Source organism: Anomaloglossus baeobatrachus, chromosome 8 (genome assembly GCF_048569485.1).
Source record: "Anomaloglossus baeobatrachus isolate aAnoBae1 chromosome 8, aAnoBae1.hap1, whole genome shotgun sequence".
Classification (NCBI taxonomy): domain Eukaryota; kingdom Metazoa; phylum Chordata; class Amphibia; order Anura; family Aromobatidae; genus Anomaloglossus; species Anomaloglossus baeobatrachus.
Window position 1 is genome coordinate 154,876,453 of NC_134360.1, and position 144,179 is coordinate 155,020,631.

The 144,179-nt window shown below is 46.6% G+C and overlaps 1 protein-coding gene across 1 annotated transcript; it reads right to left on the reverse strand.

Annotated features, from left to right (window-relative positions):
* Positions 1 to 55,341: 55,341 nt before the first annotated feature.
* Positions 55,342 to 121,183, reverse strand: LOC142249313 (fibronectin type III domain-containing protein 7-like). The gene is made up of 13 exons (XM_075320946.1): positions 120,935 to 121,183; positions 120,593 to 120,847; positions 113,048 to 113,308; positions 108,648 to 108,908; positions 99,259 to 99,522; positions 97,235 to 97,498; positions 95,688 to 95,945; positions 91,325 to 91,585; positions 90,906 to 91,166; positions 87,090 to 87,350; positions 68,749 to 69,036; positions 59,510 to 59,734; positions 55,342 to 55,636 (listed from the first exon to the last, which is right to left on the reverse strand). The coding sequence occupies exons 1-13, from the start codon at positions 121,011 to 121,013 to the stop codon at positions 55,611 to 55,613; spliced, it is 2,964 nt and encodes a 987-aa protein (XP_075177061.1). The 5' UTR covers positions 121,014 to 121,183; the 3' UTR covers positions 55,342 to 55,610.
* Between the last annotated feature and the right edge of the window lie 22,996 nt (positions 121,184 to 144,179).

A 144,179-nucleotide genomic window follows, 5' to 3' on the forward strand; every position in this document is an offset into this window, starting at 1 on the left:
CATTCCCGTGCTGGGTGTTCAAGGAGGGCAGAGACTGTGGTATACGTGAACCTCCTACTGTGTCTCCCGACCGAGCGGATCCCCTGGTGGAAATTCCCTCGCTGCGGGACCGCAGGTGGCAATCAGTGGACCTGCTGCGGGTCTGTGGAGCCTCAACCAGGCTGTATGCTGTCTCATGGCTGTGAAGGCTGGCAGCCATATTTGGTGGAGCTTGTCTGGAGGAAGCTTCTGAGGCCCTGGGGAAAAAACGTTGTATGCCACTGCTAGCTGTCTGAGCCTCAGAGGACCGATGCCTGACCAATCTCCCTCTCTTTCTGTGGCTCATATTCCAGGGCCAGGGACCTGGGGTGCTGTATAATCGGCTGTTATCCAGGGCAGGTTAGGGAGCCGAGATGAAGTGTGTCCTCACTCCTCCATAGCCAGGCCACGCCCCGTCAGCGAACATGCAATGATTTTTAATGCTCCCCATCTTTTCCTTAATGATGGAGGGGTCCAAGAACTAACATAATACTACATCAATGATTGGTTCTTATGTCTCTATTTTTTTAGTCTCCCTTAATATCCAATATTGGATCAGTAATTCTAATACGCGTCCAAATTATTTTCTATCCATACATATGACAACATGTAACTTGTGGGGTTTGTTGGTTTCTTCCTTTTTTTTTCTGAAATGTGTATAGTGAATGTATTACACACTTTCTGATAAATTTACTTAAAAAACCCTTCTATTTCCTTTAGTTATTTTTTTTTACCTGGTGATAAGACATACAATACCTACGAGTGTGTAATATTCCTGTATTGAGTCTATGGTGCTCCAGCTCTTATTGATTTCTATGCGTTTGGTCCTTCTCTAGAATCTCAGGACGAACCGACTTAGAGACGACAGTGACGCCGCGACCTTTAAGCAGACTCTCCCCAACCTGACTCCGGACGACCCATCTGAATCCCTCTACTTCCCACCATCTACAAAACCAAATGAAGTAGCAAAGGCCTCTGTGGAAGACCTCCCACAGGTCCACACAGAGACCACTACGTCTCCTGCCAAAGGAGCTAAAGATCTCGAACCTCAGAACATGAGGCCTCCTCCTGTGACGCCGGCGGCAGACGACACTGTACAGGCGGAGGCTGGCAAATCCGCAGATAACACACAGGCAGCAACGAGTCTCCAGAAAAGTCCCCCTCCAAAAAGAACAATTTTAGCACACCTATTTACCTGAAGAACAAAGAGTGTGTGTTTAAAACGCTGCAGGAGCACTGTCAAGCTTCTAAGAGTCACTTCTATTAACCACTAGAATGTACCCGATTTGTATTGTTGTTTGTTTTTTCATTATATAAAGAAATGCAAGAAACCACGATAACTGAACCTGCTAGTTGTAGCTTGACTGAAGAGGTTACTCTCGAAACGTCTTCTTCCATGTAAGGTGCTAACCTGTGTGTTCAGCAGCTCCTCACTCCAAACCGTTATCATGTAGATGTTCCTGTTCCTCATCGGTATGTTAGATTTGTCGCTTTTCCTTTTTTTATTTAGCTTGTATATTGCTTATTGCGCTCCCTCTCCTGAAGACTGCTTTCCTCGGCATGTCTGTTGTAAATAACCGACTTCTGCTGTCACTGCGCAGAGGAATGCCTCAACCACATCAGCGCTTTCACTCCTTTTTATCCTTCAGCCCCTTGCCATTCCTATGCACTGAGCTGCTTCCGATTGCAAGTGTTACTAGTAACCCTTTCCTAGCCAGCCCACTAAGTGCTTTCCCACAGTACACTTGCTCACAGATTATACAGGTGCATCTCAATAAATTAGAATATCATCAAAGAGTTAATTTATTTCAGTAATTAAATACAAAAAGGGAAACGCGTATATTATATAGTCATTACACACAGTGGGATCTTTTTCAAGTGTTTATTTTTGTTAATGTTGATGATTATGGCTTACAGCCAATGAAAACCCAAAAGTCATTATCTCAGAAAATTAGAATATTACAGTCATATGAAAAAGTTTGAGCACCCCTATTAATGATAACCTTTTTTCTTTATAACAATTTGGGTTTTTGCAACAGCTATTTCCGTTTCATAGATCTAATAACTGATGGACTCCGTAATATTTCTGGATTGAAATGAGGTTTCTTGTACTAACAGAAAATGTGCAATCCGCATTTAAACAAAATTTGACCGGTGCAAAAGTATGGGCACCTCAACATAAAAGTGACATAAATATTTTGTAGATCCTCCTTTTGCAAAAATAACAGCCTCTAGTCGCTTCCTGTAGCTTTTAATGAGTTCCTGGATCCTGGATGAAGGTATTTTTGACCATTCCTGTTTACAAAACAATTCCAGTTCAGTTAGGTTTTATGGTTGCCGAGCATGGACAGCCGCTTCAAATCATCCCACAGATGTTCAATGATATTCAGGTCTGGGGACTGGGATGGCCATTCCAGAACATTGTAATTGTTCCTCTGCATGAATGCCTGAGTAGATTTGGAGCGGTGTTTTGGATCATTGTCTTGCTGAAATATCCATCCCCTGCGTAACTTCAACTTCGTCACTGATTCTTGCACATTATTGTCAAGAATCTGCTGATACTGACTTGAATCCATGCGACCCTCAACTTTAACAAGATTCCCGGTGCGACCCTCAACTTTAACAAGATTCCCGGTGCCGGCATTGGCCACACAGCCCCAAAGCATGATTGAACCTCCACCAAATTTTACTGTGGGTAGCAAGTGCTTTTCTTGGAATGCCGTGTTTTTTTGCCTCCATGCAGAACGCCTTTTTGTATGACCAAACAACTCAATCTTTGTTTCATCAGTCCAGAGGACCTTCTTCCAAAATGTAACTGGCTTGTCCAAATGTGCTTTTGCATACCTCAGGCGGCTCTGTTTGTGGCGTGCCTGCAGAAACTGCTTCTTTTGCATCACTCTCCCATACAGCTTCTCCTTGTGCAACGTGCGCTGTATTGTTGACCGATGCACATTAACACCATCTGCAGCAAGATGATGCTGCAGGTCTTTGGAGGTGGTCTGTGGATTGTCCTTGACTGTTCTCACTATTCTTCTTCTCTGACTTTGTGATATTTTTCTTGGCCTGCCACTTCTGGGCTTAACAAGAACTGTACCTGTGTTCTTCCATTTCCTTACTATGTTCCTCACAGTGGAAACTGACAGTTTAAATCTCTGAGACAATTTTTTTGTATCCTTCCCCTGAACAACTATGTTGAATAATCTTTGTTTTCAGATCATTTGAGAGTTGTTTTGAGGAGCCCATGATGCCACTCTTCATAGGAGATTCAAATAGGAGAACAACTTGCAAGTGGCCACCTTAACCCCTTCAGCCCCCGGGCACTTTCCGTTTTTGCGGTTTTGTTTTTTGCTCCTTTTCTTCCGAGAGCCGTAACTTTTTTATTTTCTTTGTCGCTCCTAATTGGGAGACCCAGACAATTGGGTGTATAGCTACTGCCTCCGGAGGCCACACAAAGTATTACACTTAAAAGTGTAAGGCCCCTCCCCTTCTGGCTATACACCCTCCCGTGGGATCACGGGCTCCTCAGTTTTCATGCTTTGTGCGAAGGAGGCACACATACATACATAGCTCCACTGTTTAGTCAGCAGCAGCTGCTGACTATGTCGGATGGAAGAAAAGAGGGCCCATACTAGGGCCCCCAGCATGCTCCCTTCTCGCCCCACTCTTTGTCGGCGGTGTTTGTTAAGGTTGAGGTACCCATTGCGGGTACGGAGGCTGGAGCCCACATGCTGCATCCTTCCCCATCCCCCTTCGGGCTCTGGGTGAAGTGGGATTGTACCGGTCTCCAGGCACTGAGACCGAGCTCCATCCACAGCCCCTGGAGTCTCTGCTGGATATGGAGCTGAGTATCGTCAGGGACATGGCCCTGCTACATCAAGGTACTCTGTGTCCCCGTTTATATCGTGCCCACACCGCAGCATTGCTGGGTGTGTTAGTGCGCCGGGGACAACAGCGCTGCGCGCTGGTGCCATTCCTATCTACAGCTCTGCTGAGAGGGGACATGTCTTTGAAACTGCCGCGCTGGCCGCTGTTCTCAGTGTTTTCGCTGCGGCGCGACTGGGACTTGTGGTGCGCCGGGGACTTCCGCGCTGGCCGTGCATATATGACGGCCGCGCTTATTACTCGAGTCCCCGGCTTTTGCGGCCTAGTTTCGGTTCGTTCCCGCCCCCAGGCCTGCCAGTCAGGGGAAGGGCGGGACGCTGTACAGATCGTCAGCGCAGAGGGCTGGAGTCTGCTTTGCATACTCCAGCCCTCACACTGGGCACAGTGGGACGCCAGTTTCCCGCACTTTGTTTGAGGCACGCCCACGGTCCGCCCCTCTTCACAGGACGCCGGCAGCCATTCCTGGTGCAGTCTGAGCTGGAGAGAGGAGACTGGGAGACCCAGACACGGGATTCTGGTGCCCACACACCCGCTTTTTAGCGGGCGGTAAGCTGCCCTCAAGGGCTGACCCCCACTGGTGCCGAAGTGTATATTTGTATTTTATGCTTGCAGCTATACATTGCACTGTACGGTCGCGGTGATTCTCTCCTATATACCCTCCTAGATTACTCAGAGGATACAACAGCATGTCGACCGCAAAAAGCAAAGGTGCCAAGGCACAGGCTTTCTATGCTGCTTGTACCGCATGTGGGGCTGTTCTACCGGCTGGTTCCACTGATCCCCACTGTGTGCAGTGCTCGGCCCCTGTGGCACTTGCTCGGCCGGGGCCTCTGCTGGAGGTGACCCAGGCAGAACCTCCTGTGAATACTGTCCAGGTGACAGGGACGGAGTTTGCAGTTTTTGCTGACAGGTTGTCTGTGACTATGACTAAAATTCTTGAAACATTGCAGTCTAGACCAGTACCTCAGGCCATGGGCACTGTTAACTCATTGCTCCCTGGTCCCCCTCAGTTGGAACAGCTCCGGGATCCGGGGGTGTCACTTACATCCCAGGGTGATGGCTCTGACACGGACGACAGTCCCAGACAACCTAAACGAGCTCGCTATGAGCGGCCCTCGACTTCATCTCACTGGTCAGGGTCCCAGCAGGGCTCTCTGTATGATGAGGCGGAGGTAGCTGATCAGGATTCTGATCCTGAGACCGCTCTCAATTTGGATACACCTGACGGTGACGCCATAGTGAATGATCTTATAGCGTCCATCAATAAAATGTTAGACATTTCTCCGCCTGCTCCTCTTGTGGAGGAGACAGCTTCACAGCAGGAGAAATTCCATTTCAGGTATCCCAAGCGTAAATTAAGTGTATTTCTGGACCACTCTGACTTTAGAGAAGCAATCCAGAAGCACCACGCTTATCCGGATAAGCGTTTTTCCAAAAGGCTTAAGGATACACGTTATCCTTTTCCCCCTGACGTGGTCAAGGGCTGGACCCAGTGTCCCAAAGTGGATCCTCCAATCTCCAGGCTTGCAGCTAGATCCTTAGTTGCAGTGGAAGATGGGGCGGCACTTAAGGATGCCACTGACAGACAGATGGAGCTCTGGTTGAAGTCCATCTATGAGGCTATCGGCGCGTCGTTTGCTCCAGCATTCGCAGCCGTATGGGCACTCCAAGCTATTTCAGCTGGTCTTACACAGATTGACACGGTCACGCGTACATCTGCTCCGCAGGTGGCACCCTTAACCTCTCAAATGTCTGCATTTGCGTCTTACGCAATTAATGCTGTCCTAGACTCTACGAGCCGTACGGCAGTGGCGTCCGCCAACTCCGTGGTTTTACGCAGAGCCTTGTGGTTAAGAGAATGGAAGGCAGATTCTGCTTCCAAAAAGTGTTTAACCAGTCTGCCTTTTTCTCGTGACCGACTGTTTGGTGAGCGCTTGGATGAAATCATTAAACACTCCAAGGGTAAAGATTCATCCTTACCTCAGCCCAGACAAAACAAACCCCAACAGAGGAGAGGACAGTCGGGGTTTCGGTCCTTTCGAGGCTCAGGCAGGTCCCAATTCTCCTCGTCCAAAAGGACTCAAAAGGATCAGAGGAGCTCAGATTCTTGGCGGACTCAGTCACGCCCAAAAAAGACAGCCGGAAGACCCGCTACCAAGGCGGCTTCCTCATGACTTTCGGCCTCCTCTCTCCGCATCCTCGGTCGGTGGCAGGCTCTCCCGCTTTGGCGACATTTGACTGCCACAGGTCACAGACCGTTGGGTGAGAGACATTCTGTCTCACGGGTACAGGATAGAGTTCAGCTCTCGTCCTCCAACTCGATTCTTCAGAACGTCTCCGCCTCCCGACCGAGTCGATGCTCTGCTGCTAGCGGTGTCCACTCTAAAAGCGGAAGGAGTGGTGACCCCCGTCCCTCTGCAGGAACAGGGTCACGGTTTTTACTCCAACTTGTTTGTGGTGCCAAAAAAGGACGGGTCATTCCGTCCCGTTCTGGATCTAAAACTGCTCAACAAGCACGTAAAAACCAGGAAGTTCCGAATGGAATCCCTTCGCTCCGTCATCGCCTCAATGTCTCAAGGAGATTTCCTAGCGTCTATAGACATCAAGGATGCTTATCTCCACGTGCCGATTGCTCCAGAGCACCAGCGTTTTCTACGCTTCGTTATAGGAGACGAACACCTTCAGTTCGTAGCTCTGCCTTTCGGGCTGGCGACAGCCCCACGTGTCTTCACCAAGGTCATGGCAGCAGTAGTAGCAGTCCTGCACTCGCAAGGTCACTCTGTGATCCCGTATTTGGACGACCTACTTGTCAAGGCACCCTCTCAAGAGGCATGCCAACACATCCTGAACGTTGCGTTGGAGACTCTCCAGAGTTTCGGGTGGATCATCAACTTTTCAAAGTCAAATCTAACCCCGACCCAATCGCTAACATATCTTGGCATGGAGTTTCATACTCTCTCAGCGATAGTGAAGCTTCCGCTGGACAAACAGCGTTCACTACAGACGGGGGTGCAATCTCTCCTTCAAGGCCAGTCACACCCCTTGAGACGCCTCATGCACTTCCTAGGGAAGATGGTAGCAGCAATGGAAGCAGTCCCTTTCGCGCAGTTTCATCTCCGTCCACTACAATGGGACATTCTCCGCCAATGGGACGGGAAGTCGACGTCCCTAGACAGACACGTCTCCCTTTCTCAGGCGGCCAAGGAATCTCTTCGGTGGTGGCTTCTTCCCACCGCTTTGTCGAAAGGAAAGTCATTTCTACCACCATCCTGGGAGGTAGTCACGACAGACGCGAGTCTATCGGGGTGGGGAGCAGTGTTTCTCCACCACAGGGCTCAAGGGACGTGGACTCAGGAAGAGTCCACCCTTCAGATCAATGTTCTGGAAATCAGAGCAGTGTATCTTGCCCTACAAGCCTTCCAGCAGTGGCTGGAAGGCAAGCAGATCCGAATTCAGTCGGACAACTCCACAGCGGTAGCATACATCAACCACCAAGGTGGAACACGCAGTCGGCAAGCCTTCCAGGAAGTCCGGCGGATTCTGACGTGGGTGGAAGACACAGCATCCACCATATCCGCAGTTCACATCCCAGGCGTGGAAAACTGGGAAGCAGACTTCCTCAGTCGCCAGGGTATGGACCCAGGGGAATGGTCCCTTCACCCGGACGTGTTTCAGGAGATCTGTTGCCGCTGGGGGATGCCGGACGTCGACCTGATGGCGTCACGGCACAACAACAAGGTCCCGGCTTTCATGGCACGGTCTCACGATCACCGAGCTCTGGCGGCAGACGCCTTAGTTCAAGATTGGTCGCAGTTCCGGCTACCTTATGTGTTCCCACCTCTGGCATTGTTACCCAGAGTGCTGCGCAAGATCAGGGCCGACTGCCGCCGCGCCATCCTCGTCGCTCCAGACTGGCTGAGGAGATCGTGGTACCCAGATCTGTGGCACCTCACGGTGGGCCAACCATGGGCACTACCAGAACGACCAGACTTGCTGTCTCAAGGGCCGTTTTTCCATCTGAATTCTGCGGCCCTGAACCTGACTGTGTGGCCATTGAGTCCTGGATCCTAGCGTCTTCAGGATTATCTCGAAAGGTTATTGCCACCATGAGACAGGCTAGAAAACCTTCCTCCGCCAAGATCTACCACAGGACGTGGAAGATATTCTTATCTTGGTGCGCTGCTCAGGGAGTTTCTCCCTGGCCTTTTGCATTGCCTACTTTTCTATCCTTCCTGCAATCCGGGTTGGAAAAAGGTTTGTCGCTCAGCTCCCTTAAAGGACAAGTCTCAGCGCTATCTGTATTTTTTCAAAAACGCCTAGCACGACTTACTCAGGTACGAACGTTCCTGCAAGGAGTTTGTCATATCGTCCCTCCTTACAAGCGGCCGTTAGAGCCCTGGGATCTGAACAAGGTTCTAATTGCTCTCCAGAAGCCGCCTTTCGAGCCTATGAAGGATGTTTCCCTTTCTCGTCTTTCACAGAAAGTGGCCTTTCTAGTAGCGGTCATGTCTCTTCGGAGAGTGTCCGAGCTAGCGGCGCTGTCATGCAAATCTCCCTTCCTGGTGTTTCACCAGGACAAGGTGGTTCTTCGTCCGATTCCTGAGTTTCTCCCTAAGGTGGTATCCCCCTTTCATCTCAATCAGGATGTCACATTACCTTCCTTGTGTCCTCATCCAGTCCATCAATTTGAGAAAAGTTTGCATTTGTTGGATCTGGTCAGAGCACTCAGGATCTACATTTCCCGCACGGCGCCCCTTCGCCGCTCGGATGCACTCTTTGTCCTTGTCGCTGGTCAGCGTAAAGGGTCGCAAGCTTCCAAATCCACCCTGGCTCGGTGGATCAAGGAACCAATTCTTGAAACCTACCGTTCTGCGGGGCTTCCGGTTCCTTCAGGGCTGAAGGCCCATTCTACCAGAGCCGTGGGTGCGTCTTGGGCATTACGACACCAGGCTACGGCTCAGCAGGTGTGCCAGGCGGCTACCTGGTCGAGTCTGCACACCTTTACCAAGCATTATCAGGTGCATACCTACGCTTCGGCGGACGCCAGCCTAGGTAGACAAGTCCTTCAGGCGGCGGTTGCCCACCTGTAGGACAGGGCCGTTTGACGGCCCTATCACGAGGTATTCTTTTACCCACCCAGGGACTGCTTTTGGACGTCCCAATTGTCTGGGTCTCCCAATTAGGAGCGACAAAGAAGAAGGGAATTTTGTTTACTTACCGTAAATTCCTTTTCTTCTAGCTCCAATTGGGAGACCCAGCACCCGCCCTGTTTTCTTAGGGATTTTTGTTTTTTTCGGGTACACATGTTGTTCATGTTGAATGGTTTCAGTTCTCCGAGGTTTCTTCGGATTGAATTTGTCTTTAAACCTGTTATTGGCTTTCCTCCTTCTTGCTTTTGCACTAAAACTGAGGAGCCCGTGATCCCACGGGAGGGTGTATAGCCAGAAGGGGAGGGGCCTTACACTTTTAAGTGTAATACTTTGTGTGGCCTCCGGAGGCAGTAGCTATACACCCAATTGTCTGGGTCTCCCAATTGGAGCTAGAAGAAAAGGAATTTACGGTAAGTAAACAAAATTCCCTTCATTCCATCAATCTTGCCATATGAGGGCTTGTTTTTTGCGGGACGAGTTGTACTTTTAAATTAAAGCATAGGTTTTACCATATATTGTACTGGAAAACAGCAAAAAAATTCCAAGTGTGGAAAAACTGCAAAAAAAAGTGTGATCGCACAATAGTTTTTGGGATGTTTTATTCAGTGTTCACTATATGGTAAAACTGATGTATCTATGTGATGCCTCAGGTCGGTACGAGTTTGTAGGCACCAAACGTGTAGGTTTACTTGTATCTAAGGGGTTAAAAAAAAATTCACAAGTTTGTCCAATAAAAGTGGCGTACGTTTTGCGCCATTTTCCGAAACACGTAGCGTTCTCATTTTTCGGGATCTATGGCTCAATGACGGCTTATTTTTTGCATCTCGAGCTAACATTTTTAATGGTACCATCTTTGCGCAGATGCTACGTTTTGATCGCCTGTTATTGCATTTTGCGTAAAATATGCGGCGACCAAAAAACGTAATTATGGCGTTTGGAATTTTTTTGCCACTACGCCGTTTACCAATCAGATTAAACAACTGGGGAGACGTATATAAGGGACGCGCAATCCAAAGGATAAAACCATATCACAGTGATCCTCAATATAATTAATAGTCCATTTTATTAAACAATCAAGATTACACTCAAAACATGATTAAAATCATTTAAAATACATATCAAATGTACAAAAGACCCCCACATCTATCATGGTGGGAATGAGGGGTGCCACCCTGTGCAAGGAACGCAATAATGTATAAATAAGTCCAATCACTGAGGGACAGATAACCTGCTGCCGTATTTCCTGAATTGCATATGTTAGAGCAAATAAACAATCTATCAGGATAAATCCTGTGTCAGGAACAACACCTATAAGCTGTACTGGTAACTGAAAATTACAGCTGAGAATGGCCCTGAATGGAGCCAACCAAACCTGCTGGGATAGCAGATGACAAAACAATGGCATGCAGAATCACACAGTGCACATAATACATTAGGCATAAGGGTTAACCAGAACCTGTGCCAAACAAACCCACAGATGGCTATCAATCAGGTGCCTGAGTAAAGACATATATCGTATATCATGCTCCCAACCTGTGAAGGGAGCTGAAAGCACGAGGCAGTACCCACAAAAGGGAGAGACGTGGGGGGACCCCACGCGTATCGCTGCGGACAGCTTCGTCAGGGGAGGGGTGTGTCATTGATATGTATTTTAAATGATTTTAATCATGTTTTGTGTGTAATCTTGATTGTTTAATAAAATGGACTATTAATTATATTGAGGATCACTGTGATATGGTTTTATCCTTTGGATTGCGCGTCCCTTATGCATGAGCTTTCCTCTCCCCAGTTGTCTCTTCTATTTTTCATGCAGGACGCAGCATCCCATTGTCCAAATATTCACACACTTGGCTGTGCACCCAGAGCTTTTTTTGGTTCAGTATTACCAATCAGATTAATTGATTTTATATTTTGATAGATCGGGTATTTCTGAACGCGGCGATACCAAATGTGTATATTTATTTATTTTTTAACCCTTTAATTTTCAATAGGGTGAAAGGGGGATGATTTGAACTTTTAGTTTTTTTTTAAAAAACTTTTTTTTTTTTTTTTTACTAGTCCACCTAGGGGGCTATAGCGATCAGCAATCCGATCGCTGTTATCTATCTGCTGATCACAGCTATACAGCTGTAAACAGCAGATTCAGTCACTTCCGGTTTCCCTCTGCTCCGTGCCGAGGAAAAACGAAAGTGAAACTTCGTAGCTGCAGGCGTCATCACATGACCCTGTGCTACGATGGCAACCACCGAACGTCACGTGATCACTCACGTGACTTCCGGTGGGGGCGGCGGTAAGTAAAAAACATGGCCGCGCGCATATAGATCTCGCTGCCAGACTTTGGCAGCGAGATTTAAGGGGTTAAATGTTGCGAGTGGAAGCGATTCCACTCGCAACATGCAGGCACACATGTCAGCTGTTGAAAACAGCTGATATGTGTGCCGACCGCCGCCTCCTGCCCGTGGCAGGGGGCGGGGCTTAACGGGACACGATCCTTGACGGATAGATCCGTCCAAGGTCGTGAAGGGGTTAAATACCTTTTCTCATGATTGGATACACCTGCCTATGAAGTTCAAAGCTCAATGAGGTTACAAAACCAATTTAGTGCTTTAGTAAGTCAGTAAAAAGTAGTTAGGAGTGTTCAAATCAAGAAATTGATAAGGGTGCCCATACTTTTGCACCGGTCAAATTTAGTTTAAATGCGGATTGCACATTTTCTGTTAGTACAATAAACCTCATTTCAATTCAGAAATATTACTCAGTCCATCAGTTATTAGATATGTTAAACTGAAATAGCTGTTGCAAAAACCCAAATTGTTATAAAGAAAAAAGGTTAACATTAATAGGGGTGCCCAAACTTTTTCATATGACTGTATATAAGACCAACTGAAAGAATGATTTTAATCTCAGAAATGTCGGCGCCTACTGAAAAGTCTACAGTAAATTCCTCTACTTGGTCGGGGATCCTTTTGCATGAATTACTGCATCAATGCGGCGTGGCATGGCGGCGATCAGCCTGTGGCGCTGCTGAGCCCAGGTTGCTTTGATATCAACCTTCATCTCATCTGCATTGTTGGGTCTGGTGTCTCTCATCTTCCTCTTGACAATACCCCATAGATTATCTATGGTGTTTAGATTAGGCGAGTTTGCTGGCCAATCAAGCACAGTGATACTGTGGTTATTAAACCAGGTATTGGTACTTTTGGCAGTGAGGACAGGTGCCAAGTCCTGCTAGAAAATGAAATTTCCATCTCCACAAAGCTTGTCGGCAGAGGGAAGCATGAAGTGCTATAAAAGTTTCTGGTAGATGGCTGTATTGACTTTGGTCTTGATAAATCACAGTGGACCTGCACCAGCAGATGTCATGGCTCCCTAAGCCATCACTGATTGTGGAAACTTCACACTAGACCTCAAGTAGCTTGGATTGTTGCCTCTCTACTCATATTCAAGACTCCGGGACCTTGATTTCCAAATGAAAAGCAAAATTTACTTTAATCTGAAAACCCTACCTTGGACCACTGAGTAACAGTCCAGTTCTTTTTCTCCTTGGCCCAGGTAAGACGCTTCTGGCCTTGTCTATTGGTCATGAGTGGCTTGACACAAGGAATGTGACAGTTGTAGCCCATGCTCTGCATATGACTCTGTGTGGTGGTTCTTGAAGCACTGACTCCTGCAGTAGTCCACTCCTTGTTAGTCTCGCCCAATTTTTTGAATGGCCTTTTCTTAACAATTCTATTATGGCTGCGGTTATCCCAGTTGCTTGTGCGTTTTTTTTCTACCACAGTTTTTCTTTACACTCAACCTTTCATTAATATACATGGATATAGCACTCTGTTAACAGCCAGCTTCTTTAGCAATGACCTTTGTGACTTGCCCTTCTTGTGGAGTGTGTCAATGACTGCCTTCTGGACATCTGTCATGTTGGCAGTCTTCTCCATGATTGTGTAGCCTACTGAACCAGACTAAGGGACCATTTTAAACGCTTAGGAGCATTTGCTGGTATTTTTTGGTAATTATTCTAATTTTCCGAGATAATGACATTTGGGTTTTCATTGGCTGTAAGCCATAATCATCAACATTAACAGAAATAAACACTTGAAAAAGATCTGTCTGTTTGAAATGACTCTATATAATATGTGATTCCCTTTTTGTATTAAAGGGGTGGTTCACCCATTTTTTTTTTTTTCCCCAATGATTGTCACTTACCATTGTATGCATCTTCTCCATTGGCTTCTGTTTCCAGTTCTGGCACTGAGCGGCGCTATCCTGCACGCTCAGTGCCTGTCACATGACCCCCTGGAGCTGTGGCCGCCAGCATCCTCTGACGTCCCGGCATTTCCGGGCTCTCAAACTAGACGGGTACGTCAGAGGATGCCGGCGCCACTCACACTGATTGACTGGGCTGTGGGCGGTGACTACCGCACGTCACAGCCCAGCATCGAGGGGAGGAGCCAGAGGACGCCAGTGTGGAGCGGTGAAGGCAGAGCGCGCTCTTACCCTCCGTCAGCTGTGGGAGGTACGGGCTCCAGTGTGGAGTACAGGGGGGGGGTTTCCTCCACTGAAATCCCCCCTGTCACGCAAGTATGTGATCACACTGTCCACCCGCCCGCTGTGCTCAGCTGTCAGGAGAGCGGGCGCTGTCGGCAGTGTGATCATATACTCCCCCCAGCAGCACAGGTGACCGGACGCTGCATGGGACCAACCTGCTCCACTCTGTCACCTGCACAACAAGTCCCAGAGTGGAGACAGTTACATGTAGCATCCGGTCACCTGCACAACAAGTCCCAGAGTGGAGACAGTTAGTGACATGTAGCATCCGGTCACCTGCACAACAAGTCCCAGAGTGGAGACAGTGACATGCTCTGCTCTGACACATAGTGTGCTGCATGTCACTATCTGTCTCCACTATGGGACTTGTTGTGCAGGTGAGAGTGTATACAGTTGGTACTATGCAGCAGAAATCACAGAGTGGGGCAGTTAGTGACGTATCATCCGGTCACCTGCACAACAAGTCCCACAGTGGAGACAGTTAGTGACATGTAGCATCCGGTCACCTGCACAACAAGTCCCAGAGTGGAGACGGTGACATGATCTGCTCTGACACATAGTGTGCTGCATGTCACTATCTTTCTCCACTCTGGGACTTGTTGTGCAGGTGACCGGATGCTGCATGTCACTATCTGTCTCCACTGTGGGACTTGTTGTGCAGGTGACCGGATGATACATGTCAATAACTGCCCCACTCTGAGACTTGTTCAGGTGAGAGTGTATACAGTTGGAACAATGCAGCAGAAGTCACAGAGTGGAGCAAGTTAGTGACATGTATCATCCGGTCACCTGCACAAGAAGTCCCAGAGTGGATACAGTGACATGCAGCACACTATGTGTCAGAGCAGAGCATGTCACCAACTTGCTCTGCTCTGTCATCTGCGGTGCTGCATGTCACGTTTTTGCCGCGATTTGGTGCGTTTTTTGGTGCGTTTTTGCTCACTGCGTTTTTAATCAGTGCACAATGCCATTAAAGATTGTTGATGGAAAAAAAAAAAAGGTCTGATGTCATTTCCTTATTCAAAATGTTCATTGTATGCAGGAGAGCAGACAGCAGCTGCAGAACTACAAGGCTCAGCATCCTCCATTCACTAGTGTATGCAGGAGAGCAGACAGCAGCTGCAGAACTACAAGGCTCAGCATCCTCCATTCACTAGTGTATGCAGGAGAGCAGACAGCAGCTGCAGGACTACAAGGCTCAGCATCCTCCATTCACTAGTGTATGCAGGAGAGCAGACAGAAGCTGCAGAACTACAAGGCTCAGCATCCTCCATCCAGGACTGTATGCAGTTTTTTACCCAAAAAGAAAAAAAAAATGACATGGGCTTCGCCATATTTTTGTATGCTAGCCGGGTACAGCAGGCAGGTACGGGCTGCCCCCAACCCCCAGCTGCCTATTTGTACCCGGCTGGGAACCAAAAATATAGAGAAGCCCTTTTTTTTTTTTTTTTAATTATTTCATGAATTTCATGAAATAATTAAAAAAAAAAAATGACGTGAGCTTCGCCTAATTTTGGTGTCCAGCCGGGTACAACTAGGCAGCTGGGGATTGGAATCCACAGTGAAGGGTGCCCAAGCTTTCTGGGCACCCCCACTGCGAATTGCAGTCCGCAGCCACCCCAGAAAATGGCGCTTTCATAGAAGCGCCATCTTCTGGCGCTGTATCCAACTCTTCCAGCTGCCCTGATGCCGGGTGGCTCGCTGGGTAATAATGGAGTTAGGGCTAGCTGTATATTATCAGCTAGCCCTAAGCCCGAAATTCTTGGTGTCACGCCAATATTAGACATGGCCACCATGAATTTCTAGTAATGATAAAAAAAAAAAAAAACACAACACACAGAAAAATATTTTTATTAGAAATAAAACACAACACAATTAGTGACTCCATCTTTATTGAAATAAACCCCCCTCCGCAGTAATCCTGGGTTAGGGTCCCGCGCCATCCAATCAGGATCCAATATCATCTGATCGGTTTGCTGGAAGGCAAAGCGATCAGATGATGTGTCAGGTTAAAGGATGTGAATCACATGACACAGCAGCTGATTGTATAAAAGCCGATTATACAATCAGCTGATGCATCAGTAGGAAAAAAAATAAAAAAAATAAATACATACTCACTTATGTGCTGATAACCGACAGCTCCTGCAGCGGAGTCTGATCCTGGCCCATCACTGCAGGAGCTGCCGGTAATCAGCTGATGAAGTCCCCTGACGGCAGGATCAGCTGATAGCCGGCCGGGCGCGAAAAAGCCGGCGACACCGCGAGAATCGATCCGCTGATGCGTCAGGTGACTGCATCAGGTGATCCACCGCCAGGTCCTGCAAGATTCGTACGTGCCCCGGGGAGACTGCACACAGCCGAAGCGGCGGTACCGAGACGGGCTGGAAGCAGGCATGGCACCGGGACCCTGCAGACAGGTGAGTATGACATACACACTCACACACATACACACACACATACACACACACACACACACACACACACACTGTATATACACACACACTGTATATACACACACACACACACTGTATATACGCGCACACATACACATACACTGTATATACGCGCACACACACTTTCTTCCCCTGACTGTGTAGAGCTGCTGCTGTCTCTGTGTGATTTCTCTCAGTGCACATCCACTGGGAAGAGGCAGGGAGGAGGGTTTGGGTGGGAGCAGAGTTACACACAGTGGGTGTGTTAGATAAGCTAGACACCGCCCTAGAGCCACAAAGAATTCTGGGACTTGTAGGAACTGAACACAGGAAGTCAGAGGAGAGATTAACCCCATCAGAGCTGGAGCCAGCAATGAGCATGTGCTGCTGGTGCACAATAATTAATAATTTTGCTGAAAAAACATAATAGATGTGTTGAGGGGCACATATTAGCAAGATTTATCAGAAAAAAAAAATCAGTTTTGGTAACTGGACAACTTCTGTAAAATACTGAAATTAACTTGTTGATGATATTCTAATTTATTGAGATGCACCTATAGTTATATACGTCCATTGCTGGCATCTTTTTTTTTTTTTTATTTTTTTTTATACCACTGTGAACTGCTGAGTCCTTAAATAATGGAATGATTACCCAGACCACTCTTTTTTCCTTTGTCCATCTTTCTGCACAGCTTTTCCCATTTACCTTTACTGTTCTGAAAGACGAATATGAACTTTTAATGGAAGGTGCATTCACTTCATACACAACAGTACTCACGTTATTATCACTGCTTCCTGGCATATTCTACCATATAATCTGTTACCAACTATGGTGGGGGTTATCCTAAATTCTGCCATGAAATAGGAATACCTATGTGTATGGGTGGAATAGATGATTCCCAACACTAGTTGCAGCCCTTTCCTGGTTGGGGGCTGTCACTCCCTTCTCTCTGCTCCACATAGCAAGCTATATACATTTAGATGGATGTATTCCTTTGGCCCCCTTCACACTACCGTGAAACACGTGCGTGTTTGGTCCGTTTCCGTATATACCGGAGACACAGCCAAACATGCACTAATGTAATCTATGTTTGAGGTCACACGTGCGTTATTTCATAATGTCCGTGTCCGTGATCCGTATGTGTTTCCGTTTTGCACGGAAGCATGTCCGTTTTCTGCACGGAACACGCACACGCGGACACCATGAAAGTCAATGGCTATGTGCGCACAATACGTGACAAGGATGCATCTCTGTATGCTCCGTGTACGTTTTGTGCTTTTTTCTAGCGCTGTCAGTCATTCTTTCTTTTCCTGTCTATATCGGTCAAGCTCCCTCAGTCCGTCGGTCGGTCTCTCTCTGTCTGTCTGTCCCTCTCTCGCTGTCTGTCGGTCATTCTCCCCCCTCTCTCATACTTACCAATCCCCGATCACCGGCGCGGCGCTGCACGGCTGTTCACTAAACTCCGGCAGCTTTTCCTCTTTTGAAAAAGCCGGCCGCTCATTAAACAATCTCGTATTCCATGCTTTACCCGCCCACCAGCGCCTCTGATTGGTTGCAGTTAGACACGCCCCCACGCTGATTGACAGCTGTCTCACTGCAACCAATCACAGCCGCCGGGGGCGGGACTATACTGTGCAGTTAAAAAAATAAATAAATAAAAAAAAAAAACGACGTGCGGTGCCACCCCATTTTTAATACCAGCCAGGGTAAAGTCACATGGCTGAAGGCTGGTATTCTCGGGATCGGGAGCTCCACGTTATGGCGAGCTCCCCAGCCTAACAATATCAGCCAGCAACCGCCCAGAATGGCTGCATCCATTAGATGCGACTGTTCTGGGACTCTACCCGGCTCTTCCCGATTGGACCTATGCAGTAATTGTTTGCCTCTTCTGCTGCTATTTGCTGCTGTTTGGTACTCTGGGTCAGTGCAATAATCATTGGTTTTCTGCTGCTATTTAGGTATTTCTTCAGCGCTCTATTGGGAGACCCAGACGATTGGGGTATAGCTACTGCCCTCTGGAGGCCACACAAAGCACTACATCAAAAGTGCAAGGCCCCTCCCCCTCTGGCTATACCCCCCCGTGGTATCACGGGTTCTCCAGTTTTAGCTTTGTGTGCGAAGGAGGTCAGACATTCCATGCATAGCTCCACAGATTTTAGTCAGCAGTAGCTGCTGACTATTTCGGATGGAAGAAAAGAGGACACATATAGTGTCCCCAGCATGCTCCCTTCTCACCCCTGGATGGTGTTGTAAGGTTGAGGTACCTATTGCTGGTACAGGGCTGGAGCCTGACATGCTGTTTTCCTTCCACATCCCCTGGTAGGGCTCTGTGGAAGTGGGATCCTGCCGGCCTCTCAGCTCTGACGCCGGGCTCCATCCACAGACCCATTAGAACCTGATGGAGACGGAGCAGGAGTACGATCAGGGACAGGCCCTGCATCATACAGGTACTCTGTGTCCCCGGCAGGCACAGACACACTCCGGGCTGGCTGGGTGTTGTAGTGCGCCGGGGACCGCAACGTTGGAGTTAGTGTCCCTACAGATTACTGGGGGATTTTCTGTGTATGGGAACGCAGCGCCGACCCCCTCTGGACCGGGCGGCGCTGCTGTGACTTGTGGTGCGCCGGGGATCCGCCGTCCGCGCTTTTACGGCGGCGGCGGTTATAAATTGAGTCCCCGGCTTTTTGGGCCTAGGACGCCGGCAGCTCCGATTCGTTCCCGCCCCCACCCTGTCATTCAGGGTAGGGGAGAGACGCTGTTCGCTAGCAGCGACGAGGGCTGGAGCCTGATTTACATGCTCCAGCCCTCTCACTTGGCACAGAGGGAAGCAGGCTTCCCGCTCTTAGACAGGAACGCCCAGGGCCCGCCCCCCTTCTCTCTCAGGACGCCGGCAGCCATTACATGCAGTCTGGCTGGAGGAAGGACGCAAGGCTCTGGGAGACCTGGACTAGGGGCTATCTGGCGACCACACACCCGCTTTTTAAGCGGGCGGTAAGCGATTTTTCTGTGCTGGTCCCTCTAGTGCCTCACGGTGTATCGGTGTACTGTGTACAGATATATAGTTATTGTATTTCTTGCACTGTGAGGTCGCTTCTGGCTGCATCTCCCAGATCCCTCTGTGGAAGCAGCAACATGCTATCCTCAAAACGCAAGGCTGCCAAGGCTAGGGCTGTGTATACTGCGTGTGCTGCATGTGGGGCTAATCTACCAGCAGGCTCCCATTGTGTGCAATGCTCCGACCCGGTGCTGCTTCGCCAGCCGGAGTCAGGAGAGGTAGTGACCCAGGCTGAGACGCTTGTAAGTTCTGCCCCGGTGACAGGGACAGACTTTGCAGTTTTTGCAGATAATATGTCTGTGTCTATGGCAAAAATCCTTGAAACCTTGCAATCTATGCATGGGACTCAGTCTTTGGGCACGGCGAGGCCTCTGTCCTCAGGTCCCCCTCACTTGGAATTAATCCAGCCCACAGGGGGGTCCCCGGCTTCACAGGCCGAGGATTATGACTCAGATGATAGCCCCAGCCACCCTAAGCGAGCTCGCTGGGAAAGACCCTCGACGTCATCACACTGCTCAGGGTCTCAGCGCAATCAGTCTCCCTGTGATGTGTCTGATGAGAGTGATCAGGATTCCATTCCTGGAACCCCTCTCAACCTGGATACCCCTGATGGGGATGCCATGGTAAACGACCTTATCTCAGCCATCAATAGGCTGTTGGATATTTCTCCCCCAGCCCCTTCAGCAGAAGAGGCGGCCGCGGAGCAGGAGAAGTTTCGTTTCCTTTATCCCAAGCGTAAATTGAGTGCTTTGTTGGATCACGCTGACTTCAGAGAATCAATCCAGAAGCACGACGCTCACCCAGAAAGGCGTTTCTCTAAACGATCTAAAGATACGCGTTTCCCTTTCCCCCCTGAGGTGGTCAAGCGCTGGACACAGTGTCCAAAGGTAGACCCCCCGATTTCCAAACTCGCAGCTAGGTCCATAGTTGCAGTGGAGGATGGCGCTTCACTTAAAGATGCCAATGACAGACAGATGGACCTTTGGTTAAAATCTGTCTATGAAGCTATCGGCGCGTCGTTTGCTCCGGCATTCGCAGCCGTATGGGCACTCCAGGCTATTTCAGCTGGCTTAGCAAAAGTGGATGCTATCATACATCCAGCAGTGCCGCAAGTGGCGCACCTTACCACGCAGATGTCGGCGTTTGCGTCTTACGCTATCAATGCGGTCCTAGAATCTACCAGTCGCACCTCAATGGCGTCTGCCAATTCGGTAGTTTTGCGCAGAGCCTTGTGGTTAAAGGACTGGAAAGCAGATGCTGGTTCCAAAAAATGTTTAACCAGTTTGCCTTTATCTAGAGATAGACTGTTTGGCGAGCCATTGGCTGATATCATTAAGCAGTCCAAGGGTAAAGACTCCTCTTTACCACAACCCAGAACAACCAAACCTCAGCAGAAAAAGTGGCAGCAGAGGTTTCAGTCCTTTCGAGGTTCGGGCAAGACACCATTTACCTCGTCCAAAGGGACTCAGAGGACGCAAAGAAACTCAGATTCGTGGCGGGCTCACACGCGCCCCAAGAAAGCAAATGGAGGTACCGCTTCCAAAGCGGCTACCTCATGACTTCCAGCCCCCTCCCTCCGCATCGCCGGTCGGGGGCAGGCTCTCCCGATTTTCCGGCATTTGGATGTCACAGGTCAAAGACCGGTGGGTGACGGACATTTTGTCTCGCGGGTACAGAATCGAGTTCAATTCTCGTCCTCCAGCTCGGTTCTTCAGAACCTCACCACATCCAGACCGAGCAGATGCTCTGCTGCAGGCGGTGGACTCCCTAAGAGCGGAAGGAGTGGTGATCCCTGTCCCTCCTCAGGAACAAGGGCAAGGGTTTTACTCCAATCTCTTTGTGGTTCCAAAAAAGGACGGCTCGTTCCGTCCTGTTCTGGACCTAAAACGGCTCAACAAACATGTGCACGCCAGGAAGTTCCGGATGGAAACCCTGCGTTCTGTCATTGCCTCAATGTCCAGAGGAGACTTCCTTGCCTCAATAGACATCAAAGATGCTTATCTCCACGTGCCAATTGCTACAGAACATCAACGTTTTCTACGTTTTGTGATAGGAGACGACCATTTTCAGTTCGTAGCTCTGCCATTTGGTCTGGCGACAGCCCCACGGGTCTTCACCAAGGTCATGGCGGCGGTGGTAGCAGTCTTGCACTCTCAGGGACACTCGGTGATCCCTTACCTAGACGATTTATTGGTCAAAGCTCCCTCTCAAGAGGCATGTCAGCACAGCCTGAATGCTACGCTGGAGACTCTACAGTCTTTCGGATGGATCATCAACTTTCCAAAGTCGATCCTATCACCGACTCAATCACTAACGTATCTTGGCATGGAGTTTCATACTCTAGCAGCGATAGTGAAGCTTCCGCTGAACAAGCAGCGGTCACTACAGACAGGGGTGCAATCTCTCCTGCAGGGCCAGTTGCATCCCTTGCGGCGCCTCATGCATTTCCTAGGGAAGATGGTGGCAGCCATGGAAGCAGTTCCCTTTGCGCAGTTTCATCTGCGCCCACTTCAATGGGACATTCTCCGCCAATGGGACGGGAAGTCAACGTCCCTGGACAGGAAAGTCTCGCTTTCCCAGACGGCCAAGGACTCCCTACAATGGTGGCTCCTTCCCACCTCATTGTCTCAGGGAAGATCCTTCCTGCCCCCATCCTGGGCAGTAGTCACGACAGATGCGAGTCTGTCAGGGTGGGGAGCTGTATTTCTCCACCACAGGGCTCAGGGGACGTGGACTCCGCAGGAGTCCACCCTTCAGATCAATGTTCTGGAGATCAGGGCAGTGTATCTTGCTCTACTGGCCTTCCAACAGTGGCTGGAAGGAAAGCAGATCCGAATCCAATCGGACAACTCCACAGCGGTGGCATACATCAACCACCAAGGAGGGACGCGCAGTCGGCAAGCCTTCCAAGAAGTCCGGCGCATTCTAATGTGGGTGGAGGACAGAGCATCCACCATATCCGCGGTTCACATCCCAGGCGTAGAAAACTGGGAAGCAGACTTCCTCAGTCGCCAGGGCATGGACGCAGGGGAATGGTCCCTTCACCCGGACGTGTTTCAGGAAATCTGTCGCCGCTGGGGAGTGCCGGACGTCGACCTAATGGCATCCCGGCACAACAACAAGGTCCCGGCATTCATGGCGAGGTCGCGCGATCAAAGAGCTCTGGCGGCAGACGCCTTGGTTCAAGATTGGTCGCAGTTTCAGCTCCCATACGTGTTTCCGCCTCTGGCGCTCTTGCCCAGAGTGCTACGCAAGATCAGATCCGAGTGCAGCCGCATCATACTCGTCGCTCCAGACTGGCCGAGGAGGTCGTGGTATCCGGATCTGTGGCATCTCACGATCGGTCGACCGTGGTCACTGCCAGACCGACCAGACTTACTGTCCCAAGGGCCGTTTTTCCATCAGAATTCTGCGGCCCTGAACCTGACTGTGTGGCCATTGAGTCCTGGATCCTAGCTTCTGCAGGATTATCTCAAGGAGTCGTTGCCACAATGAGACAGGCTAGAAAGTCGAATTCGGCTAAAATCTACCACAGAACGTGGAAGATTTTCTTATCCTGGTGCTCTGCTCAGGGAGTGTCTCCCTGGCCATTTGCATTGCCCAAGTTTCTTTCCTTCCTGCAATCGGGGTTAGAAAAGGGCTTGTCGCTCAGCTCCCTTAAAGGGCAAGTTTCGGCACTATCCGTGTTTTTTCAGAAGCGTCTAGCACGTCTTTCTAAGGTGCGCACGTTCCTGCAGGGGGTCTGTCATATTGTGCCCCCGTACAAGCGGCCGTTAGATCCATGGGATCTGAACAGGGTACTAGTTGCTCTCCAGAAGCCGCCCTTCGAGCCTCTGAAGGAAGTTTCCTTTTCTCGGCTGTCACAGAAAGTGGCGTTTCTTGTTGCGATCACATCGCTTCGGCGAGTGTCTGAGCTGGCAGCTCTGTCATCCAAGGCTCCCTTCCTGGTGTTCCACCAGGACAAGGTAGTGCTGCGCCCTATTCCGGAGTTTCTCCCTAAGGTCGTATCCTCTTTTCATCTTAATCAGGATATATCCTTGCCTTCTTTTTGTCCTCATCCGGTTCACCGGTATGAAAAGGACTTACGTTTGCTAGATCTGGTGAGAGCACTCAGAATCTACATTTCCCGCACGGCGCCCATGCGCCGTGCCGATGCACTTTTTGTCCTTGTCGCTGGTCCGCGCAAGGGGTTGCAGGCTTCTAAAGCCACCCTGGCTCGATGGATCAAAGAACCAATTCTAGAGGCCTACCGTTCTGCGGGGCTTCCGGTTCCTTCAGGGCTAAAAGCCCACTCAACCAGAGCCGTGGGTGCGTCCTGGGCATTTCGTCACCAGGCTTCGGCTCAACAGGTGTGCCAGGCAGCTACCTGGTCCAGTCTGCACACTTTCACCAAGCATTATCAGGTGCATACCTATGCTTCGGCGGATGCCAGCTTGGGTAGAAGAGTCCTGCAGGCGGCAGTGACACCCCCGTAGGGGAGGGCTGTTTTGCAGCTCTAACATGAGGTATTTCTTTACCCACCCAGGGACAGCTTTTGGACGTCCCAATCGTCTGGGTCTCCCAATAGAGCGCTGAAGAAGAAGGGAATTTTGTTACTTACCGTAAATTCCTTTTCTTCTAGCTCTTATTGGGAGACCCAGCACCCGCCCTGTTGTCCTTCGGGATGTTTTTTTGTTGTTTGCGGGTACACATGTTGTTCATGTTGAACGGTTTTTCAGTTCTCCGATGTTATTCGGAGTTAATTTGTTTAAACCAGTTATTGGCTTCCTCCTTCTTGCTTTGGCACTAAAACTGGAGAACCCGTGATACCACGGGGGGGGTATAGCCAGAGGGGGAGGGGCCTTGCACTTTTGATGTAGTGCTTTGTGTGGCCTCCAGAGGGCAGTAGCTATACCCCAATCGTCTGGGTCTCCCAATAAGAGCTAGAAGAAAAGGAATTTACGGTAAGTAACAAAATTCCCTTCTTCGGGTCAGTGCAATAAGTATTGGGCTATACTACATATTCCAATTATAAAATCTCTTAGCAATTTTTTGCCCATTCTGCTGCTATTTATTTATTATATCTGGGTCTGTGCAATAAATGTTGGGCAACGTTATTTATACCAACTTTTGGTTCTTTATTTAGTGATATAACTATAGCTCATATATTGCCTTTCCCTTCTATTTTTGTATATATTGCACAGGTGGGCTTGTTTTATATGCTTGATCCATTTATTATATGCACTGTTTGAGGCGATGTATATATTTTTTTCAGGTCCTTTTTTAGCTATCACATTTTGAGAGTGCCAAAAAGATTTTTTTTTGTGTGTGATTGTGAAATTTTTTTAATTGGAGAGTGCAATATTTCATAACAAAAATATTTTTTTCTAGAGGATGTTCAATATTTACATCAAATTTAAATTATTTCTTTGCACTGAGAACCCCTAGGGATCAATTTATATATTCAATACTCATTGGTGATCCACATGTGGGTTTTTTTTAGGATTCTTATGGATGAAAATATTTTTCATGGATTATCCACTTTTGTATGTTTTTTGTTTCTTTTGATTTCTGTTTCAATAAAGATATAATTTGATTCTATTTTTGGCTCTTTACTCTGTTCTTTTGTAGGATTTTGTTCTTATTTTATAGTCGGCCTCTATATGATTTTGGCCATTCATTGGTTGTTTCATTCTCTATAAAAGGCCAGGGCCACACAGGGCACTACTGCGATGCTTGCATGACACTCGGCTCACGCTGGCAGTACAGCAGAGCCGAGTGTCATGCTAGTATCCCTGCGACTGAGGTCCGACTGGGCGAGCGGACCTCAGCTGCGGGGGCCGGGCCGGCACTGAGGAGGGATGGGCCGGTGCTGCGGAGGGGCGGGGCGGTGCTGCGGAGGGGAGGGAGGGATTTCTCTCCCTCTCTCCTCTGTAGCCAACTATTGTGATTCTTGCTCTGCATGTGCAGTACACCGGAGTACCGCAAGTGCAGTGCGATTTTTCTCTCTCTCCATACACTTGAATGGGTGCGAGAGAGAGTCTCGCATTACAGTCGCATCATGCTGCGATTGTTTTCTCGATCCGATTAGGGCTGAGAAAATAATTGCTCATGTGCGCTGACACACAGGATAACATTGGTCAGAGTGGAATGCGATGATTTATCGCACTCCACTCGCACTGATTTTCTCGCCGTGTGGCTTAGGCCTAACTGACAACCTGTACTTCTATCAGCATTCAAGAAAATGAATGGGATTGGCAGTTATCAGTTACCAGAGGTCTCAAACACGCAGCCCGCTGGCCGCATGCGACACCTGAGGCGGCTTGTTGTGGCCCGCAGGCCCCGTGACAATCGCAGCTCTATGCTGAGGGTCGGTGCCAGCAGGACTTTACTGCATTTGAATCTATTTGCGGTGCCGTACAGAGGAGCTGTCAGCTCTATTCCAGTTGCTGCTGCTGTCTGCCAATGAGATGCAAAGAGGTGACGTCATACAGCAACGTCACTTCCTTGCATCTGATTGGCAGGCAGCAGCCTTTGGTCCAGACACAGCTTCTCTGCGCGGCACCGCAAATGGATTCAAGTGCAGTAAAGTTCCTGCCGGCGCCGACCCTCAGCATAGAGCTATGATCGTCACGGGCCGCAACAAGCAGGTAAGGTACGTGCTCAAGATCAGGACCGGGGCCGCAAGTCTCTTCCTTAGCTGCCCGTGCCGGCGATCAGGGTTTGGAGCGCTGTGGTCTCCTCGCTGTGTTCTGCCTAGGGAGGACGCTTCTGACTCCGCAACATAAATTCACATGCTGCAGCCTCTGCAAGCCGCACAGTAAGGTCCGTTTTCACTGCGGGCCGTACACACACAGTGGATGGAGTTTTTTAGAAACCCCATCCACTCTGCTTGTACTGTACATAGCAGGGTTTTGGTTGCATCTGAAGCATGCTGCATCCAAAACTCTGCAAATACTGATCTTGGGCACACAGGGAACGGAGGAAAGATGAGATTTTTTTTTTTTTTTTGCGTATTAATAAAGGATGGGCTGCATACTACAGGGATAGCCACAATACTACAAGGATGGGCTGAATATTACAGGGCACAATACTACAGGGATGGCCACAATACTACAAGGACGGGCTGAATATTACAGGGCACAATACTACAGGGATGGCCACAATACTACAGGGATGGCCACAAGACTACAGGGCACAATACTACTGGTCTGATGAGTCCAAATTTGGGATCTTTGGATCCAACCACTGTGTCTTTGTAGAAAAGGTGAACGGATGGACTCTACATGGCTTGTTCCCACCGTGAAGCATGGAGGAGGAGGTGTGATGGTGTGGGGGTGCTTTGCTGGTGACACTGTTGGGGATTTATTCAAAATTGAAGGCATACAGAACCAGCATGGCTACCACAGCATCTTGCAGCGGCATGCAATTCCATCCGGTTTGAGTTTAGTTGGACCATCATTTATTTTTCAACAGGACAATGACCCCAAACATACCTCCAGGCTGTGTAAGGGCTATTTGACTAAGAAGGAGAGTGATGGGGTTCTACACCAGATGACCTGGTCTCCACAGTCACCAGACCTGAACCCAATCGAGATTGTTTGGGGTGAGCTGGACCGCAGAGTGAAGGCAAAAGGGCCAACAAGTGCTAAGCATCTCTGGGAACTCCTTCAAGACTGTTGGAAAACCATTTCCGGTGCCTACCCCTTGAAGCTCATCAAGAGAATGCCAAGAGTGTGCAAAGTAGTAATGAAAGCAAAAGGTGGCTACTTTGAAGAACCTAGAATATAAGACATATTTTCAGTTGTTTCACAGTTTTTTAAGTATTTAATTCCACATGTTTTTAATTCATAGTTTTGATGCCTTCAATGTGAATCTACAATTTTCAGAGTCATGAAAATAAAGAAAACCCTTTGAATGAGAAGGTGTGTCCAAACTTTTGGTCTGTACTGTACAAGCAAAAAATGTTTAAAAAAAGTGATCCAAAGGTGTATAGAAAAAAAACACATCGATTCATTAAAAATGTTCACTTTGTCCCGCAAATAACGCGGCCCCTCTCAATTTTTTTTTCTATATGCGGCCCATGCACCAAGCTGAGTTTGAGACCCCTGGTCCATACTGTGGATTGGGACTACTTGTTTTCATTGGACTAGAACTTTAACCTAATACCTCAAGTGTTTTTAGACTTTTGCCCCTGTGAGACTGTGACCGGGGTTATCTATGACGGCCGGTATGTCTCGCCCCGGTTGTGCTCACTCCATGATAGAAAGTAAATCCACTCTAGGGTTAATGCTGTTTCCCTACAGGCTGAAAGAAGGGTTAAATGGAAACAGGAACAAGGGCAGGTGTGAGGGAGTGATCAGAACTCCCTGAGCTCTCTGCTGGAGAGGCACATGTATATTGGTGTGGATTTTTGTTTGGACATTAAACCGTGTGCTGTGAACCTTAATGCCTGGATCCCGTGTCTTCTGCTGCGCAGCCGACCGTGCTACCTCACATATGGTGGAGAATCGGCGGGCATCCCGGCCGGTGAGGTGTAGCTTCCTTTTCTGGTGACCCGGTAGCACATGTCCTGGATTCAAGCGGCTATACTACGGCCCAAACCCAGCGACGCCATGGAGGACATACTAAAGCATTTGGCTCAGGCTAATGCACAGCAGCAACAGACCAATGCACACCTGCTCCAATCCTTGAAATCGCAGGACCAAAGACACCAAGAACAGCTGGTTCAGGCCAATGCACGTCAGCAGCAAGCCTTACAATTGCAGGAACAAAGACATCAAGAACAGATGGTTCTCCTGGCCAAGTCGATCCGTGCTGGACCGGCAGCAACAACCCCGGGACCGGGTGATGACGGCAGCGTCTGGAAAGCGGTGAGACAAGCGTTGCAAAAGATGACCCCGGGGGGATGATGTGGAAGCGTTCCTGGCGGTGTTTGAGCGGGTGGCCGAGCGGGAAAAGCTGCCGACCCCCCAGTGGGCTGAGGTATTGTCGCCCTATCTGACGGGGGAACCCCAAAAAGCGTACCTGGACCTCTGTACCGAGGACGCCATTGACTATGTGACCCTAAAAGCCGAAATACTGGCACGGTTGGGGGTGAATACCTATGTACGGGCTCAGCGGGTAAATCAGTGGTTCTATGAGGAAGCCAAACCCGTACGCTCCCAGGCCTATGACTTGTTGCATCTTGTAAAAAAATGGTTGCAGCCTGACACTCTGAGCCCGGCGAAGATTGTGGAAAGGGTAGTAGTGGATCGTTTTGTGCGCACTTTACCCGTCACCATTCAACGGTGGGTAGGACAGGGTGACCCGAGTACCCTGGACCAATTAGTGTCCCTGGTAGAGCGGCATGTGGCTACACAGGACTTGATACGGGACACTGAGACTTTGCGTACCGCCCGTCGGTCCGGCCCCTCCAAGCCTAGGGCCAAGGACCCACCGCCGACAACGGTGCAGGAGTCCCCTACCGTCCCGCCTGAGGCCGCGGCCGCCAATCCTGAGGTCCGGAAGGTTCTGTACCCTAAACGACAACCCGTCAAGGGGGTTTCCGTCCCCATTAGATGTTGGCGGTGCCAGCGGGTGGGACATATGGAAGCCCAGTGTCCACTCACCACGGAGCCCATGGATTGTGGGGTTACCCGGCGGGGTTCAATGTATGCTCAGGTGGTGTGTACCGCTGACCTGGTCTCCCCAGAGACGGAGCCCCACTTGTGCCAAATACAGGTGAATGGATGTCCGGTTACAGGATTGTTGGATTCCGGAAGCTTAGTGACCCTTGTGCGATCCACCTTGAGGGCTAAAGTAAAGGCCACAGGACGTACCGTGGGGGTGGTTTGCATACATGGGGACCGCCGAGACTATCCCACGGGGATTGTCACCATCACAGCACCTTGCGGTCAGGTGCAACATGAGGTGGGACTTCTTAACACTCTTCCTTATGACGTGATCCTAGGAAGGGATATGCCCTATTTTTGGACTTTATGGAAGGGACCCCCTAAGTCTCCTCAGATATTGGTCAGTCCGGGACCTGAGCCCTACAATCCTGAATCCGGGACACCTGCCGTAGGGGTCCCCATGATAGGGACAGAATGTGAACCCGATAGGTCGCCCCTAGAGGTATTGGCAGGAGAGGCTGAGACGGTCGAACCCATCCCGGAGTTGGAGACGTCCCCGGATACGTTTGGGACTGCCCAACTCCAGGACCCTACATTAATACATGCCCGGAGTCGGGTGACAGTAATTGACGGGGTGGCACAGCTGCCCGGTGCCCAGGTAAGGTACCCCCATTTCGCTCTTAAGCAGGATTTACTCTACCGGGTAGATGAAATACGGGGCGTGAGGGTAGAGCAGTTGGTGGTGCCCCAGCCGCATCGTCGGCGGGTCCTCGACTTGGCTCATAAACACCTGATGAGTGGCCACCTAGGGGTCAAGAAAACGCAGGAGCGAATATTGCAAAGGTTCTATTGGCCCGGAGTCTTTGGGGAGGTAAAACGGTTCTGCGAAACCTGCCCGGAGTGTCAGCTTACCGCACCCCTGACCCATTTTCGCAGTCCGTTGGTACCGTTACCCATTATAGAAGTCCCTTTTGAACGGATAGGGATGGATCTGGTGGGGCCCCTCGTAAAGTCCGCTCGAGGGCACCAACACATCCTAGTGATTGTTGACTATGCCACCCGGTATCCCGAGGCGATACCTCTCAGACATACTGCAGCAAAGCTTATAGCTCGGGAGTTGTTTGCTGTGTTCTGCCGGGTGGGGTTGCCCAAGGAGATCCTTACGGATCAGGGGACCCCATTCATGTCTAAAGTGACCAAAGAGCTATGCCGGCTACTCCAGATCAAGCAGTTGCGTACGTCTGTGTATCATCCTCAAACGGACGGTTTAGTCGAGCGTTTCAATAAAACCCTGAAAACCATGCTAAAAAGGGTAATTTCAAAAAGACGGGAAAGACTGGGATATGATGCTTCCCTATTTGATGTTTGCCATCCGTGAGGTTTTCGCCTTTTGAATTGTTATACGGGCGACATCCCCGGGGATTATTGGACCTGGCAAAGGAAACATGGGAGCAAGAGCCCACCCCCCATAAAAGTGTGATTGAACACATTTTGGGTATGCAGAACCGCATAAGCGCGGTCATGCCAATTGTGAAGGAGCATTTACAGGAGGCTCAGGCCGCGCAAAGCGGCCGCTACAATAGACAAGCCACCGTGCGGACCTTTAAACCCGGGGATCGGGTGTTGGTATTAATCCCCACGGCGGAGAGTAAATTCCTGGCTCAGTGGCAAGGCCCCTACGAGATAAAGGAAAGAGTCGGGGTGGTTAACTATAAAGTATTGCAGCCCGGTAGGCGGAAACCTGAACAAATATACCATGTCAACCTATTAAAACCTTGGCAGGAACGGGAAAACCTGATGGCTGTTTTTTCCCCATCTCCCTCCTCTTCGAGTCGTTCACCTCCGGCTCCAGCGACCTCCGGAGAGGACGAACCGGAAGTAAGGATTGGAGAAGCCCTCACCAAGACTCAGAGGCGAGAGGCCAGATGGTTGGTTCAGCAGAACCCCGATGTCTTCTCCGAGCTGCCCGGTAGGACCAGTCTGATACGACATGATATTGTCACCGAGACCCACCTGAAGGTACGCCTGAAGTCATACCGGGTACCGGAGGCTCGACGACAAGCCATATCGGAGGAAGTAAAGACAATGTTACGCCTGGGGGTCATCGAAAAATCCCGGAGTGAATGGGCTAGTCCGATTGTCCTAATACCAAAACCCGATGGCTCCTTAAGGTTCTGCAATGACTTTACGAGATTGAACGAAATATCCAAGTTCGATCTCTACCCCATGCCCAGGGTGGATGAGCTGATTGATAGGCTGGGACAGGCGCGGTATTTTACCACGCTCGACCTGACCAAGGGGTACTGGCAGGTGCCACTGACGGAGTCCGCCAAGGAGAAAACCGCTTTTGTTACGCCGGAGGGTCTCTTCCACTATGTTGTCTTGCCTTTTGGGTTACATGGCGCTCCGGCCACGTTCCAGAGGTTGATGGACTTAGTGCTGGAACCCCACCAGGCGTATGCATCAGCGTACCTTGATGACATCATTATTTACAGCTCCGATTGGCAGACCCACTTGGAACAGGTACAAGCGGTGGTGGACGCGCTTCGAACAGCCGGATTGACAGCCAATCCCAAGAAATGTGCGTTGGGACTCACGGAAGCCCGCTACTTGGGCTACGTGATAGGCCAAGGAGTGATTAAGCCCCAAATTAACAAGGTTGAGGCGATCCAGAAGTGGCCTAGACCCCTGACCACGAAGCAGGTTAGGGCCTTCTTGGGTATCGTGGGATACTACAGGAGGTTTGTAAAGGATTTTGCGGGACTATCAGCCCCCTTGACGGAACTTCTCAAAGGCAAGAAGTCCGTCATGGTGCGCTGGACTCCGCAGGCCGAGGACTCCTTCCGGGCCCTGAAGGGGGTCCTGTGCGGACAGCCCGTTCTTGTACACCTTGATTTCCGGAAGGAGTTCATAGTACAGACTGACGCCTCAGAGGTCGGCCTGGGGGCAGTGCTGTCTCAGGTGGTTCAGGGGGAGGAACACCCCGTCATCTTCTTAAGTAGGAAGCTCACCCCTCCCGAGCGGAATTATAGCGTAGTGGAGAAGGAGTGCCTGGCGATCAAGTGGGCCTTGGAGTCCCTACGCTATTACCTGCTGGGACGGCAGTTTCGCTTGGTGACGGATCACTCTCCACTGGTCTGGATGAGGTCCGCCAAGGAACGGAATGCCCGGGTTACCCGGTGGTTCCTTTCTCTGCAGAACTTCCGGTTTACGGTTGAACACCGGGCCGGTAGGTTGCAGGGCAACGCCGATGCCTTGTCCCGCGGCCCGTGTTTGATGGCGGGAGTTCAACCCCGCACGCTTGAACTGAGGGGGGGGGTATGTGAGACTGTGACCGGGGTTATCTATGACGGCCGGTATGTCTCGCCCCGGTTGTGCTCACTCCATGATAGAAAGTAAATCCACTCTAGGGTTAATGCTGTTTCCCTACAGGCTGAAAGAAGGGTTAAATGGAAACAGGAACAAGGGCAGGTGTGCCGGGTGTGAGGGAGTGAACAGAACTCCCTGAGCTCTCTGCTGGAGAGGCACATGTATATTGGTGTGGATTTTTGTTTGGACATTAAACCGTGTGCTGTGAACCTTAATGCCTGGATCCCGTGTCTTCTGCTGCGCAGCCGACCGTGCTACCTCACACCCCTTAAAGACACAGCTATATTGGGCCTTAAGCACATAGTAATTGTTTTCATGTTTTTATTAGGCGCATTAGAAAAAGGATTTTTCTCAAGAAATTTCTTAAGAAATTTCATGACTCTGAAAATTGTAGATTCACATTGAAGGCATCAAAACTATGAATTAAAAACATGTGGAATTAAATACTTAAAAAACTGTGAAAGATTAGCGCACCTGTGTTAAAAAATGCACCGAAAAACGCATGCGTTTTTACCGCGTTTTGGTGCGTTGATTTTTGCAGGTTGGTGCCTGCGTTTTTTAATGCTTTAACAGCAATAAATAATATAGATAATGGATAGATAGATGGATAGACAGATAAATAGATAATGGATAGACAGAAAGATGGTTAGATGAACAGATTGAGAGATAATTGATAGATGGATAGACATATCTAAATAGATAGATAATGGATAGATAGAGGGATGGACAGAGATAGATAAATATATAATGGATAGATAAATAGATAATGGTAATGGAAGAATTGTAATTTAAAGGTAACATTTTGGCTTTATATAACTTTTTCAACCCACACACAATAATATATATATTATTGTGTGTGTTGAAAATTTTTTAGTATTTTATTTTCAAAAGAGGAATGGAAAAAAGCAGCAATAATGTCAGGGCCCCCCATAGCTACATAGCTTGGGGGGTCACATGGTTGCACAGACCCTCTTATTTAGTTTGGTTATGTTATTTTAATATGTAATTTTTATTTAATGGCCTGGTTTGGTTATGTAAGGGTTAATGAATCTAAGTTAGCTGTTGTATTTCTGCCACGAGCTGTTTTTTTCCGGTTTTGGCCAGTTTGTATCTGAGCGGGCTTTTCTGGGATTTTCATTGGCTGTCAGTAAAAAGTGCGAGAAAGAAGACACTCTTTAAATACCTGGCTTTGCGGTGTCAGCTGTTATTGGCTGCAAGAGTAAGAAGAAAGAAGCAGATGGAGAATCTCCTCGATCAGCTGTTGAAGAGGGCGGCGGAGGCGGGAGGAGAGGAGTGGCTGCGGAGATGCCTGCAGACGCCGGGTCAAGAGGCTGTCCGGTCGGAGGATGCGGGATCGGTTCCAGGGATGTCTGATGCTGCGGATCCTGTGGTGAAGATTCCGGATCCACCTGGTGTCGGGAGCAACGTTTCGGAGAAGAGGAAGAGGAGAGGTCGCGAGGTTTACTCACCGCCATCTTCAGCCGGACGGAAGCGGCCGTCGCTGAAAAGGAAGTCGCCGTCACCGGTGAGAGGCGTGCAGAGATATCGCAAGAGGGTGAGTCATCAACAGGAGACACATGCCGAGGCAAGATGGCAGCGACCAGCAGATGCATCTAGCCGATGCTGCCGTAAAAGCGCAGCGGCGGCCCAGGGAGCAGCTGCATCCAGCAAAAGAGCTTCGGACTATCCGCAGCAGTGGAGTGCATGTCCAGAAGAGGCCGCAGCGACAGCTTTGAGCTCGAGGCCGGGATCATCTGATGAAGAAGGAGATCGAAGCGGGTTCCCTGAGGCCTGGCAGTCCCTGGGCTCGCCTCGGACGGAGGCTGGGAGCATTGAAGATCCCTGCACCGCTGCCAATCCTGATTTGCACGCAAGGAATGGTGAGATATCTAATTCTTCTATTTGTATTTGTAAGGGCCCAGATGTTCCCTGCTATCCACCCCCACACAGTATCCACAGCTAATGGACAGTCCACAGACACGGTCTTGGGGATAACAGTTGCTTTAATATAGCAGGAACAAAGCAAATCAATATGGAATATATGTTTCACAGTCTCTCGTGGGTAGGCCACGGCAAATACAGCTTGGAGTTGAATGCAATTAGGGTACTGGAGCTTTAAGAGCACGATTTGTTTCAGAATTAATACTGGTATGCTTTAGGTTCAGAGTCTCTTGAGTTTAGAGGGTAGATATGATAAGATTGTACAGACCTGGAGTCCTGGGGTTAATTTCACTGCTAGTTCAGACACGTGCAGTACTTGTAAGCAAATGAAGACAGTTGCCCAGCGTGCTACGGGGAGCGGACGGCTGGTGCGTGGACAATGGCATGAAAGCCACTAATAATGCAGTGGGGCGGGAGACCCTCAAACTTCCCCAATCTGCGTGCAGTAGGGTCTGGTATATAGTCAGTATGCCCTACTGTCTGCACAGATGCACAATGTCAGGATAGGAAGCCTTCAGCATATTGGCTGTAAAAATCAGGAAATGATGAAATTCTAGGCCTCGGGCCTAGGAGGAGTCTTGTGGTGAAGAGATTCTCCACATAATGTCTTCCCTCAGAGGAGTCTCAGCCAGAACCAGCTCATTCCAGTTGTTTCTAGACAGAGACTGGAGAATAGCTCCACCTATTGAGCCATGTGACCAAGAACTAGCCAATAGGATAACACCCAATGAACACTTCAGATTCTTACAGTTTTCACCAGTAGATGGTGCTAGAACACAACAAATGAAAAATGCTTTACTTATAACATATAGCATAATATTACATATAAGTAAATGTACTTAAAGAAACAGACACAATCTGGACCGGGCCACTACATACTCCCCCTCTGAAGGTGAGCCGTCCTCGGCGATTGTGCGAGTGGAGGACTGCTAAGAAAGGAAGGAAATATATATTTAAGGCACAGTAACAATAAGGCAATGAACAAATGCAAAACATGAATGTGGTAGTGCCAATATGAGATAGTCTCTTTCCGCAATATACTATCGTCCATATGAAAGGCTCTGGAAAGGCACTTTAGTGGTCCAGTCTATAAGTCCATGGCTGTATACAGAAAATTGTGCAAATAATAAACAAGGTGCTTGGTATTACTCAGGTGCAGAGGCTTAAACATTACTAAACTGACCATCCAGCTAAATAAATAAACACAAGATTATATACTCATGAAAAAGGATATGACCTTTTAGTCTCTGTAGCGGGCTGGATGTGTTCCTTTTGTGCTTCGCTCTGAACGCCTCAACACTTGATCTTCCTCTTGAGCAGGAAAGATATTGTTTGCTGGCTCAGGTGAAGTTGGCAGAGGAGCAGCAACTGGAGCAGGAACCGAGACGGGGACATATTGATAGCATGGAAGGATAAATTGAGTGTTGTAGAGGGACTCTTCCACAGTAGGTTGTCTGGCTGGTGTTTCCATTGCAGGAATTGGTGTGTAGACCGGCAAGACTTGTGGAGGAGGTGATGATATCACCAGTAGATCCTCTGTGGTGCATAGCTTCATGCGGTTCCTGTGCACTGTCTGTGGGGCCATTCCGGGCTTATTCACTTCATAGACATCTGACTCAGGATATGGGATAACTGTAACTGTGTATGGCTCGGTTTCCTAGAGTGAGTCGAGTTTTCCTGTACGGTGGTACTTCTTTAGCCATACCTTGTCTCCAACTTGAAGTGGGGAAGCATTAGCTCTTTGATTGTAGCTCTCTTCTTGCTGACGGTGAGCTTCACCCATCTGTTGGGCTTCGTGTATTCTTCGCTGATGCTCTGAGACCCAATCAGTTTTTGGCAGGGGATTAATCACGTCAGGGACTTGGATTCCAAGAGAACGATCTTTTGGGAGCTGACCATGTCTTCCAAACATCAGATAATATGGCGAGTAGCCTGTAGAACAGTGGACAGTACTGTTGTAGATTTCCACTAACTCGTCAAGCAATTGAGGCCATTCAGCTTGTTTGGTAACAGATGCTGTTCGCAGCATATTGATGAAGGTCTGGTTGACTTTCTCACAGAGGCCATTCCCTTGGGGATGATAGGCGGTTGTTCTCAGCTTTTTGCACTCATGGAATTGGCAGAGTTCTTGAAATAATTGTGACTCAAAGGCAGATCCACGATCTGTGAGGACTGCTTCAGGGCAACCGTAATGTCTCACATATTCACGGTAGAAGGTGATAGCTGTAGTCCGAGCTGTAAGGTCTTTTACTGGCACAACAGCAACCCACTTAGTATAGTGATCCACCATGGTTAAGGCATACGTGTAGCCTGAACGAGTTTGTGCTAGCTTCACATGATCAAGAGCGACTAGCTTGTTTGGTTTCTGAGAATGGATTGGATGAAGAGGAGCTCTGGCATCTTTCTTACCGACTTTGGTGAGGTTGCAAGCTGGACATTCACTACACCAATTTTCTATGTCTGACCGCATCCCAATCCAATAGAAGCGTTGGCGTATGGTGGCTTCAGTTTTGTGCACGCCAAAGTGCCCAGACTGGTCGTGGTAGGCATCAAGAACAATTCTGGCATCTCGCCGTGGGATTAGAATCTGATGTAGCCTTTCACCTGAAACCGTGTTTAAGGTATTGCGCAGGATCAAGCCCTTTTGAATGAAGAGTCTTTTGCGCTGTCTCCAGAGACGATTAAGCTCAACATCAGGACATCTTCTGCGTCGTCTGAAAGGTATTCTCCCAGTAGTCATAGTTTTTTAGTTTCATAGTTTTTAAGGTTGAAGGGAGACTCTAAGTCTATCTAGTTCAACCTGTAGCCTAACATGTTGATCCAGAGGAAGGAAAAAAAACCCCAATGTGTCAAATAAGCTCCAATGGGGAAAAAATTCCTTCCTGACTCCACATACGGCAATCAGACTAGTTCCCTGGATCAACACCCTGTCATAAAATCTAATATACATAACTGGTAATATTATATTTTTCAAGAAATGCGTTCAGGCTCTGCTTAAATTTTACTAGTGAATCCCTCATTACAACATCATACGGCAGAGAGCTCCATAGTCTCACTGCTCGTACAGTAAAGAATCCTCATCTGTGATTATGATTAAACATTCTTTCCTCAAGACTTAGCGGATGCCCCCTGTTCCAGTCGCAGGCCTAGGTGTAAAGAGATCTTTGGAAAAGTCTCTGTACTGTCCCCTCATATATTTATACATTGTGATTAGATCCCCCTAAGCCTTTGTTTTTCCTAACTAACTAACCCCAAGTTTAATAACCTGTCTTGGTATTGCAGCCCCCCCCATTCCTCTAATAATCTAGGTCGCTCTTCTATCTACCTGTAAGATTATGCTATTTATAACCTTCTATACTTTTGCTAACAAGAAATGCATCCATTCCTCTCTTAAATTCATTCAGTGAGTTGGCCATCACCACTTCCTCAGGAAGAGAGTTCCAGAGCCTCACTGCTCTTACCGTGAAGAACCCTCTTCTATGCTGATGTAGGAATTTTCTTTCCTCCAATTGAAAAGAATGCCCCCTTGTTCTTGTCATAGTCCTTGGTACAAACAGATCATGGGAGAGATCTCTATATGGCCCTCTGATATATTTGTACATATTTATTAGGTCTCCCCTAAGTCTTCTCTTTTCTAGAGTAAATAGACCTAATTTTGATAACCTTTCCGTGTATTGTAATGCACCCATTCCATTTATTATTTTAGTAGCCCGCCTCTGAACCCTTTCAAGTTCAGTAATGTCTTTCTTCAGCACCGGCGCCCAAAATTGCACACAATACTCCAAGTGTGGTCTGACTAGTGATTTGTACAGAGGGAGAATGATGTTTTCATCTCGTGCCCCCAGACCTCTTCTAATGCATCCCATCACCCTATTTGCTTTGGTGGCTGCTGCCTGACACTGGGCACTCCAATTTAGATTCTTATTCACTAAGATGCCTAAGTCTTTTTCCATGTCTGATTTCCCCAGCAGTTTCCCATTTAGTAAGTAATCGTAGCATCTGTTTCTCCTTCCCATGTGCATAACCTTACACTTATCTGTGTTAAACCTCATTTGCCATTTTTCAGCCCAATTCTCCAATTTACTCAAATCCATCTGTAGTTGCAAACTGTCCTCCTTTGTGTTAACTACCTTACATAGTTTTGTATCATCTGCAAATACTGATATTTTACTCTGTAAACCATCCACCAGATCATTAATAAATATATTAAATAGTAGGGGGCCCAATACAGACCCCTGTGGCACCCCACTAGTAACCCTGGCCCAATCTGAGTATGCACCATTAATAACCACTCTTTGTTTTCTACCACTAAGCCAGCTACCTACCCATCTACACACATTTTCCCCGAGCCCAAGCTTTCTCATTTTACGTAGCAGTCTTTTATGTGGGACAGTGTCAAATGCTTTACCGAAGTCGAGATAAATGACATCCAATGATTCTCCTCGGTCCATGTGAGAGCTTACATCCTCATAGAAGCTGATCAGGTTAGTTTGACAGGAGCGATCCTTCATAAATCCATGTTGATATGGAGTTAAACAGTTATTAACATTGAGACATTCCATAATAGTATCCCTTAAAAACCCTTCAAACATTTTACCCACAACAGATGTTAAGCTTACCGGCCTATAGTTTCCAGGTTCCCTTTTGCACCCTTTTTTGAATATTGGTACCACATTTGCTAGCCGCCAATCCAGTGGAACAGACCCAGTTTCTATAGAGTCTTTAAATAAAAGGAATAGAGGCCTGTCTATCACATTACTTAACTCCCTTAATACCCGAGGGTGAATGCCATCAGGGCCTGGTGATTTGTCAATTTTAATGTTACTAAGTCGGTTCTGCACTTCTTCCTGGGTTAGGCAGGTCATACTTAATGGGGCATTTACATGATCACTCTGCATTTCCCCTGGCATATGCTTTTCCTGTGTGAACACAGTTGAGAAAAAAGTATTTAAAACATTTGCTTTTCCCACATCGCTTTCTATGATTTTACCCTCATTATTCTTTAAAGGGCCAACACCTTCAATTTTAATCTTTTTTCTGTTTATATAATTAAAGAATAGTTTGGGATTTGCTTTGCTTTCCTTAGCAATGAGTCTCTCAGTTTCTACTTTTGCTAAATATATTTGTTTTTTACACATTTTATTTTTTTCTCTATATATTTTTAATGCTTCCTCGCTGCCTTCTTGTTTTAGCTTTTTAAATGCCTTTTTCTTATTATTCATTGCCCCTTTTACATCCTTATTTAGCCACATTGGTTTTCTCCTGTTCCTAGCCCTTTTATTTCTGTATGGTATGGCTAGCCCGCAGTGGGTGTTTAATACCGATTTAAAAATGTCCCACTTATTTTCTGTGCTCCCATTTTTGAGGACATTGTCCCAATCAATTTGGCGAAGGTCTTCTCTAAGCTGATCAAACTTTGCTTTGCTGAAATTCAGCGTTTTTGTAACCCCCCTCCAAGGCACCTTACTAAAGGACAAGTGGAATTGTATTATATTGTGGTCACTATTCCCTAGGTGCCCATCCACTCATACGTCTGTTATTCTATCTGGCCTGTTGCTTAAAATTAAGTCGAGAAGGGCTGCCCCTCTAGTTGGGCCCGGCACAAGTTGGGACAGATAATTATCCTTAGTTACTGACAGAAACCGGTTTCCTTTCTGAGATACGCAGGTTTCAGTTTCCCAGTCTATATCGGGGTAATTGAAGTCCCCCATAATAATCACCTCATTGTGATTTGCTGCTTTGTCTATTTGTTTCAATAATATATTTTCAGTAGTTTCTGTTATATTTGGTGGCTTATAACAAACCCCTATGAGGATTTTATTAGTTTTCCCTCCTTGTATCTCCACCCATAGAGACTCCACCTCTTCATTTCCCTCTTGAATATCTTCTCTTAGTCTCTTAAACTGGACTTTATATATAGACAGACTCCACCCCCTTTCCTTTTTTTACGATCCCTCCTAAACAATTCATATCCTTGCAGGTTAGCCGCCCAGTCATAACTATCATCTAACCATGTCTCAGTTATTCCTACTATGTCGTATTTCTCCTCATACATTACCAGCTCCAGTTCCTCCATCTTATTGGTCAGGCTTCTTGCATTGGTCAGCATGCAGGAAAGAAGTTTTGCTCCCCTTTTCTTAGCTTCCTTCTGATTACCCTGTCTTGGGTCCTCTTTACGGCATCTAGTATCCTTGATTAGTTTGTCCTTCTGTTGCATGTTCTTGTCTGCTGTTTTTTCTCCCATCCCCTCTTCTTCTAGTTTAAAGCCCTCCTGATGAGTGTGGCAAGCCTTCTGGCGAACGTGTGTTTCCCAGGTTTTGTGAGGTGTATCCCGTCTCTTGCGAGAAGTCCATCGTAGAGGTAATTCACTCCATGGTCCAAGAATCCAAATCCTTGCTGCCTGCACCACCGTCGTAGCCAGTTGTTCAAATCTAGTATCCTATTCCATCTTCTGACACCATGGCCATCGACTGGGAGGATTGATGAGAAAACAACCTGTACGTTCCGTTCCTTAATTTTCTTCCCCAGAATTTCAAAGTCTTCACAAATAGTTGGTAGATCATTTCTTGCCGTGTCGTTTGTTCCTACATGTATCAATAGGAACGGGTATTCGTCCTTGGATCCGAGGATAGTTGGTATCCTGTTGGCCACATCCTTGATTTTTGCTCCCGGTAGGCAGCATACTTCTCGTGCGGTTATGTCCGGCCTGCAGATAGTTGCCTCCGTGCCTCTTAGTAGTGAGTCGCCCATAACTACCACTCTTCTTTTCTTTCTGGATGCACTGCATTTTGCTCCTGAGTGTTTTTGAGTGTCTTTTGTTTCTGCTTTTGTTGACAAAGTAACTTCTTTTGCTGATACTGTGTCTTCTCCTGTAGAGACGGTATCATCCTGAGCTGTGCCATTTTCGTTCTCCAGCATGAGGGCTTCATATTGGTTGCTAAGCTGTGTGGGTGGTGCCGACCACTTGATCCGCTGGCTTCTTTTGGTCACATGTGTCCACTTTTCAGCCTCTGTATGTGTTCTGAAGCTTTTCTCACTTTCCATATCCTGAATTGTTGCTTCTGCCTCGTCCAAGAAGTCCTCATGTTCTTTAATTAGCTTCAAAGTTGCTATTCTTTCTTCCAGTCCCTGCACCTTTTCCTCTAAGAGGGCAACAAGTTTGCACTTTTGACAGGTGAAGTTGGATTTTTTGTGCGGCAGATCCGTAAACATGTAGCATGTGTTGCAGGTGACCATGTGGATTTTCTTCTCTTCCATAATGCTGATGTAGCGTATGACAGGCGAAAGTGACGGCGCGCGGTTTTGCGATGTCCTCAAACAGCGAGACCCAGCAAGTCCCAGCAATCGATCAGCTTACGGCGACTCTTCTCTTCTTAAACAGCTACAGTTATCACCACTATGAGATTGTGTTAAAACTATGCCACACTTATCTTCAGTCGCCTCCCTTTACTTCAGTACCTCGCACTCTCAGCACCTCGCTTGCTCTGGCTGGTTTATATAGTTCTACAAGGACTACTAGAAGCTGCTAGAAGCTTCTAGAAACAGGTGTGGCTAATACTACTGACTAAATCACTAGACACACTTTTTTTTTTTTTTTTTTTTTTTTTTTTGCTTTTTCACAGTACCCCAGACAAACACAGACAACAAATCCCTAATGAAATTAAACAGTTACAGTTATCACCACTATGAGATTGTGTTAAAACTATGCCACACTTATCTTCAGTCGCCTCCCTTTACTTCAGTACCTCGCACTCTCAGCACCTTGCTTGCTCTGGCTGGTTTATATAGTTCTACAAGGACTACTAGAAGCTGCTAGAAGCTTCTAGAAACAGGTGTGGCTAATACTACTGACTAAATCACTAGACACACTTTTTTTTTTTTTTTTTTTTGCTTTTTCACAGTACCCCAGACAAACACAGACAACAAATCCCTAATGAAATTAAACAGTTACAGTTATCACCACTATGAGATTGTGTTAAAACTATGCCACACTTATCTTCAGTCGCCTCCCTTTACTTCAGTACCTCGCACTCAGGTAATCATAGATCTCACCTAGGACACGAGACTCATTTTGAAGAGTTTTCCCATCACGATGGATCTTGGAATAGGTCAGGTTTCTGTGGAGAAACATCATCAGTTTGTGTAGCAGCAACAGCATTTTGTGTAGCAAACCTTTGATAGAAGGGAGGCATCTCAACATCTTCCCACAGATCTTCCTCAGGAGGCTCTTCTCCTTCGGGCAAACGGGATAACATATCAGCATTGATGTTGATCTTGCCACTGCGATACTTAATATCAAAGCAGAACTTCGCTAATCTTGAAGCCCATCTCTGTTCAAGAGCACCTAGCCGTGCAGTATTGAGATGAGCGAGAAGATTATTGTCCGTGTAAACGGTGAAGGGTGTAGCAGCGAGGTAATCTTTGAACTTCTCTGTGACTGCCCACACAAGAGCTAGCAGCTCTAACTTGAACGAACTGTAATTGCTATCGTTTTTCTCTGCACCTCAAGCTTCGGCTGGCATATGCAATGACTCTCTCTTTGTCACCCTGGACTTGTGATAGTACCACTCCGAGGCGTTGGTGGCTGGCATCCGTGTAGACACGGAAAGGATGATGGTAGTCAGGGTACGCCAGAATTGGAGGTGAAGTCAATAGACTTTTCAACATCTGAAAGGCAGTTTCTTGTCGCTCAGACCAATTAATTGGAAGTCTTCTGTCGTAGTTTTCTCTAGGGCAACCTCGTAGGAGCTCTGTAAGGGGTTCTGCTATTTGCGCAAAATTAGGTATGAAGCGGCGGTAGTAGCCCGCAAAACCTAGAAAACTTCTGATTTCTTTGACGGTTCTTGGGGTGTTCCAGTTGTTCACAGCTGAGATCTTTTCAGGGACAGGCTGGATACCTTCGGCACTTACAACATGACCCAGGTAGTTGACTTTCGGCTTGAGCAGATGACACTTTTAGTTTCAGGCCATGTTCAATAAGTACCTGGAATACTTCTGCAAGGTGGCATAGGTGGTCTTCATAAGTGCGAGAGTATACGACAACATCATCAAGATATAACAGAACTCTCTGGAAGTTGAGGTGACCAAGAAATCTTTACATGAGTCGCTGAAATGTAGCAGGGGCGTTGCATAACCCAAACGGCATACCGTTAAACTCAAAGAGTCCCATTGGCGTGGTGAAAGCTGTCTTCTCTCTATCCTCAGGAGCCATGGGTACTTGCCAGTAAACGCTGGTTAAATCAAGAGTGGAGAAGTATGCAGCTGAGCCAAGAGCGGTGATGGATTCTTCAATCCGTGGAAGAGGATAGGCATCTTTGTGTGTAACATTATTCAACTTTCGGTAGTCGACACAAAATCTGATGTTACCATCCTTTTTCTTCACCAGGACGATGGGTGCAGCCCATGGGCTTTGACTTTCACGGATGACTTCAGAATCTTTCATCTCTTTTAACAGCTTCTTTACTTGTTGATAGTTAGCAGGAGGTACTGGACGATGTCTTTCTTTGATAGGAGGATGATCACCTGTGTTGATCTTGTGCTGGATCAGAGTAGTCTTGCCGAAGTCAAGGGGGTGTTTGCTGAAAGCTTGGCTGTGTCGCTTAGCAAGTTTAGTTACACCATTGATGTATTCGATAGGAGTGTTAGCATCTCCAACATTAAGTTCATTCCACCAGAAGGTAGTGGGTGTATTAGAGCCTTTGGGAGTGGCTTTTAATGACTTTTGATGAGCAAGTGTCTCTTCATCTATGATGTCTTCTGGATCAAGACTATACAGTTGAGCAACTGAAGTAAACTTGTATAGCTCGATAGGAATATCACTTAGGTTAACTAGCCGTACTGGTACTCTACCGTTTGAGACGGTGACAATACTTCTGGCAGCTTTTACCAGGGGCTGTCCTTCAATCTGGATGGAGTCAAGAAGAGCTACATAGTCCTCATTGTCAATTCCTGGTCGAGCTCGACACCAGACTAGAGTCTCGCTGTTGGCTGAGAGGGTAACTGGTCGTGCGTCGGTGATTCGAACACGGCAGATCTCACCTTTACTGTTGGCAAACTTCTGTTGTGCGCAGAGCACTTTGATAGTCCGCTGAACAGCTTGCCTGTAAGGGGAAGAAGCAGAAGGGAGAGAATCATGCAAGGCAGCGAGCAATTCAGTAAACACATGGCGAATGACATTCATGCCTAACACTACTGCTGTTGTATCTCCCTCAGCCTCAGTAACAATTACACCTTGACCTGGTAACTTGCGATCACCAATTTGGATTGTGGGTTCCCAGTAGCCTAGCTGGGAAATAGGTTGACCATTACTTGCAATTAAGTCTAACTTTGCTTTACCCACTGGATTCAAGAGATCAAAGTCCTAATTCTTTTCAAAGCCTCGTCGCTCAATTGTGGTGACTTGTGAACCAGTGTCCACTAAAGCTTCTAGAGGTACACCATCGATCCATATGGTTATATACGGGCATTTGGAGATGAACCGGGAAATCCATTGTGATTGTCCCTTTGGGCCCTTGTATTCACTTCCCGAGGGATGGCCCTTGGCCTCGGGGGTGTCCCGTTTAACTTATAACATTGATACTTGTAGTGTCCAAGACGCTCACAATAAGTACAGTACACACAATCACCAGATGGAGGCCTTCCAGGAGGGGGCCTATCAGGACTTGACCTACTAGAATGTGGCTCTTGGGACAATGTCCGATTTACAGATGATTCACATGATGCAGGCGGTTGGCCTTTTAGCTCCTTTAAGGCTTGGCATACGGATTCAAGGACTTGGACAAGTGCATCCGTAGTAGGAGGTGCATGAATGAGAGTAGGGGCTTGCACAGACTGTGTGGCCTGCATAGGGGAAACAGGTGAAAGAGGAGATACAGTAGAAGTTCCAGCAGCAAGGTCTGAGGAACGAGGCGCAAGAGCATAGCTGGTACAAGGTGAGTCAATACCCACTACTCGCAGGGCTAGAGCTTTAAAGTCTAAGAAAGTCATGTTTGGATTTTGTGCTGCTAGCATGTGGAGTTGACTTTGTACTAGCCTGGAGTCTACACCTTCTATGAATCTGTCGGTGATTATGTTTTCTGCAGCAGCAGGATCTATAGTGTCTATTTGCTGTAAGGCCCTGTATGCAGACTGAAGGGCTAGTGCGTAGTCCCTAAGAGTCTCACCTGGTCCCTGACGTCTTGTAAAATTTGAGACGAACCTCGGTGGGTGATTGGCGTTTAAATTCTTTTCTCAGGCGGGTAAGGATCTGTTCTACATTGGTTTTCTCAGTAGATGGCCAGGAACGGACTTCCTCAGCAGCTGGTCCATCAAGCTGTCCCAGGAGAAGTTGTACCTGCTGATGGGGAGAAAGTGAGAAAAGCTCAAGAGTATGCATCATCTTTTCTTTGAACCCAGCAAGTGTATGAGGATCTCCTCTGTAGCTTGGGAGACTAGAGGTTCCAATGAAGAATGGCATGCCGGTAGCCATGACAGGGGCTGTAACTGGGTTGGCGGCATTTGCCCGTTCCACTGGAGCACTAGCTGATGAGGATGATGATACAGAGTTAACAGACTCGGCCTGGCCATTATGAATAGGTTCAGACATTTTGGTGATGATGAAGTACTGTCTCTTTAAGAATAATGATGACACTGTAGCTTTAAGGGATGCACTGTTATGCACCAACACAGTTTCTGAGATGGAAGGCTCCCCCTCTTGAAAATAGCACTGCAATGAATGAGGATTTGCACTTATTTGAGTAACTTGAAAGGCAGCAGAGTAGAAGAGCTGGTGCAGGTGCTGTTATCCCCAGCATGAAACAGGAAACAGTCTTTGGCAGTATTCACTGGCAAGATAGAGGTTAATGAGCAATGCTGAGACTTGTAGTGCAGTAAGAGAAGATAGGCACAGAGGAATGATCCTGTTCGTGATGCCAAATTCGACCTTTGTAAGGGCCCAGATGTTCCCTGTTATTCACCCCATTATTCATCACATTACTGTTTCCTATATCAAACTGTGCCACAATGATGTCTATTGCATTCTTTTCCTTCTTTTTTTTTTTTTTTCTTCATAGTAAATGGCTTCTGCCTGTTTTCTACCGCTTATACGGCACAATTGTTGACTTATCTGTGCGCATGTGCGCTGACTTTTCCCTTGCTTATGTAGCCGGGGGTGCCTATACTAGATGGTGGCGTTTCATTGGTTCAATGTGCGTCACATTACACCTGTCTTAAAATAAGTAGTTGTACCTCTTATTACTATATTTCAGTTGGCCAGTAATCATGTCTATCATATTGTGCCATAATGATGTCAATTACATCCTTCTCTTCTCTATGGCAAATGGCTCTTGCCTGTTTTTTACTGTCTATACGGCACAATTGTGGACTCACTTGTGCGCATGCGCGCTGACTTCTCGCTCGTCTATGCAGCCGGGGGCGTCTACTCTAGGTGGTAGCGTTGCATTGGCCCAATGCGCGTCGCGTCACACCTGGAGACGCCCCTAGCTGCGGTGACGACTGCGGCGTCAGTGTTGCCATGCGCCACACAGGAAGTGATGTCCTTAGTTGCGGTCACGTGTTCGCAGGCCCTGTCAGCTGATTCCCCATGCTATTTAAGAGCGGTACATTCAAACACTCATTACACTCTCTCCCTGGAAAAAGACTGCTCGTCGAAACGCGCGTAGGAGTTTCCAGACAAGACCTTTGTTTCCCTAGGTAATTATGCACTTACTCTGATGGCTTTAACATATCCGTGATTATTTACATTGTTCACTATGGTGATCCCCTGATTAGATAAGCGTGGTTCTTTGGCTACCTGTGTGTGCAGGGCTATTTGTAGTGGTTATTTACCAAGCTTGACTATATACTTTCTCTTGATAATGGTTATTTCTACCTTGAGTCAGCATGCTTACTGAATAATGTGCAATATTTATAATTTTATCAACATCACTAGGTATTTTATTTACGTATACTGCCTGCCTACTAACATCTATATATAATCCCTTTCTGGAATCACTGTAGTATATATATTGGGGATATTACATCAAAAATTAATTCATCACGGATATATGTGTGTATTCTTTGGCTAGCAAATTTTTGCTATGTACTACTATTTGTGACCTTGTTGTGAAACAATCGTCTTTTGTCTTTAATTCTCTGCTGACGCCATGTCCACTTATTGATACTATTTGTTAGTAAATTATGAAATAATAAAATTTAATTCTTTATATGTCGTGTAGCGCAATTTTTTGTATGATATACAGGTAAATGTATGGTATCAATACACACACACCACACTAGTCAGTACTCAACCCAGACAGAGTTTAATATCCTATTTACGGACCAACAACTTACTAATAAGGTAGATAATATAGTGTTAATAAAGTTCCATTAACCCATGGGAACCACCCATAATGATAAACGTATACTAAATTTAGGGACAGTACATCATATATATACAATGAGGAGAGCAACCTTTTTCCTCATAATGCTTATTACAGCAAACAAACCATCTTAATAAAGGAACGCTCTCACCCAAGTAAGCAGCAATGATCCAGTACTCCTTTAAATCATGGAGTCTCGGTCAAGGCATTGTATTAAAGATGACTAGGACGCGCCCGACCCATTTCTTCTGGGTAGATTCATCAGGGGAGCAAGAATCCTTGCGCATGAAAATAGCGCCACTCTCCACCAATCCACATAGTCACCATTTACTTTGCAATTCCAAACTTCCTCCGTTCATCCAAAGTGTGCCATCATAATGTAACTTTTGCTGTAGGAGGTGGGTTTAGGGGGCCTATTGCTCTAGGAGGGGGTTTAGGGGGCCTATTGCTGTAGGAGGGGGGTTTAGGGGGCCTATTGCTGTAGAGGGGGGTTTAGGGAGCCTATTGCTGTAGATTGTGGGGTTTAGGGGGCCTATTGTTGTAAAGGGGGGTTTAGGGAACCAATTGCTGTAGTGTGTGTGGGGGGGTTTAGGGAGCCTATTGCTGTAGAGGGGGGTTTAGGGTGGCTATTGCTGTAGATGGAGGTTTAGGGGGGCTTATAGAATGAGGGATAGTGCAAGGGACAAAATTGATTGGGAAAAGTGTAAGAACTCAGTATGTTTGTGGTCTCATTATGGAGAGGGATATATGTAGACATTTGGCACTCAAGATCAATGTGAACAGTGGTTTTTATTGTGAAGAACTTGTAGGACCAGCACAAGCACAGATGTTTCAGTCAAAAGACCTTCATCAGTGTGCGTGCAGAGGGTCCTCAGAAACTATAGTAGCGTGGCGAGCTGCGTAGCTGAGTATGACGTGGTGTCCACCGCTGTCTGTGGCAATGATGTGCTTGTGGTGGTCCTACAAGTTCTTCACAATAAAAAACACTATTTACATTGATCTTGAGTGCCAGGTTTCTACATCTACTTGAGACGGTTTTGGACCCTACTTGTGCACCACCCCAGAAGTGCCATGTATATCAACTCCCTAAGTATGGCGAGGGGGAAGCATTGGGAGTTCATTATGAAAAAGGGGTAGCATGGGGATTCAGTATGAACATGGGCAGTGTGAGGGCTCAGTAAGGAATGGGGGCAGCATGAGCGGGCTCACTATGGAGTGGAGCAATGTAGGGGACCCAGCATTAGGCATGAAGTAGCATGGTGGTCACTGTATGATGAGTGGGGCAGCATGGAGGTGTCATTATGGAAAAGGGGCAGGCAGCATTTGGAGCGCATTAAAAAGGAGCAGCATGGGAGGCTCAGTATGGAGAAGGGCAGTGTGAGAGCCCCATATGGAGGAGGGCAGCATACATGTGACATTGTGAACAGGGGGCAGCATGATGTGAGGACAGACTGCCAGGACCCAAACACCACCTTTTACCCCCAGAAAGACACCACACAGTTCTTTATAAGTTAAAATGCTTTTATTTTCACTTATTCAATTTTGGAGAGGCATAGGGAAAAACACTCTCATCTTTTACTTTGGCATAAATTTTGGTCGCAGCTTTTAAATCAGGCATTACCAGCCAACACCACGGGGTTTTGGTAAATTTTCCGCCAGTGGCCGTCCGGTGCGGTATTTCACCACCACTTTTCCTACCCCTTCCGCCAAGGAGCAGTACAGCGCTAGCAAGCTGCGACCCCCCCAAAAAACCACAGTACCTGAGCCATCTCCTCGCACATTCCCACTACCAACGCATCCGAAACAGCATCATTTAAGATGCACCCGCTCCCTCATAAGGAAAGCCAAGTTAATACCTTCCAGCTGGCGGTACCACACCAACAACTTTTTTTTTTTTTTTTTTAATATTTTACAGAATCAACTTAGGTAGGCACTGGTTGCCCGTGCGCCAAGGAAAGCTCCGTAACACATCATTCCTTAGATACGTTCCCATATGAGCTGAAAATCGCCTCTGGCTGGTCCATCTTAAATTCGGAAAATAACAGGGAAAGTTGTACATCTCTGACCGGATGAGGGTACGGGGCGGAGCGCAGCTAGATGGCAGGAGACCAGATCTGTGACGTCTACTTGGGTCGCCAAGTCAACTGTGGAAGGCGCCTCACCAATCCTGAACACCTCAGGTAGCGCACTCAGCTAAACCAGCCCCCGGCAACTTCTCCAATTACCATCCAGGTCAATGGAAACAAAGGACCGACCGCCAGGGCGAGGATCAGCTTTTCACGCTGCCCGAAAAGTATGGGCATGACCTAAGCTCGGACACTAGGTCGACTTACATCTGAAAAGAAAAACATTGTCAGAAAGGAAAACTCTCGAAACCAGCAAAATTCTCATAACCAGCAGACACCTCTTCTCCCTGGGGTGGATTTGGCAAAACCCCACGTACGTTTTTTTTTTTTTAATAAAATACACAAATCTGGAACATATGTAATGTTACGCCAGCCTATATGACAGTCAGTAGCCTCTTGCGCGTCTACTAGTGGACTGTTTTAAAACGAACTCGGTATGAACGTCCCTCAAAAATGCATTTGCATTGCCAAATCCCATCCCGTTGAAACCACGCTCATACACACTTGCCCCAAAGCCTCAGGAGCGCCCCGGACAACCCAGATCCTGCAGCTGGCGATCCCAAAATAAACAGCCACCACCGAATTACCGCCAAAAACTGTCCGCTAAATATGGAAAAACGTTTTCGTGGTTAAAAAATGCTCCTCGTCGCCCCTGTTCATCTTAGGGCCATCACTGACACCCTCGGGCATACCGACCAGGGGTGGGGAAAAAAGATCACAAAACTGCGAGGGAAGAAAAGGCTTAACTAGATAGACCTAGGTTTTTCTTCAACCTATGTGACTATGCTTTTAGACTAAGTCCGCAATGGGCATAACCACCCAGCCCAGTACCTTTTATTAGGCCGACAAACAGCTAGGAAGTATTAGGCCTCCTAACATCCACCCACTTGCTGCTAATCCTCTAACCCTTCCATACCGTGGCTCCCACTAGGCCTTGGTCACGCAAGTCCAGTTCCGCAATTGAAAAAATGGCAAGGCAAAACCCCGTACCAGTTTGCTCGCAACAGGAAAAAACGGTGCCTGTTGGTGCTGTAGAATCACTAAATACTGCCGGTTATATATTAACAAGGGATCGCTTGAAAATCATCATGCTCTTCACCCACCTGGAAAACCCCTCTCGCTGCATACCTTACCATTGACCAGTCATGTCTGTATTGTAACGGGAGGCCGGGTCATCGGCCTCCTTTCACTGGGAATCCCACTACGAATTTAAGAAATCAAACCCTTGATCCTGCCAGCGGATGGAGTTAACGGGAATACCTGGGATTGGAAATGCAATCGGGTGTAAAACAATGCTATCACGACAACCGGGTACCTGTTATGACTTTAACCTTTCGTTGACTGATGTGCATTCTAAAAACCGAAAAGCCTAATCAGCCCGCTTACTGATGAGGGAAGTTGTAGACAGGTGGTTAGACGTTTTTTTTCCCCCCGGGCTTGGTAAATCAACTAGTCATACCACTTTTGGAGTCTTCACTCACCCCCTTTTCCAACTGCAACCTTAATTGGGGGAAAGTCATGGCCAGGGGGTAGGTTTCTCGAAACATGGCCCCTAGGCCAAGCATACTGACTTTTTTTTTTTTGTGAAAACTTTGTTGTATTGAAAACCATCCCGAAAACAGCTGGACCTGCTGCTGTTAAATACTCCACACACCAATTTGTCCGTTCCTGCTCTTGAAGCGAATTTAGCCGTTGAAACTTAAAGAAAAATTCAGCTACACCATCAGGTCCTCCTTTTCAGGTGCCTAAATCCATGTAGCGGAAAAATAAAGTTTAATCTTTCCGCACCTAGGGTTGGACCAGTGTACCAATACCGGGTAACGTGACACTGCCGCTTAGTCATGCTCTGGGCAGCCTAGGAAAGGCGCCTTGGAAATAAAAATGAACACAATGGAAATGACCGTACACACAAAGTTGAGGTTCATACCTGTGGATCCGCAGGGCCGAAAGATAACAAAACTCCATACAATGAGTAATAGCCGATAAAACCTATTTCCATGTTGCAAAACCTTCCAAAACGAAAGGCAAACCCAAAGGGAGGAGTTTTTTTTTTTTTTAATATTCATAATAGGTGCTTCAAATAATGAAGCTACTTGGCACCCTCTATGGTATAGTATTAGAATGATTGCTGTCTGATAAAATATTGGAAAGCACTTGTCAGTTATACACACCTGAGACCAAAAACTAAAATTGTGTATTTTTTTTTTTTTTAATATTTATGTGGACATAATTGCTCAGGAAATATTAGTGGGCATAATTATGCAATTAAATAAAGATGCCAATTTTCGCATCTCACTTGTTCATTTTCGTCTGTTAAAATGAAACTCAAGCAAGCACGAAAATGCACAGAAATACACTTCGCTATTTCCATAAAATTATCAGTGACCAACATAGCTACCATCTTTTCAACTACAGCACCAAGTTAGGGTGTCTAAAAAGGGGGGTGAGATCCTGTGAGCCCAACATATTGTAACCCTTCTATAAATCACTTGACAGGCCACATCTAAAATATCTGGGCCAGTTTGGGCTCGACTTTTTTTTTTTTTTTATAAAAAATGCGGTGGGTGGGCATCCTGAAATTAGTCGGTTCAAGGTGACAACTAGATTATTGCAAGGAATGGAGGAGAAGATCTCATTTATATGCATAAATACATGTGTGGTCAATATAAAGGACTAGAACATTACTTCCTCCTCCGCAGCTAAATGGGAAGGGTTCTTTACAGTTAGAGCAGTCAGACTGTGGAATGGCCTACCACAAGAGGTAGTAATGGCAGATACTATAACGCCTTTTACAACGGGTGTATGATTTCCTCAGTACACCCACGGTGTTGGTCATACATAACTTAGTTACAGAATTTTGAATTGGGAGTAAAACCTGTTGCCTGGTGACATCACGTGACCCCTCCCCTGGGGCACTTATTCCACCACGCACTCCCACATAATGGTACTTGCCAGATTATGCAGGAAAAAAGGGCGGCCGGACTCTGGATGTTCCTCGCCCAATTCCAACAGCAACTCCGCTGTCCAGGCCAATGTATACTCAGATGCTCTTCATCCCACCGCGGGACCGCACCGGGGCTTAGTCTGAAGAAAAAGGGGATCTAAATCTACACATGTGACCCTGCTACTATGACACTCACGACGCCCGGAGCCCCAGCGCCCGTGCAGATCCCCAGGTGAAGAGGACAGAGTCCGGTCAAAGCCGCTACCCACGGAAGGGGGGGGAAGAGGTGGGGGGTTTGTTCAAATGAGTGGGGTCAAATGAGTAGGGGTTGTTCATCCTAAGGTATTATGCCGACCCCTAAAGGGGGGTGAAAATCACTGGCACTAGTGAAGGAGGTGGGGTATCAGCAGGTGGAGGCTATGCCACCTGCTGGCAACTTCTTGCAATACTGCCAATGCACATGTCTCAGCTTACCTTCCCCCCCCCCTCCCAACCTGCACAGTTGAAGTGAGGCCTGACCATACCCTTAATTCACCCCATTTGCCGGGATATCCAGGTGACCCCTAGCTCCTCCATGACTAGCAGCTTTTTTTTTTTTTAATTATTTTATTTATAAGTTGTTTTTTTTTTTTTTATTAAGTTTTCTGGGGGATACCAATAGGGGATGGGGGGATTCTGCTGACTTCTGCAGTCAGCGCATACACCACTGCCGCGCCTCCAATATGCACTGCATCAGAGGCTGCGCCCATCCGCAGCCTGCCCCCGCAATCTCCCCGCCCTCCTGTACCGGCGGTGACAGAGCGGCGGTGACAGGGCGGTGGAGGGGGCAGGGGCACAGGGTCTGTTAGGCCATGTGCCCACGTTGCGTGTTTTCATGCAGCTACGCTGCGATCTGCACCGCAGCGCAACTGCATGCGTCCTGTGTCCCCTGCACAGTCTATGGAGACTGTGCAGGAGCCGTGCGCACGTGGCATATTAGAACGCAGCGATTTGGCTGCTGCCCGAATCGCTGCGTTCTAAGAAGTGACATGTCACTTCTTCCGTGCGGTTTGCATGCTGTCTATAGGGAGAGACAGCATGCAGAGCGCACGTTCTCTGCAGGCACCATGCGACCCAGAACGCAGCTTTTCAGCTGCGCTCTGAAGCGCACCTTTTAGCTGCGATGCAGAGCGCACACATGGGCACATAGCCCAAAACTCCCACAAAGCCGGCGGCTCCACCGCTGCAGCGCTTCCACCTGTGCTGTGTCAGGGACCGCGCCGGCTCACAGCCTGCACCCGTACCCCCCGCTGGCGGTGGCAGGGCGGCGGGGTGGGCGGCGCCATAAGCAAAGAGCGCTTTTGCGCTCTTTTTCAAACTTAGCGGCGGGCTCAAGCGGACTGGCGGGCGGGTAGTTCCCTCAGAACGCCGCCCGCCGGCACATGTCGCTTGTGCCTCAGCAGGGAGGAAGCCGCTCACAACCGCATCGTGAGCAGGACGCTTCCCTCCCTGCTGATGGGGTTTTGTGACGGACGGCGAGCACAAGCGGACCGGCGGGCGGGTAGTTCCCTGAGAACACCACTCACCGGCACATGTCGCTTGTGCCTCAGCAGGGAGGGAGGGAGCTGCTCACAGCTAAAGCACCGTGGGCAAAACGCTTCCCTCCCTGCTGATAGCTCTCTTACCGCCTCCCGGAGCGGGTACACGCCACCGGCCGCCCAAACAAGTCCGGGTCCTGGAGCAGAAAGACCAAAAGCTGGGCAGCGCGGTGACATATATCCGGGAGGCGGGGCAAGAGCCGGTCATACCACAGGAGCGGGGTCAGTGTCTTTCCAGGGGAGGAAAACCTCCTAAAAATTAGCATAGGGGGCCTGCAGTCAGGGGGCAGCATCTCAAATTTGGCTGCGGTGCCCCTCAGTGTTCAGATCATATTTCATAATTGAGGAAGGTGTGGTGCGTATAGTTTATAAGGGAGGACAATGTGGCGTTTTAGTTTATTAGGGGGCAGTGTGGCGGTCATAGTATATAAGTGGGGATCAGAGTGAATCAGAGTGATTCCTCTCGTGAAGAATGAGGCTCAGACTCCTGAAACGCGTATAAATAAAATCAGTGCTTTATTATACAAAAATGGTTTTTTTTGTATTTTTCCTGTCACGGGCAACGCAGTAATACCTCCTTCTGCTCCTCCAGTCTATATTTGATATCTCCGGGTTCAGCCAACTGTAGTCTGTGTACGTGCACCTTAACTACTATCTGAAGGGAATGTGAATGGTTAGGGTATGTGGACACCATGGCCTTTACACAACTGTGAATCTATTGAATTTTTCAGGCGGAGGACAGGTTAAGAAACACTGGCATCTTTTTTAAATTGAAATTGTATTAGGCGCTAGTCAGCAACTTCTTGTTGGCATCAGCATGAAAAAATGGTTTAGTTACTTGTTTTAACCACTTAGTGTCTTTGAAAACCTTAAGCTGTTAAAAGAAGCTAAATAAAACTGAACGTATGTGCAGCAAGTGCTGATCTTCATTCTCATAGCGATTAGCACTTTTTCAAGTGTGTTACAGAGTAGATCCGTCTTAAATAGATGTTGCGTTCACAAAATCATAGTTTTACGGTGTCAGTAAGGGATGCAACCACTTAAAGTGCCTAGGTCAGCACGAACGCCAAATACAGCCCTGCCTACAAGGTTTTGGTTGAGGGTGGTAGGATTACTGGCAGGATAAAGTTGGCGCCTACATGTCTAGTGGAAAAGATGATTGACCTGCCAGGAGATACAGAGCTGGCCATGATACTAGCACAACGCATTTGAAGTGTAGTTTCTGCTTTTCTGACACATCTAAAAAGTGAGAGTGCCACATGTAATAAACTGTGTACGTGCCACATTGGGTCAACAATAAAGAACCAATAGAATACAACAAAAACAGAACTTATTTGGTTTATTTGAATATATAACAGATTTTGAGCAATCTGAAGATTTTGGCAATGATGGACAACCCACTTAATGTAATAGTCTTGTTTTAATGTTACATAAAATCTACCATTTGCCTTGAATTAAAGATTTATTGAGTTTTCTATACATTATAAGATTGAAACAATTAAAACTTATAATCCAAAAGTATTGATCACAAGTATATGATTCCACAATAGTTTAATCATCTCCTTCATAGCAACAGTAAAGCAAAGATTCAATGGAGGGCAATGTTCTTGGCTTCTAAATTATGACTGGATCACTTGATTATAAGCTGAAACAAAAAAAAACAAACAAAACACTTGTTAGTATTGTATTGGCGAGTGTACTAATAATTTTACAGTTAGGAATAATGTAAACAATTTCTTTGTCATACATGGATATTTTTACAATTTTTACAGCTCTTTTTTCAGGCTTGAAAAAACATGCCCATGATTGAATGTTGTTTTTTTTACAAGAGGTTTTTTTTCTTTGGGTGGTGGAGTTTAACACACTAACTTTAAATGGTGCATTTTTATCCTATGAGAAGCCTAAGTGAAAGCATCTAAAAACATTACACCTACGAGATGCTGCATTTGGAGAAAACAAGAAGAATGGCACCAAAAGCATGAAAAATTTCCTTGAGTATCTTCAAAGGGGGAAAAGCAAAGAGAAGCTGTCAGACTGCGGTGGCAGGGGTTTATCTCCCTGAAGAATACAAGGATCAAATGTTTGAATTGAAACTGTCCAATACATCTCTCCGCCAATTTCAACAGTCAGGGGAAAGTAAAGAGCTCCCATACATATTAGATGGTCAGCCAGTCCTGCCAACTTTGGTTTAAAGCACCAATCCAGCAAGGTGGGAGGGTGGGTTACAGCGCTGATGTCTAAGTCCTCTGCCCGCGGTCATATAGTCACCATCTGGCGTCTTCACCTTTTTTCAGTATCTCTCCAGTCCCATGGCACTGTCTTGTGACCGTAACTTCTGACTGTCTGGAAGTCAGGAACTACATAACAAGATCTCAATACAAGTTTTTTGAAGGCCATAACGAGGTCAGGACAAGGCTCTCTTTGACTTGTATTGACATGTGACCTTGGGTGTGCTTCATGAAACACTGGAGCTGCTGCAGCTAATAAACTGGAGAAGACTAACCAAACCAGATTAAGGGGTACTTTGCACACTACGACATCGCAGGTGCTGTCATGTTGAAAGTGACGCACTTCCTGCGTCGCTTTCACCATCGTAGTGTGTAAATCCTAGATGATACAATTAACGAGCGCAAAAGCGTCATAATTGTATCATCGGTGCAGCGTCGGCGAATTCCATAATTACGCCGACACAACGGTCCGATGTTGTTCCTCGCTCCTACGGCAGCACACATCACTGTGTGTGAAGTTGCAGGAGCAAGGAACATCTCCTACCGGCGTCACCGTGGCTCCCGTTGGATATGCGGAAGGAAGGAGGTGGGCGGGATGTTTACATCCCGCTCATCTCCGCCCCTCCGCTCCTATTGGCCGCCTGCCGTGTGACGTCGCTATGATGCCGCACGGCCCGCCCCCTTAATAAGGAGGCAGGTCGCCGGCCAGAGCAACGTCGCAGGGCAAGGTGAGTGCATGTGAAGCTGGCGTAGCGATACTTTTCGCTACGCCAGCTATCACCACATATCGCTTCTGCGACAGGGGCGGGGACTATCGCACTCGGCATCGCAGCATCGGCTTGGGATGTCGCAACGTGCAAAGCCCGCCTAAGACACCAGAAGGTGAGTATAAGACTATGGGCAGGGGACCTAGATTTACAGCATCACTCCAGGGGTTAAATAAGAAAAAAGGTTATCACAGTGCATGTGGAAAGGTACTTCTTGTCTCCCAGTTAAACAAAAATGATTAAATGCAGCATGCACCTTATAGTTTCCTCTGGAGGCCTATACATACTGGGAGATTATCAAATCCAAACAATACCTATAACCTTCCAGATGAAGGCACTAACATCGGTAATCACCATAGCACTGCCTAAGGCCTCATTCACACGTCCATGTGCAACCATGTGAAAAAATGGTATCAGTGTTTTGGATCAGTGTGTCTTCAGGGTGACCAGCTGAAGCACTTTGTAAGTGCGAAACGGCCGTCGTCGGACGTGTTTAGCTCTCCCTCCCCACCTACCCGCCCTGCACATGTAACCTCCAAGCTCGAATAAATACATTTTCACACAGCATATATCTGGTGAGTGACATTCTCTTTTACAAACAGACATATCTCCGTGAGTTTTGCAGGGACTTGCGGTCTGTGAAAACACACAGACATTTGAATAGTATCATAGATTATAATGGGTACGTGTCAGGTCCATGAAATAAACAAATATAACACATGTGTGTCACACAGACGTCTGCATGAGGCCTAAGATATGAAGCTTGATTCTAAGAGAAAGCGTGTCTGGAGATTGAATATGCAGGTGTTTGAGGACATTTCAGATTTTCAGCAGTGTAGATATACAGTGCCTTGTGAAGGTATTTGGCCCCCTTGAATTTTTCAACCTTTTCCCACATTTCAGGCTTCCAACGTAAAGATAAAAATTTGAATGTTATGGTGAAGAATCAAGAAGTGGGACACAATTGTGAAATTAAACGAAATGTATTGCTTATTGTAAACTTTAGAAAAAAAAAAAATAACAGAAAAGTGGGGCGCGCAATATTATCAGTCCCCTTTAAGTTAATACTTTCTAGCGCCATCTTTTGCTGCAATTACTGCTATAAGTCGCTTGGGGTTTGTGTCTATAAGTTTTGCACATCGAGACACTGAAATTCTTGCCCATTCTTCCTTTGCAAATAGCTGGAGCTGAGTGAGGTTGGATGGAGAGCGTTTGTGAACAGCAGTTTTCAGCTCTTTCCACAGATTCTCGATTGGATTCAGGTCTGGACTTTGACTTGGCCATTCTAACACCTGGATACATTTATGTGTGAACCATTCCATTGTAGATTTGCTTTATGTTTCGGATCATTGTCTTGTTGGAAGACAAATCTTCATCCCAGTCTCAGATCTTTTGCAGACTCCCAACAGGTTTTCTTCAAGAACGGTCCTGTATTTGGCTCCATCCATCTTCCCATCAATTTTAACCATCTTCCCTGTCCCTGCTGAAGAAAAGCAGGCCCAAACCATGATGCTGCCATCACGATGTTTGACAGTGGGGATGGTGTGTTCAGGGTGATGAGCTGTGTTGCTTTTACGCCAAACATATCGTTTGGCATTGTGCCCAAATAGTTTGATTTTGGTTTCATCTGACCAGAGCACCTTCTTCCACATGTTTGGTGTCTCCCAGGTGGCTTGTGGCAAAGTTTAAACAACACTTTTTATGGATATCTTTGAGAAATGGCTTTCTCCTTGCCACTCTTCCATAAAGGCCAGATTTGTGTAGTGTACGACTGATTGTTGTCCTATGGACAGACTCTACCACTTCAGCTGTAGATCTCTGTAGTTCATCCAGAGTGATCATGGGCCTCTTGGCTGCATCTCTGATCAGTCTTCTCCTTGTTTGAGATGAAAGTTTGGATGGACGGTCGGGTCTTGGTAGATTTGCAGTGGTATGATACTTCTTCCATTTCAATATGATCGCTTGCACAGTGCTCCTTGGGATGTTTAAAGTTTTGAAAATCTTTTTCTAACCAAATCCGGCTTTAAACTTCTCCACAACAGTTCATGGACCTGCCTGATGTGTTCCTTGGTTTATCTGTGCTTTAAAACAGAACACTGAGACTATCACAGAGCAGGTGCATTTATACGGAGGCTTGATTACACACAGGTGGCTTATATTTATCATCATCAGTCATTTAGGACAACATTGGATCATTCAGAGATCCTCAATGAACTTCTGGGGTGAGTTTGCTGCACTGAAAGTAAAGGGGACGAATAATATAGAAAGCCCCACTTTTCAGTTATTTATATTTTAAAAAAGTTTAAAATAAGCAATAAATTTCGTTCCACTTCACAATTGTGTCCCACTTGTTGATTCTTCACCATAACATTAAAATTTTTATCTTTATATTTGAAGCCTGAAATGTGGGAAAAGGTTGAAAAATTCAAGGGAGCTGAATACTTTCGCAAGGCACTGTACCTGCACTTCCAAGGAGTAAACAATATATGACTAATAAGAGTAATAACGTTTTGGAGATGTTACCTGAAAGGTCCGCCGGAGGGCTTTCTCCTGATGGATTAACAGCAATAACTTGAAATGCGCTAGAAGACAATGGGACCTGACAGGAAAGTCCTGGTGTTGTGCAAATGATATTGCTGTTTTCCATCATTACCACTCTGTACTCATCGGCATATGGAGTTTCGTACCATGAAATCAATAGTTTTCCATCCTTTAGTTCAATTGGTTTCACTTGGGGACTGCAAGGAGCTGTGGAATAACACAACACAAGCGCATTACAAGTCATGGATCATTCCATCACCGGGGCCAGAAATTCCATTTACAATGTAGGATACTTAGGCCATGTTCCCACAGTGAGTTTTTGATGCTGCATATTTATGAGTCAGCGTCTTACAGTTCCAGCAAAGTGGATGTGATTAATGGAAATCTCCTGCCCACGCTGCTTATTTCTTTCCTCAGTGTAAACTGACCCGTGGTGCGTATTTCAAATCCACATCATGTTATTCTCTCTTGTGAGTACGCCAAGTTTTCTGTGCAGATTTTCCCCATAGACTTGTATTAAATGCAGAAAATCCACAGGTAAAAAAATGTATGTTTTTAGTGTGTTTCCGCTGCAGAAACACATCAAAAACGCATGTAATCTGCACCTAACTATATCAATAAAGTTTTGTTAAAGCCAAATACCAGGAAGTCTAAAAAACAAAGCAGCTTTATTTAAAATATGACACACCCAAAAGAGACAAAAGACAGCATCAAAATTGTGATAGAAACACGTTAAAAATGCAAAAAAACCAATGAAAAAAAGCAAGTAACCTAATTTACATAATAGGTGAAGAAATTTCGCAACATCAAAAGCTCATGAAAAGCTCATTGTGGGAACGAACAGTGAAAGAAATAATTATTTGATCCCTTGCTGATTTTGTGAGTTTGCCCACTGACAAAGACATGAACAGTATATAATATTAAGGGTAGGTTAATTTTAACCCCTTCAAAACCATGGACGGATCTATCCGTCATGGAGCGGGTCACGTTAAGCCCCGCCCCCTGCCGCAGGCAGGATGCGGCGATCCGCGCACATATCAGCTGTTTTCAACAGCTGACGTGTGCCTGCATGTTACGAGTGGAATCGCATTCCTCCCGTAACATTAACCCCTTACATCTCGCTGCTAAAGTCTGGCAGCGAGATGTACATACGCGCGGACATGATTTTCACTTACCGCCGCCCCCACCGGAAGTCACGTGAGTGATCACATGACTTTCGGTGGTTGCCATGGTAGCACAGGGTCATGTGATGATGCCTGCAGCTATAACGAGTCACTTTCGTTTTCTCTCGGTCCGGAGGCCAGTGAAGCAGGAAGTGACCGTATCTGCTGTTTACAGATGTATAGCTGTGATCAGCAGATAGTGCAGAGCGATCGGATTGCTGATCGCTATAGCCCCCTAGGGGGACTAGTAAAATAAAAAAAAGTAAAAAAAAGTTTTAAAAAATAAAAAAAACCCTAAAAGTTCAAATCACCCCCCTTTCACCCCATTGAAAATTAAAGGGTTAAAAAAAATAAATTATACACATATTTGGTATCGCCATGTTCAGAAATGCCCGATCTATCAAAATATCAAATCAATTAACTACGACGTAGTGGAAAAAAAATTCCAAACGCCAAAATTACGTTTTTTGGTCGCCGCAAGATTTACGCAAAATGCAATAACAGGCGATCAAAACGTAGCATCTGCGTAAAAATGGTACCATTAGAAACATCAGCTCGAGACACAAAAATAAGCCGTCACTGAGCCATAGATCCCAAAAAATGAGAACGCTACGGGTTTCGGAAAATGGCGCAAAACGTACGCCACTTTTATTGGACAAGCTTGTGATTTTTTTTTAACCCCTTAGATACAAGTAAACCTATACATATTTGGTGTCTACAAACTCGAAACGACCTCAGGCATCATTCCCACACATTAGTTTTACCATATAGTGAACACTGTGAATAAAACATCCCAAAAACTATTGTGCCATCACACTTTTTTTGCAGTTTTTCCACACTTGGAATTTTTTTGCTGTTTTCCAGTACACCATATGGTAGAACTTATGGTTTCATTTAAAAGTACAACTTGTCCCACAAAAAACAAGCCCTCATATGGCAAGATTGATGGAAAAATAAAAACGTTACAGCTCTCGGAAGAAGGGGAGCAAAAAACAAAAACGCAAAAATGGAAAAAGCTCTGGGGCTGAAGGGGTTAATATTAAGAGATAGAATATCAAAAATAAAATCCAGAAAATCACATTGTATAAATTATATAAATTTATTTGCATTTTGTAGAGAGAAATAAGTATTTGATCCCTGTGGCAAAGAAGACAATACTTGGTGGCAAAACCCTTGTTAGCAAGCAGAGCAGTCATACGTCTTTTGCAGTTGATGATGAAGTTGCACACGTCAGGAGAAATTTTGCTCCACTCTGCTTAGCAGATCATTTCTAAATCATTAAGATTTTGAGGCTGTCACTTGGCAACTCGAAGCAACATATGTTTTCATATGAGTTCCCTCCATATGTTTTCTAAGGGATTAAGGTCTGGAGACTGGCTAGGTCACTCCATGACCTTCATATGCTTCTTTTGAGCCACTCCTTTGTTGCATTGGCTGTATGTTTTGGGTCTTTGTCATGCTGGAAGACCCAGACACAACCCATTTTTAATGTCCTGGTGGAGGTAAGGAAGATGTCACTCAGGATTTTATGGTGCACAAGGGGAGAAAAAGGCACACATAACTCGGGTGCACATCAAGAGTAACAGTAAGAATTAATGTAATATATAATAATTTTATTGGGTCAATAGAAAAACAAACAATTTTAAAATCACTTAAAATGGACAGACAATCACAAAAAGACCTCAATTTGTAATACAATAGCTCCAGGATAATAATCCAATTGATACAGATCAGTAAGAGTACTAATAAATAGATTCAAAATATCCAAAATATGTATCAATAAATTCTACAATTATAATTATAATGATAAGTGGCCTGCAAAGATGGATTCAGACAATAATATGTAGTCAGCACCTAAAGAGTTAATTCCCAGCAGAACAGGGAAGAAGGGGAACACTTAACCAAGGTTAATACATGGACACATGAAATCATAACCATAGTCATTGAGAGTAAACAAAATAATAATGTGTCCCAGCACCGTTGTGCGTATGACCTAGGTCAGACAGACAGCAGATGGAAATATATAGTCATCACAATATTAGAGATCATGTAGTAAGAGGAGCCCCTTATACACAATTAAAAGGCTAACAAAAGCTATGTCAGTGTAGTACTGGAGAGAAAAAAAAAAAAAGGGGGTTGCAAAAACAGTGATTGCGTATATGGATAGGTGCAGACAAAAGCAGATTAAATTACAAAAGAGGCCAAACTCAGGGGAATCATACAGATGGCCATGATCTCACAGATGTAGAGATGTGAGCAAGGATAGCTGCATCAAAAGGCGCATAAGCGCTAGATGTCAGAGCAAAAAATGATCAAAAGGAGCATAGTTACCCACCGGGCCCGGTGTGGCCAAAGGATATGCATGCAACATAAAGGGAGAATAGAGGAGGAGCTGAGAAGCAAATATGCTGTAGAGGAGGCCGTGGAGAGAGCCCCACGCGTTACGCTGACAGGCAGCTTCGTCAGGGGATTTTATGGTACATGGCTCCATCCATTGTCTCATTGATACGATGAAGTAGTCCTAGGCCCTTATCAGAGAAACACCCCCAAAACATAATGTTTTCACCTCCATGCTTGACAGTGGGGATGGTGTTCTTTGGGTCATAGGCAGCATTTCTCTTCCTCCAAACACGGCAAGTTGAGCTAATGCCAACTAGCTCAAATTTTGTTTTATCTAACCACAGTACCTTCTCCCAATCATTCTCAGAATCATCCAGGTGTTCACTGGCAAATTTCAGATGGGCTGGCTGCACATGTGCCTTCTTTAGCAGTAGGACTTTCCGGGCACAGCAGTATTTTAAGCCATTACGGGTAATGTGGTTTTCTTGGAGACAGTGGTCCCAGCTGCCTTGAGATCATTAACAAGTTCCCTCATGTAGTTTTAGGCTGATCTCTCATCTTCCTTATGATCCTGGATACTCCCTGAGGTGAGATTTTGCATGGTGCCCCAGATCGATATCGATTGACTTTCATTTTATATTTTTTCCATTTTCTTATTATTGCACCATTAGTTGTCTCCTTCTCACCCAGCGTCTTACTTATGGTTTTGTAGCCTATTCCAGCCTTGTGCAGGTCTATGATCTTGTCCTTGACATCCTTAGAAGCTCTTTGGTCTTGTCCATGTTGTAGAGGTAAGGCTATGTGCCCACGCTGCGGAAAATGCGCGGATTTTGCCGCGAATTTCTCGCGGAAATGCCGCAGATTTTTCAGAAATCTGCAGCACAGCTATTCCCCAGCCATTTCTATGGCATTTGGGAAATGCTGTGCCCACGCTGCAGATTTTTCCGCAGCGGAAATCATGCGGATTTCCGTGCGGAAAAATCTGCAGCATGTCAACTATTGTTGCGGATTTACCTGCGGATTTTGCCTACTCAATTAAATGTAAAAAAAAATCGCAAAATCCGCAACGAAATTCGCGTCAAATCCGCGACAAATCCGCACAAAATCAGCACCTATGAAAAGGTGCGGATTCCGGGGGAATGTTGCGGATTTAGCTGCAGAAAAATCCGCAGATACAGAGTCCCGTGGGCACATAGCCTTAGAGTCTGACTAATTAATTCTGTGGACAGGAATCTTTTAGGGGTGCTTCACACATAGCGAGATCGCTACCGAAATCGCTGCTACGGCACGGTTTTGGTGACGCAACAGTGACCTCATTAGCGATCTCGCTGTGTGTGACACTGAGCAGCGATCTGGCCCCTGCTGCGAGATCGCTGCTCGTTACACACAGCCCTGGTTCGTTTTCTTCAAAGGCGCTCTCCCGCTGTGACACACAGATCGCTGTGTGTGACAGCGAGACAGCGACGAAATGAAGCGAGCAGGGAGCAGGAGCCGGCATCTGACAGCCTGTGGTAAGCTGTAACCAGGGTAAACATCGGGTAACCAAGGTGGTTACCCGATATTTACCTTAGTTACCAGCCTCCGCAGCTCTCACGCTGCCTGTGCTGCCGGCTCCGGCTCTCTGCACATGTAGCTGCAGTACACATCGGGTTAATTAACCCGATGTGTACTGTAGCTAGGAGAGCAAGGAGCCAGCGCTAAGCAGCGTGCGCGGCTCCCTGCTCTCTGCACATGTAGCTGCAGTACACATCGGGTTAATTAACCCGATGTGTACTGTAGCTAGGAGAGCAAGGAGCCAGCGCTAAGCAGTGTGCGCGGCTCCCTGCTCTCGCGGTTATGATCGCTGCTTCGGCTGCTGTGTTTGACAGCTAAGCAGCGATCATAACAGCGACTTACAAGGTCGCTGTTACGTCACAGAAAATGGTGACGTAACAGCGACCTCGTTGTCGCTGTCGCTTAGTGTGAACCAGCCCTTATACAGGTGAAAATGTAAGACCGCTGTCTGTAATGCAGGTAATGAGTTTATTAGGAGCCAGAACTCTGAGGCTATGTGTCCACGTTGCTTTTTACCTGCTTTTTTGCTGCTTTTTCAACTGCAGCTTTTAATGCCAAAATGGATGTTCTTCTTTTCAAGCAAAGTCTATGGGAATTTGGGTTTCTTGTGCCCACTATGCAGTTCAAACTGCAGCCTTTTTCTGGCAGAAATTTGGGCAAAAACTCTGCTTTGCAGTTCAAAACGCAAATGGCAAAAACAATTGACATGTCAATTGTTTTTGCCATTTGGGTTTTGCACTGCAAAGCTGAGTTTTTGACCAAAGTTCTGCCAGAAAAAGGCTGCAGTTTGAACTGCATAGTGGGCACAAGAAACCCAAATTCCCATAGACTTTGCTTGAAAAGCAGAACACATCCATTTCGGCATTAAACGCTGCAGTTGAAAAAGCAGCAAAAAAACAGGTAAAAAGCAGGTAAAAAGCAACGTGGACACATAGCCTTAATGGTTGGTAGGGGATCAAATACTATTTCTCTCTGTAAAATGCAAATAAATTTATATCATTTATACAATCTGATTTTCTAGATTTTATTTTAAATATTCTAACTCTTACTGTTAAAATTTAGGGATGATCGAATACCAAAATATTCGACTTCGCAAATATCCGCCGAATAGGTCGCCACTATTCGACTTCGCGAATATTCGATGCGCAATGAAAGTCTATGGGAAACTCGAATAATTTCACGTTGGACCTAACGGCGAGCTGTGGTTACTGAGGAAAAGGCTGAAATGGATGGGAAAAGGCAGAAACAGTATGGGCACAGCCTGTAGAAGGTGCGTGACTGCATTTCTGGTGTCTTGGAATAAGGTGCTCTGAACAGCACACGGCTTTTACGTAGTCGCCAGAACAGCTCTCCAACCAAAGTAAGGGTATGTGCACATGTTGTGTTCTGGTGTGACAAATAAAATGCAGCATTTTGTCACTGCATATGCGTTTCAAAAAGCATCCAAAACGCTGCGTTTTGGATGCATTTTGAATGCATTTTTGACAGTGCGGTTCCAATTGGCTCTGCTACATCCCCATAGGGCATGGAGCATGGCTGGCTGCGAGACAGAGCCACGCAATCTGAATGAACTCGGATGAACTTCAACCGACTTCATTGTCATCGCGCGGCTCTGTCTGTGTGCTGCGGCCTGATTTACGATCACAGGTGAAGGACTCACCGGGGACCGCAAATCCCCTGAGTGACTGAAGTGGGCCACACGATCAGTGGTGCCATCACTCAGGTTACCCCCGGCCAGCTGGAGTCCTCCACCTGAGAGTGGTGGCCGCGGCCACCACTCTCAGGTGGAGGACTCCAGCTGACTGCGGGTAACCTGATGTCATCGCTGATAGCGCGACTCACTTCAGTTGCTGTATGGAGCTTACAGCAAGCCGCAGTGTTCTACAGCCACTCCTATCAGCTTCATGTAGCAGAGCTGCATGTGTCGTGGAACCTTGTATGGATTATGCCGGATCTGGAGGGGTATTTGGTGATTTTAATAAAGTGGTGAAAGAGGGTGGGTTTTTTTGTTTTTTATTCCAAATAAAGGATTTTTTCGGGTGTATGTGTTTATTTACTTTCACTTACAGGTTAATCATGGGGGGTGTCTCATAGACGCCTGCCATGATTAACCTAGGACTTAGTGGCAGCTATGGGCTGCCATTAACTCGTTATTACCCTGATTGCCACCGCACCAGGGCAATTCGGGATGTTCCGGCTAGAGTCCCGGGGCTGTCGCATCTAATGGATGCGGCAATTCCAGGCCGGCTGCTGGCTGATATTTTTAGGCTGGGGGGCTCCCCATAACGTGGGGCTCCCCATCCTGAGAATACCAGCCTTCAGCCGTGTGGCTTTACCTTGGCTGGTATCAAAATTGGGGTGGACCACATGCCGTTTTTATTTTAAATATTTATTTATTTTACTGCACTACAGCAGTCACTCAGTGTGGGGGCGTGTCTGACTGCAACCAATCATAGGCGCCGGTGGGCGGGGGAAACAGTGAATACGAGATGGCATAATGAGCGGTCGGAATTTGCAAAAGCAGGAGAGCCCGCCAGAGCTTTGTGACAACTGTGCAGTGCCGGCCAGTGATCGGTGAGTATGAGAGAGGGGGGAGAGAGAGACACCGACAGACAGAGAGACCGAAAGACCTGCATTCTGTTTGTCAAAAAAGCATGCAGAACGCAACAAAAATGCAGTGCAAGCGCAACAAGGCACTGCACTGTCACTGGCCCTATAGCTGGGTCCACATTCACAGATTTGCGGTCTGGCGATTTATGGAGCTGCTAGCAGCTACTGGACACTGTCTTCAGCCCTTAGATGGACTATTTATTAGTTGGATCTATGAACGCTCTCCCGCACACAATACAGTCTAACTACACTGCCAGCTACCCAATGACTGCGTGTTCACAAAATGGCCGCTAGCTTATATAGCCCCTATGACGCTGTGCAGCCAATCCAATCACAATAACACCACAACAAAGATGGCTGCGACGTTACTGTGAAAGCAAGCAACATCAGATGTGTTCATTGGATGGAAAACAGGTGCCAGGAAGTCAGAAATGAAACTGAAAGTATCGGAGCGGATTCTGTTTTATTCGTCGGATAGCGAATGGTGCGAATAGCCTGTTATCTGTCGGATACCGAATAGTGGCGAATACATTCACTCATCCCTATTAAAATGAACTTACTCTTAAATTTATAGACTGCTCATGCCCATTTGTCAGTGGGCAAACTTACAAAATCAGCAAGGGATCAAATAATTATTTCCTTCACTGTAGCCGGGAGATTTTAAACACAAAATGACTGTTCAAACTGTGCGCACCTTGGCTGATCACACACTTGTTTTCCATCTTTCACCAAACTTACCTGACTCCTGTAAAGTCAAAGCTGCAAATCCAGCAAAGGGCGGATGAAGATCGATGCTAAACAAAGGGGTGGGAAAGTGCACTGGACTGTTCAGACTGGGTGCCTGTGCGCCTGGGCTTGGCTTAAATGCTCCTTTTCTACTGACAAACTCACTTTATAAAGGGACACATTGAACCTGATGCTTTTATCCAGAAATAGCACCCCACCTATCTACAGATTGTATGTGGTATTGCAGCTTAGCTCTAGTATCACAGACAACCTACAGACCGTTGGTTGTTTATTGTACAGAGTGGGCCATTAGTATGGATACACTCGGGGTGGGCCATAAGTCTGAAAAAATGCATGGGAGGATCAAAACATTTGAGGCTTAGTAACGCCCAAGCCGGCCATCTGCAAAGCCGCCATTTTGAATTCAACTTTTTTTTATCAGGTTGTATCCATACTTATATCCATACTTATGGCCCACCCTGTAGATAACAGCCATGGTTTTCTAAACTTGGACAATTTCTTTAAAAAAAGGAAAATTGCTCTTCAAGAAACTCTTCATGTGTCTCTGTTTTTGGTAGCAGCATGGAACAGAGACCCAACTTTCCAAAATCCCAGTACAACAGTATAATTTACCAGATCGGATGAGGTTTATTGGGCAGATCAGTGGAATGCAGGTTTTAGAAAGACAGCTCCTTAAAAAGCATAAAGGAGTGTAACTTTCCACACAAATAAACAAATGTTATTTTCAGGTTTATTGGATATATTTGTTTACTCAATGATACACTCCAAAAATGACACATGTAAGCTCGTGTATCTCACCATACTGACCTGTGTAGCCCGCTATGGGAGCGCTCGGATCACTGGGTCCTGATGGGTTCCGAGCAGTTACTGTAACATTATACATTGAACTACATGGCACAGGGATGTAAAAGTCCATGTATGATGTCCAGTAGGAATTGAGAAGAAACGCCGATTCTGGATCCTTTCCAATTTGTCCTTGGATTGTGGCCATATAATCGGAGCCACAGTGACTCCCATTCCAGGTTATCTCCACTTCCTGAGGTTTTACACTACCATGGTATATTGACGTCTCCACTTCACTTGGAGAGCAAGGGACTGAACAAATAAGAAAAAGAAATTGACGCATGTTACTAAAGGTGGCGTTCTATTGAATAATTGGTATATAAAGATTACTAGAAGGTGGCCCGATTCTACGCATCGGGTATTCTAGAATTGTGTAGTTAATGTATGATTTTTGTTATATATATAGATGTTGTTGTGTGTAGTTACCAAGTGTTTGTGTAGGGGCTGTACATGTTCTGGGTGTTGTCTGGGTGTAGCGGGGGGTGAGAGCGGTGTTGTTTGTGTGTTGCGTTGTGTGTCGTTATTTGTGGAGCGCTGTGTGTCTGTAGCGTTGTGTGTATGTGTGTTGCGCGGTTTGTGTGGGTGTGGTGTGTTTTGGGGGAGGTATGTTTTGTGCAATGTGTGTGTTGTGCGGTATGTGCATATATTTGTGTGTGCCGCGGTGTTTGTGTGTTGGGTGTTGTGTGTCTGCGGCGTTGTCTGTGTGTGTGGGTGTCTGTGTAGGGCGGTGTTTGTGGTTCCCAGTGTGTGTGTGGTGTGTTGTGCAATGCGTGTGTGGCAGTGTGTGTGTGTGTTTTGGGGGAAGGTGTGCACCCCCCATCGTGGTCCACCCCCATCGTGCTCCATCCCCCATGCTGCGCACCCCCCATCGTGCTCCATCCCCCATGCTGCGCACCCCCCATCGTGCTCCATCCCCACTCCCCATTGTGCTCCATCCTCCATGCTGCGCATTCCCCATCGTGCTCCATCCCCCATGCTGTGCATTCCCCATCGTGCTCCATCCCCCATGCTGCGCACTCCCCATCGTGCTCCATCGTGTGAGTGTGCGTGTGAGTGTGCGTGTGAGTCTGAGTGTGAGTGTGCATGTGAGTCTGAGTGTAAGTCTGAGTGTGAGTATGAGTGTGCGTGTGAGTCTCAGTCTGAGTGTGCCTGTGAGTCTGAGTGTGCGTGTGAGTCTGAGTGTGAGTCTGAGTGTGCGTGTGAGTGTGCGTGTGAGTGTGCGTGTGAGTCTGAGTGTGCGTGTGAGTGTGCGTGTGCGTGTGAGTGTGCGTGTGAGTGTGCGTGTGAGTGTGCGTGTGAGTCTGAGTGTGCGTGTGAGTCTGAGTGTGAGTCTGAGTGTGAATCTGAGTGTGAGTCTGAGTGTGAGTGTGCGTGTGAGTATGAGTATGAGTGTGCGTGTGAGTCTGAGTCTGAGTCTGAGTGTGTGTGAGTCTGAGTGTGCGTGGGAGTCTGAGTGTGCGTGTGAGTCTGAGTGTGAGTCTGAGTGTGCGTGTGAGTGTGCGTGTGAGTGTGCGTGTGAGTGTGCGTGTGAGTCTGAGTGTGAGTCTGAGTGTGAGTCTGAGTGTGAGTATGAGTGTACGTGTGAGTCTGAGTCTGAGTGTGTGTGAGTCTGAGTGTGCGTGGGAGTCTGAGTGTGCGTGTGAGTCTGAGTGTGAGTCTGAGTGTGAGTCTGAGTGTGAGTGTGAGTGTGCGTGTGAGTCTGAGTGTGCATGTGAGTCTGAGTGTGCGTGTGAGTCTGAGTGTGAGTCTGAGTGTGTGTGTGAGTGTGCGAGTGAGTGTGCGAGTGAGTCTGAGTGTGAGTCTGAGTGTGAGTCTGAGTCTGAGTGTGAGTGTGTCTGAGTGTGAGTGTGCGTGTGAGTCTGAGTGTTAGTGAGTGTGAGTGTGCGTGTGAGTTTGCGTGTGAGTCTGAGTGTGAGTCTTAGTGTGAGTCTGAGTGTGAGTGTGAGTGTGAGTCTGAGTGTGCGTGTGAGTGTGCGTCTGAGTGTGCGTGTGAGTCTGAGTGTGAGTCTGAGTGTGAGTCTGAGTGTGAGTCTGAGTGTGAGTGTGCGTGTGAGTGTGCGTGTGAGTCTGAGTGTGAGTCTGAGTGTGAGTGTGCGTGTGAGTGTGCGTGTGAGTCTGAGTGTGAGTCTGAGTGTGAGTCTGAGTCTGAGTGTGAGTGTGTCTGAGTGTGAGTGTGCGTGTGAGTCTGAGTGTTAGTGAGTGTGAGTGTGCGTGTGAGTGTGAGTGTGCGTGTGAGTCTGAGTGTGAGTCTGAGTGTGAGTCTGAGTGTGAGTGTGCGTGTGAGTGTGCGTGTGAGTCTGAGTGTGAGTCTGAGTGTGAGTCTGAGTGTGAGTCTGAGTGTGAGTCTGAGTGTGAGTCTGAGTGTGAGTGTGCGTGTGAGTCTGAGTGTGAGTCTGAGTCTGAGTGTGAGTCTGAGTCTGAGTGTGAGTCTGAGTCTGAGTGTGAGTGTGCGTGTGAGTGTGCGTGTGAGTCTGAGTGTGAGTCTGAGTGTGAGTCTGAGTGTGAGTCTGAGTGTGAGTCTGAGTGTGAGTGTGCGTGTGAGTGTGCGTGTGAGTCTGAGTGTGAGTCTGAGTCTGAGTGTGAGTCTGAGTCTGAGTGTGAGTCTGAGTCTGAGTGTGAGTCTGAGTGTGAGTCTGAGTGTGAGTGTGAGTCTGAGTGTGAGTCTGAAAGTGAGTCTGAGTGTGAGTCTGAGTCTGAGTGTGATTGTGAGTGTGAGTGTGCGTGTGAGTCTGAAAGTGAGTCTGAGTGTGAGTCTGAGTCTGAGTGTGATTGTGAGTGTGATTGTGAGTGTGATTGTGAGTCTGAGTGTGAGTCTGAGTGTGAGTCTGAGTCTGAGTGTGAGTCTGAGTGTGAGTCTGAGTGTGAGTGTGAGTCTGAGTCTGAGTGTGAGTCTGAGTGTGAGTGAGTCTGAGTGTGAGTCTGAGTGTGAGTGTGAGTCTGAGTGTGAGTCTGAGTGTGCGTGTGAGTGTGCGTGTGAGTCTGAGTGTGAGTCTGAGTGTGAGTCTGAGTGTGAGTCTGAGTGTGAGTGTGCGTGTGAGTCTGAGTGTGAGTCTGAGTCTGAGTGTGATTGTGAGTGTGAGTGTGCGTGTGAGTCTGAAAGTGAGTCTGAGTGTGAGTCTGAGTCTGAGTGTGATTGTGAGTGTGCGTGTGAGTCTGAGTGTGAGTCTGAAAGTGAGTCTGAGTCTGAGTGTGATTGTGAGTGTGAGTCTGAGTCTGAGTGTGAGTCTGAGTGTGCGTGTGAGTCTGAGTGTGCGTGTGAGTGTGAGTCTGAGTGTGAGTCTGAGTCTGAGTGTGAGTCTGAGTGTGAGTCTGAGTGTGAGTGTGAGTGTGCGTGTGAGTCTGAGTGTGAGTCTGAGTGTGAGTCTGAGTGTGAGTGTGAGTCTGAGTGTGAGTCTGAGTGTGAGTCTGAGTGTGAGTCTGAGTGTGAGTCTGAGTGTGAGTGTGCGTGTGAGTCTGAGTCTGAGTGTGAGTGTGAGTCTGAGTGTGAGTCTGAGTGTGAGTGTGCGTGTGAGTCTGAGTGTGAGTCTGAGTCTGAGTGTGAGTCTGAGTGTGAGTCTGAGTGTGAGTCTGAGTGTGAGTGTGCGTGTGAGTCTGAGTGTGAGTCTGAGTGTGAGTCTGAGTCTGAGTGTGAGTCTGTGTGTGAGTCTGAGTGTGAGTCTGAGTGTGAGTCTGAGTGTGAGTGTGCGTGTGAGTCTGAGTCTGAGTGTGAGTGTGAGTCTGAGTGTGAGTCTGAGTGTGAGTCTGAGTGTGAGTCTGAGTGTGAGTGTGCGTGTGAGTCTGAGTCTGAGTGTGAGTCTGAGTCTGAGTGTGAGTCTGAGTCTGAGTGTGAGTCTGAGTGTGAGTGTGAGTCTGAGTGTGCGTGTGAGTGTGAGTGTGAGTGTGAGTCTGAATGTGAGTCTGAGTCTGAGTGTGAGTCTGAGTGTGAGTGTGCGTGTGAGTCTGAGTGTGAGTCTGAGTGTGAGTCTGAGTGTGAGTCTGAGTCTGAGTGTGAGTCTGAGTGTGAGTCTGAGTGTGAGTCTGAGTGTGAGTGTGCGTGTGAGTCTGAGTGTGAGTCTGAGTGTGCGTGTGAGTCTGAGTGTGAGTGTGAGTCTGAGTGTGAGTCTGAGTCTGAGTCTGAGTGTGAGTCTGAGTCTGAGTGTGAGTGTGAGTGTGAGTGTGCGTGTGAGTCTGAGTGTGAGTGTGAGTCTGAGTGTGCGTGTGAGTGTGAGTGTGAGTCTGAGTGTGAGTCTGAGTGTGAGTCTGAGTGTGAGTCTGAGTGTGAGTGTGCGTGTGAGTCTGAGTGTGAGTCTGAGTGTGAGTCTGAGTGTGAGTCTGAGTCTGAGTGTGAGTCTGAGTGTGAGTCTGAGTGTGAGTCTGAGTGTGAGTCTGAGTGTGAGTCTGAGTCTGAGTGTGAGTCTGAGTGTGAGTCTGAGTGTGAGTCTGAGTGTGAGTCTGAGTGTGAGTGTGCGTGTGAGTCTGAGTGTGAGTCTGAGTGTGCGTGTGAGTCTGAGTGTGAGTGTGAGTCTGAGTGTGAGTCTGAGTGTGAGTCTGAGTCTGAGTGTGAGTCTGAGTCTGAGTGTGATTGTGAGTGTGAGTGTGCGTATGAGTCTGAAAGTGAGTCTGAGTGTGAGTGTGAGTCTGAGTGTGATTGTGAGTGTGCGTGTGAGTCTGAGTGTGAGTCTGAGTGTGAGTCTGAGTGTGAGTCTGAGTGTGAGTCTGAGTGTGAGTGTGAGTCTGAGTGAGAGTCTGAGTGTGAGTCTGAGTCTGAGTGTGATTGTGAGTGTGCGTGTGAGTCTGAGTGTGAGTCTGAGTGTGCGTGTGAGTCTGAGTGTGAGTCTGAGTGTGAGTCTGAGTGTGAGTCTGAGTGTGCGTGTGAGTGTGAGTCTGAGTGTGAGTCTGAGTGTGAGTCTGAGTGTGAGTGTGAGTGTGAGTCTGAGTGTGAGTCTGAGTGTGTCTGAGTCTGAGTGAGTCTGAGTGTGAGTCTGAGTGTGAGTGTGCGTGTGAGTCTGAGTCTGAGTGTGAGTGTGAGTCTGAGTGTGCGTGTGAGTCTGAGTGTGAGTGTGAGTCTGAGTGTGAGTCTGAGTGTGAGTCTGAGTGTCAGTCTGAGTGTGAGTCTGAGTCTGAGTGTGAGTCTGAGTGTGAGTGTGCGTGTGAGTCTGAGTGTGAGTGTGAGTCTGAGTGTGAGTCTGAGTCTGAGTGTGAGTGTGAGTCTGAGTGTGAGTCTGAGTGTGAGTGTGCGTGTGAGTGTGCGTGTGAGTCTGAGTGTGCGTGTGAGTCTGAGTGTGAGTGTGAGTCTGAGTGTGCGTGTGAGTCTGAGTGTGAGTCTGAGTGTGAGTGTGAGTCTGAGTGTGAGTCTGAGTGTGAGTGTGAGTCTGAGTCTGAGTGTGATTGTGAGTGTGCGTGTGAGTCTGAGTGTGAGTCTGAGTGTGAGTGTGAGTCTGAGTGTGAGTGTGAGTCTGAGTGTGAGTCTGAGTGTGAGTGTGAGTCTGAGTGTGAGTCTGAGTGTGAGTCTGAGTGTGAGTCTGAGTGTGAGTCTGAGTGTGAGTCTGAGTGTGAGTCTGAGTCTGAGTCTGAGTGTGAGTCTGAGTGTGAGTCTGAGTGTGAGTCTGAGTGTGAGTGTGAGTGTGAGTCTGAGTGTGAGTCTGAGTGTGAGTCTGAGTGTGAGTCTGAGTGTGAGTGTGAGTGTGAGTCTGAGTGTGAGTCTGAGTGTGAGTCTGAGTGTGAGTCTGAGTGTGAGTCTGAGTGTGAGTCTGAGTGTGCGTGTGAGTCTGAGTGTGAGTGTGAGTGTGAGTGTGAGTCTGAGTGTGAGTCTGAGTGTGAGTGTGCGTGTGAGTCTGAGTGTGAGTGTGAGTGTGAGTGTGAGTCTGAGTGTGAGTCTGAGTGTGAGTCTGAGTCTGAGTGTGAGTCTGAGTGTGAGTCTGAGTGTGAGTCTGAGTGTGCGTGTGAGTCTGAGTGTGAGTGTGAGTGTGAGTCTGAGTGTGAGTCTGAGTGTGAGTCTGAGTGTGAGTGTGCGTGTGAGTCTGAGTGTGAGTGTGAGTGTGAGTGTGAGTCTGAGTGTGAGTCTGAGTCTGAGTGTGAGTCTGAGTGTGAGTCTGAGTGTGAGTCTGAGTCTGAGTGTGATTGTGAGTCTGAGTCTGAGTCTGAGTGTGAGTGTGAGTGTGAGTCTGAGTCTGAGTGTGAGTGTGAGTCTGAGTCTGAGTCTGAGTCTGAGTGTGAGTCTGAGTCTGAGTCTGAGTCTGAGTCTGAGTCTGAGTCTGAGTCTGAGTCTGAGTGTGAGTCTGAGTGTGAGTCTGAGTCTGAGTCTGAGTCTGAGTCTGAGTCTGAGTCTGAGTGTGAGTCTGAGTCTGAGTGTGAGTGTGAGTCTGAGTCTGAGTCTGAGTGTGAGTCTGAGTCTGAGTCTGAGTGTGAGTCTGAGTGTGAGTCTGAGTCTGAGTCTGAGTGTGATTGTGAGTCTGAGTCTGAGTCTGAGTGTGAGTCTGAGTGTGAGTCTGAGTCTGAGTCTGAGTGTGATTGTGAGTCTGAGTCTGAGTCTGAGTGTGAGTGTGAGTCTGAGTCTGAGTCTGAGTGTGAGTCTGAGTCTGAGTCTGAGTGTGAGTCTGAGTCTGAGTCTGAGTGTGAGTCTGAGTCTGAGTCTGAGTGTGAGTCTGAGTGTGAGTCTGAGTCTGAGTCTGAGTCTGAGTCTGAGTCTGAGTGTGAGTCTGAGTCTGAGTCTGAGTGTGAGTCTGAGTGTGAGTCTGAGTCTGAGTCTGAGTGTGATTGTGAGTCTGAGTCTGAGTCTGAGTGTGAGTGTGAGTCTGAGTCTGAGTGTGATTGTGATTGTGATTGTGAGTGTGCGTGTGAGTCTGAGTGGGAGTCTGAGTGTGCGTGTGAGTCTGAGTGTGAGTCTGAGTGTGAGTCTGAGTGTGAGTCTGAGTGTGAGTGTGAGTCTGAGTGTGAGTCTGAGTGTGAGTCTGAGTGTGAGTCTGAGTGTGCGTGTGAGTCTGAGTGTGAGTGTGAGTCTGAGTGTGAGTCTGAGTGTGAGTGTGAGTCTGAGTGTGAGTCTGAGTCTGAGTCTGAGTCTGAGTGTGAGTCTGAGTCTGAGTGTGAGTCTGAGTGTGAGTCTGAGTGTGAGTCTGAGTGTGAGTCTGAGTGTGAGTCTGAGTGTGAGTGTGAGTCTGAGTGTGAGTGTGCGTGTGAGTGTGCGTGTGAGTCTGAGTGTGAGTGTGAGTCTGAGTGTGAGTCTGAGTGTGAGTCTGAGTGTGAGTCTGAGTGTGAGTGTGCGTGTGAGTCTGAGTGTGAGTGTGAGTCTGAGTGTGCGTGTGAGTCTGAGTGTGAGTGTGAGTCTGAGTGTGAGTCTGAGTCTGAGTGTGAGTGTGAGTCTGAGTGTGAGTCTGAGTGTGAGTGTGCGTGTGAGTCTGAGTGTGAGTCTGAGTCTGAGTCTGAGTGTGAGTCTGAGTCTGAGTGTGAGTCTGAGTGTGAGTCTGAGTGTGAGTCTGAGTGTGAGTCTGAGTGTGAGTCTGAGTGTGAGTGTGAGTGTGCGTGTGAGTCTGAGTGTGCGTGTGAGTCTGAGTGTGAGTCTGAGTGTGAGTCTGAGTGTGAGTGTGCGTGTGAGTCTGAGTGTGCGTGTGAGTCTGAGTGTGAGTCTGAGTGTGAGTCTGAGTGTGAGTCTGAGTCTGAGTCTGAGTCTGAGTGTGAGTCTGAGTGTGAGTCTGAGTCTGAGTGTGAGTCTGAGTGTGAGTCTGAGTGTGAGTCTGAGTGTGAGTCTGAGTGTGAGTCTGAGTGTGAGTCTGAGTGTGAGTCTGAGTCTGAGTCTGAGTCTGAGTGTGAGTGTGAGTCTGAGTGTGAGTCTGAGTGTGAGTCTGAGTCTGAGTGTGAGTGTGAGTGTGAGTGTGAGTCTGAGTGTGAGTGTGAGTCTGAGTGTGAGTCTGAGTGTGAGTCTGAGTGTGAGTGTGCGTGTGAGTGTGCGTGTGAGTGTGCGTGTGAGTCTGAGTGTGAGTCTGAGTCTGAGTGTGAGTCTGAGTGTGAGTCTGAGTGTGAGTGTGAGTCTGAGTGTGAGTCTGAGTGTGAGTCTGAGTGTGAGTCTGAGTGTGCGTGTGAGTCTGAGTGTGAGTGTGAGTGTGAGTCTGAGTGTGAGTGTGCGTGTGAGTCTGAGTGTGAGTGTGAGTGTGAGTCTGAGTGTGAGTGTGAGTGTGAGTCTGAGTGTGAGTCTGAGTGTGAGTCTGAGTGTGAGTGTGAGTGTGAGTCTGAGTGTGAGTCTGAGTCTGAGTGTGAGTCTGAGTGTGAGTCTGAGTGTGAGTCTGAGTCTGAGTCTGAGTCTGAGTCTGAGTGTGAGTGTGAGTGTGAGTCTGAGTGTGAGTCTGAGTGTGAGTCTGAGTCTGAGTGTGAGTCTGAGTGTGAGTCTGAGTGTGAGTCTGAGTCTGAGTCTGAGTCTGAGTCTGAGTCTGAGTCTGAGTGTGAGTCTGAGTCTGAGTCTGAGTCTGAGTCTGAGTCTGAGTCTGAGTCTGAGTGTGAGTCTGAGTGTGAGTCTGAGTCTGAGTCTGAGTCTGAGTCTGAGTGTGATTGTGATTGTGAGTCTGAGTCTGAGTCTGAGTCTGAGTGTGATTGTGATTGTGAGTCTGAGTCTGAGTCTGAGTCTGAGTGTGAGTCTGAGTGTGAGTCTGAGTGTGAGTCTGAGTGTGAGTGTGCGTGTGAGTGTGCGTGTGAGTCTGAGTGTGAGTCTGAGTCTGAGTGTGAGTCTGAGTGTGAGTCTGAGTGTGAGTGTGAGTCTGAGTGTGAGTCTGAGTGTGAGTGTGAGTGTGAGTCTGAGTGTGAGTCTGAGTGTGAGTCTGAGTCTGAGTGTGAGTCTGAGTGTGAGTCTGAGTCTGAGTCTGAGTCTGAGTGTGAGTGTGAGTCTGAGTCTGAGTCTGAGTGTGAGTGTGAGTGTGAGTCTGAGTCTGAGTCTGAGTCTGAGTGTGAGTCTGAGTGTGAGTCTGAGTCTGAGTCTGAGTCTGAGTCTGAGTCTGAGTGTGAGTCTGAGTGTGAGTCTGAGTCTGAGTGTGATTGTGAGTCTGAGTCTGAGTCTGAGTGTGAGTGTGAGTCTGAGTCTGAGTCTGAGTGTGAGTCTGAGTCTGAGTCTGAGTGTGAGTCTGAGTCTGAGTCTGAGTCTGAGTCTGAGTGTGAGTGTGAGTGTGAGTCTGAGTCTGAGTCTGAGTCTGAGTCTGAGTGTGAGTCTGAGTGTGAGTCTGAGTCTGAGTCTGAGTGTGATTGTGAGTCTGAGTCTGAGTCTGAGTGTGAGTGTGAGTCTGAGTCTGAGTCTGAGTGTGAGTCTGAGTCTGAGTCTGAGTGTGAGTCTGAGTCTGAGTCTGAGTGTGAGTCTGAGTGTGAGTCTGAGTCTGAGTCTGAGTGTGATTGTGAGTCTGAGTCTGAGTGTGATTGTGAGTCTGAGTCTGAGTCTGAGTGTGAGTGTGAGTCTGAGTCTGAGTGTGATTGTGATTGTGATTGTGAGTGTGCGTGTGAGTCTGAGTGTGAGTCTGAGTGTGCGTGTGAGTCTGAGTGTGAGTCTGAGTGTGAGTCTGAGTGTGAGTCTGAGTGTGAGTGTGAGTCTGAGTGTGAGTCTGAGTGTGAGTCTGAGTGTGAGTCTGAGTGTGCGTGTGAGTCTGAGTGTGAGTGTGAGTCTGAGTGTGAGTCTGAGTGTGAGTGTGAGTCTGAGTGTGAGTCTGAGTGTGAGTCTGAGTCTGAGTGTGAGTCTGAGTGTGAGTCTGAGTCTGAGTGTGAGTCTGAGTGTGAGTCTGAGTGTGAGTCTGAGTGTGAGTCTGAGTGTGAGTGTGAGTCTGAGTGTGAGTGTGCGTGTGAGTGTGCGTGTGAGTCTGAGTGTGAGTGTGAGTCTGAGTGTGAGTCTGAGTGTGAGTCTGAGTGTGAGTCTGAGTGTGAGTGTGCGTGTGAGTCTGAGTGTGAGTGTGAGTCTGAGTGTGCGTGTGAGTCTGAGTGTGAGTGTGAGTCTGAGTGTGAGTCTGAGTCTGAGTGTGAGTGTGAGTCTGAGTGTGAGTCTGAGTGTGAGTGTGCGTGTGAGTCTGAGTGTGAGTCTGAGTCTGAGTCTGAGTGTGAGTCTGAGTGTGAGTCTGAGTGTGAGTCTGAGTGTGAGTCTGAGTGTGAGTCTGAGTGTGAGTGTGAGTGTGCGTGTGAGTGTGCGTGTGAGTCTGAGTGTGAGTGTGAGTCTGAGTGTGAGTCTGAGTGTGAGTGTGTGTATGAGTCTGAGTGTGAGTGTGAGTCTGAGTGTGAGTGTGCGTGTGAGTCTGAGTGTGCGTGTGAGTCTGAGTGTGAGTCTGAGTGTGAGTCTGAGTGTGAGTCTGAGTCTGAGTCTGAGTGTGAGTCTGAGTGTGAGTCTGAGTGTGAGTCTGAGTCTGAGTGTGAGTCTGAGTGTGAGTCTGAGTGTGAGTGTGAGTCTGAGTGTGAGTCTGAGTGTGAGTCTGAGTGTGAGTGTGAGTGTGAGTCTGAGTGTGAGTCTGAGTCTGAGTGTGAGTGTGAGTGTGAGTGTGAGTCTGAGTCTGAGTGTGAGTCTGAGTGTGAGTCTGAGTGTGAGTCTGAGTGTGAGTGTGCGTGTGAGTCTGAGTGTGAGTGTGAGTGTGAGTCTGAGTGTGCGTGTGAGTCTGAGTGTGAGTGTGAGTCTGAGTGTGAGTCTGAGTCTGAGTGTGAGTGTGAGTCTGAGTGTGAGTCTGAGTGTGCGTGTGAGTCTGAGTGTGAGTCTGAGTCTGAGTCTGAGTGTGAGTCTGAGTGTGAGTCTGAGTGTGAGTCTGAGTGTGAGTCTGAGTGTGAGTCTGAGTGTGAGTGTGAGTGTGCGTGTGAGTGTGCGTGTGAGTCTGAGTGTGCGTGTGAGTCTGAGTGTGAGTCTGAGTGTGAGTCTGAGTGTGAGTGTGTGTATGAGTCTGAGTGTGAGTGTGAGTCTGAGTGTGAGTGTGCGTGTGAGTCTGAGTGTGCGTGTGAGTCTGAGTGTGAGTCTGAGTGTGAGTCTGAGTGTGAGTCTGAGTGTGAGTCTGAGTCTGAGTGTGAGTCTGAGTGTGAGTCTGAGTGTGAGTGTGAGTCTGAGTGTGAGTCTGAGTGTGAGTCTGAGTGTGAGTCTGAGTCTGAGTGTGAGTGTGAGTGTGAGTCTGAGTGTGAGTCTGAGTCTGAGTGTGAGTGTGAGTGTGAGTCTGAGTGTGAGTGTGAGTCTGAGTGTGAGTCTGAGTGTGAGTCTGAGTGTGAGTCTGAGTGTGAGTGTGCGTGTGAGTGTGCGTGTGAGTCTGAGTGTGAGTCTGAGTCTGAGTGTGAGTCTGAGTGTGAGTCTGAGTGTGAGTGTGAGTCTGAGTGTGAGTCTGAGTGTGAGTGTGTGTATGAGTCTGAGTGTGAGTGTGAGTCTGAGTGTGAGTGTGCGTGTGAGTCTGAGTGTGCGTGTGAGTCTGAGTGTGAGTCTGAGTGTGAGTCTGAGTGTGAGTCTGAGTCTGAGTGTGAGTCTGAGTGTGAGTCTGAGTCTGAGTGTGAGTCTGAGTGTGAGTCTGAGTCTGAGTGTGAGTCTGAGTGTGAGTCTGAGTGTGAGTCTGAGTGTGAGTCTGAGTGTGAGTCTGAGTGTGAGTCTGAGTGTGAGTGTGCGTGTGAGTGTGCGTGTGAGTCTGAGTGTGAGTCTGAGTCTGAGTGTGAGTCTGAGTGTGAGTCTGAGTGTGAGTGTGAGTCTGAGTGTGAGTCTGAGTGTGAGTGTGAGTGTGCGTGTGAGTCTGAGTGTGAGTCTGAGTGTGAGTCTGAGTGTGAGTGTGAGTCTGAGTGTGAGTCTGAGTGTGAGTGTGAGTGTGAGTCTGAGTGTGAGTCTGAGTGTGAGTCTGAGTCTGAGTGTGAGTCTGAGTGTGAGTCTGAGTGTGAGTCTGAGTGTGAGTGTGCGTAAATGTCTGAGTGTGAGTGTGAGTCTGAGTGTGAGTGTGCATGTGAGTCTGAGTGTGAGTGGCGGCCAATCCGTGTGGGGGGAGGAGCCGAGGCGAGGCGAGCGGCCACCGTGCGGGGGGGCGGGGCCATGGCGAGCCCAGCGGCCAATCAGCTTTGTGTCACCGTAAGGACATGTCACCGTAAGGACACAATTTTGGAGCATGACAGACAGACAGACAGACAGACAGAATAAGGCAATTATATATATAGATGGTGTAAATGGAACAGGGGTGGACAATCTGTGGCTCAGGTGCCACATCTGTCCCACTATTCCCTTCTGTGTGGCCCCCAAACATCTGGTGACAGAAATGCTTGCTTGTGTGTAGCTATTTGCTGTGTATGTGTCACCAATATATTATAGGAAAATGGGGTCACCATACCCGTATTTGTTACTGCAGAAAGATGTATACAAGTTTTACAAGTGTCCATCTATGCATGTGGTTATTCCTATTGTAGTGCATGGCATTTCAATTTACAGTTGGGGAGTCACAGTCATGCATGGCCATCCCCTGTCCTAAGTGACAACTGTGGGTAAAGGGGAACCATATTCCCATAGGTATAGGTTCCACTTTCTGTTCTATCAGACATTTATGGTAAACTAGAAGGTGGCCCGATTCTACGCATCGGGTATTCTAGAATTTACGTATTGTGTAGTTCATGTATGATTTTTGTTATATATATATATATATATATATATATATAGATGTTGTTGTGTGTAGTTACCAAGTGTTTGTGTAGGGGCTGTACATGTTCTGGGTGTTGTCTGGGTGTGACGGGGGGTGAGAGCGGTGTTGTATGTGTGTTGCGTGTGTTGCGTTGTTTGTGGATCGCTGTGTGTCTGTAGCGTTGTGTGTGTGTTGCGCGGTTTGTGTGTGTGTGGTGTGTTTTGGGGGGAGGTATGTTTTGTGCAATGTGTGTGTTGTGCGGTATGTGCATATATTTGTGTGTGACGCGGTGTTTGTGTGTTGGGTGTTGTGTGTGTGCAGCGTTGTCTGTGTGTGTGGGTGTCTGTGTAGGGCAGTTGTTTGTGGTTCCCAGTGTGTGTGTGTGTGGTGTGTGGTGTGTTGTGCAGTGCGCGCGCGCGTGTGTGTGTGTGTGTGTATGTTGGGGGGAGGTGCGCACTCCCAAACGTGCTCCATCCCCCATGCAGCGCACTCCCCATTGTGCTCCATCCCCCATGCAGCGCACTCCCCATCGTGCTCCATCCCCTATGCTGCGCACCCCCCATCGTGCTCCATCTCCCATGCTGCGCACTCCCAAACGTGCTCCATCCGCCATGCTGCGCACTCCCAAACGTGCTCCATCCACCATGCTGCGCACTCCCAAACGTGCTCCATCCGCCATACTCCGCACTCCCCATCGTGCTCCATCCCCGATGCTGCGCACCCCCCCATCATGCTCCATCCCCGATGCTGCGCACCCCCCCATCGTGCTCCATCCCCCATGCTGCACCAGCATCAGCCTCTCTGCCCCCAGCATCAGCTTCTCTGCCCCCAGCATCAGCCTCTCTCCTCCCAGCATCAGCCTCTCTCCTCCCAGCATCAGCCTCTCTCATCCTAGCATCAGCCTCTCTCCTCCCAGCATCAGCCTCTCCTCTCTGTCCCCAGCATCAGCCTCTCTCCTCCCAGCCTTCCCCAGCATCAGCCTCTCTCCTCCCAGCCTCCCTCCTCCCACCCTCCCCCAGCATCAGCCTCCCTCTCCCAGCCTCCCCCAGCATCAGCCTCCCCCAGCATCAGCCTCTCTTCTCTCAGCCTACCTCTCCCAGCCTCCCTCCTCCCAGCCTCCCTCAGCATCAGCCTCCCTCTCCCAGCCTCCCCAAGCATCATCCTCCACCAGCATCAGCCTCTCTCCTTCCAGCCTCCCCCAGCATCAGCCTCCGCCAGCATCAGCCTCTCTCCTTCCAGCCTCCTCCAGAATCAGCCTCCCTCTCCCAGCTTTCCCCAGGATCAGCCTCTCTCCTCCCAGCCTCCGTCCTCCCAGCCTTCCCCAGCATCAGCTTTCCCCTCACAGCCTCCCTCAGCATCAGCCTTCCCCAGCATCAGCCTCTCTCCTCCCAGCCTCAGCCTCTCTCCTTCCAGCCTCCCCCAGCATCAGCCTCTCTCCTTCCAGCCTCCCTCAGCATCAGCCTCCCCTTCCCAGCCTTCCCCAGGATCAGCCTCTCTCCTCCCAGCCTCCTTCCTCCCAGCCTCCCCCTCCCAGCCTCCCTCAGCATCAGCCTTCCGCTCCCAGTCTCCCCCAGCATCAGCCTCCCCAAGCATCAGCCTCCACCAGCATCAGCCTCTCTCCTTCCAGCCTCCCCCAGCATCAGCCTCTCTCCTTCCAGCCTCCCTCAGCATCAGCCTCCTGTTCCCAGCCTTCCCCAGGATCAGCCTCTCTCCTCCCAGCCTCCTTCCTCCCAGCCTCCCCCTCCCAGCCTCCCTCAGCATCAGCCTTCCCCTCCCAGTCTCCCCCAGCATCAGCCTCCCCAAGCATCAGCCTCCACCAGCATCAGCCTCTCTCCTTCCAGCCTCCCCCAGCATCAGCCTCCCCAAGCATCAGCCTCCACCAGCATCAGCCTCCCTCGTCCCAGCCTCCCCCAGCATCAGCCTCCCCCTCCCAGCCTCCCCCAGCATCAGCCTCTCTCCTCCCAGCATCAGCCTCTCTCATCCCAGCATCAGCCTCTCTCCTCCCAGCATCAGCCTCTCCTCTCTGTCCCCAGCATCAGCCTCTCTCCTCCCAGCCTTCCCCAGCATCAGCCTCTCTCCTCCCAGCCTCCCCCAGCATCAGCCTCCCCCAGCATCGGCCTCTCTTCTTCCAGCCTCCCCCAGCATCAGCCTCTCTCCTTCCAGCCTCCCCCAGCATCAGCCTCCCTCTCCCAGCCTTCCACAGGATCAGCCTCTCTCCTCCCAGCCTCCGTCCTCCCAGCCTTCCCCAGCATCAGCTTTCCCCTCCCAGCCTCCCTCAGCATCAGCCTTCCCCAGCATCAGCCTCTCTCCTCCCAGCCTCAGCCTCTCTCCTTTCAGCCTCCCCCAGCATCAGCCTCTCTCCTTCCAGCCTCCCTCAGCATCAGCCTCCCCTTCCCAGCCTTCCCCAGGATCAGCCTCTCTCCTCCCAGCCTCCTTCCTCCCAGCCTCCCCCTCCCAGCCTCCTTCAGCATCAGCCTTCCCCTCCCAGTCTCCCCCAGCATCAGCCTCCCCCTCCCAGCCTTCCCCATGATCAGCCTCTCTGCTCCCAGCCTCCTCCAGCACGCCGTGCTCCTCTGCCGACACTCACACACCCGATCGCATCCACTCACACACACCCGATCGCATCCACTCACACACACCCGATCGCATCCACTCACACACACACGATCGCATCCACTCACACACACCCGATCGCATCCACTCACACACACAGACACTGACGATATCGCACATATGCGCTCACACTCAAAACATCCGGAGATACCACATGCCTCTGGCCATGTGATCCTCCGTCAGGTCCTGGAAGGTCACAACAGCACAGTATCGAGGCCGAGAAGCAAGCGATATCGCCGGATGCTGTGAGTGTGTGGATGCGATGTGAGGTGTGTGTGAGGTGTGTGTGAGGTGTGTGTGAGGGTGAGTGTGATCTGATGTGTGTGTATGTTTGTGTGTGTGCTGTTATGTGTGTGCGTGTGGATCTTCCGCCGCAGCAGGACCTTGATGCGCTTGTAACCATGCGAGCATGGTTACCAACGTATCCACACCACTCCCGTGCGAGCGGGGGCCGGGGGGGGGGAGTACAGTACTCACCTCCGTGACAGCCGTGTCGGTTTGGGGAATGCGCGGGGGAGAGAGGGGGGGGGGAGTACAGTACTCACCTCCGTGACAGCCGTGTCGGTTCGGGGAATGCGCGGGGGGAGGGAGGGGGCGGGGCCAGAGCTAGCGTGCATTGCGTGAGGGGGGCGTGGCGTGGCCGAATTGCCAATGCCTGCAGGGTGCCGGGGCGAGAGGCCAATCTGTGGGGGGGGGGCGGAGCCTGGGCGAGCGGCTGGCCAATCCGTGTGGGGGCGCAGCCTGGGCGAGCGGCCAATCCGTGTGGGGGGGCGGGGCCATGGCGAGCCCAGCGGCCAATCAGCTTTGTGTCACCGTAAGGACACAATTTTGGAGCATGACAGACAGACAGATAGACAGACAGATAGACAGACAGACAGACAGACAGACAGAATAAGGCAATTATATATATAGATAATTTTGATATGCTGGAAATATCTCCGATGGTAATAACCCTCTAACTTATATTGCGGCCCTTGGAAAATGATTCAACGTAATAATGTGGCCCTTGGAGCGGACAACGTTTTGCACCCCTGACCTAGGATAATACAATAAATTATTTTAGTGCACAATTATCATTTTTCTGTACGGATTTTGCTCTGAATAGCAGATAAAATGTGCTGCTTATCTCATTCTGTGGGTGCAGTGGACATTTTTGTAATATCTGGATAGGTCTCCGCTTCCATTTCCAGCAGTCAATCTTGTAATGTAACCATACAGCCCTAATGATCATTGCGGCCACTGTGTGCTGCTATTTAGAGTAAAGGGGGCTTTACACGATAGTGATATCGCTAGCAATTTCTAGCGATATCGAGCGTGTAAGTAACCGCCCCCGTCGCGCATGCGATTGTTTGTGATCGCTGCCGTAGCGAACATTATCGCTACGGCAGCGTCACACATACTTACCTGGTCGTCGTCGTCGCTGTGACTGCCGAACAATCCCTCCCTCAAGGGCGAGGGACGTTCGGCATCACAGCGACGTCACCGCGACGTCACTAAGCGGCTGGCCAATCAAAGCGGAGGGGCGGAGCTGAGCATGATGTAAACATCCCGCCCACCTCTTCCTTCCGCATTGGGGCCGGCGGCAGGTAAGGAGACGTTCCTCGCTCATGCGGTGTCACACACAGCGATTTGTGCTGCCGCAGGAGCAACGAACCACAACGAAAAACAACCCTTACCGATTTTTGAGTTTGGGACGACCTCTCCATGGTGAACGATTTTCACCATTTTTGAGGTCGCTTAATGTCGCAGGTATGTTTCACACGCTGCGATATCGTTAATGATGCCGGATGTGCGTCACTAACAACTTGACCCCGACGATAAAACATTAACGATATCGTAGGGTGTAAAGCCCCCTTTAGACTCGTCGCGACATTAATCTAGAAAAGATTTAGCACATTTCTGCACCATAACTATTTGACTTTAAAGATAGATGCCAGCTCCACAACAACAACAACTATATTTAGAAGTATTATTCAAGAATGTGTAAGCACATAATGGAGTCTGTTTAATCCAAAGTTATTTGACATTAACAATTAAAAGAAGTGCACCACTTCCTATCACTGTAACAGTAAATTGAGGACATAAAGAAAAACCTCACTACGTGTGGACCAAGATCAGTAGGGTATACAGAAATGCCTACTGTATGGGGAGTGTAGACTACATATGGCCAATTGTCTACTAAACTCCCCTCAAGGCATTAGCAGTGAACCCCCAGCAAGCTGAGCCAAAGACATCAAAAGGTTTAAACATATCCCCCAGCATGCTGGAGCCAAACAGTATCCATAGCATACAGACATAAGGGAAAACGATCACAAGGAACTACATACCCAAGGCTCAGGTTGATGGGGAGCTGATCCAGGGTCCACGCCCGACGTGCGTTTGGGGTACCTTTTTCAAGGGTCACCGCACGTTGTCTCTATGCCTTCGCACCCACCTTTAAATACCCAGTGAGTCCTGGTTACCCGTCATCAGGCCGCCCACCGTGCGCACACATGCATCGCGATTCGGAAATACAACAGCAAAGAAGCCGGTGGCAAGCAGCGTAACTGCATGCGTCCTGCGTCCCCAGCACAATCTATGAAGATTGTGCCTAATCCATGCCCACGTTGTGTATTAGAACGCAGCGCTTTGGCTACTGCCAAATTGCTGCGTTCTAAAAAGCAACATGTCACTTCTTTCATGCGCTTTGGATGCAGGTCCCGCTGTGTCTATGGGAGAGGCAGCATCCAGAGCACATGAAATTGGCTTTTCATTACGGACTGTTTCTGCAGCGATTTGAAGCGCATGTGTGCTGTTCAAATCGCTGCAGAAATTTCTGCAGGGACAGAACGCATTGTGGGCACATAGCCTAACAAAGATGAAGATGGAGCTTAGCAATCATTTGTGCTGCTTTGTTTAGAGCAGTAGGTGGAGAGTTCAGCTGCAGCCAGTTGTCTTACCACTACACACAGGACAAGGAGGAGAACATGGCTGAGCTCATGTAACACAGAAAAGATCTCTATATATTTATATTTTAATTGTAATATAAAACAGAGGGGGATTAACGAAAATGAGGAGGTTTAGTGAAGCTAGGATTTTGTAAATATTTTATTTTGTGCATTTTCTTGCTTAGTGTTTTCTTAAAGAAATATGTATGACACTTACCTGCCCCAAAACCAATGGGTGCAGTATATGAACTGTTGCATTCCATGTCCTTAGCCAACACAGAGAAGGAATAGGATGTCCCACAGGTTAGGTCTGACACAATACAGCTCGTATTTTCGGTATCACAGGAATACACCACGTCCTCATAGTGTTTCACGATGGCAATATAGTCCAATGCTCCTCTGCTTCCCTCCCATGATAACACGGCAGAATTGTTTTCACAGTTTATGTGCACAGCAGTATTGCTTGGTAGACAAGGGGCTGTAAAAATGACACAATCATGAGAAAACCACTCCTTTTCATTGCGATAAACTATAGAGCACACAAAGACGCAGTCTCAAACTCAATACAAGACAATAGAAGATGCATTTCATTTAGAAAATCCTGTTTTTAAATATCACTAGCTACAAACATACCACATGTATCGTAAAAGAGGACCAGACACGTGGCAGAAAATCTCACAATTTTGTCCCCAATGCATTACGATGAGCTTTTGAGCTGCAACGGGCCCATATATTGTTCTTGCACAGCTGCCCTCTTCTGTCTATGCCCACCCTGGACCAAGACAAGGGTGAAATTTCTACTTATAAGATCTACAAATCTGATAGCTGTAACAGAGTTGCAAATGTATCAATAACAGAATAGATAACCATAGAGTCAGACATTGCCTACATCCATGAGGGTATCGCCTGCTGTTTTGTGGCCTGGAGCCTACAAGGATAGATAGGACAGACAATCATCAGGAGTCATGGCAATGCTGACCTCCTGCTGGACAGTGGATTTTATTTTTACTTTGTCACTAATACTGGATTATGTTGCAGTTATGACCAACGTTCGTTACCAGTTGTATAATATTGAGCCATAGTTGGAATGTTTTGAATCCTATTTGTCACAAAATGCTCATACTCACTGTGTACGAGGGGCTGCTGATAAGTCTTTGGCTTTACCCAGAAAGAAATGAGATAGGATGATGAAACTTTACATTTATTCCACATACTCTCCACTGATGTCAACACACTTCTTACACTGGTATTCCAAGTTCTGTAAGCTTAGCAAAAAGAAGGATTTAGGTTGTGCCTCAAGCCAGGCATCCATAGCAGCCACGGCATCAGCAATGGTGTGAAATTTAGTACCCTTGAGGTGTTTCTTCGGATTTGGAAACAGATGATAGTCGAAGGGACGTAGATCTGGTGAATAAGGTGGGTGGTCAAACAGCTGGAAGCCCAGCTCTGCCAGTTTTGCTATGGTCTCTTGTACATTGTGAGCAGAGGCGTTGTCTTGCAGGAACAAGATTCCTTTGGACAGCTTGCCGCGCCTTTTGGCCTTCAGAGCTGCCTTCAACTGGTCCAAAAGTTCAATGTAATACCTTGTATTGATGGTTGAACCCTTTTGAAGGTAGTCCACAAGCAGCACGCCCTCCTTCTCAGAGAACACAGATGCCATCACCTTAGTGGCTGGTTTTTGCACTCTAAACTTCTTTGGACGAGGGGAACCACTGTGCCTCCACTCTTTTGACTGTTCATTGTTTTCAGGGTCATACAAGTAAATCCAGGTCTCATCCATAGTGACCAGTCAATCCAGAAAGTTTTTATCAGTCTGGAAATGTTGACAAATGGATCGGGAAGTTTTCGCTCACATGTTTCTCTGATCTGTTGTCAAACATTTGGGGATCCACTTTGCAGATAGCTTCCTCATGCCCAAATGTTCATGTATAATGGCACAAACACGTTCATGGGATATCCCCATGATGTCTGCTATTGCTTTAGCTGAAATTCATCTATTCTCCAGTATGAGGTTGTGCACAGCATCGACGATCTCTGGAACAACCACACTCAGTTGTCCAGGACGTTCCTCATCATTGGTGCTGAAGTGGCTCGTTTTAAATTTGGCAACCCAGTTCTTAACTGTGGAATAAGAAGGGCATTGATCGCTCAATGTCTGTGACATATCACCATGAATATCCTTCACAGACTTTCCTTCCAGAAACAAGAATTTTATCACTCCTCTGCTCTCAGTTGCTGAGAATATTGCATTAGACTCCGCCATTTTGTTTTCCCGCGTGCGTAGAACACTGTTGCCATAAACAACAAACACAAAATTTTGCAAACATATATTAGACACATAAGGTTTTCATGTAATGTAACATTTGTTACCATAGAAACAAAAAAAAATTACAAAGCCAAAGACTTATTAGCAGCCCCTCATAGTAGGACATATAAGTTATATGAGAGTCCCCTTACTTTAAAACATATTGGGGCTGTTTCATCAACGCTTTTATGCTAGAAAACTGTCATAAAAGCATTCAAAAGTGAAAACCTTTTTGCGTAAGCGGGAGTTGAGCAAATCTTTGGGACTTTTGTTGTTTTATTTCCACCATTTCTTCGGAGCTGAGGTGGAGTTGAGATGGGTAGTGGGCAGGGTCACGTCTGTCCATCAAATTCATGAAAACTGCAGATGCTTTGTGTGCCAGAAATGCTACTTCAATCTCCGACCACAGTATTATTCCTGGTGCAGACATAGAGGCACAAATACTTTGAAAAGGAGCCAAATTAATTAACTGGTGTGTGCCTCTTAATGAATTTGGCGACTTTTTGTCACACCCCAGGGCCTGGTTTCACTAAGTTTCGGAAGTGTCACGGGTGTAATAGCCGGGGCCTGGTTCAATGATCCTGGGGGGGGGGGTTGCTTTTAAAAGGGGTTATATACTGGGATTATAATAAACTTTTTTGTCGTGATGCCACTTGCGGGTTGCGGCTATATGAATGGAGCCGCCGCTGCACAGTCTCTCACTGCTGGGGCTGATGTTAATGGCAGCCTATATGTTGTGGCCCTCCAAAAGTCGGGCTAGGCCCCATGGGATAAATGATGGTGTTTGATGTTTAAGTTCATTAACAGTGCCAGAGCGTGGAAAGAAGATAGGCCACACAAGGGATTGCAATGTAACTGGTTCTTTACTCACGATGGTGATGCTTGCAACCTGATGGAGGCTGGTCCTCACCACTGGTCCCCTTAATTCCAGTGCCGGTGTGGTGGCCTGGTGGCTTACTTCCCCTGCACCCGTCTTTGGTTGGTGGGTCCCCGTGGCTTGGAGCCTCTGGTCTTTTGCCTCTGGTCCGTATGGCAGGCAGTTTGAACCCTGTCGTATCGGTCTTCAGTTCCCGGTCCATTGGTTCTCCCGTCACTGCTGTGTCCCGGACTCTATGGTCGGTGAGGTCCTGGATGGTCCCCTCACCGTGCAGATTTTATAAGGTCTGCCTGGATCGTTTTCCTGACCTAGGGCTCTGCACCCTGCCGGTGCTATGGTTCCAAGAGTACTCCACCATACTACTTCGGCAACCACACGCCTGAGCCTGACAGGTCACTGTTACACTCTCCTGTCAGTATCGTTACATCCGTCTCCTTTCACTTCCACTAACTGACTGTCTGACCCCTCCTGCCTGGTTGTCGCCTACTGGACTGGATCGATTCCATCCCTAGGTGGCCATCCATTGGATCCAACCCTAGCCTGTCATCAGGTCTTGGGGACGAGGAAAAACAGGGATTATATATGTGTTTTGGTGTTACCGGCACTGGTCTTCTGGGTCCCTGGGGGTAGGCCCTGCATCTTTGACAGGATGCAGTTCCCTGTAGCTCCTGATAGCTTCAGGGGCACTACATTTTGCTCCAGCAAGACTGGCGTAGCTGATTGTGCACTACTCCAGTCTTGATGAATCGGCTCCATTGTGTATGGGCAAGGTGGGAAATTCCCCTTTAGTTATTCATATGGTGGCAAGAATCAGCTAGTGACACAGATAATTAGAAGATAGTGGAGCTTACCTGTCTTTAGAAACAATGAAGAGCTGGTATTACTACTGCACATCTGTCCTACAGCTACCACTTTTAAATTATATGACAATCCACAGCTTAAACCCATAAGCCAGCAGTCGGTATTGGCACTCTGACAATATATCTCCAATCCTCCAGTTTCAGTGGCGGTTACATGATAGATAATAGCTCCATCACTTGGGGACCATGTTATTGAACTCATTGAAGTTGGACAATTTCTTGTATATGTGACATTGACCGGAGCGCAGGGAGCTGGGAAACCAATACAAATCATTAATCAATTGAATGCGACCCAATTATATTTAAATCAGGTATTGTAATAGAATAATAGTATTTTTCATCTAGCCCCTTTTATGTACAAAAATTGTAGAGATATGACATGCATTTAAGCACTGAAGGCAATTGATTACCTGTGTTTTCATAAATGGTGACACTTTTTGAGCTGTTGCATGTTCCACCAATTGCCATAACAGAAAACCCATAAATCTGACTACAAGCTAGTAGGTTGGAGTTAAAGACGGTACTAGTTGTGGTGTATGAGGATACAGCCCCATTAACGTCTTCAATCATTATGGAATAACTCCGGGCTCCATCGCTCTCTTTCCAGATCATGGATGCGGTGTGGCTACTGCAATCAAGATTGACGACCAACCCTTGTGGCTGGCATGGAGCTGGGAAAAACATCAAAAAAATATTTTATCCATTTGGCTTTTGAAAAAAAAACCCAGCAATACAATTATACAATATATACCAAAAAAAAAACATTTTCCAAATAAAAATATCACAATGGTAATAAAAATGAATCTGCGCAACTCATAGGTCAGTTACTTCTAAATGTAATGATATTGGAGCTGCAATAATGTGATTGTATAATGCGCTGGGTGAAGGGTCCAAATCCCACCAAGGACAACATCTACAAGGAATTGTATGTTCTCTGTGTGTTAAGCCTGCTTTACACGCTGCAATGCATCTTACAATGTGTCGGCGGGGTCACGTCGTAAGTGACGCACATCCGGCATTGTAAGGTACATTGCAGTGTGTAACTGCTACGTGCGATTGCGATTGAACGGTAAAACGTTCATCGCATGCACGTTGTTCATTCCTCATGAATTGTACGTCAGATTGTTCATCGTACCCGGGGTAGCACATTTCGCAGTGTGTGACACCCCTGGAACGATGAACAGATCTTACCTACGTCCTGCGGCTCCCGGCCGGTAATGCGGAAGGAAGGAGGTGGGCGGGATGTTTACGTCCCACTCAGCTCCGCCCCTACGCTTCTATTGGCCAGCTGCCGCGTGACGTCGATGTGACGCCGAACGTCCCTCCCAGTCCAGGAAGTGGACGTTCGCCGCCCACATCGAGGTCGTATGGAAGGTAAGTATGTGTGACAGGGGTTAATCGTTTGTGTGGCACGTTCAACAAATTGAACGTGCCACACATACGATGGGGGCGTTGCAAATCGCATACGATATCGTATGCAAAATTGCAACGTGTAAAGCTGGCTTTAGTGTGGGTTTCCGCCTAAACTCCAAAGACATACTGATAGGGAATTTAGATTGTGAGCCCCAACATGATGTCTAAAGTGCTGTGCAATATGATGGTCAATGGCTGACATATCATAGGTGCAACCTGTCTGACCGCCCAAGGGCCCAAGAAGTAAAGGAGCCCATTTCTACCTCCAAAAAAGGTGGAGATGTGCATTGTGATGAGATATTGGACTGATAAAGGCCTATATACTGTTCTTTCACTGGCATACAGCGTTTGGCTGAAAACTCACCGAGTGTCATGGTGGTATATGGCGCTGTTCCCAACACAGATTCTGACACTCCACATTGTGGTTTCTCTGGGGCTTCTGAGTTACACAGGTAGGCTCGGACGTCAAACTGTGTGCTTATTAGTGAATGGGCTGTCAGGGATTAATCTCTCATAGCCTGCTGGTTACCTCTAAGATCACATGTTATGAGAAACCACACAAATCACAGCTTCTCCCTGCCTTTTTAAGATGGTGGAAACTGATTTCCAGTGGTGATTATAGCTTTAAGCGATACCGATCCATGTGCTGTTGTGATCCAGTTGATGGTGAACTACTGAGTGCTGTTTGGTGTGCTGTGGGAATACTCTTATCTGTTTATTCCCTCCTTGCTCATTATTTCCTTCTGTTCACGTATTGCCTAATGCCTCTGTGTGTGTGTCATGTGGTGTCCTGATCTTAACTCACCAGGCGGCTTGGTGTCTTCAGACTCTATTCACACTGCAGAGTCTGACACATTAGGCTATGAGCGCACGGTGCGTTTTTCGTGGCATTTTTACACGTTTTCGGGTGCATTTTTGGTCTTAAAACTGCATGACTTTGCTTCCCCAGCAAAGTCTTTGAGGTTTTTTTTGCTGTCTGCACAGTGCAGTTTTGTTTTAGGTGCGTTTTTGTGGTGACCACAAAGATACAACATGTCAATTATTTCTAAATTTTTGCCAGCGTTTTTCACTCATGCAATGCATTGGAAAAAACGCAGCAACAAAAACGCGGCAAAAAAACATGGTAAAACTCGCAAAACCCGCATGCATTGTTTATGCGTTTTTTACCGTGGGTGTGTTTTTGTGCATTTTTTAGCTCCCAAAATTATTGAATATTCTCAGTGAGAGGAACAAAATTATAATCTTGTGATACCTTTTAATGGATAACTAAAATAAAATAAAGTAATGTTACAAATCAAGCTTTCAAGACATCTCAGGTCCCTTTTTCAACTGGCTAACACGGTACCAAAACCTTTTCACTGTTAGCTCCCAAAAACACACAAAAACACTGCATCTCTGTGGTCACAAAAAAAGGCAATGTGCGCACATAGCCTTACCTGGTGCATTTAAATTGCTCAGTCAGAGCAGGGCGTCGCCTGGTTTTGTTCCCTCTGGTGTCCGGTCTAGCGGGAGTTAATTCCTGCTGGTCTGTGAACAGAGGTCATGGAAGATGGTGGAACCTGGGGTCCCATGCCGATGATAGCTCTAGCTTAGCTCCAACGACACCGGTCCTGTGCATTTGATCCAGCTTTGGAGATTTGTTGTATGCTAATTAGTGTGTGGTGGAAATAAACAAACTACAAGCCAAGGGTATTTCCTCCCTGTTCTTTATTTCTCCCTGAGGATGTATTGTATTTTCATCTGTGTGTGGTTGCTGTGAGTTTGAGCTTTAGTCTACCCTGTTTGTCGCTATTTGTGTGATATATTTCTCCTGTCCCAGCCCTCCCCTGGGTGGGGGTGTTAGATCAGGGATTTTTTAGGAGTCAGGGCTACACTGGCAGTCCAGACCTCGCTGCTATCAGGCGTACCTCTGGAATAAGGGACAGTTTAGGATCCCCTACTCTGAGGGCCAGTCTAGACACCTCTCCTCCCAGTTATCATATTACACCCCGTGCCAGTGTGATTGCTGTGAGTTAGAATTTTGGTTTCTCCATTTCTCTATTTGTGTGGGTTTAACGAATCCCATCCCGACTCTCCCCTGGGGTGGGAGGAGAGGGGGTATTAGAGCAGGGCTGGCCAGGATCAGGGCTATATTGGCAGTCCAGACCTCTTCACCATCAGAAGTAACTTTGGGATAAGGGACAGCTAGAGTCCCCTAGCCTGAGCGCCAGTCTATGAGCCACGTTCTCCTATTATCCATTTATACTTCATGACATATACAGAGGCCTTCTTGTGTCTGTGTCCACCAGTGATGATGGTGCTATATCCATAAACAAAATAAATAATAAATGGGCAAAATGACCAATCAATGGGTTTTGAAAATCTCCTGCACTGCTGAGAAATTTTCCACCCTGATGTCTGAAATTGTTGCAGATATTCTACTGGTAAGTCCTATGTTGTACATACAGTTTCAATTATTCTGCCATGATGGTGAAAAATAATACTTGAAACTTCTCAAAAAGGAAGTTCACTCGTCAAATTGTGCCTACCCAAGGAGAATAACATTACAAACAAGAGTTAGCTCACAAGATCATATAGTTAATGAATGATCACAACGTCCATGTTGTTGTGGTCAAATATTTAGACCTAAATTAGGCCAATGACAGGTGCGGTCAGCACAGATCCATTGGGTCTCCCTGTTTTGCATCAGAAATCTCCAGAATGCAAGGAGTGTGCAATCAGAGACATATATATCGCACATTGACATTGTTTAGAGATATCACAGAAATGAATGCATAGAAGCCTGTACTGGTGGAACTGGCATCAATTAGAAATGTATAGCATAGCCTAGGGAACTGCCATAAATGTTCCAGATGGGACATCCCCTGGCTTCAGACTAGCCGCATTTTGGATCCTCTTGACAATTAGGTGAAGATCCCAGTGTATGCTCTAGGTCAGTGATGGCTAACGTATGACACGGTGAGACATTTTTGCTGCCATGCAAGGTAAGGGCAGGTGACCGCATCTCGATCTATAAAGCCGCTGGTGATTTAACTAGTACTGTTTTTGCGGCTAAACTGTTCCGAAATGATCGGCCCTGGGAAGCCATGCAGTTGTAGTTAAGTCACCGGCAGCCGCTATCTCCTCTCCTCCTTAGCAGTCATTATCAGATAACTTTTTGTTATTAGAGCTATAAATATCACAAAATTATGGATTTTTCGAGAAGTGACACACCACCTGAGTTATGCTCATTTTTTTTTATGAATTTTGATGCACCAAGCTCAAAAGGTTGGCCATCACTGCTCTAGGTTGCGAATGAGAGTTATCCCCATATTAGCTTAATCCAGACAATCCCTTTAATAAAAATCACATTATAATTACCTGTTTCAAACGTGCTTACAGCAGACAGTTCACTGCCACATATGTCATTTACTGCCATTACCGATACATTGTAGGACTGTCCACATTGTAACCTCGGGTATGAGCAGTTTGTAGCAGTAGTATTGCAACTGGAGGTCGTCCCGTTCCCAGACAGTGTGGCCAGGTAGTACACGGTGCCATTGCTCTTTGTCCATGATATTAAGGCATCATTGTTTCCACATTGAACATTTGTAATGATATCTTTTGGTTGACAGGGGGCTGTATTAAGAAAATAATAATTACTGTGCACAGTAATAAGTGAGAACTGCGAGAATAATGATAGTATCTTCAGGAATGTAACTGTGGGGGTAATAATGTAATCTATAATTATATACAACATGAAATCAATCTCCATTTTTGTATTTCTCTAAAGTTTATTGTAACTGGAGATCAACTATATTTTATCTCAACATGTGATACAAGGAAAGACAGGATTTTATGTACCCTGAGTATAATATAAGTGATTGATGTCCAGAGAGGACAAATCCTCCTACAGAGACCACTGTTGGGATGAGAATATTATATTTTTACTTGTGAATATTGAGATTACTTCTTTATTATCTTGGTCATCAGAATACTTAACTTGAGGATTTAAAAGGAGACGGCCATTATAGGTAATCACGAAACATAACAATACAGCCACTGAAATCTAAGGACTCCCATGTAAACTATCCTTCACATCTCCATTATCTCCATAAGCTTTGCTAAGTATGCAGAAAGGAGTTGTAAAGAAAGGATATGTGTCCTAAGACCCACAGGGCAGGGGATAAAGATATACCTGATCCTACATACTTCCTATTAAAAGAGGTTAAAACAGTCCAGTGTAAAGATTACTGCTCAATACACTTTTAGAAGTCTATGGGAGCGGTAATGCATGTGGAATCATTGCTCCCATAGACAGTGAATGGATCAATGCAGTCTGCCCACCGGACAGGTGATCGGGTGCCATCTGCCCACCGGACAGGTGATCGAGTGTAGGAGGTAGTCACACACATACTACAGAGCTTCATTCATGTGGGGGATCTGAGGAACAACCTCGTACCTGCGTCCGCCCGCAATGAGGAAGGAAGGAGGTGGTCGGGATGTTCGTTCCGCTCATCTCCGCCCCTCCGCTTCTATTGGACGGCTGCCGTGTGACGTCACTGTGACGCCGCACGAACCGCCCCTTTAGAAAGGAGGCGGTTCACCGCCACAGCGACGTCGCAGGGAAGGTAAGTCCGTGTGACGGGTGTAAGCGATTTTGTGCGCCATGGGCAGTGATTTGCCCGTGACGTACAACAGATGGGGGCGAGATCGCAGCGTGAAAAGCACCCTTTAAAGTTTGTATCATGTACTCCTTGACCATAAAAAGGTTCTGCACTGCAGATCTATGTCCATAATTTTGGCTTTCTATTGCCACATTTCACATGTCAAGTAAATAGAGGGTTATTCTAAGCTCAAACGTATCCGCAAAAAAAAAGTTGGTCATGTTGTTAACATTTTAAAAAAATGTCTTCATAAGTACTGACCTGTCCAGGATTTGTGTACCATGCTGTTTAATGACTTGCACTGACGGTTAGAAGAGTAAACATGAAAGCTGTACTCCGATCCACAGTCCAGGCCCGAGATTTGACAAGTGGGATCAAAGGTATCACAGAAAAGCTCATTTCCCAAGGGATCAATGGCGACTGCTGTATGATAGGTTGGATAAATGTTGTTTTCACGCCAGGATACCAGAGCTTCAAATTTCAAGCACTCAATGCTCATCTCCACCACATCTGGAGTACATGGAACTGCATATAAACCAGATAAGTCCATTACTGAGAAGGTCATAGTGGCTCGGTTATATGAGGAAGCTTAAATTCTGTGCTTTTCATTTAAATTAAGGCCACGTCACACTAAGCAACATCGCTAGTAACATCGCTGCTAAGGAACAACTTTTGTGACGTAGCAGCGATGTTGCTAGCGATATTGCTGTGTGTGACATCCAGCAACAACCTGGCCCCTGCTGTGAGGTCGCTGGTTGTTGCTGAATGTCCTGGGCCATTTTTTAGTTGTTGCTCTCCCGCTGTGAAGCACAGATCGCTGTGTGTGACAGCGAGACAGCAGCAACAACTGAATGTGCAGGCAGCAGGAGCCGGCTTCTGCGTGTGCAGAGAGCAGGGAGCCGGCACTGACAGCGTGAGAGCGGCGGACGCTGGTAACGAAGGTAAATATTGGGTAACCAAGGTAACAAGGTAAGGGCTTCTTGGTTACCCGATGTTTACCGTGGTTACCAGCGTCCGCAGAAGCCAGCTCCCTGCTGCCTGCACACGTAGCAGAGTACACATCGGGTAATTAACCCAATGTGTACTGTGGCTAGGTGTGTAGGGAGCCAGCGCTAAGCGGTGTGCGCTGGTAACCAAGGTAAATATCGGGTTGGTTACCCGATATTTACCTTAGTTACCAAGCGCAGCATCGCTTCCACGCGGCGCTGCTGGCTGGGGCTGGTCACTGGTTGCTGGTGAGATCTGCCTGTGTGACAGCTCACCAACAACCCATGTAGCGACGCTCCAGCGATCCCTGCCAGGTCAGGTTGCTGGTGGGATCGCTGGAGCGTCGCTTAGTGTGACATCTTACCAGCGACCTCCTAGCAACTTACCAGCGATCCCTATCAGGTTGTATCGTTGTTGGGATCGCTGGTAAGTTGTTTAGTGTGACTGGGCCTTTAGTTGAGTACGTGTGATCAGGACTTTCAACAGGGGAGTAAATATCGAGACCTCCATGGAGACAGGCGGTAGAGGGGTCACACAATTGTAGAGCCATCACAGAGGCAGCAGCACTACCTAGTCTCGCTTCTCTCACACACATGATCAGGCCCAGTATTCAAGTGAAGGACCTGTTCAGAGGGGTAGGACAGGCAGATCTGTCAGAGGAGAAGCAGTGAAGCCCACGAAAAAATAATTTTCTTTTCTTCCTGGATGTCTGCATGGCACTCCATGTAATGTCCAGGAGTCGCTGTGCCTGTGAGTGGCATCTCCAGCTGACACATGATTAGTCAGGAGTCATGACTATGGTGATGTGACTGTGTATATACAGTATATTCTATGCCTTTTCCCAGGAGTTCAGAAGCAACGAATTCAGGGGCCCGTTGTGATTTTTGCAATCTGACACTTGTTAGAATAGTTGGAATACTCAAGGAGACCAAGGAGTTTGTATGTTCTCCCCATGTTTGTGTGAGTTTCCTCTGTGTTCTCCAGTTTCCTCCCACACTCCAAAGACCATACTGATAGGGAATTTACATTGTGAGCCCCCATGGGGACAGTGCTGATCACATCTGTAAAGTGCTGTGGAATATGATGGCGCTATTTCAGTAAAATAATAATATTACAGTAATAATGATGATACTGTAAAAATCAGTATGACTGTAGCCAATTGTGTTAGTGCATGCACAGACTCCAATATACAAGCAGGGCCATTTTTCTATGTCGTCTTTGAATATGTAATAATTAAAAGTTAGAGATCTGATCAGCCTATAAATTGCATTAGCTCAGTTGGTACTTTATGAGCTCACCTGACTCAATAACAGTTTCGGTGTCCGCGTCACTGCCACAGTATGAGTTCCAGGATGTAACCAACACTGAATAAGTATATCCACAGCGAGCTCCTTCAATAGCACACATATTAGTGCTTGTGTTACATGACAGAGTATGTCCATTATTCCCTTTAGCAACCACTGCATAAGATACTGCCCCTCGGCTAGGAGACCAGGTAACATTTATGAGGTCCAACACTGAGCAGTCAATGTTGGTTTTAATGTTGGTGGGCATGCATGGTGCTGTGAATGACAAAAATATTATAAAATCAATAAAAGCATCTAAAGTATCACAGTCTATATACAGTAGATACCATATATATACAGTTAGGTCCAGAAATATTTGGACAGTGACACAATTTTCGCGAGTTGGGCTCTGCATGCCACCACATTGGATTTGAAATGAAACCTCTACAACAGAATTCAAGTGCAGATTGTAACGTTTAATTTGAAGGTTTGAACAAAAATATCTGATAGAAATTGTAGGAATTGTACACATTTCTTTACAAACACTCCACATTTTAGGAGGTCAAAAGTAATTGGACAAATAAACCAAACCCAAACAAAATATTTTTATTTTCAATATTTTGTTGCGAATCCGTTGGAGGCAATCACTGCCTTAAGTCTGGAACCCATGGAAATCACCAAACGCTGTGTTTCCTCCTTCTTAATGCTTTGCCAGGCCTTTACAGCCGCAGCCTTCAGGTCTTGCTTGTTTGTGGGTCTTTCCGTCTTAAGTCTGGATTTGAGCAAGTGAAATGCATGCTCAATTGGGTTAAGATCTGGTGATTGACTTGGCCATTGCAGAATGTTCCACTTTTTTGCACTCATGAACTCCTGGGTAGCTTTGGCTGGATGTTTGGAGTCATTGTCCATCTGTACTATGAAGCGCCGTCCGATCAACTTTGCGGCATTTGGCTGAATCTGGGCTGAAAGTATATCCCGGTACACTTCAGAATTCATCCGGCTATTCTTGTCTGCTGTTATGTCATCAATAAACACTAGTGACCCAGTGCCATTGAAAGCCATGCATGCCCATGCCATCACGTTGCCTCCACCATGTTTTACAGAGGATGTGGTGTGCCTTGGATCATGTGCCATTCTCTTTCTTCTCCAAACTTTTTTCTTCCCATCATTCTGGTACAGGTTGATCTTTGTCTCATCTGTCCATAGAATACTTTTCCAGAACTGAGCTGGCTTCATGAGGTGTTTTTCAGCAAATTTAACTCTGGCCTGTCTATTTTTGGAATTGATGAATGGTTTGCATCTAGATGTGAACCCTTTGTATTTACTTTCATGGAGTCTTCTCTTTACTGTTGACTTAGAGACAGATACACCTACTTCACTGAGAGTGTTCTAGACTTCAGTTGATGTTGTGAATGGGTTCTTCTTCACCAAATTAAGTATGCGGCGAACATCCACCACTGTTGTCATCCGTGGACGCCCAGGCCTTTTTGAGTTCCCAAGCTCACCAGTCAATTCCTTTTTTCTCAGAATGTACCCGACTGTTGATTTTGCTACTCCAAGCATGTCTGCTATCTCTCTGATGGATTTTTTCTTTTTTTCAGCCTCAGGATGTTCTGCTTCACCTCAATTGAGAGTTCCTTAGACCGCATGTTGTCTGGTCACAGCAACAGCTTCCAAATGCAAAACCACACACCTGTAATCAACCCCAGACCTTTTAACTACTTCATTGATTACAGGTTAACGAGGGAGACGCCTTCAGAGTTAATTGCAGCCCTTAGAGTCCCTTGTCCAATTACTTTTGGTCCCTTGAAAAAGAGGAGGCTATGCATTACAGAGCTATGATTCCTAAACCCTTTCTCCGATTTGGATGTGAAAACTCTCATATTGCAGCTGGGAGTGTGCACTTTCAGCCCATATTATATATATAATTGTATTTCTGAACATGTTTTTGTAAACAGCTAAAATAACAAAACTTGTGTCACTGTCCAAATATTTCTGGACCTAACTGTATATATATATATATATATATATATATATATGTATATATATATATATATATATATATATATATATATATATATATATGTGTGTGTGTGTGTGTGTGTGTGTGTGTGTGTGTGTGTGTGTGTGTGTGTGTGTGTGTGTGTGTGTGTGTGTGTGTGTGTGTGTGTGTGTGTGTGTGTGTGTGTAGTGTACATAAATATATATATATGTAGCACCCACGGGGCAGGGGTTAAGTTACTCGTCGCCGGGCTGGTGATGTCGGGTCTGGGATGTCACGGGTGGCCCTGCCCGGCTTTGTGGCCCCGAGGTGTACACCAATAGGGGATGATGGTAATGAAGGATGATGGGGATAGTAGTTGTTTCGTGACGCCACCTACGCTATGCGGCCAGGAATTAGCCGCCGCTGCGGTCGTTATCCTCTGGGACGGATGGTGTCGCAGCTAGGATAGTTCAGCTTCCCGCAGGTGAAGCTAGGCCCTAGGGAGGATGATGGAGGTAGTAGTGGCCGTTGGCGCCAAAGCGTGGGGTGCCAGCACTGGCAATGAAGGACAGACACGGTAGTTGCGTTTCCAGGTCTTTTCTCACTGTCCTTTGGGATGCCCGGGGGTACCGGTCTCTGCCGTGATAAGCTCCAGCCGATCCTGGATCTTTCAGAGGTCAGAACTGGTCAGAACTGGTGCGGTAGTCTGTGGGCCTTTCGTCCTGGTGCTTTGTGTGTGGGGCCCAGGTGTGAAGTTACTCAGGGTCCCCTTTAGTGGTTGTTTAGTTCCCGTCCCATGTGCAGGTAGCGCGAGTCCTTGTCAGGGGCCCGACCGCAATTGTGACCCCGGTCTCTATTTGACACTGTGCTCTGGGATCTGTGCTAGCCAGAGGGACCTGAAATCCACCTGTCTGGCAGATTCTGGTGGCGCAACTTGAAGTATGCACCACCTTAGGGCTCTGCACCCTAGACTGCGCCGGTCCCGATAGAGCAATTAAGCTCACCCCTTGGTGACAATGTTTCTCCATTGTCCCACAGGAGCTACTGGTAACCAGCTCCTTCACTCTCCACTGCTCTGACTCAACTCCCTGATTCTGTGTTGTGTCTCCTAACCCCCCCCCCGGTCACTAGTGGGTGGAAGCTCCAGCGTTTGGTTGGCAACCTTCAGACCCGACCCTAGCCCAGTCCCCAGTGGGGAGGGCAACCTACTGTATGTATGATATGGATGTATGATGTGAAACCAGAAATGACCTTCTCTGGACCCAGGAAAAGCTCTGCACTTTAAGTGAGATGCAGTACTCTGTGGCGCCTGAAGCCTCAGGGGCACCTCTATATATATACAGTACAGACGAAAAGTTTGGACACACCTTCTCATTCAAAGAGTTTTCTTTATTTTCATGACTCTGAAAATTGTAGATTCCCATTGAAGGTATCAAAACTATGAATTAACACATGTGGAATGAAATACTTAACAAAAAAGTGTGAAACAACTGAAAATATGTCTTATATTCTAGGTTCTTCAAAGTAGCCACCTTTTGCTTTCATTACTGCTTTGCACACTCTTGGCATTCTCTTGATGAGCTTCAAGAGGTAGTCACCGGAAATGGTCTTCCAATAGTCTTGAAGGAGTTACCAGAGATGCTTAGCACTTGTTGGCCCTTTTGCCTTCACTCTGCAGTCCAGCTCACCCCAATCCATCTCGATTGGGTTCAGGTCTGGTGACTGTGGATGCCAGGTCATCTGGCGTAGCACCCCATCAAACTCCTTCTTAGTCAGATAGCCCTTACACAGCCTGGAGGTGTGTTTGGGGTCATTGTCCTGTTGAAAAATAAATGATGGTCCAACTAAACGCAAACTGGGTGGAATAGCATGCTGCTGAAAGGTGCTGTGGTAGCCATGCTGGTTCAGTATGCCTTCAATTTTGAATAAATCCCCAACAGTGTCACCAGCAAAGCACTCCCATACAATCACACCTCCTCCTCCATGCTTCACGGTGGGAACCAGTCATGTAGAGTCCATCCCTTTACCTTTTCTGAATCGCACAACGACACGGTGGTTGATCAAAAAATCTCAAATTTGGACTCATCAGACCAAAGCACAGATTTCTACTGGTCTAATGTCCATTCCTTGTGTTCTTTAGCCCAAACAAGTCTCTTCTGCTTGTTGCCTGTTCTTAGCAGTGGTTTCCTAGCAGCTATTTTACCATGAAGGCCTGCTGCACAAAGTCTCCTCTTAACAGTTGTTCTAGAGATGTGTCTGCTGCTAGAACTCTGTGTGGCATTGATCTGGTCTCTAATCTGAGCTGCTATTAACCTGGGAATTCTGAGGCTGGTGACTCGGATAAACTTATCTTCCGCAGCAGAGGTGACTCTTGGTCTTCCTTTCCTGGGGCAGTCCTCATGTGAGCCAGTTTCTTTGTAGCGTTTGATGGTTTTTGCCACTGCACTTGGGGACACTTTCAAAGTTTAGATAGTCAGCAAAGCAAAAGGTACTAAACAATTGTGGTCACAATTAAAATGTAACTTTTAATATCTAAGTTTAAAATTTTTCTTATACCACACAACATAAACGGTTGTAAAACCAACCAAAAATTGGAGCTAATGTTTAGGCTCCTATCATTACCCAGTTAAGGACACTGTATATCCGGTAGTAATGACTCTACCGGAATAACACCCGTTGAGACAAAGGAGAAAGCTGTCCCATATATGATGTATATGTTAGTGATCCACAGTACGAATATACATTCAGCAGGAGTAACCCCACCAAAATAACAATAATTGAGACCAGAGTGTTACTGTCTCATAAATGGTATGTACAATCTATAATCCACAGCGATAATTAACCATAATAAGGTCTCACTGTGAAGAATGAAGCAAAAACTTAGTTGTCCAGTAACAGGGGGGGGCCAATCAGCCTCACAGTACCCCTTAGCTGGCAACAATCTGACCTGATACTTTCTTGTACCTCCTTGGGACATCTATCCATTCATCCATTGTAGCATTTTAGGCTGTGCGCCCATAATCGGGATTTGCAGCGTTTTGGGCGCAGAATGTGTCCATAGTGTGTCCCTGTGTCCATAGCGCTGCATTGTGCAGTAGAAGCACAGTGGAAGGATTTTTAGAAATCCCATGCCCAATGTGCTTGCCCAATGTGCTTCTTTTCTCCGCAGCATACACTGACCTGTGGTACAGGTTCCCGAGCCTCAGCATGTCAATTTATGCTGCGGAGAGGAGTGTTCTCTGCAGGTAGCATAGAGCTCCACAGCGGCCTGAACCCAAATCGTGGGCATGGGCAGCTGCGTTCTCCCGTGGACAACACTCACATCTCTGCAGGAGGCTGACACTGTGTACTAGACGCCATGTCGCTGGATCATGGCCACATAGCCTAAAAGTGAGACATTTGTTGCTACAGCAACATTTTTGTGAAGTACCTGTGGATTCAAACTGCTTACTATACTCCTGAATAAAATCCAGTTTCCAAAATGGAGTCACTTGTGGGGGGTTTCTAATGTATAGGTACCCAAGGGGCCCTGCTAATGTGACATGGTGCCCGCAATTTATTTCAACTTTTCCAGAATTCAAATGGTGCTCCTTCCATTCCAAGCCCTCCCATTTATCCAAACAGAGGTTTTTGGCCACATGTGGGGTATCCCTGTGCTCATAAGACATTGGATAACAACCTGTTGGGTCCACGGTTTGTTGTTGTCTCTTGAAAAAGTGAGAAATTTGATGCTGAAGCAACATTTTTGTGGAAAAAAATGAAAAATTTTCAATATGGCAACCTAAGCTTATCAAATTCTGTGAAGTATTCGTGGATTCAAACTGCTCACTATACACCTAGATAAAAGCCTTGAGGTGTCTTGTTTCCAGAATGGAGTCACTTGTGGGGGACCGCCACTGTTTAGGCACCTCAGGGGCTCTCCAAATGCAACAAAGCGTCTGCTAATGATTCCAGCCAATTGTGCAGTCAAATGGCGCTCCTTCCCTTCCGAGCCCTGCCATGCGCCCAAACAGTTGATTTCCACCACATATAAGGTATCGCCAAACTCAGGAGAAATTGCACAATAAATGTTATGCTGAATTTTTTCCTTTTACTCTTGTAAAAAAAAAAAGCTACCTGGTTGAAATAACAATTTTGTGGTAAAATTTTTTTTTTTTTTTTCATGGCTCAACGTTATAAAATTCTGTGAAGCACCTGGGGGTTCAGGGTACTCACCAAACATCTAGATAAATTCATTGAGGGGCCTAGTTTCCAAAATGGGGTCACTTGTGCGGGGTTTCTGCTGTTTAGGTACCTTAGGGGTCCTCCAAATGTGACATGGTGCCCGCAATCTTTTTCAGCCAAATTTCCTTTCCAAAATTCAAATATTGCTCCTTTCGTTCCAAGCCCTCCCATTTGTCCAAACAAAGGTTTCAGACCACATGTGCGGTATCACCGCGCTCATAAAAAAGTGGTTAACAAACCTTGAGGTCAAATTTTTGGAATTACCTCTTGAAAAAGTGAGAAAATTGATGCTGAAGCAACATTTTTGAGAAAATTATTAAAATTTTCAATATGACAACGTAACGTTAACAAAATCTGTGAAGTACCTGTGGATCTAAAATGCTCACTATACCCCTAGATAGAAGCCTTGAGGGGTCTAGTTTCCAAAATGGTGTCACTTGTGAGGGATTTCTTCTGTTTAGGTACCTTAGCGGACCTGTAAATGCAACATGGTGCCCGCAATCTATTTCAGCCAAATTTGCTTTCCAAAATTCAAATATTGCTCCTTCTGTTCCGAGCCCTCCCATTTGTCGAAACAGAGGTTTCTGACCACATGTGGGGTATCAGCGCACTCATAAGAAAGTGGGGAACAAGTTTTGGGGTCCATTTTCTTGTGTTATTTCTTCTAAAAGTGAATAAATTTGGGTTAGAGCAACATTTTTAGGTAAAATTTAATTTTTGCTTTTTTTCATTCCACATTGCTTTTGTTCATGTGAAGCACCTGAAGGGTTAATAAACTTCTTGAATGTGGTTTTGAGTACGTTGGGGGGTGCAGTTTTTAGAATGGTGTCACTTTTGGGTATTTTCTGTCATCTAGGCCTATTGAAGTCACTTCAAATGTGATGTGGTCCCTAAAAAAATGGTTTTGTAAATTTTGATGTAAAAATGAGAAATCGCTGATAAACTTTGAACCCCTCTAACTTCCTAACAAAAAAAAATTTTGTTTCCAAAATTGTGCTGATGTAAAGTAGACAAGTGGGAAATGTTATTTATTAACTATTTTGTGTCACAGAAATCTCTGGTTTAACGGTATAAAAATTCAAAAGTTGAAAATTGCTAAATTTTCAAAATTTTTGCCAATATTCAATTTTTTTCATAAATAAACGCAAAAAATATTGTCCTAAATTTAGTACTAACATGAAGTCCAATATGTGACGAAAAAACAATCTCAGAATCACCGGGATCCGTTGAAGCGTTCCAGAGTTATAACCTCATGAAGTGACACTGGTCAGAAGTGCAAAATTTGGTCTGGTCATTAAGGTGAAAATTAGCTCCGTCACTAAAGGGTTAAACTTGTCAAAGAGTTAGATATTGACTAAAAGGGCCACTTCATATGGTGGTTATGGTGGTTTCCTAAAAAGAGCCACTCCTTGGCTAGGTCCTTCCCGGAAGGATATCTGGCTAGTTTCTGTGTTGAGACTCCTAACAGAGGCTCCACAGACTTTTTTGATTTGCATATTTCCCAGGGGGCAATGCACCTTGGATTTCACTGTATTGAGCGCCCTCGTTGGCTGCCGGCAGTGTTTTCTCTGGCTGGTCTCCCCAAGATCAGTGATTGTTTTGTCTTGTTGGTCTACTAAGCATTGCTCCCACCTGGCCAGAATCCTACTCCACACTGATGAGGGGCAATACCCCGAAACAGCTGTCTGTAGATGGATAATAATAATAATAATTAATAATTTTATTCATTTATATAGCGCTATTAATTCCACAGCGCTTTACATACATTTGCAACACTGTCCCCATTGGGGCTCACAAACTAGAGTCCCTATCTGTATGTCTTTTGGAGTGTGGGAGGAAACCGGAGTACCCGGAGGAAACCCACGCAAACACGGGGAGAACATACAAACTCCTTGCAGATGGTGTCCTTGGTGGGATTTGAACCCAGGACCCCAGCGCTGCAAGGCTGCAGTGCTATCCACTGAGCCACCGTGCCGCCCCATCTGTTAATGGATGGATACCTGGCCTTGGTATTTCCCTTGTCATATCTTTAAACTTGTCATAGAGTTAGATATTGACTAAAAGGGCCACTTCATATGGTGGGTATGGTGGTTTCCTAAAAAGAGCCACTCCTTGGTTAGGTCCTTCCCGGAGGGATATCTGGCTAGTTTCTGTGTTGAGACTCCTAACAGAGGCTCCACGGACTTTTTGGATTCACTTATTAAACCTGACAGTGCACACCTGTGAAGTGAAAACCATTTCCGGTGACAACCTCTTCAAACTCATCAAGAGAATGCCAAGAGTCTGCAAAGCAGTAATCAAAGCAAAAGGTGGCTACTTTGAAGAACCTAGAATATAAGACATATTTTCAGTTGATTCACATTGTTTTGTTAAGTATTTCATTCAACATCTGTTAATTCATAGTTTTGATGCCTTCAATGTGAATCTACAATTTTCAGAGTCATGCCAATAAAGAAAACTCTTTGAATGAGAAGGTGTGTCCAAACGTTTGGACTGTACTGTGTGTATATATATATATATATATATATATATATATATATATATATATATATATATATATATATATATATATATATATATATATATATATATATATATCTTTGTGTATACACACTATACGTTCATTGTATTTATCATATACTGTATACATTAATGTCTCACTTGTAATGATTTGTAATCTATCACAAAGTATTGTCACATAAGGACAAGAATAAAGACAAACCTACCACGGTCCGGTATTTCTAAGCTGGTTTGTAAGTATATGACTACTGTATTGATTAGAAGGCTTCTATAATGTCTTTATTTAGTCCCAGTGACTATAGTGATTGGCAGTACAAGGTAACTTGTCCTTCAGCACGCTCCCTCCTCAAGACCGATGTGAAAAATATTAGTCTTGATGAACTGGGGCCAAAGTGTCTATCATCTGTTAGTCAATGCTTTAAATGAATTTAATCATTGATTGATAGGAAGGTAGAATAAACTCATGAGATGGGGATATGATTTTTTCCTAATCACTATTGAGAAGTAATTGGAGCAAGTCAATGGTGCTCCATGTTTTGCATTGACCCATGGTTTTACATTACATGGAGCTATGGAATATTTTCAATTCAAATGCTTCAAAAAGATAAAAAAATGTCATTAAGATACAACTATAGATGAACATGACAATGTACAATTTGTTAGGCATACTGACCGGTTGTAACTGTGGTGGCATTAGTTGAAATGCTGTGGCAGCTGCCATCCATTGCTGTGACTGTGACATTGTAGATCTGTCCGCACTGTAAATTAGACACCGAGCACGAGGTGGTTGATGAAACACAGGAAACATCACTGCCATTAGGTCCATGAAATACGGCCATATACGATACTGCCCCAGCACTCGGCTCCCACCGGACTGACGCTCCATTTACTCCACAATCTGGTGCCGCAGAAAGGTACATTGGGCTGCACGGGGCTGGAATATTGAGGTAAAGCACATTATCTTAATCATACCAGTAACATCAGCATATATAACTACATAGTTATTTAATCTAAGGGACTTCCTCACATACACAGTATGTTACCTGGCCCAATAAGGCAACCACAAGAGGTAGATAAACACAAATGTCAACATATGGGACAATGGTGTCTAATATATTAGCTGTTTTATTTGCCCCACAGTTCTTTATACAAATTCTTGCAGCTGTGACACTCTTACTATGCGGAGTCATTGGAAGTGACCGGTAGACCCCCATATGTCAGAATACCCAGTAAGACATAATACAAAATAGGAAGGGGATATAGAATCTATTGAGGCAAGATAATGGGGAGAAATTCTGTAGAGGGTTCCCTCCAATCACTGAGTGAGGAGCACAGATTTTGACATTTTTATCTACGCCACCATCTGTACAAAACGTCTCAATTCCTTGATGTTATAGGACCGAGCAGAGACTCCTTGTGTCCTAGATGTAAATCACAATCCGCAAATCTGCTCCACAGGATATGGACATGTCCAGATCTGGATATTTTTGGATGGGAATGACAGATATAATTCTCAGTGTCTAGTCTGTAAATGTGTCTCTCTCAACCTTGGAGTGTATACTGGGATATATGGAGGATATCAAGACCGATGAACAGGAAAGATTACGGTAGACAGTATGCTCTATATGCCACTGGATAGATGATGAAGGTCCGACAGTATGGAAATGTATTAAGATAAATTGGCTCCTAGCTGTAGAGAAGGGAGTGTACCACAAAATGGGGCTCAATGGCAAAATTCAAGAGACTGTGGGCACTGTGGATATTAGTAATGGCATTGGTAGAAATGAGTAGATTCTGATTTGGACTATGATAGCAGTGCTAAGATGTGCGATTACACAGTACCCATGTCCCCCGCTAATGGAGAGGAAGTTGTCATGCAGGATTTATTTGCTCTCTGAATTCTATAAGGCCAATTAAACATTTCAGGGGCTTCGGGGTGGGGGAAGGAGGGACCCTAGGTGAGGATATACACTACAGTTCAAAAGTTTAGGGTCACTTAGATATTTCCTTATTTTTGAAAGGAAAGCACCTTTTTTTCAAGGTAAACATTAAATTAAACAGAAATACATTCTATACATTGTTAATGTGGTAAATGACTATTCTAGCTTCAAACGTCTGTTTTTTAATACAATATCTACATAGGTGTACAGAGGCCCATTTCCAACAACCACCACTCCAGTGTCCTAATGGCACATTGTGTTTGCTAACTGGGTTAGAAGGCTAATGGCCGTTTAGAAATCCCTTGAAAACCCTTGTGCAAGTATGTTAGCACAGCTGAAAACAGTTTTGCTGATTAGAGAAGCTATAAAACTGACCTGCCTTTGAGCTAGTTGAGAATCTGGAGCATTACATTTGTTGGTTCCATTAAACTCTCAAAACTGCCAGAAAAAAAGAACTTTCATGTGAAACTCGACAGTCTATTCTTGTTCTTAACAGAGAGAGACAACGGAGATGGGTCTTTAAAAACCGCGCCAGAGATCCCAGATGTAAACTTGATCAATGTACACTTTATTTCGGCATAGGTCTACGCGTTTCAGGGGTCTCAGCCCCCTTCCTCAGGACCAGCAAGCACAAGATACATCAAATCTGCAGAGTCACATACAAACAGACAGATATACTGTCTGTTTGTATGTGACTCTGCAGATTTGATGTATCTTGTGCTTGCTGGTCCTGAGGAAGGGGGCTGAGACCCCTGAAACGCGTAGACCTATGCCGAAATAAAGTGTACATTGATCAAGTTTACATCTGGGATCTCTGGCGCGGTTTTTAAAGACCCATCTCCGTTGTCTCTCTCTGTTATCTGCCAATCGGGTTACTGCTGCCGTTGATCTACTTATGCGATTACAGGAGTTGTGCCTTTCACAACTCGAATTGGTGAGTAGGACTACTCTTTGCTACATCCCCTGGTTATCAGGGTAAGACCCTATGCGCTTTCTCCCCACAGGTTTCTTGTTCATATTCTTGTTCTTAGAAATGAAGGATACTCCATGCGAGAAATTGCCAAGAAACTGAAGATGTCCTACAACGGTGTGTACTACTCCCTTCAGAAGAGAGCACAAACAGGCTCAAACCAGAGAGTGGAAAGAGAAGTGGGAGGCCGCGCTGCACAACTGAGCAACAAGACAAGTACATTAGAGTCTCTAGTTTGAGAAATCGATGCCTCACAGGTCCTCAACTGGCAGCTTCATTAAATAGTCCCCGCAAAACGCCAGTGTCATCGTTTACATTGAAGAGGTGACTCCGGGATGATGGCCTTTAGGGCAGAGTGGCAAAGAAAAAGCCATATCTGAGACTGGCTAATAAAAGGAAAAGATTAATATGGGCAAAATAACACAGACATTGGACAGAGGAAGATTGGAAAAAAGTGTTATGTACAGATGAATTGAAGTTTAAAGTGTTTGGGTCACACAGAACATTTGTGAGACACAGAACAACTGAAAAGATGCTGGATGAGTGCCTCACGCCATCTGTCAAGCATGGTGGAGGTAATGTGATGGTCTGGGGTTGCTTTGGTGCTGGTAAAGTGGGAGATTTGTACAATGTAAAAGGGATTTTGAATAAGGAAGGCTATCACTCCATTTTGCAATGCCATGCCATATCCTGTGGACAGCGCTTGATTAGAGCCAATTTTATCCTAAAACAGGACAATGACCCAAAGCACACCTCTAAATTATGCATGGGAAGAAGCAGGCAGCTGGTATTCTATCTGTAATGGAGTGGCCAGCCCAGTCACCAGATCTCAACCCTATTGAGCTGTTGTGGGAGCAGCTTGACCGTATGGGACGCAAAAAGTGCCCATCAAGCCAATCCAACTTGTGGGAGGGGATTCTGCAAGCATGGGGTGAAATATCTCCAGATTACCGCAGCCAATTAACAGCTAGAATGCCAAAAGTCCGCAAAGCTGAAATTGCTGCAAAGGGGCATTCTGTGATGAAAGAAAAGTTTGAAGGAGAAAATGATTATTTCAAGTAAAAATCATTATTTCTAACCTAGTCAATGTCTGGACTATATTTTTTATTCATTATGCAACTCATTATGCTAATAAAAGTATGATTTTTCATGGAAAAGACAAAATTGTCTGCGTGACCCCAAATTTTTGAACTGCAGTGTATTATACGGGGGGGGGGGGGGACCCTAGGTCAGGATATGTTATACGGGGGAGGAGGAGACTTTAGGTGAAGACAAACAAGCCCTCATACACCGATGTCAACGGAAAAATGAAAATCTTAGCACTTTTGCAAGAAGGGGTGAAAAAAATGAAGCGCAAAAATGAAAAATCATCTGGTTATAGAGAGATTAAAACTAGTGATGAGCGAGTGTGGTTGTCACTGCTCATCGTTACTCAATCGAGTATCGTACTCTGTACTCGATTTGCGCCCGAGAACCCCCTTACTCAATCAAGTAACAAGCAGTGGCGAGCATAATCACCCATCGCTAATTAAGGTGTTTCAATAATAAAAAAGCTCTTGGCCCCTGCGTGTCCTTAGACCCCTGAGTAATAAATACTGATCGCTTTTCTCATAGATCATAAATAGATTTTCAAACACATTCAATATTTTTTTATTTTTGTTTTGGGGGAAGGGGTTGATGGGCATCTTACATTTAGTCACAACTTTGGACCCATGCCAGTTTACTGCAATATTGTATAACTTTTTTTTACTTTTTATGCCATGTTTGGCACATTTTAAAAAGTGGGTATGACTTTGAAAGCCTGGACACTATTACCCCTACAAATGTAACAATTATGGCAGAACCTGATGTAATGTAAAGTATAAGTCTACGCTACCACTTCTAATAAATTTGTTGCATTTTACTCTTGTGTATTGTGGACACAATGAAAATTCATTAATTTCACGACGTGCTTATCTCTAGTCCCTGTAAGGTTTATTCACATCACATCTATGACATGCAGCTGAAGTACATATTGATAGCCGTTCCTGATGTATACCCCGATGTGCCCATTGATTATGCACAACATAATGGTCATCACTTGGACTCCATTTCCCTCACTGATGTAGCGTGAACGTCGCCTCAAACATTTCTGCAATATTCTCCTTTTCCTTGCCCACTTACCGGATTTGGCTTCCATGATGGCACTCTGGGCACTCTTACATTCATCATGCATGGCCAGAACAGTCACGCTGTAAATCTCCCCACACAGAAGAGGCGACAACTGGCAGGTGTGGTCCGATACCTCTGCAGTGATAACATCGCCCTGTCTTCCCACAGCCAAAGCCCAGTAGCCAGTAGCTCCATGGCTGATGTCCCAAAAGACGTTAAGGGCATTTTCCTGGCACAACATTGTAGTGTTTATGTTCTGAGGAACACATGGCACTAGAATCAGAAAGGATGTGGACAGACATTATTCTTCCCTAAGAATGGTAATGTAAAAATAGATTGTAATTTAAAGCTCCTTTATAATGTGCAGTTCTGCAAAACACATAAAAAGATGTTCTGATCTCAATACATGTGACTGATTTCAAGAGCTGTGATATGACCATTGTATGACAGCGAGCACTGGGAGGAAATATTGAACTTATCCAAATAGGAAGCAGTGAATGTAAAACCAAACACAAGGAAAATATGTAGGCAGGTGTATAACTTTTTCACAGAAATTAGTCACAAGGGTGTTTATTCCTGTGCGTATTCCACCCTCTTGGTATGGTAGCACGCCCACAGGGGTGTGCTAACATGCTACTCAATGCAGCATCACCAGCAGTAATGTGCGTATCTGTGTCCGCTGTCACCGCTGTTCAGAAGTCCCGACACTTCTGGTGAAGTGCAGTATGAAGACGGTTTTACCAATTGGTATACACTGTATTAGAGCCAATATGCACGAGTCCTGTGTAGCAAAGGGAAAACAAATATGGCAGCCCCTGTAGGGCCAGGAAGGAGCCGGGAAATACAAACCAAGAGTTGGACCACACTGCCCAGTACTTCGACGCGCGTTTCACACTCGCTTTGTCAGGACCTCCTGGCTCTAATACAGTGTATACCAAGTGGTATGGTTTATCTTTGAGGCCATATATGATTGATATCTGGTGTGTACTTAATTCTTAATGCTTTTTGCACTGCGATTTTTTTAGCCATCATTACTATATATGCATGAATTGCTGTGATTGCATGTTTACTTTTGTAATTTCCTGATCAGTGGCTTATTCATATGTCAGTTCCTTCTTCATGTTGCACTTGCACTTTATATTCTTGTATCTTTTGGCCAGCCAGTGAGATTTATTATATATTGGAAATAATTGTATAATGTTTGGAACCAAGAAGTATATATTCTAGCTAAAACCTGTTTTTTTAATTTTTATACTGACCATACTGCACAAGTTTGTTCTATGAATGTTTTTATGGGGTAGGGTTTTTTACTTGAGGGTACCAGCATTAAATACATTTTTGTAATATTGATATGATGAAAAAAAAAATAATGAATTTTTATAACCATTGTGGTTTTTTGATGTTTATTAATTTTTATGCAGACTCAATTTATGGGTTAACAAGTTTGACATGGTGAGTTTTGCTATATTCATGTGAAGTTAGCAATGGATTTCTATTTCCTTTTTTGGCTTAATAATCACCTCTATTGCCCTACACAGACTATATAAGAATCTGTTCATTACAGAAGCAGAATGATTCAGTGTCTGATAGACCTCACTGACTAATAATTCTGTCATGGCTTCTGCAATTCGATGTCAAGTATGGAATTGCATGTAGCACTATTCTTCCTGTCAAATCTCATGGACCTCCAACAAAATAGTTTTATATTATTGTATACTGTTTGGAGAAAATATTGCACCACTTGCTAGCTTTAAAGGGAACAAAGAGCAGGTGTGTCCAGAGGTGAGAAAACAAATTATACTCACTTTACCGACATAATACATGTATAGTGGTTAAAGGCACTCCCATCTTCATAGATGGATATCGTCAGATAGTAAAAACAAGCAATTTTGCAATACTGCATATTAAAATTGACATCTGGACTTGAGATATCAGTACTGTTCTATCGTTTACAGCTCATTGCCTTGGAGACTCACTAACGCTCTGCTAGCTTGTAAGTACTCCTCCGAAGCTGGCCAAGATTAGGAGGTAACAACACACTTCAGGAAAACTGGTCAGCTTAAGAACTTACAAGCTCATTATAAAAGAATTTCTAATTACTGTGTATGTTTCTTCTGTCAAGCAGTGATGGTTAGTCTCCAAGGCAGTGAGCTACAAACAAAAGAAAAGTGTTTAAAAGAGAATCTGTCAGGTGATTTTCTAGTCCAATACTAATGTTATCTTTAAATAGAGCTTCAGGAGACCTTTCAGAATCAGTAAGTCCTATTGGTCTACCTTATCCTGTTATCTTATTAAGGCTGGAAACACATCTATGCGAGTAAAATCGGTCTGACTGGGCTGAAAAAAACTCGGCTGATTTTAGTTCACGTTAGGTCCGAGTGCAACGCAAGTGCGATGCTTTTTCTGAATAAATTAATGATTTTACTAGCGTGTGTAATGCGTGTGTAATGCGTGTGTAATGCGTATTTTTTACTATGTCATCTGCCATTCAGCGCTGCTACATGGCCGCTGACAGCAGACAGAGACAGCCATGTAGCAGAGCTGAATGGCAGATGACAGCAGACACAGACAGAGCCGCACGATAAGAATGAACTCGGGTGAACTTCACCCGACTTCATTGTCATGCTGCGGCTCTGTCTGTGCCGCGTCCTGATTAGCGGTCACCTGTGAAGGACTCACCGGTGACCGCTAATCCCCTGAGTGACTGAAGTTAGCTGCCCTCTCTCATACTCACCGATCCCCGGCGCGGCGCTGCACGGCGTTCACACTGCTCCGGTGGCTTTTACTATTTTGAAAAAGCCGGCCGCTCATTAAACAATCTCGTATTCCCTGCTTTCCCCGCCCACCGGCGCCTATGATTGGTTGCAGTCAGACACGCCCCCACGCTGAGTGACAGGTGTGTCACTGCACCCAATCACAGCAGCCGGTGGGCGTGTCTATACTGTGCAGTAAAATAAATAAATAATTTAAAAAATGGCGGGCGGTCCCCCCCAATTTTAATACCAGCCAGATAAAGCCATACGGCTGAAGGCTGATATTCTCAGGATGGGAAGCTCCACGTTATGGGGAGCACCCCAGCCTAACAATATAAGCCAGCAGAAGCCCAGAATTGCCGCATACATTAGATGCGACAGTTCTGGGACTGTACCCGGCTCTTCCCGATTTGCCCTGGTGCGTTGGCAAATCGGGGTAATAAGGAGTTAATGGCAGCCCATAGCTGCCACTAAATCTTAGATTAATCATGTCAGGTGTCTCCACGATATGATTAAGGACTAGTTTTTTGTTTTTAAATTTATGAAGTCCGAAACGCGTAAAGTGCTATGTTCCATACTCCTCACTATGGTCTTCATATAAGAATTTTTTAACCATGTATTAATAAAGAAGTTTGATTTTTAACATATTTTTGGAATTGGTGCTGGGTCCGATCTTCCCTTTCCAATTTTACCTGCTGGCTGGTTTGGACTTACCAGCGGACCACGTGCATCCTCAGGATCTTACGGCTTCGGGTGTCAGGTGAGCTGAAAATCCTTTTTTCCGTCTCCACGATATACCTTCCATGATTAATCTGTAAGTTACAGTAAATAAACACACACACACCTGAAAAAAATCATTTATTAGAAATAAAAAACACTAACAAATTCCCTGGTTCACCAATTTAATAAGCCCCAAAAAGCCCTCCATCTCCGGCGTAATCCAGGATGGTCCAGCGTCGCTTCCAGCTCTGCTGCATGAAGGTGACCGGAGCTGCAGAAGACACCACCGCTCCTGTCAGCTCCACGCAGCAAATGAGGTGAGCTGCACGATCAGCTGAGCTGTCACTGAGGTTAATCGCGGCCACCGCTGGATCCAGTGACAGCGGGTAACCTCAGTGACAGCTCAGCTGATCGCACGGCTGTCTTCAGTTGCTGCATGGAGCTGTCAGGAGCGGCGGTGTCTTCTGCAGCTCCGGTCACCTTCATGCAGCAGAGCTGGAAGCGACGCTGGACCATCCTGGATTACGCCGAACATGGAGGGCTTCTTGGGGCTTATTAAATTGGTGAACCAGGGAATTTGTTAGTGTTTTTTATTTCTAATAAATGATTTTTTCAGGTGTGTGTGTGTTTATTTACTGTAACTTACAGATTAATCATGGAAGGTATCTCGGGGAGACGCCTGACATGATTAATCTAGGATTTAGTGGCAGCTATGGGCTGCCATTAACTCCTTATTACCCTGATTTTCCAATGCACCAGGGCAAATCGGGAAGAGCCGGGTACAGTCCCAGAACTGTCGCATCTAATGTATGCGGCAATTCTGGGCGGCTGTTGGCTGATATTGTTAGGCTGGGGGGCTCCCCATAACGTGGAGCTCCCCATCCTGAGAATACCAGCCTTCAGCCATATGGCTTTATCTGACTGGTATTAAAATTGGGGGGGGACCGCACGCCATTTTTATAAATTATTTATTTATTTTACTGCACAGTATAGACACGCCCACCGGCTGCTGTGATTGGTTGCAGTGAGACAGCTGTCACTCAGCGTGGGGGCGTGTCTGACTGCAACCAATCATAGGTGCCGGTGGGCGGGTAAAGCAGGGAATACGAGATTGTTTAATGAGTGGCCGGCTTTTTCAAAAGAGGAGAAGCCGCCGGAGCAGTGTGAACGCTGTGCAGCGCCGCGCTGGTGATCGGGGATCGGTGAGTATGAGAGAGGGGGGGAGAGGGATAGACCGACATGGACAGAGAGTGAGGGACAGAAATAGTGACTGACACAGAGAGAATAGAGACCGAGAGGGAGAGACCGACTAGTGATTGACAGACATTGTGACACATCACTCGTTTCCAGTGTTTTAGGAAACATGCGAGAAATGTATTTAGAAAATTGGATGTCACTAGGATGGTGTGAGTGCCGTCCCGTGACATCCGATTTTTTACACGCTCCCATAGAGTTGCATTGGAGAGACTCGCAGTAGAAACTCGCAAAAAAACAGCATGCTGCGATTTTTTTCTCAGTCCGATTTGGACTGAGAAAAAAATCGCAGATGAGAGCTGAATCATTCACCAACATGTGTCTGATTCCAATGCGAGATTTTCTCGCATTGCTCTACTGCGAGAAACTCGCAAGTCAGAAGCAGCCCTAAAAGCTCTGTAAAATTCAGAATTTGCACTACTGCCCCCACCCATATACCCTCCAACCTCTCAGCAGTGATAGTGAATGCACTTGGGAGGTGGAAGGGGGGCAGTGAATATGGAAATTGAATTTACATACAGTTGATTAAGGTGCATGAGACACTGAATTCTACTAAGTTTATAGCAGGATAACAGTATTAAGTAGAACAATAAAACTTAAAGATCTGAAAGGTCTCATTGAGACCCGCAACACACATCCGTTTAATTTGTATGTGTGCGGTACGTATTTACACATACCGGAGACACGTAGACACGGAGACCCATGCTATTCAATGGTAGATGGCACACACACGTAAAATCACACGGAACGTGTGTCCGTGTGATAAGTATGTGTGTGCGCTTTTCAACACGGACAACATGTCCATTTTTGGCCGGCATTACGCAGGCACGGACCCGCTAAAGTCTATGGGTCCGTGCCTGCACGACGAACCGCACACTGAGTATGTCCGTGTTCAGCACGTTTCGTCCGTGTGCGTTTTTAAACGAACGATGTTATTTTTTTTTTTGTTTTTTGTTAGACTCAGTATACTTACCTTTTTTCATGATGTTCTCAGTCATACTTACATTGGCGCTCGGTCTGTTTCTTCCCCCAGAAGACACCGCCAATCCTGTCACCTCCACTCAGCAACTGAAGACAGCCGCGCGATCAGCTGAGCTGTCACTGAGGTAACTCGCGGCCACCGCTGGATCCTCCAACTGTGACAGCAAGTCACCGGTGACTACATCGCTGTCACTCGGGCAACTTGCTGTCACAGTTGGAGGATCCAGCGGTGGCCGCGAGTTACCTCAGTGACAGCTCAGCTGATCGCGCGGCTGTCTTCTGTTGCTGCTTGGAGGTGACAGGAGCGGCGGTGTCTTCTGCAGCTCCTGTCACCTCCATGTAGCAGAGCTGGATGCGACGCTAGACCTCCGTGGATTACGCGGACATGGAGGGGTTTTTCGTGCTTAATAAAGTGGTGAACGAGGGTATTTGTTTGTGTTTTTTATTGCAAATAAAGGATTTTTTCGGGTGTGTGTGTTTATTTACTGTAACTTACAGATTACTCATGGAAGGTATCTCGGGGAGACGCCTGCCATGATTATTCTAGGATTTAATGGCAGCTATGGGTTGCTGCCATTAACTCCTTATTACCCCGATTGCCAACGCACCAGGGCAAATCGGGATGAGTCGGGTACTGTCCCAGAACTGTCGCATATAATGTATGCGGCAATTCTGGGCGGCTGCTGACTGATATTGTTAGGCTGGGGGGCTCCCCATAACGTGGGGCTCCCCATCCTGAGAATACCAGCCTTCAGCCGTATGGCTTTATCTGGCTGGTATTAAAATTGTGGGGGACCACACGCCGTTTTTTTTAATTATTTATTTATTTATTTTACTGCACGGTATAGACACGCCCACCGGCTGCTGTGATTGGGTGCAGTGACACAGCTGTCACTCAGCGTGGGGGGCGTGTCTGACTGCAACCAATCACAGGCGCCTGTGGGCGGGGAAAGCAGGGAATACGAGATTGATTAATGAGCGGCCGGCTTTTTCAAAATAGTTAAAGCCGCCGGAGTTTTTATAACAGCTGAGCAGCGCTGCACCGGAGATCGGGGATTGGTGAGTATGAGAGAGGGCTGCTCACTTCAGTCACTCAGGGGATTAGCGGTCACCGGTGAATCCTGCACAGGTGACCGCTAATCAGGACGCGACACAGACAGAGCCGCGGCATGACAATGAAGTCGGGTGAAGTTCACCCGAGTTCATTCTCATCGCGCAACTCTGTCTGCTGTCAGCCGACATCTATAAACGACATTGTGCATCACAAACACGGACATTCCACGTGCACATACACGTTTATGCCACACGCACACACGGTCATTCCACACGCACACACGGACAGCATACGCCATCAACACAGATGTCATACGTACCGGAGAAACGCCCATAAAAAACGGAACACGGACCCGAAAAACGGACCGTAAGACACGTACGTTTTTTTTGCGGAAGTGTGTTTTAGGCCTAAGCCCTATTAAAAGATAACATTAGTATTGAACTACAAAACCACCTGACAGATTTCCTTTATTATCTCAAAAATAGCTGACATTTGTAATAAGCAGTAAATTTAAAAATTGCTTGACTTTACAAGCACTATTTGACAATAACTATTTATGAAGCTGAGAATAATCTTTTAAGCAGGGCTTGGGGTAAATACCTGATGTCTCTGATTAGCAAAGTGATGAACAATAACATTCTCGGAGCTTTAGGATGGTGAATGGCTTAGTGTTAATTTCATATAATCTAGATGTATTTGTTGGTTCATTTCATAATTGTGTGGGTTGATATCTGTCCAGAGTTTGCTAACATGATCAGCTAGTAAATTCCATCATACATCATTTAGGGCACTTACCTGTTTTGAATGATGTTTTAGTACTATTCTGACCCGTGCATGTTCCATCCTCAGCCCAAACGGTGACTGTGTAATTCCGTCCACACTCTAGTTCGGAGGTCTTGCAGTTAGTGTCAGTTGTGTTGCAAGTGAAGGTATTAACTCCTTCCACTGCAGCCAAATAAGACCTAGCATTGCGACTAATCTCCCATTGTACAAACCCTGAATTATTATCACACGATGCATAGGCTTCTAAAATGTGGGGAGGGCAAGGAACTAGAGAAACCAAAAAAACAATGTCATAATAATATTAAATATTATTCATCTATAAGTTAAATACTTTGTTGGTGCTTTATGTCTTACCTGTCCAAATGTGGATGGAATTATTTCCATTGCTGATGCAATCTGCAGATTTACTGCCCAAGATGATGTCATACTCCATGTCACATAATAGGTCATCAAATGTATAGTTGGTATTTGTGGTTGTGACGGAGGTCTCATTCTGCCCTGCACGAGCTGTCAGTGTGTATATGGAGGCTCCAGGAGCATCATCCCACGATAAAGATATGGAATAAGTCTCACAAGTCACAGATTTCACAAGATTAGTAGGTACACATGGAGCTAAAATGAAATAATAATATGTTTTCACTGAATCTCAGCCAAGATATTAATACCCAGAGCTCTCAACTTTTTACAATACTTTTTACATAATGCATTAACATTTATTTAAATTTTAATAACAAAAGGTTTTAAAAGCGACTATCAGGCATAAGAAATTCTGAAGTAGCAATAGTTAATTATTTCATGCAAAAAATGAGAGTATCATCCAACAAAAAAAGCAGTAATTGTATAAATGTTAATTGTAAGGGAAAGGTTTTCTCTTTGTGCATGATGCAGTGTTGTCACGCTGTAAGTAGTCGGCCATCATGTTTGTGTTCCATCTGCCTTGATATGCATGTTCCATGGTCCTGATGTGTTGTGGAAGCGTTCTCCTTGTTCTTCACTTATACCTCCCAGATTGAAAGAGAAGTAGTTCAGATGGCCTTGAAGAAAATGCAATTTGATACTTATGTTCAGTGGCGTAACTACCGCGGTCGCAGCGGTCGCGATCGCGACCGGGCCCGGGCGGTTTGGGGCCCGCGGGGACCCGGCAGATCAGCAGCCAGCTCCTCTCAGTGAGAGAGAAGCTGCGCTGATCTATCACAGTGCACGCGCCCACTATATGACCCGCTGCCGCCCCCGACACCGGGCCCTCCTGCCCGATGTCAGCGGCGGCACCGGGGCCCCCCTCCCCCGTCACCGCGCACAGTAATAATGAAGCAAAGAGCGGCCGGCGCCGCTCTGCATCATCATTCTCCCCCTGTGCCTGTGCGGTGACGTCACTCCTGTGCGACTGCTGTGCTGAGTGCACAGAGCGCAGGGAGGGAGGACGCCGACCGCAGCACCGGGAGGACGAGCAGCAGTGGAAGGAGGAGAGCAGGGAGTACAGCATCAGTGGAACAAGGAGACGTCAGGACAGAGCAGCAGTGGAAGGAGGAGAGCGGTGAGTACTTGGTTTTTTTTTTTATATATATATATGAGTACACGGTGGTCAGAGGCCTGGAGTGGGGAGGCTGCATTATACTGTACATGGAGGCCTGGGGTGGGAAGGCTGGATGATACTGTACATGGAGGCCTGGGGTGGGGAGGCTGCATCTGTACATGGAGGCCTGGGGTGGGGAGGCTGCCTGATACTGTACATGGAGGCCTGGGGTGGGGAGGCTGCCTGATACTGTACAAGGAGGCCTGGGGTGGGGAGGCTGCCTGATACTGTACATGGAGGCCTGGGGTGGGGAGGCTGCATGATACTGTACATGGAGGCCTGGGGTGGGGAGGCTGCCTGATACTGTACAAGGAGGCCTGGGGTGGGGAGGCTGCCTGATACTGTACAAGGAGGCCTGGGGTGGGGAGGCTGCATGATACTGTACATGGAGGCCTGGGGTGGGGAGGCTGCCTGATACTGTACATGGAGGCCTGGGGTGGGGAGGCTGCATGATACTGTACATGGAGGCCTGGGGTGGGGAGGCTGCATCTGTACATGGAGGCCTGCGGTGGGGAGGCTGCCTGATACTGTACATGGAGGCCTGGGGTGGGGAGGCTGCATCTGTACATGGAGGCCTGGGGTGGGGAGGCTGCCTGATACTGTACAAGGAGGCCTGGGGTGGGGAGGCTGCATGATACTGTACATGGAGGCCTGGGGTGGGGAGGCTGCCTGATACTGTACATGGAGGCCTGGGGTGGGGAGGCTGCATGATACTGTACATGGAGGCCTGGGGTGGGGAGGCTGCCTGATACTGTACAAGGAGGCCTGGGGTGGGGAGGCTGCCTGATACTGTACATGGAGGCCTGGGGTGGGGAGGCTGCATGATACTGTACATGGAGGCCTGGGGTGGGGAGGCTGCATGATACTGTACATGGAGGCCTGGGGTGGGGAGGCTGCATGATACTGTACATGGAGGCCTGGGGTGGGGAGGCTGCATGATACTGTACATGGAGGCCTGGGGAGGCTGCATTAGACTGTACATGGAGGCCTGGGGAGACTCCATTATACTGTACATGGAGGCCTGGGGAGGCTGGCAGCATAATTATACATGGAGGCCTGGGGAGGCTGGCTGCATTATTATACATGGAGGCCTGGGGAGGCTGGCTGCATTATTATACATGGAGGTCTGGGGAGGCTGGCTGCATTATTATACATGGAGGCCTGGGGAGGCTGGCTGCATTATTATACATGGAGGCCTGGGGAGGCTGGCTGCATTATTATACATGGAGGCCTGGGGAGGCTGGCTGCATTATTATACATGGAGGCCTGGGGAGGCTGGCTGCTATATTATACATGGAGGCCTGGGAGGCTGGCTGCTATATTATACATGGAGGCCTGGAGAGGTTGGCTGCATTATTATATATGGAGGCCTGGTGAGGCTGCATAATAAACATGAAGGACACCTTATACATTGAATATAGAGGTGTAATATACATAGAGGTCTATGAGGCTGCATTATACTGGAGGTCTATAGGGCTGCATTAAAATGGAGGTCGGGGGGGCTGTATAATACAAAATGAAGGGACACCTTATACATGGAATATAGGGGTGAATTATACATGGAGGAGTATGGGGCTGCATAATACCATCTGAAGTTTTATGGGGTTGTGTTATAATACATATAGGACTATGGGGGCTGCATTATAATATATGGAGGACTATGGAGGCTACCTTATACATGGACTATGGAAGTGCATTATAAAACATGGAGGACTATGTGGTGCAGTATAATATATGGAGAACTATGGGGTGAATTTTAATACATGGAGAACTATGGGAAATGCATTATAATTGAAGGGCTACTTTATACATGGAGGATTATGGGGGTGCATTATAATATATGGAGGGCTATGTATCTGCATTCTAATATATGAAGGGTTATGTGAGACCCTTTATACAATTATTTGGAAGGCTATGTGGGGGCTGTTATAGTATTTTGAGAACTTTATACAGGGGGGACAAAGATACAAGTATGGGATGGAAATGTTTTGTGCTGAGGGAAAAAGGCTCTTTCCCTCAGCAGCCAACTTTCCCATGCTCTGCTATACATCTCTCAGCACCCAGCTTTCCCATGTTCTGATATACATCTCTCAGCACCCAGCTTTCCCATGTTCTGATATACATCTCTCAGCACCCAGCTTTCCCATGTTCTGATATACATCTCTCAGCACCCAGCTTTCTCATGCTCTGATATGGGAAAGCTGGGTGCTGAGGACAAGATAAATATCAGAACATAGGAAAGCTGGGTGCTGATAGAGGGATTTCAGGGTGCTGTGGGTGAGAGCCAAGTGTCAGCGTCATTATCCTGTACCCCGAGTGTCAGTGTCATTATCCCTTACCCCATACCTCCCAACCGTCCCGGATACAGCGGGACTTTCACGCTTTACGTTGTTTGTCCCGTTCCCGTTCCCGTTCGTCCCGCCTTTCTGTGCGGGCACCACCCGGCCGCCTGTCTGTGCGGGCGCCCCCCGGCCGCCTGTCTGTGCGGGCGCCCCCCTGCCGCCTGTCTGTGCGGGCGCCCCCCTGCCGCCTGTCTGTGCGGGCGCCCCCCTGCCGCCTGTCTGTGAAGGCGACCGGCCACCTCACTGTGTGGGCGACCGGCCGCCTCACTGTGGCTCCCTGCGTGTCCATGCTGGAGGCCCGCCGGCTGCCTGCGTGTCCATGCTGGAGGCCCGCCGGCTGCCTGCGTGTCCATGCTGGAGGCCCGCCGGCTGCCTGCGTGTCCATGCTGGAGGCCCGCCGGCTGCCTGCGTGTCCATGCTGAATGGGTGTGGATGGGGAGTGGATATGGGCGTGACTGTGAAATGGGTGTGGTTAGGGGGCGTGGCCTAAAAATTTGCCGCAAACTTTGTCCTTCTTTTCCTTCTTTAAAAGTTGGGAGGTATGCCTTACTCCAAGTGTCTGTGTATGTGGAGGGGGGGCCCAGGTCTAAACTTTGCACCGGGGCCCATCCAACTCTAGTTACGCCACTGCTTATGTTTACACCTTTGGGTGTGGTAAAACAGCCACATATGTAACAGACTATATTAGGCTCATTCCTGCACCATCCATGAACTATTTGAGTGTTGGAGGACATATTCAATAAAAACCTTTTTAACAGTTACATTTGCTGCGACTTGTAAGCCTCTTGAAAGACTGACTGCTGACATCGGTTTTCATGCTGCTTACCATATTTTAAGGACTATAAGATGCACTGGGCCATAAGATGTACCTTAGTCTCAAAGGCTGAATATAGGGGGAAAAATTATAAGCAAAAAATGTGTTCATGACGCACTGTTTTTTTGGGGGGTTGGATCTGCTGCTGACACTGTTATGGGGGTGTAGCGCCCCTGAAGCCATCAGGAGCTACAAGGAACTCCATCCTGTCAAAGATGCAGGGCCTACCCCCAGGGACCCGGAAGACCTGTTCCGGTAACACCCAAAATACACATATAATCCCTGTTTTTTCCCTTCCCCAAGAACTGGTGACAGGCTAGGTTTGGACCCAATGGATGGCCACCTAGGGGTGGAACCGATCCAGTCCACTAGATGACAACCAGGGTGGAGGGGTCAGACAGTCAGTAAGTGGAAGTGAAAGGAGACGGATGTAACCATACTCAAAAGTAAGAAAAACATGGGCACTCACCGCTTGCTGCTGTGTAGAAAAATGCTTTTATTCAAGCTTCGGAGTTACATGCTGTGCTGAGGGGGAGTGAGAGGGAGCAGACAGCACGTTAGACGACGGCCGTTTCGCACACCTGCGAAACACCTGCGGACCCGTCGAAGCACCGCAGGTGTGCGAAACGGCCGTCGTCTAACGTGCTGTCTGCTCCCTCTCACTCCCCCTCAGCACAGCATGTAACTCCGAAGCTTGAATAAAAGCATTTTTCTACACAGCAGCAAGCGGTGAGTGCCCATGTTTTTCTTACCTTTCGATGCTTGGATTATTGTGGACTTTATACAGGAGCACCACGCAGCTGTATAGTTCCTGGCAGTATATATAAAAAACCGGCAGCAATTTAAGTGGTGAAAACGCTTACTGTGAACCTTCTCCGACCCTCCAGAGTAGTGCCCTGCATTTCTTCCTTCTTCAAACTATGCACTTGTGGATGTAACCGTACTGACGGGAGAGTGTAATGGTGACCTGTCAGGCTCAGGCGTGTTATTGCCAAAAGAGTATGGTGGCGTACTCTTGGAACCATAGCACTGACGGGGTGCAGAGCCCTAGGTCAGGCAAACGCTCCAGGGAGACCTGATAAAATATGCACGGTGAGGGGACCATCCAGGACCTCACCTACCGTAAAGTCTGGGGCACCAGTAGTGACAGGAGAACCTGGGACCGAAACAGAGCACTGACCCTACAGGGTTCAAACTGTCCGCCATATGGACTAAGACTGAAAGACTACCAGGAGGGGACCCCTAGACGCTTCAAGTCACGAGGACCCACCAACCAGAGACAGGTGCAGGGGAAAGAAGCCACCAGGTCATCACACCAGCACTAGAACTAAGGGGACCAGTGGTGAGAACCAGCCTCCATCGGGTTGCAAGCATCACTAGTGTGAGTAAAGAACCAGTTACACTGCAATCCCTTGTGTGGTCTACCTTCTTTCTGCACCCTGGTACTGTTAATGGACTTAAACATCAAACACCATCATTTATCCCCTGGGACCTAGCACCAGTTGCGGAGGGCTGCAACATTCAGGCTGCCATTAACATCAGCCCCAGCAGTGAGAGACTGTGCACCGGCGGCCCCATCTATCAAGCCGCAACCTGCAAGTGGCGTCACGATAAAACCTTTATTATTATTTCCCTGTACATAACCCCTTTTAAGCGACCACCAGGGTCACGGAACCTGGCAATGGCCACCCAATGAACTGCCCCAGTAAATATACTGCCCGGGACCGAGTACCCCAAAGCCCTGGGGTGCGTCAGGGGTAATGTCTCCTATTCTGTACTAATGGACCCCATCCTGGGACCCTTCCAAGTATATATGTCACCAATCCTTGTATATATGATATATATCCTGGGCCCACCCTGGTATATATGTCCTTAATCCTGGTATATATGATCCCCATCATGGACCCACCCTGGTATATATATATTCCTAATTCAGGTACATCTGTCTCTAATCCTGGTATATATGTCCCTCATTCTGGTATATATGTTCCACATTCTGGTATATATGTTCCCTATCATGGGCCCTTCCTAGTATATACAGTTAGGTCCAGAAATATTTGGACAGTGACACAATTTTCGCGAGTATTTTGAACACGCCCCTATCACGTGACAAAGGGACGTCATCCCTGGAAGCAGCCCATACAGTCTAGCATCTACACTGAGCTCAGTGTGACCGCTGGAGAGGTTTGCGCGCTGACGAGATTATGGGCGGGTACTTGCTGATAACAGTCACAGTCCCGCCCATAATCACTTGCCTGCGCACACGTCACCAGCGGTCACACTGCTCAGTCCTGTGAGACTGGCACTGGGCATGCGCGGGGATGGCTGGAGCAGTGGGCGGTGCATCAGATATGGAAAGGAGCGATGGGGGCGGCATACAGGACCAGGAGGCAGAATAACGGACGGCAGAAGGCCCGCCCCCGTGTCCCATTTACAGAAGCTGCATACAAAAAGGTAGCACTTTATAAAGCTTTATTTTGCTCTCACATGGGGCACAATAATAACAGGGACCTTCCTAGAATGTAGCCCAGGAGCTGCAGAGGGGGAATCTTTTAGCTTTTGAGCGAAATTTCTGATGACTGGTTCCCTTTAAGTCTGGAACCCATGGACATCACCAAACGCTGGGTTTCCTCCTTCTTAATGCTTTGCCAGGCCTTTACAGCCGCAGCCTTCAGGTCTTGCTTGTTTGTGGGTCTTTCCGTCTTAAGTCTGGATTTGAGCAAGTGAAATGCATGCTCAATTGGGTTAAGATCTGGTGATTGACTTGGCCATTGCAGAATGTTCCACTTTTTTGCACTCATGAACTCCTGGGTAGCTTTGGCTGTATGCTTGGGGTCATTGTCCATCTGTACTATGAAGCGCCGTCCGATCAACTTTGCGGCATTTGGCTGAATCTGGGCTGAAAGTATATCCCGGTACACTTCAGAATTCATCCGGCTACTCTTGTCTGCTGTTATGTCATCAATAAACACAAGTGACCCAGTGCCATTGAAAGCCATGCATGCCCATGCCATCACATTGCCTCCACCATGTTTTACAGAGGATGTGGTGTGCCTTGGATCATGTGCCGTTCCCTTTCTTCTCCAAACTTTTTTCTTCCCATCATTCTGGTACAGGTTGATCTTTGTCTCATCTGTCCATAGAATACTTTTCCAGAACTGAGCTGGCTTCATGAGGTGTTTTTCAGCAAATTTAACTCTGGCCTGTCTATTTTTGGAATTGATGAATGGTTTGCATCTAGATGTGAACCGTTTGTATTTACTTTCATGGAGTCTTCTCTTTACTGTTGACTTAGAGACAGATACACCTACTTCACTGAGAGTGTTCTGGACTTCAGTTGATGTTGTGAACGGGTTCTTCTTCACCAAAGAAAGTATGCGGCGATCATCCACCACTGTTGTCATCCGTGGACGCCCAGGCCTTTTTGAGTTCCCAAGCTCATCAGTCAATTCCTTTTTTCTCAGAATGTACCCGACTGTTGATTTTGCTACTCCAAGCATGTCTGCTATCTCTCTGATGGATTTTTCTTTTTTTTCAGCCTCAGGATGTTCTGCTTCACCTCAATTGAGAGTTCCTTAGACCGCATGTTGTCTGGTCACAGCAACAGCTTCCAAATGCAAAACCACACACCTGTAATCAACCCCAGACCTTTTAACTACTTCATTGATTACAGGTTAACGAGGGAGACGCCTTCAGAGTTAATTGCAGCCCTTAGAGTCCCTTGTCCAATTACTTTTGGTCCCTTGAAAAAGAGGAGGTTATGCATTACAGAGCTATGATTCCTAAACCCTTTCTCCGATTTGGATGTGAAAACTCTCATATTGCAGCTGGGAGTGTGCACTTTCAGCCCATATTATATATATAATTGTATTTCTGAACATGTTTTTGTAAACAGCTAAAATAACAAAACTTGTGTCACTGTCCAAATATTTCTGGACCTAACTGTATGCCTCCCATTATGCCACACACATAATGAAAAGAAATGATTGTACTCACTTTCCATCCGCTCCCCCAGGTTCACGGCATCCTCTCCTTATGCCGGCAACTGACTTCGGGATGTAAGCGACCAGCAGTGCATGATGTCACTGCCATGCGCCCCAAGTTACACACCAACGTCACCTGCTGACTGATTAAAAAATAATATTTACTGCTTCCTAAGCCCATAATTCCACCCATATCTCAGAACTGAGGCCGGTGCCAAAAGGTGGGCAGGGTTATGGGTGTGGGGAGCAGTGAATATTCATGTTCTTTAATAGTGGACACACATGATCGCCCCAGTTGCTGAAGTTAAGTTGGCGGCTGGGGCGATCAGTGTGTCTGCTATTAAAGAAAAATGAATATTCACTGTTTCCCACACCCATAATTATACCCAACTCTCAGTATCGGCTTCCTTGCTGACAGGTTGGCAAGATTATGGACGTGGGATGGTGTCACAGGGTATGTACTGATGGAAAGGGGCTCCTAAGCTGGCCCTCAGACTCGAAACCCTGCTCTGTCCTTACCTTGGAGGTAAGCTTGATAGTAGCCAGGTCCGGGTCCCCAGCGTGACCCTGACTCCTGAACAAGCCATGGTCCTACTCCCCGCACTGTGGGAGCAGGCCGGAAACCCAAAAACAAAACCCCACAGAAAAGACAAGGGAGAACGAAACCTCATACATACTGCACTCAAACACAAGGGGGTGACAATATGTATAAAGGGGAATAAAGAAACTGGTAGGGAATAAAATCACAACAGGGGAACGTTCACACCACACAGAACAGCAACTGTAGTTCACCATGAACGGAATAACCACTAAGACAGGGATCTCTGGAGCTAAGCTGAAGTTATCTTTGGCTGCCTCATACTACACTCCCCAGTCTTAAATATTAAGAAACCAGCTGTGGATGGTAATTAGCAACCTGGCTCTCAGAAGAGTTGCACACTGCTCCAAAAAGGACTAAAGGGTGCTTTACACGCTGCGACATCGCTACCAATATATCGTCGGGGGTCACGTCGTTAGTGACGCACATCCGGCGCCGGTAGCGACATCGCAGCATGTGACACCAAGGAGCGACTATCAACGATCGCAAAATCGTTCAAAAACGGTGATCGTTGACACGTCGCTCCTTTCCTTAATATTGCTGCTACCACAGGTACGATCTTGTTCGTCATTCCTGCGGCATCACACATCGCTATGTGTGACACCACAGGAACGACGAACATCTCCTTGCCTGCGTCCACCGGCAATGTGGAAGGAAGGAGGTGGGCGGGATGTTACGTCTGGCTCATTTCCGCCCCTCCGCTTCTATTGGCCGGCCGCTTAGTGACGCCGCAGTGACGTCGCTATGACGCCGAGCACCCCTCCCCCTTGAAGGAGGGATTGTTCGGCGGTCATAGCGATGTCACTGTCAAGGTATGTGCGTGTGACGCTGCCATAGCGATAATGTTAGCTACGGCAGCGAGCACCAAATGTCGCACGGGCAACGGGGGCGGGTGCTATCGTGCTCAACATTGCTAGCAATCGCTAGTGATGTTGCAGAGTGTAAAGTACCCTTAACTCCTGCATGGCTGGGAGCAGTGAAACAACTTAGCCAACGTACAGCAAAACTGAGCACTTAAGAGACCTGGGAGCCTGTCGGACTCTGCGATGTGAACAGATTCCGAAGACGTAGAAGTAAGTTGAGTGTGCAGACCCAGACAGAGCATGAAAGGAACAGTGACAGTTCCTTATGAAACAGCATTTTGCAGACAAAACAAACATGACTGGAGGAAGCGGAAGTGATTTTTGGATCCAGCATATCAAAATTCATGAAGATCCCACGTTATCTTGTAGTTAGCAACATTGATGTAGAGCAATGGAATCAAAACCATATCATTTACTGTTTTTTTTTATAAAGTTTATACATCATATGCTTGTGTTATTCAACCCTTGTACCTTGATTAACAGATCCCCTTGACACCGTATGATATCCAAACATACAATATGATGCACCACAGCTCCTAAACACAGTATGATGACCAACAAAGTCCCTCCAAGAAGTATGATCTCAAGTATAGTATGATTATCCCCATAGTTCCGCACGTAATTTAACCCTTTATATCCAACCAACAAAGTATAATTTCCACAGCCGTCATCACAGTAAGATGACTCTAACAGCTCCCACACAGTATGATGACCACACAGCCCCATAAAAATTATTATTCAACAGACAGAGTGATGGCCTCAACACAGTATGATTACACCTCACAGCTCAGTCATTATACACAGTATTATGGCCGCTACAGTCCCCAATACAGTATGATCCACCATAGATCCCCAATACAGTATGATGTCCCCCTCACAGTATGGGCCTCTACAGCTCCCAAACATAATTTGATGGCCACAACAGCCCCCAAACAATATGAACATCCACAGCTCCTCACACACCATATGATGGCTCCCACAGCCCTCCATACATAGTATGAATGCCCCATCATCCCCATACACTATGATCCACCACAACCTCAAACACACAAGCATTTAAGTTTTTTTAAACTTTTGACAAACATATCAAGTTTTTACAGAGATTCAATATTTATAGTGTTAACCCATATTTTTCAGAATTTTTTTCACCTTGGCATGCTGGATATCAGCTTCGCAGCCAAATCCTGATTGATAACAACACATTCTTGTCTAATCAGTGATTGGAGATTATCACAATTTCCATGTTTTTATTTGTCAACACAGTTTTTGTGAATTGACCAGATTTTCAATGGTATTGACATTTGGGGAGTTTCCGGCCATGGACCCAAAATTTCAATGTTTTGTTCACTGAACCACTTAGTTATCACTTTTCCTTGTGATATGGTCTCCATCATATTGGAAAAAGCATTGTTCCATCTTCAAATCGCTCCTGGGATGTTTGGAGAAGTTTCCCCTAGAGGATGTTTAAATCCCATTCTTTATTCATGCCAGTAGTCTTAAGCAAAATTGTGAGTGAGGCCCCTCCATGACCAATGCCACTAGAACAGTGTTTTACAAAACATCCAAAGTTTATTATCATAAAACCTTTATTTTGCCCAAAACGTGATGATCATAATTAGAGAACAGCAATGACTGTAGCACAGAGAAAGAATATAACTAAATTTTCTGAAGGTGACAACAGTGAACAATCAGTAGGACATGTACAGGCCTTTGCTTTGAATGACTTCAGCACATCTGTGGCCACAGGTCATCACTAGTCTCTCACAGTGCTCTGGTGTGATTTTGGTCCATTTTTCCAGTCTCTTCCACAGTTCTTTGATGGTTGTGGGGTTTTTGGCGATAAATGTCACCAAGGATTTTCCAGAGGTTTTCTATTGGGTTTAGATCAGTACTCTGAGCTGGCCATTTCATTGTTTCAATGTTTTCTGTTCCAAGGAACTGCTTTACCCGTTTTGCTGTGTGACAGAAAAAATGTCCTGCATGAAAATTGCTGGCTTATTGAGTGATGAACGCAAGTAAGGAACTACGTGTTGTTGAAGAAGGTTCTGATACACAGCTGCATTCACTCTGCCATGTAGCTGTATGACAGGTCCAACTGCTGCTGCAGAAAACATTCCCCAAACTACGACACTTCACCACCTTTCACTGACTTCTTAACACATTTTGGGTTCGGTCTTTCCCCAGTTTGTCAATCAACATAGTGTTTCCCATCAGACCCAAATAAATGAAACTTGGCTTCATCACTAAAATGAACTGTGGACCACTTCACCTCTGTCCATACAACATGCTCCTCATCAAAGGTGAGTCTAGCTTTATGATTCTTTCTGCTAATGAGAAGTTTGGTCACTACAGAGTCAGCTTTCAGTCCAAATGCTCTTAAACATTGTGACATTGTAGGACGAGACAGATCCTTCCCCTGTTCGTTGCTGAACTGGTGAGCAATTCCAGCTGCAGTGTTGAAATTATTACTCCTGGAGATACTCCGCATTATCCTGTCCTCTCTTGCATTTGTCTTTCGAGTATGACCAACCTTCTTAGGGGACTTGAAAGAGTCTGTGATGTTGTAAAGATGCAATATTCTCAAAGTCACAGACTTGGAATGGCCATCTTCTCTTGCTATGGCTGATAGGGTCACCCCTTCGGCCTTGGACAACCTGCTGCCAGAGGGTTTCAGTCACTTTGGAATGGCACACAATTTTTGCAAAGTCCGTGCAAATTGGAAAGTTAGGCTGCCAGTTAAATGGGATTTGGAGGTAAAATCTGGAAAGAAACAGGAGTGCAATAGGGTCTTATTGGTGTTGAAGGGAGATAGGAAGGAAAGACAACAGGCTCACCTGCTGTAGTTGTGTCAGCCACAACTACTTGTTAAGCATCAAACAGGTGCTGCAGCTGCAGTTAAATAGGGTGTGTCAAATAATTAAGGAAATTAGGATCAGGTGCCAGATTAACAGCAATAACTTGCAGGTATTTTAAAGTGTTCTCAAATTTTGATCAGAGTTCTTTTTTATTTATCTCATTTACATTTTTATCAAGTGCTTTGGAAAAACTTCAATTGATGAAATAAGCTTAAAATACTGCTAGTTTAGTTATGTTAGGATATTGTCATGTCCCCACCGGAGTCCGCTCCTGCGATTTCTGCTCCGATTGCCAGGCGATGCCGTGTTCCCCCCATGGATAGTGCTAGTGCCCGTGGCTCTGCAGAGCACAGGCTCCGCTCATCCACTAGGCTGAGTTTCCCTTGAACCTGCAGTACCACTGGCTGACTGTAGGTGGCATGTGTCTTCCAGCTGAAATTGCCATCATTCACCTGCAGCCAATGGGAAGACACCACACCCTTCTTATTCCCCCTCCTGTCATGTGACCACTGCCAGAAATAGTTCTATACTCCTGGTTCATGTGCTGTTTGTATTTTGAGTCCTGTGCGCTGACCTTTGCTTGTTTTTTGACTACCCTCCTGCCTGTCGTTTTTGTACCTTGCTGCCAGTTCCGGATTTGACCTCTGCTTTGTCTCCTCACTACACCCTTGCCTGCCGATTCTGTTCCTGTTTAGCATCTCCTGGTTTTTGAACCTGCCTGACCACCACGGACTACAGTCTACCACAGGTAGTGATCTCTGGGGCTCGGTGTAATTCCAAATCCCTGTATGGGGGCTAAAGGGTTGTGGATTTCTCGGGGTCCTGCTTTGTGAGCGGCTTTTCTCTAGACTCTCCTTACAGCCAGTCTGAGTCTGTGGCTCTAGGCAGACATTACAGATATAATCACATAGGACTACACAATGACCTAATAACAATTAGGAAATTGTGTGTTGTTCTCTAATTCTGATCTCCAGTGTATATGGATGTTCACGCTGCTTGTTTTTACTCTTAATCATTTCTAGATTGGTACATCATATTTAGGATGTGTGGGTAGTCAAAGTCATAAACATGACTCAAATGTACAAAAGTCACATACAACCTTCTTGCAAAAATTAGAAAAGTTTTATTAGAAACATTCTAATAAGCCATGGCAGTCACTTAAGCACGGTATTTAAACCTGGTAAATATCACACAACTTACACTACGGCCCCCCGAGTAAAGCCTGCGATATCACATACGATATTGTATGCGATCTTACCCGCCCCCATCGTATGTGCGGCACGTTCAATTTGTCGCACAAACAATTATTTGCCGTCACACGTATTTACCCTTCTATACGACCTCGATGTGGGCGGCGAACATCCACCTCCTGGAGTGGGAGGGACATTCGGCGTCACAGCGACGTCACGTGGCAGCCGGCCAATAGAAGCGGAGGGGTGGAGATGAGCGGAACGTAAACATCCCGCCCACCTCCTTCCTTCTGCATTGCCGGCGGGGGCCGCGGGACGCAGGTAAGATCTGTTCATCGTTCCCGGGGTGTCACACACTTCGATGCAGGTTACCTCGCGAACATTGAACAGCCTGACGTGCAATTTTAAGGAAATGAACGACGTGTATGCGATGAACGGTTTAACGTTCAATCGCACGTAGCTGTCACACGCTAGAACAACACGAGAGAGAGAGAGAGAGAGAGAGAGAAAAATAATTGGATCTGGATCGTGCAGCTGGATTCCCGCGTTCGGATCGGACCCGGATCGGACGCTGAAACCGCGCGGATCCGGATTTTTACAGTCATTACATACGAGTATTATGGTGCCATTTTCTGTCCATATTTGTTCTATTTATATTTAGGATGTGGTAGATCCAAATAAATCTTTCTCAATGTCAGCTATTTTCTGGACTAGATTTATATCCTAACATTGAAGATATTTAGGGTGGCATCCATTCATTTGTATTGCATGTCCATTGCAGACCTGTTTCTGGGAATGTCACCTTTCTTTCTATTGCCGATTTTATTTTTTGATATTTTTCATATTTAGCTGGTAGGTATTTAAGTGAAGTGCCCTTCTTTTTATATTGGATGTGCTTGTACCCTTAACTCCTGCATCGTTTATTGATCCATGTCCATATACTTGCCGCCACTTTAAGGATTCATCTGTATTTTATTATTCGGCACCCATTTAGCATATATTACTAAAAAAACACCTGTTTACAGTACTACCATGATAAATCTTCTGGAATTTGTTAGATGACGGTCAATAGATCTTGATTAACAGATGCTCAATGAAACAGTTACCTGTAACAATGGAGACAGAAGAACTGTTGGCGCTGCGGCATTGATCATTATATGCTGCCGTTGTCACGGTGTAAGTCTTGCCGCACTCAATACTACTAATGTTGCATCTCAGATCTGTAGTAGTACAAGTCATTGTCTTCCCACTTTGCTCTATTAATGTTCCTGTGTAATAATCGGCTCCTGCGGCAGCACTCCACAGCAGTGTTATAAAGTCTGATGCGCATGAGGGCTTGGTGTCCAGTTGTTGAGGAACACAGGGACCTAATGATGATACAGATAGGAACAACATTAAAGATCACTAAGAATTATACATTTTTTTGTGTGCTTTTTTCAATACACAGAACCCGATTTATTATTGCATTTACGCCTATTTTTTGTCTATTATTTCCTGCTTTAAGGCCTCTGCCACACTCACGTGAAAATCACGCACGTGCCGAGAGACACGTATTTCCCCTGCGTGTTACGTGCAGGTAAGTACGTGTCTCTGGTACGTGCGGCCCACGTGTGTTCTACGTGTGCTATCCGCGATAGCACACGTAGAACCGGTAATTTACATACTCACGTGGTCCTTCCTGCTGTCCGCGCTGCTGTCCGTGATGCTGATCCTCGGTCTCCAGCCCTCCCGTCTCCCCGCTGCTGCTGCTGCCAGGCAGTGAAGTGAATATTAAATGAAAATAATGTGCGGCGGTCGGCAGCAAGAGGCAGCAGCGGCAGAGACAGGAGGGCTGGAGAAGGTGAGTTAATGTTTTGGGTTTTTTTCACTGACACGTGTGTTTTCTCCGGCGCGTGTCACACGGGACCGCATCCACACTACACCCGTGTGGTACGGGTGCGGGCCGTGTGACACCCGTGCTGCCGGAGAAAACACTGACATGTCAGCGCTTTGAAAAACACACGCACGTACAAACGCACACGGACACACGTTCCGTGTGGTTTTACGTGTGTGTGCCTGCTACAATAGGGTAGCATTGCTTAACGTGTCTCCGTGCCGCCGGTATGTGTAAAACATGACAAACACGTGCCGGCGGCACGGATTTGTGTCGCAGGCCTAAGACTGTGTTTTGTGCCATATTCTTTTTTTAAGATAAAGTCTACCTACTAACTGTCTGCTTTTTTCCTATTCACCATTATGGGCATGAATTTTGTAAACCAGATGTTTGCAGCTAGTTCATTGCTTGTGATTTTTTTTTTTTTAAAAGTCAGACAATTTTTGTGCAGATGTCCTGCCGCCTCCCTCTGGAGTGATTTTAGTTATTTATTTATTATGTTGTGCACAAAAATTTTTGCGCAAGTGTTATAGTTGCGTTTAACATTTTAAGGGACTATGAGACTTTTTGCTCTAAAGATAATGGAAAAAAAGGTTAAATAATGAATAAAAAGCATTTTAGATTCTGTAGAAAATTTATGAAAGTACATGCACCATTTTGAAAAATTTGGCCCCAAAAATGTCTTCACATACTACAATACAAAAACCAAAAGTGACAAAGAAAAACGCAAATGATGAATCAGCGCCATAACATTTTCTTTTTTCTTTATCATACAGTTGTTTTTTTAAAAAAAAATAAGTATAAGAAAACTCCAACTTCAGACTCTAAATGTCAGTGAAATTACACTTTATTGATCATATAGTCAGAAAGCTAAAATAAACCAGTATAAAAAATAAAGAATCATTGAGGTAATTGTGGCATGAAACTCCAATAACATCACAACTAGAACCACGTAATGCACCTCTACTATGTGACTTTGCGAGTACTCAATGTAAGGTAATGTTCACACTGAGTTTATTGAGGTCTTAAAAAACTATGAGTTTTCCAAGAAGAAACTGCTTAAGGAAACTCCTGTTTTGTGGAGTTTTGCAGTTGATTTTCTTTTCCTGATCATTTCCTAAAGCTGTTTTGAAGCGGTTTGGAACAGTTTTGAAATATTTTTTTCTTGCGGTGTTTGTAATATTTTGATTGGACAATGCAATTTTGTAAAGGATTTCTTCAAGATCCTGTTCAAAGAAGTCATGTGCACTTTTTTCACCTGCTATTTTTCAAAACCTCTTCAGGAAAAAAAAAGCTAAAAAATCTCATCTTATGAACAGCAAAGTGGATTTCCAATAGATATGAATTAGAAGAGTTTTACAGGGGGTTTTCAAACAGTTTTGAAAAAAGATCTTGGTGAAGGCCTGCCCCAAAAAACCTCAGTGTGAACATAGCCCAAGGTTAGGTTAGTACTGAGCTTATTATAACTTATATTAGTTTTTATACCAGAAACTCTTCCAAAACCAAGAGTTCTGATTACAGAGACTATGTGTTTATGACATCCTTTAGATGCCGACAAAGCTGCCAGAGTTTTCACTGACAAAGCCACTTCAGGAGAAACACCGCCTGCTTGTTTCTGAAGTATCTTCACTAGCTTTTTTTCTGTTTTTTTTATGGTGGTTCCACAACCACCAATTTTTTTTTTAAATTTAAAGTTTAAATAGCGAGCATCTGCCTAGTGGAAGACTCTAGAAGAAATACCAAATGGCTTCTTTTAGCCGCTTCATTGTTTTTGAAGCCTAAAGCAGTTAAAATAATTGATTAAAGACAGAACATATAGGCGGCAAGTCGTTTTGTCATTAGTGTGCATATGTTCATTTTGTTGGCGTTTCTTTAGCGCTTTTTCAGGCGGCTTCCATGCAGAATCTGCTTGACAAAGAAGATGTGTGCACATACAATACAAATGCAGAATGCTACAATTTAGCGTATATCTTTAGAATACAGAAGTAATAACAAAAAGTATATATAAATATTGAAGCACATAGGATACAATAAATAACCAATTAACCAATCCAAAACCAGGTGAACAACTGGATAAATCCCCAGTGGGTCCAGTAGAGGCAGCTGTGTGGTGAATACAGCTAATGTGATAGAAATTGAGACTGCAGAAACAAAGAATTATCAATTCTACCTTCTCTTGATTGTGTCTGACTCCCACACCAAAGCATAGCCCATGATGCATGATGTAATGTGCATTCATTACTCTATAGAATAACAGCCCCTAATATGTTTAAATCCCCTTAGTGTGTCTATAAGGGCGCAGTGCTCTCAGCCATCATTAGATTATTATTATTATCATCATTATTTATTATAATAGCGCCATTTATTCCATGATGCTGTATATGTGAAAAGGGATACAGAATAGAGACAAGTACAATAATCATGAACAATGCAAGGCACAGACTGGTACAGGGGGAGAGAGGACCCTGCCCGCGAGGGCTCACAGTCTACAGGGGATGGGTGAGGATACAGTAGGTGAAGGTACATGTAACCAGTCCTGAGTTCACTAGATGGAAGGGGAAGCTTAGGTCTCAGGTATAGTAACAGGACTGAGAGGGTTAACTAAACAAGTTGGCTCATAATGAAGGGAATATAATGTTGGGTATTTCATGATTTTAGAGCTCTAAGGCTATGTGCGCACTTTGCGTTTTTTCATGCGTTTACGCAGCGTTTTGAACTGCAGCGTTTTAATGCCAAAATGCTTGCGTTTTGCTTTTCAAGCAAAGTCTATGGGAAATTATGATTTCTTGTGCGCACAATGCTGTTAAAAACGCAGCGTTTTAGTTGCAGAAAATTTGGCAAAAACTCAGCGTTTAAAGAAGCAACATGTCAATTGTTTTTGCCATTTTGGCAGCGTTTTGCTATCATTAGAGTCAATGAGAACTTTCAAAACGCATCCTTAATCAAAATCCCAGCGTTTAACATGCTTTTTAGATGCAGAAAGCATGCGTTTTTTACTTTATTATAAGGGCATGATATGTCCCTTTACACACACACGTAGTCCGACAATTAAGTTATTGAAAATCCATAATTTAATGTTATTTTATGCATAAATATCATAACACAGTTATAATTTTAATAAAATCAACTATTTTGTGTATGATTTTAATCATGATATTTGTTATCATTTTTTCCCGTTTTTTTCATAATTTTGATTGTTTAAACTTTAGTAGTGTATTTGTATTCAAAACGCATATGACTTTAAGCAATGAAAAAGTATGTAAATCGCTGTAAAAACGCGGTAAAAATGCAAGCATATTTTTAGCGTTTTTGTGGTCAAAACCAAATTTGACAAATACAATTTCTGCCAGAGGATGCGTTTAGAACTGCAACAAACTCAACGCAAAGTGCGCACATAGCCTTAGAGTTATGGCCCCGTTACACGCAACAACATCGCTAACAATATGTCATTGGGGTCACGGAATTCGTGACGCATATCCGGCCTCGTTAGCGACGTCATCACGTGTGAAACGTACGAGCGACCGCTAACGATGTAGAAAGACATAAATCCATGTGACACATTCATTCCTGCTCTGAATGTGTCAAAGGTCATCATAAGTTTATTTATGTCTTTTTACATAAATTAAGAAATGTGTTCCTCAGAGCATCTGGGGGCATCACAGCCCGGACCGACCCCAATCAGAGGACAATAAAACTTTCACACTGCTTATCTATGAACTACAACAATATTTATGGCCACAACAGTTTGCCCCCTTGCCATAGTGATAGTTCTGCTTCACATAACTTGTTTTTTTTTTCCTTCTACTGCACTATTCTATGTCCTGTTGTGTATAAATATGTGACTTTTCAGATTTTGTGTTATATTGAGCCTGATGAAGAGACCTGAGTAGTCTCGAAAGTTTGCTATTATTACCATCTTTTCAGTTAGCTATTAAAAGGTATCAGTATCTTGTTACAAATTAGCAGATGCTGACACTTTGTACTGAGATGAATTGTCTATATTTCCAATTGACATTCTAATGGTCGTATACATAGTGCCTCTTTCAATAGGCAAACTACTGCAGTAAATGTTATGAAGCCACAGAAGTATTCATACCTGTATGGAATTGGGCAGCTGTGCTCTCAGTTGTACACTGCCCCCCATATGCAGTGACAATGACTTGGTAAGTTTTTCCACAGTCCAGACCATCAATGTTGCATGTTGTGCCTACTGTGGTGCAGGAGTGTGCAGCGTAGTCATCCCCTCTGACTGTTGCAGAATAGTTCAAGGCTCCTGGTGTGACATCCCACGTCACTTTTGTTGTATTTAAATCACACATTATTGTTGGTTTCACATTTTGTGGAACACAAGGCTCTAGAGAAGAATACAATGAAGCAAGAATGATCACAAAATTAGTATAACGTTGTGCTCTACTGACAACAAGTAAGACTGATAGCTGTACGCGGAGTTCCTTGAATTTTACATGACAGGTCGGAATATATGCCATATTGTTTTACTAACCATGTCCGTCAGCTGAAGTTGCTATGCCGTTGTGGCGCCCTGAACTAGCCAGGTCGTCACAGGTACTGCAACACACACCCCCACCCCGAGACAGGCACATCAGCCAGACACAAAATCCTTGTTGCCTCCCTCCAGGGGCTGATGTCCACACCAGGTGGGGTGGAGCCAGGCGGTTGGCCCCACCCACTGAGGAGTTCACAGTCCTGGAGGCGGGAAAAGGAAGTCGGAGTAGAGATCAGTTAGGGAAGTGAAGGAGAGAGGAGTGAAGTAGTAGTGGAGGAGCAAACTGACCGTGTCCGGGTGTGTGGCCCGGGCACTAAGAGAAAGGTTGGCAGACGGTGGTGGCCGTCTGCAGGAGAGGCAGATCAACGCGGAACTGTAGGACCGGGGACGGGCGGTGGCCCGCCGGTACCGAACCGGGGAGCGAAGTGAAGCCAGCACACACAGGCAGGGCCTACGGTCCCCGACCAGGCTTGGAGTCGCCATTAGAGGTCAAATCCGTCAGTGACTGGAACCCCAGGGGTTTCCTAACAGCCAAGACCCAATTGAAGGCAACCGTCCAACCAACAGAAGGAAATACAGCTACCGCCACAACTAGAGTTCCAAGGGCCAGAGCCTGTGGGCAAAAGAGCTCCTCCAGCACATATATACACTGGGGAGCGGGCTACCGGTGGGAAGCCATCGGAGCCGAACATACACAAAGGTGCAGGGAAAGGCAGCCACCACCATCCGTCCGGGAGAAGCCACAGCAGCCGGCTGCGGGACCCGTCCATCCAGCCGTTTGGTTTACCAGAGACTTTGCGTACATTTGTGGCTGAGTGAGTACAACCGTGCCATCCGGCACCGCGCTACGCAGTCCAGGCGACCCTGCACCTCGCCAACCCTGCCTCCCCGTCACCTCACCGGGCCCCGGGACCACCGACCCCTACCCACGGAGGGGAAAAACAACATCCCAGCTGCTCTCTACCATCGCTCCCGGGATCCCCGTCACCAGCAGCGGTGGTGCCCCAACCTCACCACAACCCGTGGGTGGTGTCACGGACTAAATCCCCAAACCAAACTACCCCTTTCCCTCACGGGCGAGGAGCACCGCTCGAGTCCCCGGATCCGGCCCACCGCTCGAGCGACCGAGCAGCAGCAGCAGCGCCGCACCCGAGCGTTAGCGAGCGCAGCGCCCCGCCGCCCGCGACACCGTCCATCCTCTACCTCTCCAAAGACTAGTCCATAAATACATTATATTTATCATTTTTACAGGGTGAATTCATCGCATGTAGTATTGGGGGAAGAATGGGGTGTAAGTACTTTTTGGGGTGTACTTTGGTACTTTACAGTTGCATGGCTGCTGTATGTTCTAATAGCAGATGTGACCACTAGGCTGTCAGCCAGGACCGTACTCCCGAATGCTCAGTGTGGAAGTGGATATGCGAATTTTACACCTTTTCTTACCTTAAGGATCATGTTCATCTTGCTGGAACTTAATAATTTAACCTGCCCTTTATGTCAGCATCTATGACCCCTTCATACAGTATAACCTAAACTAGAAAATTAGTTGTTTCATCAGGTAGTGCGGCAGTGGTTTTGGGTGCGGTCAGGCCAGCTAATGTACAAGCATATGGAAACCGGTATGTAGCAAGTGACCCATCATCTGCACATTGAGCTAGTAAGAACTTCACATTTATTGAAAAATACTTAAAAAGAGAGTGAATTTAAAAACATCAGAACTGTACGAGACATCGGGTCCTCGCATGCAGGATGGAAATGTGAGGATTCACCATCTCGTACAAATCTGATGTTTTTAAATCCTCTCTTTCTAAGTATTTTAAGTATTTTTCATTAAATGTGAAGTTTTTACTACCTGAATCTACAGATGCTGGATTTCAAACCTGAAACACCCCCAGTGCACTTCAAGCCTGACACACCCCTGGGGCACTTCAAGCCTGACAGGGCCCCCCTGTGCACTTTATGCCTGACAGGGCCCCCCGGTGCACTTTATGCCTGACAGGGTCCCCCGGTGCACTTTATGCCTGACAGGGCCCCCCGGTGCACTTCAAGTCTGACAGGGCCTCCCGGTGCACTTCAAGCCTAACAGGGCCCACCGGTGCACTTCAAGCCTGACAGGGCCCCCTGGTGCACTTCAAGCCTGACAGGACCCCTGGTGCACTTCAAGCCTGACAGGGTCTCCTGGTGCACTTCAAGCCTGACAGGGCCCCCCGGTGCACTTCAAGCCTGACACGGTCCCAATTTCACTTCCAGTCTGATTTGCATATGGCTTCTACACTAGATTTCTCATGATTGGGACATCAAATCTCTGCTAACGATGTACCATTTTTACTGGGAACATGTGACTATACCACTAATTCCACGGATCCCATTACCAACCAATCTTTATAACTCCTCTAAAAATGTAACCTGTTTCATCAATCAGTTGATCATTACTGATATAACTAAATAAATATGAGGGTTACCACACATTCCCTTAGAAAAAATGTAGTAATACAGCACTCAAATTTGTGAACAACCATGGGATGGTCATACTAACTGCTTCACACCTTCATGACTGATGTATATTGTTTTTGCAGCAGCCATTATGGGGACTTCTGAAATGCAACCATTTTACACTGGTCATATAAAAAAGGTTGCAGCATTATGCACTATTTTATACATACAGTGAAACCTCGATTAACGAGTAACCCAGTTAGCGAGTATTTCACTTAATGAGCAAAGCTTGCTGTAAATTTGTAACTCAGATACGAGCAAGCTTTGCTGTATGAGCAAATACTCACACACTTCCGGTTCCGTACTTCAACTGTGCTCTGACCCTTTCTTGCAGTGCGCACAAACACGCACAAACACATAACACACACAAACACGCACACACACATATGCTCACCTTACCTTCTGTTCCCTCGCCAGCCTCCTGGTTCTTGTAGTTCGCCGGTACAGGATGTGTATCGGGTAACCATCGCGACGAGGGAGGAACTTCCACTGTCAGCCGCTATTCTAAGGA

Bases quoted from the DNA above. Each gene is read 5' to 3' on its own strand.
- LOC142249313 (XM_075320946.1), bottom strand. From the start codon at position 121,013: ATGGAGTATGACATCATCTTGGGCAGTAAATCTGCAGATTGCATCAGC. The intron at 91,167-91,324 runs GTAATCAATTGC...TTGGTTTCCCAG, and splicing joins CACCATTTATGAAAACACAG to CTCCCTGCGCTCCGGTCAAT. The intron at 69,037-87,089 runs GTAAGTGTCATA...TTATTTGTTCAG, and splicing joins ACCCATTGGTTTTGGGGCAG to TCCCTTGCTCTCCAAGTGAA.